Below are 144,179 nucleotides of genomic sequence, written 5' to 3'. Positions count from 1 at the left end.
TGAAGGACAGATGTCTGGTGTGCTGTGCTGAAGCCTGCGACCAGGGTAGGTGAAGTGTGGGTGGTATAGGCATTATCCATCTTGCTGTCAGATGGAGATTAATAAAAGTTTTCAATTTTCATACCTTTCATTGTGTTTTGATCATCAATTTTATTTGTTTTTCATCTACGTTGTCCCTCATTGGATCATTCAGGTTATTCTTACTCAAGTAAGTGCTTCCTACGCTGTGAGCCTGAGGCTAAGCTCTGTTGTTCATGTTATAGTATTCAAATCTAATTCTACACATTTTACAGTTTGCCTTACTCTGTGATACAAAGATTAAGCTTTGTTAGTTTTAAGTAGGTCAGACAGAACAACAGACGTGCTCCTAAACTGAGTTTATGAAACGTTTCTTGTTTATGCTCCCTAGATGGAATTTTTCATTTTTTCACTGAGGAAACAGGTTTGTTTCGTGATTATATATGCTACTTATTACGTATTGATTGTATGCCTCTGAAAAACAATGATGAATACAGATGTTTATGGATTAATGTAATGCAAAACTTTTAAATCAATGACTGAACCCTAACGCGGTATGATAGTTGCACATATACGCTGTGTAGGTAACTTTACAGGGAGAGTCTTTCATTTGCTCAGTTAATTAGAACAATGTACTGGTGTGAAGTATTCAAAGCTCGACGCCTTTAAATACTTCTCCGGCAGTTCGGATTCCTCTTGTGACGTGCTAATCACATGCTATGTGCTAAAACTCATGCATGTGTCTTCTTTGTGCTGTTGTATTATGTGAATACTTTGGAGTTTCCTCTGTTTTTGGCATTGACCTTATATAAGCGTTATTCAAATGACCCACTTAGTATAAATCTCTGGCATTTTGCACTCTATTTAATAGGGTTGTAAAAACGCTTAAAACTCCAGCCATCCATGACCGGGAGTCCAAGAGAGCGTAATTGGCCTCACTCTCTGGGTGGGTAGGATGACGTAACCAATACAGGTGTCTGTTAGCTAAGCTCACAGAATTGGCAGTTAGTGTTCTCCTCCAAGTGTGTTTAGCTATCCACTGCCATTGCTTTAGCACAGGGTCCTGGAGGGCCGGTGTCTAGCACAGGTTTCCCTACTCAAACACACTCATTACACCTACCAATTAACAGATGAGTGTAATCAAGTGTGGTTGAGCAGGTAAATCACCAGACTGTGCCGGACACCAGCCCTCCAGGACCGGAGTTGGGCACCCCTGCGTTAGCAGAGGTTCTCAGCTTTCTTGCACTTTGGAAAAAGGATTATTGATGATTTCAAGTAGCTTTTCGAACTTTTTTTTGTCAAACAATGTGCACTTTTTGCTTATGCAACTTTTTACTTAAAAGTAAGTGACCTGGTTAATTTAAAATCCACAAGTTGAACTTCTAATATTAAAGTTAATAGAGGAATTATTTGTGTTTCAAATTTGTTAACTTGATCATTTAACCAACACTTGTATCGTGTTGAGATAAAAAGGTGAAAATCCAAAAATAAATAAATAAAACAAAATTAATCAGATTATTAGTAGCAATTCAGATGCATGCATTTGGGAATGTTAGGATGGACATTATAATTAATTACACTAATGTAAAATTATGCATTATTTATTTGGTGAAAATAGCATTACCTGTTACAATGTGTGTTCAATTGATTTGAATTAAATCATTAAATTAAGTTAAATCATTGTGAGGTCAGAAATTTACACCCCTTCTTTTTAATAATACTGGTCAAAGCCTAAAGAAACTTATTTAAGCCTAAAGATACTTATTATTTAGAGTTGTGCTTCTTTCAGAGGAAACTCTACTCATTCTTTCTGCTTTCAATGTTCTGATTGACAGACTGTTAAGAACGTCTTGTTTTGTAGTTTGTAGTTTGTGTCTTTGTGTCAACTGACACTAACTCCAACTTATGTTTCTTATCCATGTTTTTTCCATGTTCACATCGTCTCTGTTGTTTTTTGGATTTTCCATGTGACTTCTTCCAATTTCCTTTCCACCAATCATGTTCGTGCATACGGTGTGCCTTTTGTCATGTGGCTTGCATGATGCTGGTGATGTCGTCCACTCTGATGAACAGAAGGTAAACACTCGACTCTCGCTCTACAGCTCATGTGTAGGATTAGTGATGCCTCGCGGCTGGATCATTGCATTCTCCCTTAGCCATCACATCATTCCCCATTGCCTCCACACGTCTGGAATAAAAACTCTTCAGACAAGTCATGAAAATTCATCTAGCCCACATTTTCGACAGATGCTTCCCTTGAGCAACCACTGTGTTCTGACTGCTTAGAATATTATCTGAGGAGAATATAGAGTCAGGGAAAAAAAAAAGTTTTAAGCGGTGTCCTTCCAACCATAAAAAACTACTTGAAAAGCTCTGGAGCTGAAAAACAATTCCCCAGAGGTAGTGCCGGGTAGATGACTCAAGAACATCATCTCTCCCTTTTATGCCCGCTATAAACATTTTGACAAGCAGGAGTTTGAGGGATGTTCCATATTGAAGTCTTTTCCTCCTGTAATGCTTCGTATCTGCAGTCAGATTGGGAATAAGAAAACCCTTCATTAAGCCTTTTTGATCAATCCAGTGGTTGACCTCAATGGTGCACTCATCCACATGATTTTTTACAAATGTGCTTTGGATGTATAATTCTCTGTTGAAATGTATGTGGTGAGTTAATAACAATTAACAGTTTTTCTCATTCGCTGCAATGTCCTTGTGTTGTTACAGGGTTTTTTTTTCTACATCTTATATATTTTTTTGGTGGCGAGAAAGTGAAAAATGCACTATATCTACAGTTATGATTTTGCTATGCTATTTAAATGGAATTCCAAAATAACATCAATGTCATATTTACCTAAAAAATTACATTTACATTACAATTTGATTTACATACACTTATATATATATATAAGTAGCTTTTTTAGTTTCTTTCAATTAGGTTTGTGCCTGGTGGCTGTTTGCTGAATTACCATGGTAACAGACCCCATTTACCACCAGTTTCATTTCTTTTATGCAAACTATAGGAAAACACTTGTTTTCCCACGTGGCAGGTTAACTGAACTTTTTGAACATGAGGCCAAGTGAAGTCCTATATTAATATCATATTTATCATAAGCATCATGGATGAAATGTAGAAATATGTCTGTTGAGCTGCGCTGGCTCGATACGCTCGGTACTGCAGGCACATTTCATGCCTGTATAAAACCTGTCTATATGTTATGGTGTACATGTTAGGACATCCTTAGACCATCACGTTTCAGACATCAGACAAAACAGGTTTGTATGGTCGGAAAAGACAGGGGTTAGAATGTTGTACATCAGGCAAAACTAGCCATGATACTTCAAATGATCTGGCTTCAGAGAGGACCGAGAAGAAGACAAAGATTTAGCTTCAACTCACGTGATGTCGCTGCTTTGCTCCTGCGTTCACTTCAGTGTTGAGGACTCTCAAAATGACTGGATTAAAAGTGTTGCTCTAGATGTTGCTGTGATGTCATTGTTGTTGGTATTAGTAATGCTCTGTATGTAAAATTGCTTGGTAACACTAGAATGCTTTACACATCGTTTACATAACTATACCATAAACATGTCCTGGAAGGTGTCGTAGACTGTAATGAGTTGCATATTACATAAAAAAAATTTAAATATCCTCCCTAAAATACCTCAAACTCTGTTCAACTGCTGATTGTGGTCGTTTTCCACACAGTTTCAATTTCAATAAGGGAACTCTTTTAGCACACCCACCTATTTTCAATGTCGAAAAATGACAAACACCTGGAAAACTTGGTTAAATTTTAATTTTGCCTCATTCTAATCATAACAAACACAAATGTGATATAATTGAAAATGTCCTATCCATGTTTTCGAGAGAATTTATCCAATTGTTTCTGTGCACTAGTGCTTTTTTTTAAAATCACCGCTAACTGTGACTTGTTATTATTAACTTTATTGACCCAATGTTAATGAATCACACTATATTATAGAATGTTTGTAGACACCTGCTGATCCAACGATTCCTCTGAAGTCAAGGGTATCAGTAGTGAGTTTGCCCCTCCCTTTGCTGCAGTAACTATTCTGGACAGGCTTTAGATGTTGCAACATTGCTCTGAGGATTTGACTGCATGTAGGCAAAAGAGCGTTCATGCGGTCAGGTGCCGATGTTGGATTGGCACTTCTCGATCACAAAGGCCATTCCAACTCATCCCAAAGGTGTATTTGTGTGGAGTTAGATCCATGATTTTGTTCTTCTTCTTCATGGCATGGTCTTAATTGATTTAGCACAGGGACACAGGAATCATACATGAAACCTCTGAAAGAGAAGTTACAGAAAAAAAACGGCATTAGAGAAGGTTCGCATGAGGACCTGTGTGCAGGTAATGTGGAATGATTTAGGGTTCATTTGACCGCATTGAGCATTGAGTCTGTCTGTTTTACAAGCATAGCTAATGAGTGTGTTAATGTGAGTAAAGGGCCCTCATTTTTCAGTGCACTCCATTCACGCTTAGACCGTCCCTCAAAGCCCCAGCAATGTTGTTAAATGTCATTCTGTGCTGTCTAACCAATGTAGTGGATCAAATTAGCATGCACACATCATTAATCTCAAATGGGTTATGAATTATAGTCTGTGAAGGAGAGGCCACACGTGGCTTTCACCATCACACATGCTGGATCTGCAAGACTCCAAGATTCCCCAGTTAACACATCTCATTGACATCTAAAGTAGGCCACAGTTAACAGAGCCATTATTTTACTTGTGGAGATCAAAATTTACTAAAATGTAGAAGTTAACCTTAGCTTTCAAAATACTCGCTACATTGAATTACCTTTATATTGCAGTTACTGTAAGCTAATATAATATAACTCATGATGACTCTGATCCCGATCTTATTTCCTTATTTTTCTTTTTTGTTGTTGTTTTTTTATGTCATAAATGACACAGATTGGATGTAATTGTCTGTTTGGTCGTGGGTATGAATACGAATATATTGAAATTTTATTCAAGACATGCTTCAAATTGGAGGGTTATTACAGGACAGATACACTAGAAATGTATAGCTTTTATCAAACACAAAATGATGTTTATTACAGTTAAGTACAAGCTAGTGATCAGACAGTCAAAGTATAGTAAGAACCCATTTCTGTAGCATGGTGAGAAGAGTCAATTTGCCAAACTACCCGTTTTTTAAGTCACATAATAATGTAAATAAAACCCTGGCTTTTCTCTAGTGTGGTGTAGTTAATAGACATCAGATGTATTCTGCTTGAACAACATGAATAGTAAAGTTGATGGCTCATACTGTGCACTGCTGCTATGTGTTTCCAGGGGAACCCACTCCTCCTAAACTGGAAGGCACCCTGCAGCCTAAAGGCAATGCCCTCAGAGTCAACTGGATCAAGCAGGATGATGGAGGCTCACCCATCACTCACTACCTAGTGCGATACAAAGCCGTGAGTATTCATCCAGTTCACTGAGCTTTCAGAGGTGCAGACACACTTCGAAATCAAGAGCAGTTGGTTTTACTTTATTGGCCAGAACCACCAGCATTAGGTCTGTCTCAGTTATCCCGTAGTTGCCTGATCACAGTCTTTTGAGATATTTACAATATTTAATCTGACTGCAATTATTGTGCACAGTCATTCAGTTTCACCACTGTATTTTAGCAAAACAAGCACAACGTGACACGGATGTTTTCATTAGCTGACTTGAACATTTAAATAAATGAAGAAGGAATCTTACATTGCTAGTAACGTGAAGTTCTAACTTTTAGCTGTGTGATGCAACATGTTTAGAGTGAATAATTGCTTGTTAATTTGATAGCTGGTTTAAATAATGCTAATTTTTAGATGTAAACTTGCGGTACAGGTGTTTTTGCTCACATTGTCACACTCTCAGGAGAAAATGATGAGCTTTGGTTGACAGAGAAACTGTAGCCTCTGTAGTAACTGTATGAATACTATAATGTTATGCACAGTACAGTACAGTGTATGTTCTTGTGAGCTTCAACGTAAAGAGCTAGGATGCAAGACGGCTAATAAGCCAGTTTAGCTGCTTTACACCTGTAGTTTATTGGTTGCATAAAATGAAGGAAAAAATGATGAAAAGTAACGGAAAATAATGAAACATAAATCATGAATCGCCATTATTTAATAATTAATCGGCAGCTAAAACGTCACGTGTGGCAAGTCTAACTTGGATGTACGAGAAATTTGCTTGTTGCTTACATAAATGGACAATGCAGCATGCAAATAATACTTAAGGCCTCAAAGAGCGATATAAATAAATGGGTCATTGGGGTTGGCACAGTTTTCAGTCTCTGCTATATACTTAATGTACAATACATTAGGATACAGCAAGTCTGCAAATGAACACTTTGTATCTCAAATGTGTTCAAAAAATGGACACATTCTTTATCAGAAATCATTAAGTTTACTTAATTCCTGATTAAAATTGTGTTGTGCCAACTTGCTCTAAAATGGGGTTGGTTTGCACACATTATGGGAACGGTTGGCAGGGGAAGTGGGGGAAAAAAAGAAGGAAACGACGCAACTAGAACTTTTCATTTTAAACAAAATCAGCAACCTGTAAGTAATTGTTCAGTCTTTCCGTTTTTAGCCAGTTAACATTTTTTGGTAACACTTTATTTGAAGGCTACCTACATAAGGGCTTCATGATGCATTCATAAGCACTGAATAATGTGTTTATGACGCACTACTTGAACATTTATTAAGTGCTTATGTCGGTTCTTGCAACCTGACATAAGATGTTTTATGAAATAAATGACATTGTACTGACATAATAAGAATAAACGTTGAAAATATTTACAGCACTAAACACATTTAAACCCTATACATAATCGCATCAATCATCTTATCCATGCCATGGAGGGAAGAGGGGGTGGTTTCCAGGCATATTTAACCTGATATCAGTACAATGTCATCTTGAGAATGCTGACATAAATAGTTATGTATAGTGTTTTAAATACGTTTAGTGCTGTAAATATGTTCAACGTTTATTCTTATTATGTCAGTACAATGTCATTTATTTCATAAAACATCTTATGTCAGGTTGCAAGAACCGACATAAGCACTTAATAAATGTTCAAGTAGTGCTTCATAAACACATTATTCAGTGCTTATGAATGGATCATGAAGTCCTTATGTAGGTAGCCTTCAAATAAAGTGTTACCCATTTTTTAAATAAATGTATCCTTCATGGCTTGTATAAGAACAAGCATAACAATAAAAATCTCACTTTGCCAGTTTTATATATTTCTTAAACATTTCTGTACACATTTTTTTACGTTTAAAAAGAGTGTGTTTAAGTATCCAAAAGTGTTAAATATTAATATATTTAACAACATTGTTTAATATTTGTAGATTTAAATAAGTGATTTCAGATTTAAATATATATTTATGCCATTTTGAACGGGTGTTTAGATACCATGTGAATGCCCTTTGGGCCTGTATTTTTCATAACTGACCCTGTTGTTTGCCCTGCACCCCCAGAGAGAGGAATCGGAGTGGAAGCCAGAGATTCGGCTGCCCAGAGGGAGCGAGTACGTGCTCCTGAGTGGTCTGGAGTGGGACACAGAGTATGACGTGTTTGTGGTGGCTGAAAACCAGCAGGGCAAGTCGCAGCCCGGCACCCTGACCTTTCGCACGTCCTCAGAGCCCGATGCCACTCCAGGTAAGCTCCTCTTTACACCTCGCTCCATCCCTCACTTTACTTTCTCACACATGACGCACAACACTAATGGCTGAGTCAGAGCTGTAATAGCACCAAGTAACCAATGCAGTGAGAAATCGCCTTTTTTTTTTTTTTTTGCTCACTTTGGCCACTTACACAATATGATGCATGGTTAGTCATGGTCTGACTGATCGTCTGTTCATGTGTGAGTTATATTTCAATAAAGCAGCGCTCTGTGACTTTGAATGTTCACAGGTAAAGAAAATGGGCTTTCTTCAACTCTTCTAACTTTTTGTTAGGAATGTCAGATCAAGCCTTTTCGCTCCAATGTGGATCCAACCAATTTATTATTGAGTATTTCACAATTATAAGTATCTGTTTAGCTGTTCCACTTTCCACTTTAAAGTAGTTTCACGTTGCAAACATTCAGACTTCTTGTTAAATAATTCTTAAAACATGCCTCATTGCTGCAAGTTGTAGATGTCTGTCTGTCTTCTCTACGATAGTAGAAATAGAGGGCTATGGAGTCTGATTAACTAGAGGCCTCACGATACGTTATTATAACGATACTTAAGTCACAATACAGTTTTTTTGCAAATATCTTAAAAGATTTGTGATTTGCTGCTGATATATGGCATAAACTGTTATAACGTGACTGATAATTATGCTTGCAATAGTGACTTTCTCGGTTTTGAGCTGATGAAGGGCACTATTTGTTTGTCTCATTCAGTGTGACATTCACAATGAAGGGCTTTATTAGCTCTCGCTATAGCAGTTTTGTCAATTGTCAACTGTACGATGCAATATCTCTAATAGGTAAAAGCAAGCAGGGTCTCAATGAATAGGACTGATGGCGCTGTCCCACTTCACTGTGCCCCCCAGGCAAGCTGTTCTGAGAGGACGTAGTACATGTGACTTTCGTTCCTGCTATGTCAAAAAATGCAGAAAAATCTTTTTCCATCGCTAATTTTGTAGCTCTCCTTAATCAAGAAACCAACTTTTCCGCTTCATCCCAGCAAAAAAGCTTTCTTGCAATATTTAGGCATTTTTTTTATTTCCATCTAGGTTTTTTATGCACCTTTTTGGCGAGAAGGAGGTAGATGGAAAACCCTTTACAGGTAGATGGTTGTAACATTCAGTGTCCTGCCCAAGACCAGCTATTAGTGTATTATAGTGGTGTTCCTCTCCAAAGAACAAGCTACCAATGTTATCCACTGTGCTGGGCTTGAAAGCCCATTGGCACTAGCCTTGGTCTCAACAGAAAGAAAAACAAGGCTTTTTAAGTAAACATTAAATTATAAAATATCAATACTTTGTCCATGTATTAATACTGTTTTCCACCCAAAACATTGTGTACTACTCTGAAGCGCCTTTTCTCCCACCCCTATTGAACACAGTGGAGCAAAAAAGCCTTAATACGGGATGTGAATGGGATCAGGCTTAATATAGCTGACACTAATCCTTTACAATACGCCTTGAATGGCTGTAACACTGATCTTTCATATTGCACTGGGACAGTGATTTTCTCTCCATCAGGAGAGTTTAACAAATCCGAGAGGAGAAGGAGAAGTCACTGTAGGAATCTAACAGGAGTGTCCTTACGCCGCTGACCTTACTCATTTACGCCCAACAATTCTCTCAGAGTTGCTCTCTTTGGGGTGCTGTTTGGCCTATCGTTCTTCCCTTTACTGGCAGGCTGCCTCAAGCAGCAGCACTAAAGCAATTGAACAGTCAATCTCAACTGTGCTGTCAGACCAGGCCACTTTGAGCTACTATGCATCGGTGCCAAGCTTATGAGCCTTAACTGCCCAGCAGAGGCAGGTTCGGCTCGGTCAGGCATAGTAAGGCCACATCTGGACTTTCCTGCTTCACTTCAACATAACGGGCATCTGGTGCAACACAGCCCTGAGAGCCTCTCATTAACGCTTTGAGACAGCAGCATAGATGTAGGAGGTTTGGATCTGCGCTCTTACTGGCACAGCAGGCTGAGAGTGGATGGTGTCCAAAGCCTGTTTGTTTCGCTCTTACACCCCTCGCACTCCTCTCCTGCTGCTTCTCGAGCAGCATGCCAATAAGACTGTCTCACGGTCAGCTATCTATAGGCGCCTACACAGGGGCATCAATAGAAATGAGTTGTTTTTTTTCTTTCAGCTAAAACAGTTGTCCTTTTTTCTTGGTAGCATGTTTAAGTTAGTGCACCCCATGGGAAGTTGTATGTCATTAAGAGAAATCTGAAGGTTTAAAGTGTTTCTCAGTTGTACCAAGACATTTTCCCTCATTTAACATCACGCCGCGCTATCACTGCTACTCTTTCACTTCACTGTTACATGTATTGTGAGAGTGAGCCATTTTACATTACTCCATCGGTCTTCCCAGGACTGATTTATGCTGCTAGGACTGATCTATGCTGGCGCTAGCGTTTTAGATTTATGGATTAGTCTTTGGAATGGAGACAAAATCAGTAACCTCTTTTTAGTTATGCATGCATTTAGGGCTGCAACTATTGACTGCTTGGATATTGTATTGACTGTTTATTGAATCAGTCAACTAGTCTAACAATTATGTACCTGTTTCGGTAAAAATGCATTAAACTTATGGCACAAGAAACGTGAAATTTGAAAAATCTGAAATATTTAATTGCTTCTCGCGCAATTTTAATCATCAGTCTGTTTCCCTTTTTGTCACCATTCACATGATTCTAAGTACAGCATGTCTGCCTAGACAACTTGTCTTATCTTTGATTAGAGGTTTCTGTATTAAACAGTACTATGTCTAACTGGAGCAACATAACAGCACTTTTTTTTTATTTTTACAGATTTTTTAATATGGATTTAAGTAGTAATACATGCTTCATTGTCTCAAAGTGTCCTAAAACAGATATAACATCGTTCCCTGCACTATTTTTAACCAGTTCGGAAAGACGGGACTGCATTAGTGTGGAGCTTTACCATTTCATCATTGAACTGCTCCCTCTGTATTTAACACTACTGAAATGTTCACCTACATGAAACAGGTCCATCACGTTTCCTGGGCTGACATTTACCACTTATGCTAGTTAGTTAACAAGCACTAACCCTCTGTCAGTGGGAGCAGAGGACCTGGGTGCTTCGGTTTCATCTAATTTAGTTTGTTCATCAGCATGCTGTTGTGAAACTCCTACCTCTGTATATTGTGCATTGCATGCAGTGTATTTTGTAAGGCTGGCCTTTTTGAGCTCCCTTCACCACCGGCGTCGTTCAAACTTCTTCACCTCAAACAATTTCTTCTTATGATGCAACAAAACGACAGAAGCCGGTATATACTGCAATCTTTTGCAATCAACAGACATAAACATTATTGAGCGCTTTTTAAAGTAAACGACAGGGCAGCATTGGTTTAGCTTATTTAACTTCATGTCATTATTACATCAATAAAGTAAATATATATTCAAAATATAACTCCAATTCTACACGACCAGCCTTTCTGGCAATTAATTTCCTTTAAAAAATCTGACCTTCTGAATTCATTGCTGATGTAAACAGTTGTTTTGCAGCATCCTTTTGATTGATTTTAGTATCCTGCCTGGAAAAACAGTGGCCATAGCCTGAGGTCTTTTAATGTCTAATTAGGATCTTTTGGTACACAAACACAGGCACTGAGGATTTGGTTTATAATTAGATGTGATAATAAGATTGTCCACAAAGGGACAGAGCAATTGTTTGTTCTGAATTGTTGCCTTGTCTTATTAGACAAACACAGAGCCAGAAATCATATGCATTTAAAAAAAAAAATCAAAGCAAGCTTCCGGCACGCACAATCTGAAATCTGCTTCATTTCGGTCCTGGTTTATCTCCAGCACTCTCACAAGTCAGTCACAAGCTCATTTCAGAGTCATTCTGCTTAGGCCCAGGTGCCGCAGTCATCAGTCATGTGGAATTGTCCCAGACTGTGTTTTCCTCTCTGGAGCACCGTTCCTCACTCCAAGTCCTAGAGGACGACAGCACTGCTGAGGAGTGTTTGCTCCGTTCCCATCTCGATTCAGTTCTGATTTAGCTCGTGAAGGGCTTGCTAATTAGCCGACAAGTTGAATCAGGTGTGTTAAAGTGAGAGAAACCCAGGACTTGGAGTGATGAACGCTGCTCTAAAGCAGTGGTTCTCAACCGTTTTGAGCCATGACCTCCTTTTCCTCTCAACTCACACTGAAACACACTAGAGCAACATTGGACTTCGGAGTGCTGGGGAATTCTTCTGCTATGAACTCATGCTACATGGGTGTACGGTTAGGCAGGTCTTAACCATTAATGTTCTAGCGTTTTGTGAGGCTGCTTTTTCGAGACTCTGTCACCGCCACAGCGAACAACTCTGCGTCAGTACTTTTCTCTTGAACAGAGCATTTCACATCAAGCCACTTTAAATGAGTTTGTTTACATCTTAACCACCTATGCAAAAAAATCATAAATTGGTGGATTCCTCTTGAACCTTGCATGCTTTAGTTACAGTGACTGTGAAAAGCCCTGGCATAGAGCTGCTGCTGTTTACCATTACTAACATCTGACAAACCTGATTAGGCTACCCCTTGTATTCACACTCAGTGATGTATGGAGCACTTGGAAAGCCTCACAAAATTGGTCTTACTCACTGTGTATCAATATTTGTTTGGTTGATTCCACTGGCACTATTTATGTTATTATGTTGGTAGTTAATCTGGCATGTAAGGCTTTCAGTCCAGCTCCTGATGTCCTAACCAATAGGAACGCTAGCTTGACTGTATCTACCAAGATACAACAACATATTGTACAACTTTTTATGCATTAAGTTATACTCTAGTGTAGTTTGTTAATAATCACAAAATGTATATACATATAAAGGGTTGCAGTCATCAAGCAAACTCGCCCGAGTTGAGAACCGCTGCTGTACAAGAACGAGTGACTCTCACTGTTCTTTTGTAGCCGCTCTATCCACTCTACTTGATTTATTAACTGTCCTCACTTGCTTTGCCTTTCGCTGCCACCACTTTCATTCCGCATTCCTCCTTAACCTAGCTTTACCTTTTTTTTTGTTTATTTAATTTTTAAACTTTGTTTCTGTGTTTTGACGTGTTTCTCTCTTGTTTCTCTTTCTCTCTCTCTTTTTTCCCATGTCCCTCTTTTCCCCCTTCTTCCTCTCTCTGTTTGTCCTGTGTCATTGTGGCTGGTCTTGGATGCGGATGGATCATCACATTCCCCCACACACAATATATTTGTCTACGATGCCCTTGCTCACTTTGCTTTCCTGCACGCATGCGATCCCAATGTTTATGTGTTTCCGTATATCTGACACACTGTGTTTGTGCGTTTGTGCATGTGGTCTCCAGTCACACTTGGCAGCTCCTCAGTGACGTGCACCTTGCTGTCAGTGGTGCTGTCTGTGCTCCTGGCGTTGTTGCTTTGATAGCATAAACTGAGAGCTATGTTCTCATGTTGAGGGCATGCTGCCATTTCCTTATCCATTTGCTGATAAAACTGAGCCTGATGGCGTGCATTAACACAATTAACATTAGGAACAGCTATATTTCAAATGACCCTATGTACAGTACCAGTCAAAAGATTTGACGCATTTGATTGAATGTATGATTCTGATTTTGGATGTGGTCATATAGTCGTAGTTAGGTTTTTTTTGTTTGTTTGTTTATTTGTTTTCTTGGAAGGCTGGCATGCGAGTCCTGCCAGGACACGTTTCCCTTTTTTGCATCTTTTTCTAACTGTACCAAAACTTTTGCATAGAATTATATGCTCCTTGATTTACTGGGCTGGCCACAGAAGGCTGTGGCATCACTGGGGATCCAGTTCACTACACAATAGGGCCAGTGTTTCGGTGGCTGTGCCACTCAGGGGCCGTTAAGACATTTTGGTCTTTTGTTTGTTTTGTTACTTGATATTTGTGATATATAACCCTAACCCCTAAAAAGTCTTAATTTCACTGAAATTACTTTTTGCAAATTAAAGGCCTTAAAAAAGTAATGTGACATTAAAAAAACAAATATATTACATATATTCTCCTGCTGTAGTTTAGCCTCACCCATTCATGCTGAAGTCCTGCTTACTGAATGAGGGCAGAGCTAATTTATATATATATATATATCAGTGTTAAAGGCACAGTAACAAACCAGCCTATTTTAAGTGTAAGGGATGAAGAGAGGTTGGAAAACTAAGTGAAAACGTAACATCTTCTACATGGAACAAATATGTGGCCTTTTTTTCTGTAAATTTTAGTGCACATTGTATTTGCTGAATATAAAATAAATGAAAAAAAATAAAACAAATGAACAGTTTTTTCAAAATGTTCAATTCAGCAAATAAACAGTAAATGTGCATTAAAATATGCAGGGTGTCTTAACTTATTTGGACTTAAAAAAACAACATATGTTTGAATATTACTGTATATTACCTAAAGAATTTTGTCTTTTATTATTTTTTAATGCCCCCAGGTCTGAGAAGCTTCCTAGTCGGTTCCTTGTGGAGCTGCTTTAGAGAATACAGTGTGTGAAACTGCGTCAAGACAAAGGGGCCCACTCTGAATAGTCTAAAACATTGTTAAACACAACAGTTGTTCAAGAATAGGAAATATTTGATTGAAGAGAATAATAAAATGAGGAAAACTTTATCTCAAAGCGTCCATACTTTTGACTGATACTGTGTATTATGCAATGCAACTTTTCTATTCAGCGTAGTGAAAAATATAGTGCATTGTACGATAAAGACCGAGTGGCAGGCACTAAACTAAGTTTACAGGGGATATTGCGTATGATTCTGCTTATCTGTATATATTTTTAACCGTCTAATTCTCTCAATGAAAGCTGTATAAAATTGTACATTGTATGATCTTTAAGGAAAGACTTTGTAACATCATCAAAATATTATTTTATTATATCTGCAACCTGGAGACTGTTGTTCTGTAAACTTGCTACAGTTGTTGCAAAAAGTGGCATGTATTATGATCACAACCAGAGCTATTGTTTGCTTATTTGGATTTATTAAATTCTTTTTTTTTTTTACTTAATGTTGTCTGTTATGGTTTTCTGTATTTTGTTTGTGTTTATAACAGCTTTTTAAGTTAATCTCAGGAGAACAATGCGATTAATGTGGTACGGCACACTTATTTCAACCTGTAAATTCATTTGTTATGACAGTTGAAGTCATCATCAGATTAGTTGTTGCTGATTTTTTGCTGGTGAGTACATTATTTTGTGCTACTGGAAAAAGACATTTATGCTCAATAACAACTAAGTGTAACTGGATCCTAATGAGGATTTGCATTTTTCTAATTAGTATCTGTCTAATTATTGCTGTCTGATATGTCTGGTGCTGCTTTTCCACTAGCAGGCAGAGTTAGGTGCCATTAAGTTAGGCTGCCTTTTTCCGGAGGTTCTTGGATGCGTCTGTGAAATTTCCTGGCCCATGTTGGTCCTTACTCAATTCAGCAATGCAGAACCTAATCTGGGATTCATAAACTCATTAAACAGACATTTGCATCACAACATTAAAGAGAATTCAAGTGTCTTATGAAATCCTAATGAATTAGTGAGAAGAGTTACACTCGTTTGCCATGATGAGCAGTTGGGTTTCTGAGACCAGAACCTAAACCTGGACTGAATGAGATTTTTAATGGTGAAATTGTTGACATTGCTCGGTGTTGACATTGACAGGATGCCTGGGCAACATCTAAAAATAATTAGCAAGATAACGTCTTGTTAAAAAAAACAGTACTACTGATAAAATACCATGTCCAGCTTAGGCCTCCTTACTGTTTTATTTTTAGTTTTTATGCTTTTTAACAAATTACATTATACATTATGAGACTCATAATTACAAGACTCATTGAAAATCTGCAGTGAAGACCTCACGTTAAAAAAAGTAAAAGTTGAGACTGCAGAAATGTACATTTGTGGTCGTTTCTTCTCTTTAAATGACTCACGGAAAGGTGACTTACATGCCACCTGCTGGACAATCTTAAGACTGCTAAACATGCTTGAGTAAAAGAGTGAGTGCCAAAGCCTCATCCATGTATAGCAGAGGCGTTTTTGAGTTGTTGAAAATGCTGAGAGTTTTCCTCACACAGTATCACCTGCTCCAGAGCAATCCTACATATCTACACACAGAACATTTAACTGACTTTTGACGAGCCGTCAGTCCATGCTGGTATGGTTGTTTATTTAATCTGCTTCTTATTTATCGTTATGAACCTCCACGAAAGCAGAATTATTAATGCCGCGAAACTTTTAGACCTAAGAAAAAAAAAACTTAATTCAGTGTTTCTGTTGCTGATGGCTCCAGACTGACATCTCCCTTCAAATATGTGCTTGTAAATGATAAAAGAGCTGGAACTAAGCCATCAGGTTGCTTGATTCCATCTCTCGAACCTTCTTCTTGTTCCATACGGTACTGGAAAAGCAGCATCAGTGTGCAGTCTCAAGTTTTGCCCAACTCACCCCAGTGTTTGATCTACTCATCCAGTGTTTATCTGTGGTTTGTCTAATCCCGGTAGTCACATGAATAGAAATAACTCATGCTTACCTGACTGTAATATTTGCATTAAGCATGCATGTCTTGCGTGTTTACATTTGGGTGAGTGATTCTCTCCTTCTCTCTCTCTCTTTTCAAGACTCCATGGAGGACGGGGCAGGACTGAACACAGGGGTCATTGTTGGGATCCTCATCTTGGTGTGTGTGCTGCTGCTCCTGGCTGTGGATGCCACCTGCTGCTTTATCAACAAGTGTGGCCTGCTCATGTGTCTCTGTGGCAAGCCTGGGACGGGCTCAAAGGGCAAGGACATTGAGGCTGGCAAAGCCGCATTTGTGTAAGAAACTGTAGTTAAATGTTCAAATGCACCATCAACAGCTTCCATCTTTGAGAGAGGAGAGAACATCAAGCTCCACTCTTGCTTCAGGTCTGAAAAAGTCGACAGGTGTTTCTGTCCATCCTTCCACCGTTGTGGGTCTGAAAGGATGTGTAGCCATCAAGATGATGTCACTGAGAAAAGGAAATAGCCAACAAAAGAACCTTTGGAGGTGTGCAAAAATATTCCTGCAGATTTCTTTGAAAGGCTGAAAGCAAATCTCCTGAAAAGAGTGGAAGCTGTAGGCAAAAGCTAGAAACACTGAATACTAAAAAAGTGGTATTATATTTAGTTGTTGAGGCTTTGTTGTGATTTTCTGTTAAATATGCTTTCTGCTTTTTTGTGAAACTTTAAAAAAATGAAGTTGACTGGGAATTAAAGAAATTGTGAATTTTGCGCAGTACTGTACACACCACTCTTATTAGCTGCTTTAACCTCAACTTTGGACAACAACTATATCCTGGTTGTTTGACTAAATTTAAGGCAAGGGGGGAAATCGTAACAGTGCACTTGCACTTGGTAATGCAGCCAAAGAAAGTGCATGTGCTCAAATGGGTGGTTAGAGTGGTTTCACCCTCAGCTGCAGATGTTCTAGTATAAAGACATGGTTAGATTGACCAGTTACATTGCATGTCTTGCTGGTCACGAGAGACATAAACCAAGGCACTAATGAGCTCATAAAAAGCAACTGCAGTGCTCTGTGATGACTTCATGTGTCTCTCTCCTCACAGTAAGGATGAGTCCAAAGAGCCTATTGTGGAAGTGAGGACTGAGGACGGGCTTACGGCCAATCACGATGCAGGAGGGCACTCCGAGCCCAATGAGACTACGCCCCTGACAGAACCAGAGTAAGTGTGGTGTGATGTGGTGTGATGCACTCTATAGTACTGTGCTTTGTGAGCTTCGAGAGGCAGAAGTGTCATCATACACATACCACTGAGTCACTGTTACCCACACATGCACACTGCATCAAACAACATGTCCCGTATGTTAACGGTAATCTATACTGTATGTTGCATTTTCTGATACAAACTGCCATTTTTTGTTAAGTTCTATATATTTTCAGTTTTGTTTTCTGTTTCTCTTCAGTTTTCTTTTGTTCTGTCTTTCATAATCTTTTTTCCGTTTCTTTCTTTCTTTCTTTCTTTCTTTCTTTCTTTCTTTCTTTCTTTCTTCTCTTTGAGACTGCAATTCTGTTTCTTCCATAAAAAACACCTATGAAGATATTTCTTTCCTTCCTGCACATATAAGGAATCTGTTTTAGGTTACACCTCAGAATACACAGTAGCAATAGAAAGAGCTGAATTTTACCAAGAGCACCCACACTGTCAGACCAGTCCCAGTGCACTGGGTAGGCCTTTGAGGGCCAGGCCCACCATGGACAACCGTCATTCCACTGCAGCTCCAAAGCAATATTTACTTTAGCAGCCTAAATACTGTCTGTGTATTACTTGATCAGTGTCAGAAAAAAGCAGAAAATAAATAGTTAACAGAAAATTACACAAAAGCCTCAACAACAAAAAAAAATCAAAATTTTCTATTATTATTATAAAAATTTCTATGATTTTCTGAAGACTTGCTTTCAGTTTTTCAAAGAAATCTAGAGATGTTCCACATTTTTTATTTTTGCTTATCTGAATTCAAATAATTCACACACGTTCAGTGATGTTGACGTCTCGACCGTTCATTGTTCATCAACAGCTTCTTTGTTTGAATTGCAAATTTTTCGGGACTGCAGATCCAGTCAGTGCTGCAATGTCTCTGTCCCCTCCCTGGGAAATATGAGGAAGGTTACTGTCATTTAGGATGACCACAACCTACTTTTTTGTGTGTTTTAAAGATAAAAATTATGAGCGTGATGCACTTTTTGCTTGAGCGAGACGACTAATTCTTTATGTTTAGTATTTTCTATAAAGGATTTTCTTTTGGAAAATATCCCAGCTGTCATTGGGCGAAAGGCAGGATACACCCTGGACAGGGTCGCCAGTCCATCACAGGGCAGACAGACAGACATACGCTGAAAATATCACGTTTATCTTTATATATCTCTGTGTATACACTCAAAAATGCAGTAAGGTGGTCTTGTCCTTGCTCAGTATAACTTATATAAAACAGTGTGAACTGAGTGCAGAACAATGATGGAAAAGGCCTAGAATAATAATAATAATAATAATAGAAATACAATAAAATAGATGGCACTCTATTAACATGTTACTTTTAACCATGTTACTATTTCATTATTTCTTTTCTCTTTCTTTTGTTTGTTTTATTTAATTTCATTGTGTTATTGTGTTTTTAGAGCAATAGCTCCACCTTGTGTTTGTAGGTGGTTCATCAATCTGGCACCATTATCAATACTGTATTTGCAATAACATCAGTATTGCGTATGCCTGCAGGTGATTGGTGTCTCTCCCTCATTCTCTCCCTCTCTGTGGCTCGATCACCCTCGTGTGTCTCTGCTCTCTCTCCCTGCTTCTCACAGGCGACTGGCCGAAGCCGCGGCCACTGTGGTGGACTTGCCTCTGTCTGTGGCCACTAACTCAGACACGGTTACTGACACCTTTGACCTTAGCCAGAGCAGCCCTGTTAGTGAGAGCACGACTCTAACGTCCAGTATTACGGCTCCTCCCCCCGACCCCAAACCTGCCACTGCCACAGGCCCCGAGACCAGCACCCCTAAAAGCTCCTCCCAGCCACTAGCCAACTCCTTGCTGTCCACTGATGCTCAATTGGTGGACCTAGCTGAGCCGGTCCAAACCGAAGCCCCTTCCACTGTTCGTCCAGACCCTCATATTACTTCTCCAGCGTTCGCTACCCAGGAGCCTCCTGCTCCTGCTCTTAGCACAGAGAAGTCATCCCAAGAACCAGAGAAAGAGCCACAGCTGAACAGCTTCTTACAGAATTTACACGAGCCCGTCCCGCTGTTTGCTAGCCCCCATATTGTCCCCTCAGTGAACCATGAGCTCCAGCTAGATGGAGGCGCCCCCCAGGCTTCAGAAACACATCTCCCCCAGGATGGCTCACACGCTCTGGGCACAGCTGGCTCCAGCGGCCCATCTGCTCCACAGAACGAGTACGGACCTCTCTAGATGTTCAGTAGATGTCCTCTTAGTATGTCTGCATGTGCATGTACGTGTATTACACCCATACATCGTTTTTCTACACTTGTCCATTGGTGCCGTGTGCATCTCTGCATGCCCTGCCTTTCCCCACCCATTAGCCCGTGCTCATTTCTAACGAAGATTTCTCCGTAACAGGAAAATCTCCGACGAGGAGAAAAGCAGGTGTGAAGGAGAAGAGCTGAAGAAGCTCCAGTCCGAAGCAATGGCACCAAACGCTATCTCACAAACAAACGACGCGGAGAGCATGGCGTGATCGGGCAGGCCAGCAGGAAGAAGTGGCAGCGTCGCGATGAACATGAAAAATGTTCATTCTACAGTGCCCTTAATGAAGCTTTTTTTTTCTTCTTTGGAACAAAGTGTGTCAGAAGCTTAAGACTGGAGTCAGGTGTACATAATGTGTGTACGCCTTTTTCCATTTCTCGTTCATTTCCGTTAACGAAACCTCAAGAAATTGCTGTTGCTCTTTTATGAGTTCATCGCGACAGTTTGTATTGCGTTTAAGCTCCCCAATCTTTCTCAAGAGGGTGTTTTTAAAGAAAAAAAACGGAAAAAAAAACGGGGCATTCAGGAGAATTTACAGCACATATTCAGTGATACTGGAGACGTCCTTTTATTTTTATTTACTTATTGCATTGTTGAAATGTAAATGGTTGCTCCTATTTTTTTATCTTGAGTCTTTGGAGGGCTAGTCTTGTTAAATAGTTTGATTGTATATTTTATTTACATTCCATTTTCTTTCTTATGCATTTGACGCACTCTCTGTGTTGTACCTTTATCATATTTAAGCCGACAGAAGTCGAAAGAAATGATCTTACGAACACCTCTCGTTTGGAGATGACCAGATGACGCAAGCTGATATTCTTCGACGTTTATTTAAATCGTTAATTATTTTTTTATTATTGTAGTCACTCACAATGCTTTTCCGAGAGCTGGGGTTTTAACAACTATAAGCGCTGTTATTTTGTTCCTCAGACCCTGCCTGTAAAGCGCCGAATCAGACCATTTTTATACTGTGTACCTCTGGGAGGAGAGGAACAATACAAAGTTTGTATTACACTGTTGATCGCAAGCTTGTGCACTGTGATTGTGTATTTTATGAGTTTTGAAAATATCTGCATAGCTTGATGGTGATGGGTAGTTGATTTTCCTTTTACATAACATGATGTAAATTGATAGCTAACATTGGCCTGTCTAGAACAGGATCGGCAAAGACACTTCTATTACTCTTTAAAGTGTTCTTACTCCACCTCTCATTGCATGATCGTCTGCTTGCCCGCCGCTGACGTTTGAAGAAGAGTGTAGGTGACAGTTGGCAGGTCCAAATTGTACGTGCATGCCCAGAGCTCTGTGTACACCTGTATGTGGGCTTGTGAACAGATCATTGAATTGGTTGGTTTTTTTTTTTTTGGTGTTCAGAGTGATAAACTTTTTGTCCAGCAGCAAGACATTCAGACTCTGGGTTACACAGAGGATTGTTCCCAAGTTACGCTTGTACAACCACTATATTCTCAAAGTCAGTCTAGCCCAGCAGTTGTACCTTGTATCTCTGGGACGGATTCGTGTGGTGAAAATTGAAGTGAAGGACAGCCGTGCTTTAATTTGTTAAGCGTCGAACGAACATGTCATAAGTTGTGTTGTTCTAACACATTTTGATTAAACTAATTGAAACAAAAAGGTTTGGTTTTTTATGATTACTCACCTTTTCTTTTTTCAGATCCTTCCGGTACGGCACACACACTGCGGGACTGCGTTTTGTGCGGGATGTACATAAAGGCTACCACTCTCAGCAAAAAGGGTTCCCTCAAAACAGTAGTGGAACCCTTTTTGGTGTTACATGAATCCAATTAAGAATAACCGGTTTTCCGTCATGCATTCTTGGAGCGTTCACAGTTCTATATAGACTGCATTTACTAAAGAACCAATGACTTTTTAAGAGTGTGGTCTTGGGCTGGATAACAACTAGGCTGAAGGGTCAGGCACTGAAGATACGTAAACCATTGTCAGTAAACTGAGTGAAGGTCTTGTTATTTTCGAATGATTTTTGTTCACATTGCATTTGAACGTTTTATGGATGATGAGAGAAGTCTTCCATAAATCCCTACTATGCATTTGATACAAGCTTGTCCTGAAAGCTGTTCAACCAGTGGCCAGCAGATGGCACCATTGTGCTTCGTAAAGCCAAAATATCTCTTCCAGTGGACCGACTACACATTATTCTTAAAAGCAGACTCTATAATTAGAGGCACTACTAATGGTGTTCTAGGAGCGTAGTGATCCACAGTAACTCCTTTTTAGTCAGTAAATGTTCTACTCAGCTCTGAATCCAGCATGCCAGACTGTCACAGCAAGCTAACGCAATATTCAAGTCAACTTGAAATGAAAATTGACCTTTTTTCCCACCTTGCTAGTTTGTGTACCTGGACTTATTGAGTATAATTTACCATAGTCTACCACTCCACCAAAGACTAAATTGTTTATCTATATTCTTCCCATCATCACAATGTGATGCCTGCCTTGGAAACATCTTGATGACGTCACTGTGCACCAGGGAAAAAGAATATTGACCATTAATGTCATGTTTCACCTCCCCACCGGTCATCGAGCAATACAGCTTGCCCTTTACTAAAAACGTTACACTTGGAAATACTTCATGATACGTAAGCAAGAGGTATGAAGATTTCCAACTTACTCTGGCCTTAATATCACTGAACCTGTTATTTATCTTTTCTCCATTTTCTTATGTTTTTTGAGCTCTTCAAAAATTCAAAGCCTTAAGCAAGTAACAATTTTGCCTTTCCGTCCCACTTTTGGCAGTCATTGTGTAGATATGCACTCACCGGCCACTTTATTAGGTAGTATGCTAGTAAAAGGTTGGACCCCCTTTTGCCTTCAGAACTGTCTTAATTCTTCGTGGCAGACTTTCAACAAGGTGTTGGAAACGTTCCTCAGAGATTCTGGTTGGTTTTTTGAGTTCCTGCTGCCTTTCTATCATCTGGAACCAGTCTGTCCATTCTCCTCTGACCTCTCACATCAACAAGGCATTTTCATCCACACAGCTGACCGCTCACTGGATATTTCCTCTTTTTCGGACCGTTCTCTGTAAACCCTAGAGATGGTTGTGCGTGAAAATCCCAGCAGATCAGCAGTTTCTGAAATACTCAGACCAGCCCGTCTGGCACCAACAACCACGCCACGTTCAAAGCTCCTTAAATCCCCTTTCTTCCCCGTTCTGATGCTCGGTCTGCACTTCAGCAAGTTGTCTTGACCACCTCTATATGCCTAAATGCACTAAGTTGCGGCCATGTGATTGGCTGATTAGCTATCTGTGTTAACAAGCATGTAGAAATGTACATGTGTAGAAATGGTCTACACATTTGAACCAAGTGAATTTAATGTACCATCTTAAAGACGAACACAGGCTGAGAGCACAGAGTGATATCGGAGGATTCTAACCTATTTCTCAGGAGCTGTGCAGTGTGACTGTTGCCTGAAATCAGTCATCTCTGAGGCGTGGGATTGCCTTTTCCAAGAAGAACAATAGACAGAGAACAGGACAGCTGTGTGCATTTCTTCTGCATCACAGAGCTCGGCCTGAGTGGGTTACTGAGGCTACTATCGTCCAGTGATTCGTACGCACACACATAGACCGACCAAAAAGAGCAGAAACCCTCCGCTGTGACCGCTGGACCTGTGGAACCACCTTCGTGCCTTCAGACTTCTGCACTGTGCTCAGGCCACTATACCATGCAGGATATTTTTGAAGCTGTGAAAGTTGCAAGACCCTCTTTCTGGGTCTCATTGCCTATGCAGAGATGCAGCTGTTGACGGAAAAGGCTTTTGGGCCTTCGAGCTCCTTCATGCATCAGAGACTACATCCACCAGCTCGTAAAAGCAGTCCAGCTTAGAGATGCATTACATGAATTAAATGTGCGAGAGTCTACCTCAGTTTTTAGAAAGGAGTCGTCTCAAAATGTCACGAAATCAAGGTCTCCGGAATTAATATTGAGCTAGGATTGCACGTTGTTCCTTTTTTCCCGACATTTCCCTGCAGTTTGAGTGTTTTTGCTCAGACAGGGTCATTCTCAAGAAACAGCAAAAAATTTGGAGCTCTACAGCTAAAAAAGTTAAACTGCTCAATCTTCAGTTTAAAGGTTTCCTTGTAAACTCGTAAGAAAATAGAAAATCCAATTTATGTGTCACCGTTGTTGGAACAAAACCTTGAATCTCCAAAAGATTTACAGGAGAAGGAAAAAGAGTACTTTTAATGGAAGTCAATGGAACCAGACCCCCCCCCCCCCCCCCCAAGTCATTTTGGTCCACTTCTTTTGGTTCATTAGAAATTTGAAATTTACACCCAATGTGAAGGGCAACAAGCTTTTTCAAATTCTGTAAAAAAAACTGAAAAATGACAAAAAAAAGTTGGGAAAATGTACTTATAGGAATTTTGTTACATTGGAAAATGCACAAAAAATCACTCAGATGTACTTTGATTTTTTCAACCAGACATCATATGTCCAAACAACAAAGGAACCCGTTCATTTCTAGTCCTGTCAGTTTTTCAGGTTGAGGATTAGTCTTGTTTCGTAAGAATGATTGGTCGAGTAAATGGGCTGTAAAAAGTTTGTGTTCAAGTCTCACTTTAAAGTTTAGACCTCCCTCACAACTTTCCAGCAAACCGGCCACCTGCGCCCTCATGCGTAATGCTGAAAGACAGACTGTTGTCCTGCACGGCTAATGCTGAAGCCTGACCTACTCTGTGTTGGGGTCCACCGCTGTGGGGAGCTTCAATGTTCCGTGCCTCTGTACAAGCTGAACGTTTGTTTGTACCTCATGCTCTATGATCATTTTTCTACAAATGTACAGACTAAGTTTAGATTTTCATGGTCTGTCCCTGAATTTGTGGACGGTTGGTAACTGAGATGGTGCCCTTGAAACCACAGTCTGACCATATCCCACTCAGAGTGACCACCATCCACTGACAACCAAGAATGAAGAAAAACAACCCGGTTGTGGATCAAAACTCAATACAAGACAAGACAATATGATACCGATATTAAAACCTTGATTATTAATTTGTTTGACTTGCGATGATCATCTAACAGGAGGCTATTGAGTTAAACTACTCAATCACCCTGCGTACCTGTTGACACTGATACGTCATCTCCACACTCAGGCTTGATCATGAACAGAACACCCCAGCTTTGCGTGTTGGCTGCTTTGGTGAGAGATGAGAAATTGAATGGAACGTTTAAAGGACTTCACTGATGCCAGATGTCTGTACCCTTCAGTCAGTGAGGTGTAAATTAAGTCATTTGGTTCCTTTTACAGAAATTTGCCAACTTCTTTTCAGTGGAGGTGATGGGAACCAGGGGTCAGCGTGTCCAGAGCTCAAATGTAGATCTGAGATGTTTTATTAACTATTCAAAGTGAACTTTTATGTGATGTCCATAGTAAAACAGGGGCAAATCTGATAAAATAAGCTTTCTAATGGGGACTATTTTGCCTCATAACACCCTGCATGTACCCCTCCACCATGAATAAGCTTTAAAAAAGTATATTTATGGTCAGAAATCCTCTCTCAAAACTAGTCTAGCGTCTCAGACACCAGGCAACCTATTCATAAACACTTCATGTAATAACTTTCTGTTAGGGGGCTTTTAGAGTCATGAGTCTTCAGATGTCTGGTTCCCGTCGCCAACGCCGAACAGTTCCGACTCGAAGTTTCTCTAGAGCAGAGCGTTTTACACCAAACCGACTCCGTTTGCATCCCAATCATTAAATTACGCAGGATATTTCGGAAAATGGTGGAGGTCTAGATGATGTCTAGACGTATTATCACGATACCGAGTTTTTGAGGAACGCTATCAAAAACTATGAATTCACTCACTTGCATTCCTAACTGGACACGCTGCTCTAAATCCAGATAAGCAGGACTAATTCTGCTTTTTATTTAATCGAACGTGCAGTTTTTGAGGCGATGTTTTAAGTATCGACGATATCGACGATACTCGTTCGTTTAATCGCGATAATGATGGACATTGCCGTATTGCCCGGCTTTCTTTGAAAGAAAAAGTAAATAGAATGAAAATCTGAGGCAGCCTTGACTCGGCAGGGTGTCCGGCACGTCCGTAAAACTTTAGTCGGTAATGTGAGAATAAAAAAAAAAGGAGAAAAAAAAACAAACAAAAAAACAAAAACCAAAACAGCCTCTCCCTCTCGCGCGCTTCCAACAGAACAGTGAGTCAACGCCGTGACGTCAGCGCCGCTCGTTTGCATATCGGAAAGTGGAGTGAGCGCGCGGGGCGGCTTTCTGCGAATCCTCGGTTCGTCGCGCGCCGCACAGATGCCTTAAAAACAACAACAACAACAACAACAAAAGCAAGAAGAAAGAAGCAGAGGCAGGAGGAGAGGAGGAGGCGCGAGGCGGGTAAGCGGCGCGGCGCTGCGTGTGTCCGTGTGCGGGAGCCGCGCGGTGCAGCAGGTAGAGCGGCTGAGGAGCGCGTTTAGGAGTCGGGCGAGGTGTTTCGGGCTCCCGCGCTGCGCTCGGCGAGGCTCCGCCGCTCGCGGCTGCTTTTCCAATCACGTTGCCACGTGCGAGTGAGTGACTCGAATGGAGGCAGATCGAGCGGCAAACTGTTGCAATGCGAGCGGCGCGAGCTCGGAGCAACTTGCCAGGCGGCCAGGTGCAGCAGGCGCCCGGCTCGTGCACGCTCGCTCGCTCGCTCGCGCGGGCAGGTGAGCTGTTTGATGTAGAGCGGGTGACCGCTGCCCCGCTGCCCCGCGTGCCTTTCGTCTCGTTTTCTTTTTTCCCAGCCCGTCCTGTGCGGGTTAAAGGGGAATTCCACCCCTGTTTCAGAATTCCCTTCAGATGTAAACAGTCAGTCAGAGTCTCGGTAGATGCTCAGATTTCATTACAGTGGTGGCGATAGGAACCAGAACCCAGGACCCAGAACCCAGAACCCAGGGATCACGACGTCTCCGACACAAATGTAGCCATTTATTTACTCTCATAACCGCCCGTGAACCCGCGCGTGCCTTCTGGGTTTTATATGTGATGTTTATGATGGTAAAATGGTCATAAATCTGAAGAAGGTTTTTTTTTTCTTTCTGGACTATTTAGGCTTAAAACGCTGTGCATGCACCCCTCCGCCGTGAAAGGGTTAAAAATAAATGGATTCAAATACAGTTAAGCCAAAACTTTATCATACGACAAACATCAGGCCGCACGTATCTGACCATGTAACGTGATAACTTTGTGTGAGGGAACTTTCCGTGGCGCTCGTTCAGACGTCTGGTTCCTCCACCACTGTGAACTGTGAGCGTTTCACACCAGACCTCTTTGAATCACTTTGTTTACATCGCAGACCTTTGATTATGTAGAATTTTGGAAAACTCGGTGGAGTTTCCCTTTAAACAGAGAGCGCGACCCACTCACTGTCCTGCTGTGATAATATTCAGAATTATATATATATATATGTGTGTGTGTGTGTGTGTGTGTGTGTGTGTGTGTGTACACATTTAAGGAGTCTGCTCAGCTTGAGAGCTTGTGTGTTTCCTTATAGCAGTTAGTCATATGAAATTGTGCCCTCTGTCATTGAAATGTAATATGCAGTCCTGTAACGGTGTTGGAAACGAAGAGAAGAGACGAGACAGCACAGCACCTGAAGGCGCTGATCCTTCAAGCCCGGTCAAAAAAACAACCTGTTCGTGCTTCAGTTACCTTGAATTACCTTTTCACCTTATACTAGTTTTTAAAAGCAAATGTAACACTTGTGTTCATCCCTTCCAAGCATGTACTGAATGCTGTTAGCTGAGTTTCATCTGGCAACCTTCCCCTGTAAACACTGCCGTTGCATAATTGCACGTAAACGCTCAACTGCTGGCTTCATGAGCGCACGGCTTGACGACAAGCACTCCCCTTAGCACTTCTCAGAATGTCATTCATTCCAGGTACGTTTTAAAAATAACACCCTCCGCGCTGCCTGTGACTGAGATTAATGAGGTGATTTGGTTCGCTGTAGCTGGTTGTAAATTTTCTTAACCTTACCTGATGTATGGGAGTGGTTAACGCTGTGCCACTGCTTTCCTTCAGACTGGACGACGGCTAATTGCGGAAAAAGAAGCCAGGGGACGACTGTCGTGAGATGGTTTGCCTAATGTTAGCCTAATGGATTTGACTAAAATGGGTGTGATCCATCTCCAAAACCCCGGCCACCCCACCAGCCTCCTGCAGAAGGCCAACCAGATGCGTCTCTCGGGGACGCTGTGCGATGTGGTCATCATGGTGGACAGTCAGGAGTTCCATGCCCACAGGACCGTGCTGGCCTGTGTCAGCAAGATGTTCGAGATCCTGTTCCATCGCAACAGCCAGAACTACACTCTGGACTTCCTCTCACCAAAGACCTTCCAGCAGATCCTGGAGTACGCCTACACCGCCACGCTCCAGGCTAAGCTCGAAGACCTGGACGACCTGCTGTATGCCGCAGAGATCCTTGAGATAGAGTACTTAGAGGAACAGTGTTTGAAGATCCTGGAGACCATCCAGTCCTCTGAGGAGAATGATTCGGACATACACATGAACGAGAACGGTGGCGAAGATGATGACGAGCGCCGGATGAAATATCTGAAGAGCGCCTTCATCTCCAAGAAGCATTCCATACAAGAAGGTGGCTACGGCTCCGCTGCCCGCCATAGGCTGGCCCTTGTCAACATGGTGGACAAGAAGCCACCAGTGTCGGCAACCTTAGGGCTTCCTGCCATCAGCCACACGAAGGCCGCTGTGGAGAGTCTGATGAGCATTGGCCAGTCTCTTCTGGAAGGCACCATGCAGCAGGATCTCACTCCAAGTCAAGGATCTTCTTCTCCACTGCTGGATAAGATCAAGACTGAGATGATGCAAGTGGACGATGAGTACAGCCACGAAGTCAGCTCCTCCAGGAATGGAGAAGGAACGTATGAGATGAAGCAGCACAGAGGCTCCCCAGGAACCCCCACGAGAGGCAGCGTCATCACTAGTGCTCGTGAGCTTCACTCTGCTGATGGTGCTCCTGAATCATACAGAGATACCAGCCAAGTGGGGCAAGCCAGTGTGGCTGCCCTGGCTGAGACGCATCTCGCCTCGCTTTACTCCATGCCGGCTAACCACAAGGGCGAGGGCCTGCTGCCCATGCCCGTCTCTGTGGCTTCGTCGCTGCACATGCCGCCCACCCTTGCCATGTCTGTGGACTTCAGCGCCTACGGGGGGCTCTTCCACCAGAGCTTCATTCAGAGGGAGTTCTTCAGTAAGCTTGGCGATTTCGCAGCGGCGGCAAAACACGAGGCCCAAAGCCCCAAGAAGCGGTGCGACGTGTGTGACGCGGAGCTGCCAGACAACCAGACTGCTGAGCAACACAGGTGGGCCAATCTGTACTTATTTTATTTAATAGATGCAAAGATATAAGAAATAAACCATCTGTTGGCAAATCCAAACATATACTTTTCAGAATGGACTCCAGATCCAATATGATTGCCTCAAGCTGTGCCAGTGTAATGGTAGTTCCGCTCATTTTTTCCCCCCAAACTCCCTGCATAATTCAGTCATTGAGATGTAAACATAGTCATTTAGAGCGGTGTTATATGAAAAGGTTCATTGTGGAGAAACTTACCGACCCCCATTTCTGTACAGTGGTGGTGATAGGAGCCAAGTGTCCTGATTTCGACAACACAAATACAGCCATTCTATTTACTATCCAAAAATAGCATTGAAGGTCTTTGATGTGTCTTTTGAATTTTTATATGCCATGTTGATGATGGGAAAATAGTGCAGAATCTGAAAAAGCACATTTTATTTCAAATTTATTTGGCCTTACACCCTGCATGTACCTCTCCACCGTTTTTGGATTCTTATTGCAGAACTATCGTAAAACAGTGTCTCAGGCATCAGTCAGTGTATTCGTAACCAGTTCATGTAATACCTCACTGTTAGGAAGCTTTTAGAGGCATTAGACGTTTTGGACGTCTGGTTTCTTTTACCACCCATGTGAATTTCCACAGTTCTGACTCTGTGAGTTTCTCTAGAATGGAGCATTTCACTTCCAGCCACTTTGACCACCGTTTAATTATGCAGAATTTCTGTGCAGGAATTCTCCCTTAACCCTTTAAACCGCAGGCCTATTCAGAGGGAGTTCTTCAGTTATTAATTAGGCCTGTACAACATGGACAACATACTTGCATCACGATTAAACACAGACATCTTTTTGTTTGAAGATATTAATAAAAAGTAAGGAAAAAACAGATTCTGAAATCACTAATGAGGCATAGCTCGGCTCTAGTATTTTGGGGCTCATTTTCTCCCATTGTCTGTAACCGTGCTGTTATCTCATTTAGACCTTGACATGTTATTTAGCCAATGTTTTACTTGTCTTCCTGTGTAAAACACTAAGGAAAGTGCCATTGAAATTAAGAAATGTTCTAATTTTCCTTGCATGTTAGAGACCAGCGTGCATAATCAGGGCTGAAAGTCTTCATGTTTGTTGGATCATGGGATTCACCCATGCAGTCAGAGCTCATGAATCTGGAACATGCACACAAACAATGTACTTTCTTTGAGGCTTCGCTTGTATATTGCATCCTTATTCAGTACTGGTTCTTATGACATGGGCTTTTGCATTTTAAGGGGTCCCCTTAGTGATGTGGTGACCATAGCCCTCATTAGCACCCTAAGTTGAGGTGAACCTTCCTAAACAGGAAACACAGGCTGTTTAGTCCAGCTGACCCTGACCTCCACTCAGCCCCTCTGAGAGCTAGTAGCCAAATTCTGTCAGTTGGTGATCCATCACAGAGAAACAGGCTCTGCTGGATGCATTAGAACCCATTTTCCCTGCATTAACGCAACCTTTTGAATGACGTTGACTCCTCACAGGACCTATTGCTGGGCTATTTCTTACACCTTCACTGTAGACATCTCCAAAGCAATTTCCACTTGCCATTCACAAGGCTGTTTTTTTTAGGGCATGTGGTATTCTGGATTTATTCCATTCTATATATTTAGGTTTAATCTCACAATGACGCTGCTTTGAATGTGAGTTATGATGTGTGAAAAATAGACTTGACAGCTCCTGAGTGGCTCATCGGATGGAGCCGTGCTTTCAGTGCAGTCTGGCTGCTGCCATGTGCTGTCTGTGGCACCGTCTCGTCGAGACGGAAAAATGGAAGGATCGATCTCTGTCTTCATGTTAAAAAAAGAAAAAAAAGTGCCTTAGACTCCTTCAGATCATACAGTCGCAGTCTGTTTATAAACTTATATTTTATATTAAGTGTAAGTTTTTTCCACATCAGGAAAGAAAATCGCAAAATGCAAATTTCACAGAAAATACACGGAAGCCTCGATAATAAAACGAGATATCACACGATGTCATTTTTTTCAGTGTTTAGTGTGCCCACTGTTTGCCTTGCGGCCAACTTGCCTTCTTTTCACAAGACTTGCTTTCAGTTTTTTAAACAAATCTGTAGGGATATTTTTCACACGTCCAAAGTTCAGTCTTAGGAGTTGGTTGCATTTCTAATTCTTACATTCCGAGTAATCCCAAACACATTCAGTGATGTGATCTGGACTCTGGGGTGGTCAGTCCACTGTTCTGAGAACACCAGCAGCACCTTTATTTGATCCTATATTTGATAATTTCACACTCATAGTGCTGTCCTCTCACAGTGGAAGGATGGACAGAAACACCTGTAGATTTTGTTGAAAGCTTTAAGTGCTGTTTATCTCATGGTGACAGTTCTGATGGTCTACCAAGTCTTGCACGGTTGTAAGGAGTTCCTGTTTTCTTGGTATTTTTGACCATTTTTAAAACTCTCCTTTTTCCCCCTTATTTTCCCTTGACTTTTCTTTCCCAAGGGATTATCTTATGTCTGATCTTCTCAGAAATATCTCCTGAAAAATGAAGGGTACTTAGCCTTGCTCTCTCTGGGTGGGTCAGATGGCCCTTGCTCTTTCCCATCGTTCAGCTCAATGCTAGAAAGCTTGAGCCTCTGGTAGCTGATGTGTGGCAGTGGTTTGAAAATATATGGTGGTGCTTCACAAGTCTCAGAGGAAGCCTTCAGCCGCCACGGCTTGGTGGCGTGGTGTGATAGGTGGAGGCCGAGCTAGGGAGCAGAATTGGGCACAGCTAAATGGATTAAAATGGGATGAAAATTAAATAACAAACATTTAAAAATGCTTAAGCTACTTTTGGTGGAAATATTCTACAACAGAAGACCGAGTTAATACATTTATAACTGCTTACTCTTCAACTGGAAGTAAAAAAAAATCCTAACTAGTATATGATGTATGACTTTGATGCTTATTTAAATCATTGACTTGTATAATTGGCTTTATTTGCTCTTTATGTACTCATTACACCGCCGGCTGATAACATAAAGACCATGCTACCACTTGCAACATGTGTGTAGTTTTGTAATGGGGAGTCATGTAGCGTAACTGCAGGCTGTCAAACAGATAGCAGTTTGCGTATCTGTATTTATCAGTGAGCCTGATAACCCTGTGGGCCTCTGTGGTAGAGATGGCCTGATAGTGACTTTACTTTACTCAGATAAAGGCCCGGCATGTGCCGAGGGTTGCAGCACACCTGATCCTCGCTTTCATTCATTCCCACAAACCAACTGAACCTGCTGACATCAGTCTGGCTATCTTGACTTTGACCCACAACACACCAATATCCCGTTAAGACCCCTTTTTTAAATATAGGTCTAAAATGTGTTCGCTAAGGTATCATTTTAAAAGCATACTTTGAATAATGTGTTAAACTTATTAATCTGTAATTTACCAACTATACATGATTTAGTAACTTCTCCAAAGCCAATAAGTACTTTGAGGAGCGAGGAATTTTGATGGGGACCCACATACAGTTCCTTAGGACTTAAAGAGTTCAACTTCAGGGTTATTATCTAATTATTAATCTCAAAGCATATTAATAAGTGTGCTGTTATTTGGTAACTACTGTGGGCCTTTAGAGCATAATAACTTATATCTTAATAACTTAATATCATAGTAGGCCAAGTAAAGCAGTGGCAAGAACATTTTCAAAATGTATTAGTTTTCTCCTTTTTTAAGATGTGAAAAGTGTTCACCTGTCAGATATCAAACAGCTTTCACTTTAATATGGCATTCAAATTTTATTGCACAATTTTTTATTTATTTGCTGAGTGTATTCTATTGGCAAAATAATAAAACAGTGTGCCATAAGAGAGCCCAAACTAACCGCTGCTAACCGCTCAAGCACTATATGCGTCTATCTTGATTAGGAATATGATGCCTGTCAGGAAGTACAGCCCCCCCATATCAACACCCCCCCACCCACCCCCCCAGCCTCACCCAACCCGGGAACTGACACAAATGGCAGTTCACATAGTAAACCGGCTCTCAACGTGTTAACTCATTAACTCAACAGCTTCTGACTTATGAACAGTGATGGATGTTTAACCTCAACTGACATCTCATGCATAGGCGGTTGTGAAAGCCTCAGGGGCCCGCAGGGTCACTGCGGTCATGCTAAGGAGCAGCAATACTAACAACAGTTCACCTTTTGCCCCATTTCCCAGGGGATCTCAAACTCCTAAATTTTAACTTGTAAAATGGCAGTGAACTCTTCACATTTTCACAGGAAATGGCTTGATCGTTTCACAATGGTGCCAGCACAGCACAGTGACCAGTACCTTAGTAAGATCACCCTTTAAACATCTTTATATGTCCACTTACTAACTATTCAGTAATCATGAGCAACAGTGCTCAATGATTGGGTTATTAGTAAAGGAGAACTTCAGCAACTGCCCAATGGATCTAGCTGTGTTTCCAGTCAACAAGTTCTCTATTCTTTTTGTAAGAACAGGAGCACATGTGAGAATTAATCAACCAAATCCTGCAGATGCACTAGGCTGAAAAACACTGGAGTACTCCAGAGTGAATTCATAGAGAACTGATGAATGTTAAAGGGCTAAAACAAAACAAAGCTTGTGTAGCTGTAAGATTGCATTGTGTGGTTTCATTACTGCCATGCATGTCATTTGTGATCTGTGATGGATCTATAATGTTTTACTCTGCACTCAGTGGGTTTAAAGTGGTGCTGATGTGTGCTCACAATGCACGGCGGGTGGCTGGGTGGATGAGTGGAGTGCGCGTGTGGGGGGTTCTGGGAGCACAGCTGAAGAGCTCAGGAATCCTTACAAGTGGGAAATCCTGGAGCCCTCCACTGGTTTTGCTTACAGAGAAGCTAATTACATTGATTGTCATGGAACGAAAGGAGGAGAGCGAGACAGTATTTACTGTATTCATTCATGGTAGGAAAAAAAGTGCCTTTAAAGCTGCAGGAGAAAAAATAAACACACTACAAGTGGTGTGTGTGCACTGCTGTGAGTCACCTATAAAGCCTGTAATAATCAAAGACCAATAATCAAAGGTCTCAGATCGGATTTAGTGGGAGTGTTTCTCATCATGTCATATATCTTTATGTATTAACATCTCGTGCACTGGCTCAAAAAGAAGGTCCAGCTCCATGTTTGGGTCTTTAATGCAGAATCATTATTACACTGATGAAGATATGATGACCACTGTAGATCATTCACTTACATCTGAGGTAATTTGACTGAGTTCTCTTTGAGAAGTCTTTTGACGCTCTTGCGATCATCAGATTCATCCTCTCAGGGAAGGGGTCAGAAGCACAACCCATTATACAAAATGTTCTTCTGCATGTTGCATGCAGTTATACCTTTCCACCAGAGAGGTCTCCAAATCCACAAATCTTACATAGTGGAACTTTAAACTTTAAAAAGTTCACATTTACCTAATTTACAGAAACTGCTCCACAGAAACCAAAAGTCACTTTAAAGAACGGCTTATGCAAGCAAGCAAAATGTACTTATATAGCGCTTTTTACAACGGGTGTTGTCACAAAGCAGCTTTACAGAACAATCAGTATTACAGAGAGAAGAGAAAAGAAAAGAAAATCCGGGTCCAAGCCCCCGTGAGCGTCGCCAGCGGCGACGGTGGCAAGGAAAAACTCCCTAAAAGAGGAAGAAACCTTGAGAGGAACCAAGACTCAGAAGGGGAACCCATCCTCCTCTGGTCGACATCGGATAGCAAACATTATTAGTATGAAGTTTTATAGTAAAGTGGGAAAAGAGAAGATCTGAGGGTGAGGACTGCACAGCGCTGTACAGCAAGAAGCTCAGTGGTGGTCAAGCCGGTCCAGAAGGCTGGTGAGCAGCGGCACCTGATCAAGGCAGAAGAGGCAACAGCATCAGACGCACAGGATGGGCAGCTGTTCAGCTCGGCAGAGAAAGGAAAGAAAGAAAATGCCACTTTTAGGTGGGTAGAGTGTAGATTTCTTTTAGAAACTGAAGTTACATTCAGAGTGGTTTGACATGAAATGCTCAATTCTAGAGGAATTTACAGTCAGAATTTCTCACAGTGGTGGTGATGGGAACCAGATCTCTGAAGAGTTTAATGCATCTAAAGTCTTCCTCACAGAAAATTCCATGAAGCGCTCGTGAATAAGTTGTCTGATGCCTGTGACAATAAGTTTATGAGAAGTCTTTGCCTTAAAATATACCTTTTAAAATCCATTCATGGTGAAGAGCTACAGCAGGGCGTTTGTAAGGCAAAATAGTCCCCAAAGATTTTTATCACTCTTTTGCCATTGTCAAAGACTCATGTGTAGGTTAGTGGTCATTTTGGACAGTAAATAAACTACAGCAACTACATTTGTATTGTAGACGTTGGGTAAAGATATTTGAGACCAGTGTAAAGATTGAGTCATTCTCCACAGTGAACCATTTGGCATCAAACCATGACTCAACGACTTTGTTGGATTTCAATAATTCAGTAATGCAGACATTTTTAAAAACTGGTGAAATTCCCCTTTAATTAGTCCTCTGTTCCAGTTACTGCTGGTCGTCCTGAAAGCTGGGAAACATACCGGTGTCCTCAGAGCCCTGAGGGGCTTTAGGGGTCCTCTATTGTCTTCTCAACTGCTGCTTTCTTTTCATTCTATTGTTTACTAAACTTCTCGCTCTGTGGCTTAGAACAGCAAACTCTAAATCAAGACTATAGCTGCTAAATTAAATACGATAGATAGGCCACTGAATCTTTTTGGGGGGGTGTGGGATGCGATTCAAATAAATATGCTGCTTGAGAACTTGTGTACAGTGCCGACTGAAATGCGTGGCTATTTTCCTTCCTTCCAAATGAAGACTTGATGTGGTTAAAGGACTGAACAACACGTCATATATTAATTGTTATCATGATTTTAGTCTTTGGAATGCTGTTATTACAGGAGGCTGTAATATACACACGAGCACCCCAATCAGTCACAGTGCTTTTACTGTGAGCATTCCCAGATGTGTGTTTTAGGGTGTCTTAATGAATCAAGTTGTTCATGAAATCCAACAAAAGAGAATGATTTTATTAAAAATAACTTTAGTCTTTAACCATGTCACATTATCAATTGACCAATGTGCTTTTAATGTTCTGCAATGATACTCATAGCCGCAGTGTGTAGCAGTAGACGCTGCTGTGCAAATGTCCCTTCATTTGTTGAATTTCCAGTCAAAATGGTCATTAAATACAAGTTATTCATTTTCATGGAAACATTGATGAAGAGCATATCTATAAAATAATCCCCCTGCCCTAGGAAGAGGACAGTCAAAGCAAAATGAGTGAAAAAAACAGGTGAAAGTTGTTAAAGGATATGAGAAAGAGAAAATGGGACTTCTAAGAACCGTAAGACTTTTATTTCAGATCCATAAAATCCACAGGTGTTTCTGTCCACTGTGAGAAAATCACTCAGCACTGAGTCTGAAAGTATGTGTAGCTATAAAGAAGCCCTCACTGAGAAAAGAAGTACATTTGAAAACCAAACAAAGAAGCTCCCATTGTTCTCAGAACAATGTGCTGACCACTCCAGAGCCCAGACCTCATCGTCATTGTGTCAGTGTGTGAGATTTCTTGGATTGTGAGAGGCAGAAAATATAACCAACATCTAAGACTGAACTTCAGAAGTGGAAAAATATCCCGGTACATTTCTTTGAAGAGCAAGAGTCAAATCTCCTGAAAAGGATAGATGCTCTAATAAAAGCAAAGAGTGGACACATTAAACACTGGCAAACGTTATATTTAGTTGGTGAGGCTTCTGTGTAATTTTCTCTTAAATATGTTTTCTGCTTTGTTAAGGCTGAAGAATGAATAAGCTCTACTTAAAGGCCAGTTGCTTTTGGAAATTGATTAATTGATGAAGGAAGGGTGGCCGCTGACTTGTGTGGAGGACTGGAATTGCAATACTCTAGTGCGCTGCATTCACTTCTATATGGTAACGTGGTGAAGTCTGACTCCAAGACTGGGCAGAAAAAATGTATGTCAACCAGTGAAATCAGCAAAAAGTCATTAATGAATAACCAGTTTGGTAAAGCAATGTGCTGGGAACTGCAGAGGGGCGGGATTTGCATTGTCATGCTTCGTTAGTAGCTGCCTGTGCAGAGAATATAGGCATTGAATGATCTTTAAACCTCTGTCATCTGTAAGAAGCTCAGGAATCCTGTTGGTCAAGACTTTAAGTCCTCCTGTATCCATTTTCCCCCTGAGCATACTATCAGTCACCCACAGGATGCTTTCAGGCCTTATCTGAGCTTTACAGGTCAACTCCTTTAGGGTTAGGTCAAACCGCTGACCTCTGGCCCTCCTCCGGTGGTTTTTCTCCTCATTCTTGAATTTTTTTCTTGTATTCAGACCCTCCTTTGTGAGTTTGAGTGTGTGTGCACGTGTGTGAGTGTGTGTGTGTATGTCTTTGTGGCCGATTGGGACTTGTTTGATAGTGATTATGGCCACAGGTTTTAAATTGCTGTAACAATGTAACGTAATGTAACGTTTACTCTGCAGTTTATATAGTAATTTAAAACAATAATAGAAGTAATATCATCCGTCCCTGTTAGATATGCATACAGTCAAAAGCAAAAGTTTGGCATGTTTTGTTGATTTGTGAAAATAAGTTAACAGAGAGCACACTTGGCATTTAATGCAGAATAAACGTTTATGTGTTGAGTTTAAAATAGTGTGAAGAAAACAAAAACAAAATGTGGTCTTTATGTGTTTTTTTTTGTTTTGTTTTTTTTTTACAAGATAGCAAATAGATCACAAAGACAATTCTCTTTAATTAGGGACTAATGAAAAATGAATGCTTGAATTGTTGAATTTTATTGAATTGTTAACAAAATAACAGTTTTAAATAACTTTTAAAGTTAAAAATGCCTGTTGTCCTTTGTTGTCCATTGTGTGTAAATTTCATGGACCAAAAGAAAAAACACAAAATGGAAAAATACCGGTTCCATTGACTTACATTAAGAGTAAAGTAGGCTTTTCCTTCTGTAAAGTTACCATTAATACATGTATGTATAAAATCAGTGATGATTCCTAAATGATCCTCTTTTTTAGACCTTTTAAATTTCAAACCAAGTTATGAATTGCAGACTAATCAGAAAGTGTTCATGTTACCATACATATGGAATATAGCATAGACAACCTATTAGCAGTCTAGATTTTAGATTATGCAAGTTTATTGCCTCATGGACGCTGATGAGACCATGTGGGTATTGAAATTTTTCATCGCTTGGTAGTATTGAGGCAATTTGGTCGGTACTATAAAAGCCCTATTATTGTCACTGCTACATAAAAGCTTTGTACGATTTTGTTGTTTCTTCGGTTTAGTGGTGAAGACCATTTGAAAATGCCACCTGCCCTGAACAGCTCTTAGACATTACAAGGAGTGAAATCTTGTTACATGAGCAAACGTAAAGGTTACAGAGGTTTTTCCTTCTCCTGTAAAGTGACTGTTTTGAAGATCTGAGTTTTCTTATGAAACAACGTTATGTAGATTTGGTTTCACTGTGTTTCTTCATTCATTTAAATTATGTTAATTACCGATAGATGCACCTGAATTTGGAAAAGTTAAGCAAGAAATCAAGAAGGTTCTGTCTAGAGAACCACCAAGTTATCACCTCTGATTGTAGTTAGAGTAAGTGGCTGAAGGCCAACTCTCTGAGCTAACGTCTTCCTTTTAGTGTCAAGATCTTATAGCCTTGTCTCTTGTGTGCCAGAACTTTCACCGATTCTCATCTTGCTACAGGTGCAACTTAAAGCTTCCATGCTGTCTATTAATTTTTCTGTTTAATGGGAACTTCAGTAGAAGAAAGTACATTGAATAGAAGTATATATTCAAGAGTTTACTTTGATGTTTATATACAGCCATTGATGTGTAGTTTGTGCATGAATACAACATGTTACATGGTCTCCATAGAGGATATACAATCTTCTGACATATGGATATGATCATTTGAATTATCTGGTGATAAATAACTTCTTATGGATTTTGGTCTTTAGCAGGTTAGGCCTTTTCCAAACATTTTCCAGTGAACTCTCAAGATAGACCTTTGAAGGGAAAACCTTGGCTTTATTATATACATACATCACTAAATCATCCTTCTTTATTGGAGATAACTTTGAAAACTGCAGTGCACCTTTTGTTGTCTGTGGAACGGAACTGAATGTGGCAGTTTTTATATTGGAGGCTCAAGGGTCAGAGAACACAAGAATATAATAAATACTATAAATACCCACAACATCAGATGTGTTGAGGTGGGTCACTGCAGCCTGAAAGTCCCTCAAAGCCACAGTTATTGAGGTTATTCCCAAATCAAGTCAGAGGTGATGGCTGTTTGAAATGTTTTCTTTAGATGAAGACATTCTCTAAACACCTTTAGCCTGCCTGAATGATTCTGTTAGCTTTTTTGATGCTTTTCTGGAAATTCTGACTCTGATTCTTTAGCCTGTTGTAATAATGCACATGTGTGTATTTCCTCTGCTTGAGGTTGTCAGTTTTGTATAGAAAACATTGTAAAAAGATTCTGGGTCACATGTCATTCTAGCAGATCACATACTACACCTGTAGGTGGGGTATATGTACATGTATGGATTTGTTTTTCATGATGCATAGGCTATACTGGGCCACAGTGCCCTGATGTTGCTTTTGAAAATCTTGTAGGCTGATATAAATTTAAAAACTAAGATAAAAATTATGAAAAGTTAAAAATGATGGCTCTTTTAGATGTTTTGAGTTTTTGGGAACCTGACAAATTCTGAATCCAGCCTCTTTTCCAAAGACCACCTGTCACTGATGTTTATGAACCACAACACTTCACTTTTGTACAAATCTTAAAAACTGAAAAGTTTAAACAGCTCATAAGATACTGTTATTTGTAAAATCATTCAACGTTCTAAATGTCATGTTTTATATAATGTATATAGTTTTTCTTTTCACATGAACCTTAGCAAGTCTTATTACAGCTGATGGAGATCCAGATAAACCAACTGTTATACCCAGTATGCTTTACCATACTTCGAATACAGAAAGGCAGCTAAAAATAATTGGTTTCCTGGAAGCAGAGGTGGATGAGATGGCAAAAATTCCACTATATTTTCACGAAACATGATGTATATCATTATATTTTGACACACAGGCACAGTGCACATTTAAAAACTGCCATCAAAAACCTTTGGCACAATCACTGTTATTCAGCATTTCACATAGGCCTCCTGTGCTGCACTAAATCCAGCTAAACAGGACTAATTCTTCTCTCTTTTGAATGAAACATGCAGTCGGTAGGTGTTCATGACGTACTGATAATGTCCACGCTATGCTCAGAAAAGCATATTGTGTATCGTGATATTAAGATTTATTATAATAATGATGAAATATTTTCCACTTCTTTCTGAAAGTCTAGAATATTGTAACAGCCACATAAGCTGCTAAATCCTAAACCGGGGTTTCCTTTTGTTTTTTGCCCTTTAGCTTTTGATTGAATTCAGAGACTACACAAGATAAGTCACTGTACTGTAACAAGCTTGCTGTAGAATCGGTGCACAGGGCTAAGTGGGTGAAAAACAGAGGCAGGGAGGAGAGTTTAGAGGCTAAGCAAGAGATGACAATATCACTATTTCTGTTCAAAAGCTTGATACTGATATAAATCCAGAAACTAAACAGACCCTTTTGACCTTGTTAGTTCATGTGCCTGGTCATAGTAGGCATTTCTGCAGGCCATTCTGTGGAATGGAAATCAGCATGAATGTTTTGAATTTATGTAATAATATATTTTACCATGTAAGTCTGTTATGAGACTAACTAGGACTCTGTTGACTCTATGTAAAATGTGCTGTGAATCTGTGACTCTGTGTTGAGCTGCTAGCGAGCAATGATGGGCAAAGGGGGAAAGATAAGAACCCCCTGCTGTGAAAACAGTCCCCAAAGACAGCCACGCTGAGATAAAACAACCAGCACAATCGCAGCTTTCCGGATATCACAAATCAGGACTGACGCAATAAAAAACAGAAATCAAGCTCAATGTAAATGTTACTTACCTGCTCGCTCACGAAAAGGCAAAAAGTCAGTTCACTTCTGGATTTGTCAATCATACATTTCCATCAAAACACATTCCATCAGCTGAAGGACCTCCTAAACAGGTGGAAATTACATTTAATGGCTGCTGTGAGGTTAAGCATGATTTATCGGTTAACCGCTGTTATCTTAAATTGAAACGTAACAACCTTTGCCTGCCTCGAAAACACCTTCTTACTGTTGGTTTCATCACCATGCACCAGCGAACAGAGAAACAGAACCTCTCCTCCAGCCACTCTCACCTATCACTGAAAGAAAATGCACAGCTAGCTCCGAGATATCGATAATATCACTCGGACACAGTGATGTTGCATTGTGATTTCCCATTCAGCCATCTAAGGCTTTAGCATTAGCTATTTTTAATCAAAACGGTACATTTGAGATGATTATCTAAGAGTAGACTGTCATACTCAAACTATTCCAATGCTCTACTACCCCCCGGGAAGAGACACACAGCTAACAACATCCCATCACAAGTGTGGATAGATTTGCTACAGGATTTTATTAGATTCATACTCTTTTCTCTCTGATATCAGGCTCAGAATTTTCTTTTGATTTTGACCCAATATCGATACCCGGTATCGGTGCTGTCTCTGTGGTAGGCAAAAGGAAACGTAAAAACATGGTCAGGCTTTCTGTAGCAAAGGTGGTAACAGAATCATGGTAAAATGGTAAAGGCTGGTAAAAGAATCAGACACAGTCCAGTGTTCTAGCCCAACCTGACATTTGAAGTCTTGGGAAGGGCATTCAGAGAAATTGCGAAAGAGAAGCTACAATAGACCCTGAAGATTGCTCAGACGCCTCAATGGGTTTTTCTCACTACTGAGTGCTCAGTAGTGTCATTATGAAACTGGTCTCACTCTCACAATGCCTTCAGGTCACTGAGCATCTAGCGCAGAGATAAACTACAGGAGAATGTCTAGTGCTGCCCAACAGGCCTCTGTTGGAGAAGAAAACATTATCTAAGAATCTGCTCCTGGAACTGTAGGAGCAAAGTGGCTATTGATGAGCTCAGATAAGAGCACCATCCAGGCTAATTTCAAATTCTAAATTCATTTAAGTCCCAATAAGACTACTGTATGCTTGGTGTTCAGTTTGTATTGTGTTACTTTCTGAATCAGTGATCTTACAATTGATGTGACAGTAACTGCACACAAACTAGCTTACAGCTTTGCTTGTTTCATGTTAAAAGGGCTTCAAGACACGTGGCGTTCACCAAATTGTGCGATCTACTAACAATGCCACAGCCATCCATGACTCTCTCTGGGCGGTGAGGATGGCCCCCCTGCATCATTGAACACAATACTAGTTAATGCGGGCATCTGTTAGCTGATATAACAGAGTTAGCGGTTAGTGCTCATTTCCACATTTGAGTTTTCCACTGACACACTGCTCATACACCTGGCTCATGGTTACACTGACACTTTGACAGTGATGCTCAGAAAAGTTAATAGAAGATTAATATTAGGCTTCCTTTTCTACATTACTGTTACAGATCTATAACACAAATCAGTTTAGCCGTTAGACGGAGAACTGAGGGAAAACTGCACAATAACAATGCTAGTAGGCCCCTTTATCTACTCAAACAAATGAAATGCCTTCAGCCTGAGACTCAACTGGACATTTTAACGTTACATCAGCAGAAGTAACCAGGCACCGGACAGCGGAGCTGGTCCATAATCAGATATCTGGCAACTGTAGTTAGACATATGCAGGTGTCACACAAGACACAGAAATACAGCTTTAGATGTAGAGGCTGGAGTAGATAACATGCTGGCAGCATCTTGCGTTATCACAGTTAGCCTGCTTAGTTTACTTCACTTTAAACGTGCTTTGAACATTAGAAAAGTGGAGCTGCTCAGTCAGCAGGAAAGATGCTGTATACAGACTACATGTGCCAAGAATCTGAGTGGACGGCATAAAGACGTGATAGACATTATGAGTATAGACCAGAGATCATCTCTGTCATAGTTATTTAAAACAATAATTAAATCAAAGTCAAAACATGATTTGAAATCTATTTTTGTTTAGAAACCAAAGCGATCAGAACGCGATGTAAACGTTCGTCTCCTACTCAGACTGTGCGTTGCATTAACAGAAGTGTGAAAGAGATGCAGTGGCTGACTAACCAGCTGTTATTGTTTTCAAAAACCTCTTATACCCAAAACTTCAGCTTTATAATAAATAAACTTTATTGTATATTTATTGATTTTATCCCAGGTAATTGAACCATTTTGTCATGAAATGTTCACCGGTGGCATTTTCAAACAATGCATAAAAGGTAAAAATTGGAGAAGATGGAGCTAAAATTTGGTAAGAGAGCAACAATATGTTACAGTTGGAGAGGCTGAAGCATTGCCTGTGCGTGCCCTCCTTTAGAGGATGCCAGACTGAGGCTGAAACCCACAACCTATTAGTTATATGTGGCAAATTGATTCGATGGTATATTTACCAGCCCAGTGTGAGGACTTTACGCTTTTACAGGCTAACAGCTGCTCTGATTCCTCTGAGCTATGAGTTCTATGGAACAAAGTTGTACGGCGTGAGGGGCTGAATTCATGAGGGGCCGTATTCATCTTTATGCTGAATGTTATTTGCTCTGTGTAAGTGGCAGCAACAAGGTCAGTGGTAGCTTCATTCATGTTTCCTGGTTTTCTCTCTCCCCATTGTGGGAAATGCCTCTCTTCAGGCTCGCTCATTGGTAATTCAGCAGCGCTCTAGTATCCCTCAGCACACATCAGTTCCTGAATTGCTCTCTCGGTGAGGAAGGTGCTCCAGCAGCTCAGACTCGGCCTGCCATTAATCAAAGCCACTTCCAGTGGCCCACTCCAGAAAACACAAGCACTCGGCCCTGTCTCGAGCAGACAGCCCGACGATTTGTCTCTTTAGAGAAAGTCGACATTTTAATGTCTGCATTTTAATGGGAATGTGTAACACACAGCCCATAGAGACTAATGGACCATTATCTTTTCACATTTGTTTTTCTCAATCCAGCCGGAATTGTTTTTTTCTGGCAGATGATTGAACGAATGGCCGGCGCCGCCTGTATATTTGTAAGATTTGTCTTCTCACTACTTGAATTTTTTAAGCTAAATGTATTTTTATTAGCAATGCTCTTGGATCTAGAGATGGACCTTCATTGTGGATCCTCTTGAACCATTTGCTTGCTGTCATGAGCTTTAATGTCTTTATAGCTGTATAGGCTGCTTTCCTGATTACAGTGGCCTTCTGTGTGGGAAAGATGTGGCGAAATGGTATTGATTTCTTCACTGGTTGCTGTTCAGCAGGTATTTTTCAGCCTCTTTGATCAGCCATCTTCTGGCATTAGGTGTCTTTAGCTTAAGCGGACCCCTGGATTCAGTGCAGGGTTTTTTATTGTTGTTTTTTTAAGCGTCAGACTGCTGGGCTGGCTCGGCTGTGCTCTCTGCGGTTGAGTGGAGATTGTTTATGGGTGGCAGGGTTCAGTCAGACAAACTGCTTCAGACTCTTGGTTGTGGCTGCTGGGAGGGATGACACAGCAGATGTTCCTGGACTGTGAAATGCCTTGCCACACATGCGAGTAGCACATACATGCTGGCTACGAGCCGAATGACCTGAACTGATCATTTGTCGGCATTTTTTTCATAGCATAGTAGCAACATAGCATACAAACATTTATAGCATCATAGTGTTAAACCGAAACACAAATACATCGCAACCCATAATGTTGCCCCACAATACATGGGAGCAGTCTTCAAAATAGATGCTTTGGAGTGGTGTCACAGAAGAACCACTCTTGGACAATGGTGGTTGGTTAGTGTAGTGGTTAACACCTTTGCCTTCTACGCTGTAGACTGGGGTTCAATCCCCACCTGGGCAAACACCCTACACTATCCCAATAAGGGTCCTTGGGCAAGACTCCTAACACCACCTTCGCCTACCTGTGCAAAAAATGATCAAATTGTAAGTCGCTCTGGATAAGAGCGTCAGCCAAATGCCGTAAATGGACATCTTTAAAGAACCATTTTTGTAAATGAGATGTGCAAGTGTGAAGACCCTTTTATGCTCCACCCACAAATCAGTTCTTTTACAGCAAGTATTGCTAGGTTGGACAAGCCTTACAGAAGGATCCAAAAATCCCATCCAACTGATGAGAAATTGTAGCTCACTTTATTTTGTCACTTAGATATGTACCAGTATTCATTATCAGGGCCACTTTGTTATACTTTTAAATGCATTGCAGTTTTGCTAAAGCTTTTGTAGATACGTAGAGTAGCTGTGGATTTGTAAGGTCCCACCATGCTGTCACATTGTGATCTCATGCTTTATTGGATGTTTGTAAATTCACAAAATATACAACCACCAACACATTACTGTAGGACACTACATGTATGTAGATCATATACAACATAGTGTTTTTGTCTTAATACAGTATTGTGATATTGAAAGCTGTAATAGAAGATTACAGTTATCGTGATATTTTGAGATATTATTGAGATTTTTATGTCACCACATGCTGAGAGTCACCGTATACCCGAGTTTCCAGTTTAAAATGCTGTGCTATCATGAAGTACTCTGTTGTAGAAGCTAATCAAATCCAAGTTGATCACATGACAAAAAAATCTGACCTACTCTAACAGCTATACAAACAAAATAAACATAATGAATGAATATCACACTCTAAATTTAGTTTGTAGAGTTATGCGTAGTGGTCTGTCATCACAGTAATTTTCATGACATCATAACTTTTACTCATTTTTTGCGTTTGAACTGTTTGGAAATGAAGCAGACTACAAACACTACATACCATCAAGTACTACAGATTATTTTTTGAACATTTCAAGACTAATTATGCTCTCTTGGTAATAAAACATGCAGTTGGTCAGTATTAACACTATCTATGACATGTTCAAAAATGCATATTGTTACATAATTGATCGCAATAACGGCAAATATGGTCATATTGCCCACTCCTAGTTGCGCATTACAATGTGTCATTAGCTTGAATGGGATTTTATTGCCAAATATTGCCAGCCACCTAGCTGGAAAGAACACATTTGTGGGTGGAGCATGCACAAGCCAATTAAAGATTTTTCCTAGAATTGTTTATCTAAGCTGAGAACCATTTAGGAACCTTTAGAGCGCAGCATTCCCAAAACTGGATGTTGTTTCATTAGAAGCTTTAGCTCTATTACATGTAATGGGTTCTTGCTAATTGTTTTGAATCCTTTTGTCATTGTCGAAAGCGCTCCTGGTTGAGCCTCGGCACCATAAGCCTCTTCTGAAAGTGCAGAGAATTTTGTCACGTTCCTACGTGCCGTGCATGTGTGCTGGTGGGCCAGGGCCGCTGATTGTAGGGCAGTAATAATTAAGGGCTCTATAGCAGGAATAAAGGTTACGGCTGAGCCGGGCGCAGGCTGCTGCTCGTATATGCGCCGCACGCGCCTGCAGTGTGTCTGGGTGTGTGGCTGGAATTCATATGAAAGGGCTGGTGGAGGGATGAGGAGGAGGGGGTCGGCGGGGTTGGGGGGGGTGGCGAGTCATTGATATGTACAGCATGACTCAGATAAACAGACCATACTGCCAGGAAATTTCAGCGGCATTAAACACATTCGATTTAAAGCAAATATTTAGAACCAAATAAAGGGGGGCCAGATTAAAGGGAAACGGACATGTCGGATTCGGACTCGGTGATGTTTTCGTAACGATTTCTCCTGGGCTGTAGCTACTCCATCGAAATGGACTGTACATATTTGTCCAGGCTCTCTGTGTACCCACTCTGAAGCATGTGTTTAATTTTTGATAAATCTTAGCCTGTAAGTGTTTTCTCTCAAACCATCAGGTCACTCTGTCTGGATGGTAAATAGTTTATTAGGCTGCGGAGGTAGTCTTGAAGGGACGTGTGTCTGTGCCTCACATTTGCCAGCGTACATGTTTACGCTAGTTAGCTTCATGTCGGCTTATTAAAATGTACTTTTTGATGTACACCCCCAGTCAAATCACATGTTTTGTTTTCTAAGTGAAAATAAGTTGCACAAAAAAATCTAATTATAGACAAAGAAAAAAAAAATGTATTATGGCATTTTCTGCTATTGTGGTAAGTTTACAATATTAGGAATAAAACATCAAAATATAAAAATATATTGTAAAACATAAAATGCAAAAAAGTGCCATAACGTTTGCACAAGCAACATTTTAAGTTTTCCCCGGTATGTTAAATTCAGCAAATAATCAGACATAATTGAAAGTAATTATGCAAGGAATAAACAGTAATTGTGTATTAATTGTGTATTAGTGCATTAAAATGTGCAGAAGTGTATTCTCTCTAGGGGATATGTTAACAAGTCTAGGGGTCTTCAAACTTTTACATAGAGCGGTATGAGAACAGGAAACAATCAAAATTGTTCAGGTGTCTCAGCTTTGTGATCTCTGACAGCTCATACAAACTCCATAAGGAGAAACATCACACTGTGGTGGGTGCTTTTATTAGACTTCAAAGTATTCTTCGTTTTGTCTACAGAGCACCTTCCTCCCTTGAGACATCAGTGCATTTCACTCTGCATTTGCAACAAGAAGCCAATTACCCAGAGATCTACTGTAAACATACAAAATTACAAGGAAATTTGAGTCTCAATTTGCTGTTCTGCTGATTACGGCGAGCGTCGACGTTCCATTTCCTACGGTTTAAACGGCTCTAGTATCAGGCTGAAACCACTTCATGGAAAAGTCATTTGTAAATGTTGATGTTTGTGGTGAACTCATTAACCACGATGCAGTTTCGTTTGATTTCACTTTTATGTTACCTGTGAGCTTTTTTTCTCAGAAGCCTCAGCGTGATCCTGTAGGTAACAATATTTTCAGAAACCCTTAAGCCTTCATAAAACGTTTATGCACATGACAAGTCATATGGATGGATCATTCAAAGCACTTTTTGGACTTTTAACTGACTTGACCTTTAGACTAAAATCATGTTGATTTGATAGACCACATACCTTAATAATGTTTATTAAAAGAAATAATTGAACGTTCCTTTTTGGTACTATTAATAGGATAGGAATGCCTCCAAAATGTTGCTCTTAACTGTATTGGAAATCAAAATTTTCACTAATTATTGAGAAGAACTCAAAAACGCTAGCCAGTACATGACCAATAAACAGTTGTACACACACAAAATCATAATATATTTCATTAAAACACAATAAAATTTACTTGGTTGCAGAAAATGCGTTTCAGTAGTGGTGAGTCTGAATGTTACACAGTGATTTTCAGACTTTTAGGACATTTTTACTTCAAATCAGTGTCTTATGGGCATGAGGGAAAGGGATGCAGTCTCACTTTCTGCCCTAAAATGCAGGAGTGTGGCTAAAATAAGGCTCCACCTGTGGACTAAAACTCTTTGTGTTTCAGTAGTGATGTAAGAATATTTTTTGAATAAAGTGTTAAATGTAAAAATATAACTCTTGGTAAATCTAAATCTTTCAACTCCACTTTAAAATGGATCAAAAAAATCTTTAATAATAATAATAAAAAAAGAAATACAAAAGTATTATTTTCACAAATTTAGGGGTTGTGGTTTGACATGGACACCTCCCAGGAGAAAGTACCCTATAAATGATCATTTTGTATATATTTAGCTTATTACTATGTCACTTAATGTCTTTGGTTTAAATAGATCATAACATAATCCTAATGAATATCTAAGGTCTGAATACTGATTACTGTTTGAACAAATTCTGTAAAAAGTAGATCTAGGCCTATAGTTCTGTGTAGATGACAGTCACAGGCAGCCTTAGGCCGGCGATTGTTAACATAATTCATAAACGTCTTTAGAGGCTTCATGAGTTCTGCATCAGCTACGAATGTTTTATGAAGCTCTTAAGTAGAGCCCTTCGAGTAATGCACTTGCCTGGCGCAAGTGTCTACTGTAATATTAACACAGTCACTCTAATGTAAGTTTTCTGTTTACAGTGTAGTTCCTGAACATCATACATTGTTTTTATTTTCCTCAGGAGGCTGCATAGTGACATGAAGACCTTTGGGTGTGACTTCTGTGGGAAGCACTTCTTAGACAGTTTACGGCTGAGGATGCACATGCTGTCTCACTCAGGTATGTTGCGAAGACCTATCCAGTATTATTTTCCTAATGTATCACAGTATCTGATAATATTTAGGTTTGCATTAATAAAGGTAATGTACCTGTGCTGGTGCTGCAGGCTAAAAGAATGTTTTAAAATCCTGACATAGCTTGTTTTGATTGGGCTGTTTTGTTCTATTCTGCTTGTCATCAAAAGGAAACTTTGCTCAGTAAAAATTAACCAGACAGAAAGCATGTTTTAAGAAAGGAAACCGAAAAGCAGTTCCAACATTTTTTTAACTGTCTACATAATTCAGTGGTTGAGATGTCAAAAAAGTAATCAACAGTGCTTTCATATGCAGTTATTCTTTGTAGGGAAACTTACTGACTCCATAATTAGACATAATGTTATACATATATATGTATAAAAGTTCTGGCCACACAAGCTGATTGGTTGAGAAGCGTTCTAACACTTGCTAAGCAATGAGTATTTTTGCTTCTTACATTGCAAACAAACAGAATATGGATACTTTTAAGATCACATTTGACCGACAGACGATTTTGGTCGGACTCGGAAGATGAGACAACACTAAATTCCCAAACTGTCGTCACCACTGAGCAGCTTTTCAGTCGGCAGCTGTGACAGAAGAGCAGCTAAACAACCTGGAATCAGCCAGAAATGAACCCAACACCATTCGCCAAACATGTAAAATCATCTTCTGAGTCGGACCAAATTGGACTGAGCCACAAAACTGACCCAACAAAGAACGAAAAAAGCTGTGGTGACGACTGTTTGGGAGTTTAGCGTGAGGAGCTGGAGAACGAACTGCCGGCTGAGCAGCGAGTGGGCGGAGCTCGTTACTCTGACGTAGCAAAAAGCTGCTCGTTAAGGAGCAATAAAACATTAAAATGTTAAAACATTAAATGACACATTCACAGCCTAATTTATTAATTTCTCACTTTATTTATTTAACTATTGTTTAAAAGCAATAGAACACTCAAGGTTGTGCGTTATCTCTGTAACATCACAGCTGTGATGATCTACGGCACGAGCTGAAGGCAAATCACAGCTGTGATGTTATTTTGCATATGTGAAACATCATATTTTATTGTATTGCACTGTGTTTTGTAGTTTACTTTATTGTTGAATTCACTGTGTATTGTAGTTTATTATCATATCATATTATTATTAGTATATTATTAACCTATTGGTAACTAGCAAAGATACTTTCTCTAGATAGACAAAGCACTTCTTGTAAGTCGCTCTGGATAAGAGGGTCTGCTAAATGCTGTAAAATGTAATTGTAAATGTGATGGGAGCATGAAATTGTCCAAGATCTCTTGGTCTGCTTAAGCAATAAGTGTTCCTTTCACTGGAACTAAGGTTCCAAGCCCAACTCCTGAAAAACAACCCCACACCATAATCCCCCCTCCACCAAACTTTACACAATGCAGTCAGACAAGTACCGTTCTCCTGGCAACCACCAAACCCAAACTCGTCCATTGGTCTGCCAGACGGAGAAGCGTGATTCATCACTCCAGAGAACACATCTCCACTGCTCTACAGTGGTGGCACTTTATTCCACTGCATTTGACGCTTTGCATTGCGCTTGGTCATGTGAGGCTTGCAGCTGCTGGAAGAACGGTCAAAAATTCACATAAACACACTCCTAAACTTTGTGGAAAGCCTTCCTAGAAGAGTTGAAGCTGTTATAGCTGCAAAGGGTGGGCCGACATCATGTTATCTCGCTCAGTTTCATGTGTGTGTGAAGGTAGATGAGCGAATATAGTGTATATCCCGCTCAGTGTGCTTTCCAGTGTTATATCTCAATGTGTGACAGTTACTGCAGCACATATCCGCTGGTTGCCACCCAGTTAATTTGCATAAAGTTCATCCAGAATAAAAAAGCAAAGATAGGATCAGGGATCTAGTGTAACGTCACCAAACACCATTTATTCCCAGTAAACACAAACCAAGAATTGAATCACAGAGTGGTTATTTTTAGTGTTTTGCTGTTGAAATGGAAAAAAGACCAAATCATGTAGTATGATGTCATTCTTCATGTCACATAGGAACTGTTTAACATTTCAGCACAAACTTCAAACGCCATCCCGGTCTGTCAGGACACTTTGTAGTGCAGCCTTTGGTCAAGTTGGGGACAGGTATTACTGGGTCTCTATTAGCTTATTCCCATGCTCATTCTCCTCTAGCCACTATGATCCTCCACTGTTTGACACTGTGAAGTTGGCAAGGCTCCAGTCTGGGCAGCTGGCCATGTTATTAGGTACAGTATGTACAGTGAAGGCTTGCCAGCTACCTTCCTTAAGTGAATAAGTGTTATGACAGGAACACCCATCAGGGTGGGGACAGCCTGAGCCAGTACATGCACACATCCATATTTACAGTCGCCCCAAGTCAAGAGTCATTGCTTTCGTTTTGCTCAAATATTGAAATGTAATTGTGTAATAACAGAGTGAAAGGGTTGTTTTATATTTAATTACATTAACATTTGATTTACAAATATCAACATCTGTATCGACAGTTATAAATCTGTACTTTGGACTTGTTCGATTTGTTTTAATGTCAACACATCAGTTATAGATGATCATTCATATCCAATTACACCATGTATTTCTAGTAATAGCTGTTGTTCAGAGTTGAAAGCCCTTCTGTGAGGTGTTGTTCTGTAAAATGTTATGTAATTGTTTGAAACTTGTTGAGGGGCTTCCAGTGAGACATATTTTCCCATCAGTTTATCTCCATGGAAGGGCCTTATTGCACAATCCTGCAGGCCTGAATTAGATTGGGAAATAGCTTTATTTTTCTTTTCCTATCCACTTGCCAACACTCCCTCATCCTATCTCACTAGTGTGCTTCTTTCTGCTCTGGGACAGGCCGGAGCTAATTCTGCCACTGAATGCTTCCACAGTTTCATGTATGCTTAAGCTGTAGTGTGTTGGTGCTAAGTCAATGTGGGGATTGATGCTAGCTGAGCTGATTGTGGGGATTGATGCTCACTGAGCTGATTGTGGGGATTGATGCTCACTGAGCTGATTGAGGGATTGATGCTAACTGAGCTGACTGTGGGGATTGATGCTCACTGAGCTGATTGTGGGGATTGATGCTCACTGAGCTGATTGTGGGGATTGATGCTAACTGAGCTGATTGTGGGGACTGATGCTCACTGAGCTGATTGTGGGGATTGATGCTAACTGAGCTGATTGTGGGGACTGATGCTCACTGAGCTGATTGTGGGGATTGATGCTAACTGAGCTGATTGTGGGGATTGATGCTAACTGAGCTGATTGTGGAGATTGATGCTCACTGAGTTGATTGTGGGGATTGATGCTAACTGAGCTGATTGTGGGGATTGATGCTAACTGAGCTGAATGTGGGGACTGATGCTAACCAAGCTGATTGTGGGGATTGATGCTAACCGAGCTGATTGTGGGGATGGATGCTAACTGAGCTGATTGTGGGGATGGATGCTAACCGAGCTGATTGTGGGGATGGATGCTAACTGAGCTGAATGTGGGGACTGATGCTCACTGAGCTGATTGTGGGGATTGATGCTAACCGAGCTGATTGTGGGGATGGATGCTAACTGAGCTGATTGTGGGGATTGATGCTAACCGAGTTGATTGTGGGGATGGATGCTAACTGAGCTGATTGTGGCGTTTGATGCTAACCGAGCTGATTGTGGGGATGGATGCTAACTGAGCTGATTGTGGGGTTTGATGCTAACTGAGCTGATTGTGGGGATTGATGCTAACCGAGCTGATTGTGGGGATGGATGCTAACTGAGCTGATTGTGGGGTTTGATGCTAACTGAGCTGATTGTGGGGATTGATGCTAACTGAGCTGAATGTGGGGACTGATGCTAACCAAGCTGATTGTGGGGATTGATGCTAACCAAGCTGATTGTGGGGATTGATGCTAACCGAGCTGATTGTGGGGATTGATGCTAACTGAGCTGATTGTGGGGACTGATGCTAACCGAGCTGATTGTGGGGATTGATGCTACCTGAGCTGATTGTGGGGATTGATGCTAACTGAGCTGATTGTGGGGATTGATGCTAACAGAGCTGATTGTGGGGATTGATGCTCACTGAGCTGACTGTGGGGATTGATGCTAACTGAGCTGATTGTGGGGATTGATGCTAACTGAGCTGATTGTGGGGATGGATGCTAACCGAGCTGATTGTGGGGATTGATGCTAACCGAGCTGATTGTGGGGATTGATGCTAACTGAGCTGACTGTAAGGGTTGATGCTAACTGAGCTGATTGTGAGGGTTGATGCTTGCTGAGCTGATTGTGGGGATTGATGCTGAACTGATTGTGCGGATTGATGCTAACCGATCTGATTGTGGAGATTGATGCTAACTGAGCTGATTGTGGGGATTGATGCTAACCGAGCTGATTGTGGGGATTGATGCTAACCGAGCTGATTGTGGGGATTGATGCTAACCGAGCTGATTGTGGGGATTGATGTTAACTGAGTTGAATGTGGGGATTGATGCTAACTGAGCTGAATGTGGGGATTGATGCTAACCGAGCTGATTGTGGGGATTGATGCTAACCGAGCTGATTGTGGGGATTGATGTTAACTGAGTTGAATGTGGGGATTGATGCTAACTGAGCTGAATGTGGGGATTGATGCTAACTGAGCTGATTGTGGGGATTGATGCTAACTGAGCTGAATGTGGGGATTGATGCTAACTGAGCTGATTGTGGGGATTGATGCGAACTGAGCTGATTGTGGGGATTGATGCTAACTGAGCTGATTGTGGGGATTGATGCTAACTGAGCTGAATGTGGGGATTGATGCTCACTGAGCTGATTGTGGGGATTGATGCTAACTGAGCTGATTGTGGGGATTGATGCTGACTGAGCTGATTGTGGGGATTGATGCTAACCGAGTTGATTGTGGGGATTGATGCTGACTGAGCTGATTGTGGGGATTGATGCTGACTGAGCTGATTGTGGGGATTGATTCTAACTGAGCTGATTGTGGGGATTGATGCTAACCGAGCTGAATGTGGGGATTGATGCTAACTGAGCTGATTGTGGGGATTGATGCTGACTGAGCTGATTGTGGGGATTGATGCTACCTGAGCTGATTGTGGGGATTGATACTAACCGAGCTGATTGTGGGGATTGATGCTAACTGAGCTGATTGTGGGGATTGATGCTAACCGAGCTGATTGTGGGGAATATGATGCTGTGCAATTGGTTGTGGGGTTTGGAGGGGTTTGATGCTAAATAGTGTTTATTAGAGTTTGATGCTACTGAATGTGGAATTTATGCTAACTCTTTGTAGGGTTTGATGGGGTTTTATGTTTAACTGACTGTCGTGTTTGATGCTAACTGAACATGGAGTTTGATGTTAGACATCCGTTCTTAGGGAACTGTCTCATCGCAAGCGAAGCAGAAGAACATTCAAACTGGCAGTCAGGAGGGGTGTGTGTGTGTGTGTGTGTGTGTGTGTGTGTGTGTGTGTGTGTTTTCTGATTAAGTCTGTAGTCTATTCTCCAGAGGGGTCGGGTTAGCACACCTCACTTGACTTTATTAACTTAGGCCTGCAGTGAAGCTCTCATGGCTCTGCTCTTCAGCTAAATATAACTTCTTTCTTTCTTGATCTCCTATCATCCATCCTATCTTTGTCTTTCTTCCTTTATTTTTGTTTCCCTCCTTATTTTTCTTTATCTCGCCTTCTCTCTCTCCCTCTCTCTCTCTCTCTCTCTCTCTCTCTCTCTCTCTCTCTCTCTCTCTCTCTCTCCCTCCCTCTCTCTCTCTCTCTCTCTCTCTCTGTCTTTCCAGCGAGCAGCACCAAAGCTTATGCTGTTGACATGTAGTTTAATTCTTTACCTGCTGGTGTTTATGTTTTAAAGGACTGAAGTGTCCGTGTCTGCCAAGAGGGATGCAAGTGCTTTATGTTTCTGTCTGACAAAGAGAAACGGACAAACAAACCCTCACTACCTAATCACTCTGAAATCAGCATCATATGGCCTAAAAACGACTAAGATTTATTTTCTAATTAGATTTATTTTCTCATATAATCCCTCCCTCTGTTGCACCTGTTCATGCACAGCATGAAAGCATAAGAGAGAAGAATTGTAAATATGTGAAGTATTTGGGCTCAGAATGTCTAGACTCACAGTGCTTTCTCTTTCTATCTTTCTTTCTTTTTATCTTTCTATCTTTCTTTCTCTCATGTTTCTCTCTCACTCCCTCTGTTTTCCTCCTTTTTCTCTCCCCCTCGCTCTGTGTCTGTCTGGCCGTCTGAGAGAGCAGTGTTTGAGATGGTTGGCGGCGCGCCAATTCTTCCCTCGCTCTGATGACATCATCAGCTGCCTGCAGGTCTGGATGTTCTGCCAGCATTCCGGAGCATTTATGATCGCTCGCAGATGTGTGTCCAGGAACATACTGTACCCAAATCCCAAAATTAATCAAACTTGAGCGCTCTCCAAGCCACTGCTCACTCTCTGAAAACGGCGTAAGCACCAGGGCGGGGGTGGGGAGGAGGGAAGGAGGCCTAAATAAACAAAACAAAAACAGAAAGTGTGTGTGTGGGGAAATTAAGACGGAAAGAGGGACAGCATGCCTGCTGAGAATCACTCCACTAGATGACTAGATGACAGAGCGGCTACTTGAGTGCTGTAGCTGTTATAGCAGGATGTGATGGATCTGTGTGTGTGTGTGTGTGTGTGTGTGTGTGTGTGTGTGTGTGTGTGTGTGTGTGTGTGTGTGTGCTTGCATGTTCAGACTGTTAAATAGGAATGTCAAAGGGTGTGTCACCGTGTGCCCCATGCCAGCTTCTCTCTGAGTGTGTAATATATCTCTTTCAGGTGCGGCAGTCGTGTACCTGTTGAAGTGCCTTCTGATAGCTCCCTCTCTGTTAACCCTTAAAAGTCCAGAGTTATTGTTCAAGTGTAATTACAGTGATGTGCACCCGAACATTTAGACAGACCGTGCACTCTGATCAGATTACACTAAAATAGACCTCTTCCGAAATATTTTATCTCATTATCTTTGGAGAAAGAAGCCTTGATCTCGAACACCATACCTGCGGTGAAGTATGGAGGTGCGAGCATCATGATATGGGGCTACTTCTCTCCAAATGGTGCTGGTGTCTATTACACCATATCAGAGGAAACGTGAATGAAGCAACGTACTGGAACATACTGGAGAAATATTTCATCTCATTGCCCATGAAACTGAATCTGGGGAGAAGATGGAAGTTTCACCGAGACAACATGCAGCCAAAATAACTGTATGGAGGATGTGTTTTTTTGTGCCCTGCAAAGCAAGACAGTACACATAATGATAACTTTCCATCAAATTTAAATCATAATATCTCCTACTTAGCGATTGAAAGTATCCACAATTCTCCTCTTGTTTGAATACGCTGTGAGTGAGATATACTTACTATAAATGTCCACCTTGATTTTGTATTTCACCTGGAGTAACTGTGAGCCCTGAGAGTTAAAAGGCCTGCCCGCATCAGCCATTTGTCCTTTGTCATTTGAGGAATTAGCACATTGCAATTAATAGCCACTGATGTACCCAGTAGTTATATAAATTAATGTATATGAAAGAGTTATATTGTTTTAAAGTAGCTTTTGTATTTGCTCAAAGCAATTACTAATTCCCACCAGACCTAAAGGCTCATGTTGGCTTCTGCCAGTTCCAAGATAAGTAGTATTATCCCTTTTCCATTGTAGTTGCTGAACAATGACAATTTATGATAATTGAATTTAATCCTCTGTTTGCAGTTCTTAACCAAATTCTAATCCTGCCTTTATAGCGCACAAACGATTCCGATGTTGTTGACCCGTCATTCGATTCGGCGGCTTCAGATCTAAATGGTTGCCAAGTAGCAGGAGCACCCCTCTCCAGCGGCCTGATTTGGTATTCAGCACGTGCCATCCGCTTATTTCTGTAGGCCAGACAAAGTGTTTTGATGGAAGGTGATTGCACGCGAGGCTGTTTTTGGGGGAAATATTCTTCATGGGCAGTACAGTACACTGTGTGCTTTCTAAAGCAGAACAGAAGGCTATTGAATTTTGGACTTGCTTCATCACTTCAGGGTGCAGTGAGCTGCGACTGTCTTGGGGATGGGGGGATATGAGGATGCAGATGAGTGAAGCCAGCCATGTCAAAACAGGACACATCACATGAACACACACACAGGCAGACGCTGCTGCTTTTAACATATGGGGCATCAGAGTATGTGGATTTTAGGGCCCTAGCGATATATCGATGAACTGATATATCGACAATATCAGCTGATATTGATGACCCACAATAGGGGTGGCAATATGATGATATTTATTGTTATTGTGATAAATTAAGCCACAGCTCACTGAGCGTACTGTGGATGTTAGCACTTAAAGAACAATGACCAACTCTAAATTTCACTAAACAGATTTCATTATTAGTGTGTGTAAAAATCACAGTGTTCATAGTTTTTGATAGTATTTTTTAAGTAGCACTGCTGGTGCCTTTTTGTTTACTGCCACCTCAGAACAGTTATGTGTACAGTCAAATGACAAATGTTAATGTTGTTTTTGAAAATAACATATCTGGGAGTGTATATTGGCAATAACCCGGACTGGGCTAAGAACACTGACGCCCTCTACAGAAAGGGCCAAAGTCGTCTCTGTTTTCTGAGGCACCTGAGGTCCTTCAACATCTGCCAGACTATGCTCAGGATCTTCTATGAGTCTGTGGTGGCGAGTGCTGTCCTCTATGCTGTTGCATGCTGGGGAAGCAGGCTGAGGGTGGCAGACGCCAACAGACTCAACAAACTGATCCGCAAGGTCGGTGATGTTGTGGGTGTGGAGCTGAACTTGCAGTGTCAGAGAGATTTTATTCTTTTAAATAAATGGTTGCAACTGTAACAACTGCAATTTCCCTCTGGGGTGAATAAAGGATTCTGATTTTGATTCTGAAGTTACTTCATCATCTACAGAAAACGAATTAAATATTTCTGCAAATTTAAAGCACAATTTCTAGATAGACAGATGGATAGATACTTTATTGATTCCGAAGGAAATTTAGCAACATACGGGTAAAAAAAGCCTTTTATGTTTTGTTTTTTAAATTATGTTCAGTTCAGCAAATAAACAGTAATTGTGCATGAAAATGTGCAGAAGTGTGTTCTCAGTAGAGGGTGTGTTAACTTATTGTCACATAAAAGATGCAACAAAATGTCATTTCACCAGGTTTTTGCATGCGACTGTACCATTAATTGTGAGAAGTACTAAGTAATATTATATTTGTGCCATTCGCCCACTCCTAACTTACAATATTATTGCTTTCAATGAAAACGTCAGACATTATCGTTCCGATAATTAGCAATATCTTTAGGCGGTGAATACTGAGATTACAGCCTGAAGAGCTGACAGAACTCTGTAATGGCCACAGTTTCTTTCTCCAGTAACTCCATTTTCTGCATGGTAACTAATGTGGTAACTGCAGAGAAACATGCATAAACCAGAAAAATAAACCTGCTCAAATTTCTGCACAGACATTTGTAAGCTAACTTTGTTTTTGCTCATAGTTTGGATGTTCTCTGTATATTTTGGTACTGGATATAGATATAATAAATCACGCATTTATAGCCCATAAATTGCTTTTTGTTAAAGTAAAACAACATTTACATCAACACTGACGTTTAAATCCTTTATCTTGATTGGCAGCTGCGATAGATGGAATCTTTCAGCGTTCCACAGTACTGTCATCAATTGATTCAAGCCTAAAACCCTGACTCCGCCGCATGATGATTGTGTCACCCATGTCTTGTTTGCCCATCTTAGTTTAATCTGTATCTGGTTGTGTTTGTGTTCCCTTGTATCTTGTAGTTGTTCGTCTTGCATGCTTGTTTGCTTTAGTGGTTATCATGAATAGTTTGAAACCTTTTTTATGAACAGAACTAATGAAGAAGTACAGAAGTGCAGTAAGAAGTAATGAACAGAAACTGAATCCACAGTCCAAATTTTTTATGTAGCTCCACCCCAAATTTGAGAATATTTACATTATTTCAGACTGTGAGTTTCTACTGTTTAATTCAGTTCAGGATGAGTTCATCATGAAAACTTATCACAATAATGAAAAAGTATGATTTATTGTGCAGCCCTGTCAGCCGGTATTATCAGTTGCCTAAAGTTTTATTCCCTCAAAATTGGCGTTGTTATCCGACCGACATCAGTTGGGCTCTAGTGGATTTGCCTGTATGTGTATGTGCATGTATGCAAAAATGCATGTCTTTGTCATTTCTGTTGTTGTCAAATGAGTCCACCTTGAGCCAGTAATTTACTATAATCACCGCACAGCTGCAGTGTGCCCTGCCTTTTTAGCAGCAATTCTATTCAGTATCCATAATTTGAAGTATTGCTAGCAGCTTAGGGGTCCAAGCACTAAGTGCAAGGACCCTGTTGTTTTTGTTCAGATTTTTCTCTTGCTGATAGTTTGCCATGTGAAAGCACATGTGCAGCTTCACTTTGCTTTGGGGGCAGCGGTACGAGAATGAGAAGAAAAAGAAAAAGGGTATGTGGGGAAGAGGCTAAATTTAGGCGCTAGCTGGCTGGCTTCCTCGAGCTTGTGGGCGTTTTAATGACTCACAATAAAGCCATTTAGAGGCAGCTGAGCGAAAATAGATACTTGACGAGCCTTGGGTTATTATAGATTTAGATTTTATTGACTTTTTTTTTTTTTTTTTTTTTTTGCCAAAAGCTGGCGGGATGCTCTGAGGCTGGACGTGAGACAGAGGAGAATAGACAGTGGAATGCCTTACTTTAACGCACAGACTGATGCCTGTCTGCTACGTGTGCTGTATCTCTGATGTGGTTTCATGTCGAGGGGAGATGAGGAGAGATTGGGTCAGAGCAGTTCGCTGTTTGCATTTGAAAACAGCAAAAGCTCACCTGTGGAGAAGCGGAGAGGCAGACTTGGTTAGTGTTAGTTCGAATTTCTTCATAGAGGGATTATAAAGAGCCATTAGGAATGGGGTCTCTAAACCTTAAAGATGCTCTAATCACTTTTCACTACACTAATAATGGGGTGTTGGTGCTGATTTAAGGCTTCATTCGGTGAAGGCAGAAGGAAATTAGATGTTTAAAGCAATATTGTTCAATGAAAAAACAATTTGCACATTTTTTTTCTTGCACAGTTAGTTGATCACTCAAGACATGTGGTGTGTGAAGTTTGTTTCTTTAGTCTTGCATTGAAATTATGAGACTAATGTAGCTAACAAGTAAAGGAAGCTTATACCTAACTTTTGTCATTGTGCAAAGTAATGTCAAATAGACTAGGCTAATGTGGTTTCTCATACTGTATAGCGTACCGTTATTATCAAAACAGACAAGCGTACAGCAGATAGCTCTAAACAGCAGTCGGAATTGACCGCACTTTTGTCCGAACATGTTCTGGCTAATCCACTACATTTAGAGGAACGGAGGAAATTGTGCAAACTTGATTTTTTTATTGAACTATTGCTTTAATCTGATTTCCTTGGTGCAAATGCAGGTGCTTAAACCTGTAATCCAACTGCTGGCAATATGAGACGGTACTGTGCATATTAAAGCTTCAGGCTGCAGACAGAGCCTTGGTAGAATCTGAGGGACTCATTCAAGAGGCAGAAAGGTTTTTCGTGTTCAAATGGTTTTCGTCCAGAACCTCACAGCCCAATTAAGAACACTTTCTCTTTTTTTCCAGACTGTGGTGTGGTTCATTCAGTGTGGTTGCTCAAATTAAGGACATTTCGTGGCCTACTTCACTGTTTGCGAGACAGACTAGGCCAGCTCTACAGGTGGCTGGGACACTATTAATAGCCCCCTACTTCAGACACAGGGTCGAGGGAGTGATGCACATCATTATTAGACTCCCTCGCACTAGTTTTCTTTCACCACATTGAAAGCTGAAATCCCATTCTCTCATGACCTCGAATGAGATGTGTGACTGTCCAATGTGTAACTAGATGTGTGGCCAGTTATGTATCCTCATCTACACCAGTTTATGAGCATCATGTTGTGCTCTGACTTGCTGATCCATTTACCTGTGAGATATGAGATTACTAACTATTCAGTCTCCTTTTCAAAGACAGAAAACCCAACATTTTCAGTACTACACTACCAACCCTGCTAAAAAACGTCCACGGGCGGAAATAGGGCAATACACTAGTGAGGCACACTTTTAATTCGAATTTTTTCAACAAACAATAATAGCTAGGAAATAACACATTTGTGGACAGAGCACAGATTGGTTGAATTTCAGATGTTTTGTCATGCAAATCACCAAAAAAGTAAAGTTTTTGGGCTTTGAAAATGAGAATCCCAACCTGTCAAAAGTCAGCGCAGAGATACATGCAGTCATGGTTTCATATCCTGGAGGATGTATGGCTGTTTGTTCGTTTTTGACTAGTTTGTGGACTTTTATGAAGGCGAGGCGAGAGAGAGCTGGCAGCTATTGTTTGATAGAAGAATATTTCTCTGGTTCTGTCAAGAGACTTTGTGTCACTGCTCTCCGTTGGTGTGTGTAGGGGGGGATAAAGGGGATTTTTTTTTTTATATCAAAAACAATTCCCTCTGTGAGAAGTGAAACCAAACCTTTAAAGGACAACACTGACATTTTGGTAAATAATCTCATGTTTCACCAGCTTGACATGCAGTAAATGCATGCAGGCAGTTTTGAAGTGAACAGGGCTTTTTTTCAGGGGGCAATGTGAGAAATTTACAGAAGTAGATCATTTTTATAACTGCAGCCCTGGAGAACGGAGTGTATTGGCTCACAAAACATAAATGTTTTCCTAAAAGATGTCAAGGCTCCAGTACACAAACACGGGTCCCAAGCATCGCTATATACATTGGTGACCACCTAAATATTGGAAACGTATCAGGACTCCCACAGAGAGACCGCATGAGACGTCGTGGCTTCTTTTGGATTTATTTTACGTTTCTCTTTTTGGTTCCAATGCTGGGAATAGAATTGGCAGCACATAAATATTTCAGCTTGGGTCTTCCTCAGTATGTCCATGACTTTTAATTATTTGAGAATGGGGCTGAAAATTAGTGCTCTTCTCTGTTCTTTGATGCAACAAGGAGAAATAACCTTTTTAATCATTAACAGGGAAGCAGGGAAACTGATATCAGATCAGCCCATTAGAGCATCTGCATAGAGTCAACAATTAAATTTAAAAGCACTAAAATGGATGAGAGACAATGCACAGATGTTCAAATGCTTTTGTATATAGATAACATTCTGTATTTCTGCATGCATGGATCTTTTTTGTAACAATGTTTTCCGTTATTACAAAAGTGAGCTTGAAGCAGTGTGACTTTGGTTTAAGTCTTAGTTTTGAGGACTTTTCTTTAGTCATGTTTAGGGATGTACAGTGGTATCAATATTGGCCAATCGCTTAAAACAGCCATTATAGGTATCAGACAGATGATTAGATTTGACCAGTATGTCACACTGTTAGCAGGGCTATTGTGCTATATTGTACTACATTCAATTTATTTAACTGCATTTGTCACTCTATACAAATGAATATTATTATTAAATGCAGGCAGCGATATCAGCAGATACGTCCATAATCTGCCCACCATATCATCACCGTATCAGTGCGTCACCATAATCATAACCCAAAGCATGAGTCAGAGAAGGGTCAGTCAGATACACTGTACACATGTCCATAATATGCCTGGACAAAAACAGAAAAATCAAGGAACTGAAATTGGTAAATACTGGAATTAGAAATAGAAACCATGCAAGACTTTGCAATTAAAACAAAAAATAACAGGATATGATGGACACTAACAGATACAGATAACACTAAGAAGGGCAAACAAAACACAGATGAACACAGTAATCATTAAACAGAGTTAGGAAAGAATGGATCCAGAGAAATGAGGAGCCACAGTGTGGACAACATAGTTGTCAAAATCAGTCGCATTCAGGTGGTCAGTGGCAACTAGTACATTGAACAATATGTATATTCACCGAAACAAGCAAATACGTGTGGTATAGAAAGTACACAGGCTGGAAAATGCAGTGCTAAAATGTGAGAAATGCCACACTTGTATACTTGTTGCAAGCCCTTTTTATTTCTGCAAGGTTGAATGGTTTTATGACAAAGTTTATAACAAAGGTGAGCTTGGGTTACATGGAACTTGCCCAGGTTTACCTCTTGTATTTTTTTTACTTGTATTTTTGCCAGCCGTTTGAGTGCAGTTTCACAGAAAAAATTCACAGGTTTACCAGGATCCTCTTATCATAGCATTTGAAAAGATGTTTAGATGCTTTATTAAAGTTTTTAAAATGTATTAAAGTTGTCCTTTAAGATATAGCATGTATCCAATTACTTAACCTTCTACAAATAAGTTTACCTACTATCTGCAATACATGTCTTGTGTACTGAGAGTAGTCATTAGTGTAAAAAATGCTATATTGAAATTCTTGACAATCCTAATAACATCCTCTATTGTCTGTCTTGCAGCTGGACCAAAAGCTGTGGTCTGTGATCAGTGTGGAGCTCAGTTCTCTAAAGAGGATGCCTTGGAGGCTCATCGGCAGACTCACACAGGTAAGAGACTTCTTATTCTGCCAAGACTTCACTTGCATGCTTCTTCATGCCACACAGTCCTCAGTGTCTCAGAGAGTCCTCAACTCATGCTGAATGACATGCCTCATAGTGGACACCCTCTTGTGCACCATGGTTTTATCAGTGCGGATGTTTACAGAGCTGTGGTGGTGATGCTGTATAATTCAGCAGAGCAGCAGCAGGAGAGGGCTCTAAGATTTCAGCAGGCCGAGCGCTGGCAGTGGGCAGGGCAGCGTGCTGCAGGGCAATGCCTCGTAGGCTGTGGCAGGGCCATATTTCAACACTCCATCACTGTGTGTCAGGATGTGGCATGCACAGAGGACGAGAGCGTGAGAGCACCCATCGCCTCAGTTACCCACACCTCTGAGTCACCACATCTCTGGCATGATCATTCACATAGCAGCCGACAGTACTGCGCTTTGGCTCTTGTACGATCGATGGGAACATTTATGATGAGTACACTGCATGGTAATTTTAAGGCTTGGAACTTAAAGCTAGACTTCTGAAGGGCCCGTATTATGGAAAACGTTTGTAGACTAAGCTTTAAAAAGTATTGGTTACTAGAATTATTTACTTATGCTACAATAACAGCCTATTTTGATACATTGTGTTTGTGATGTCTCCATAAACACATTCACATACACATTTACTTTCAACCTGTATAGGTTTAGACTGCCCATTTATGTTGAAGTGGTAAGGAGTGTTGTTACTGCAGAGAGTCATTAGAGTTACTAGAGTAGAATCATTTATGGAAAATGCCTTTTCCCAGACAAACATATTCTGCATATATCATTGTAATAATATCTCAACTACAATGAATTCAAAATGAACTGTTTTTACATACATATTCAGCATTAAGCTGGTTATCCCACCCATTTATGTTGAAGTGATAAAGAGTGTTGTTGCTGCGGGCAATTTGTAGAGTTATTGGGGTAGAAGATTGTCGGTCTCAAATGCACAGCCAATTTAAGTCCTTACAAACCAGTATCAACTGGACTGTAAAAAAGACTGTAGCATATGGGCCAATTTAATAATGCTTACTGCTTTATGCAGTTTGAGGTGTGACAGTAGGCAGTTTGGGCATTGTGCTGTACATTAGTTTCCATTATTTTTTATCTACATTAGCATTGTAGCTCTAGTGCAAAACTAAAGAAGCAAACTTAGGACACTTTGGAGCATGTCTTGGCTGATTTACATTCAGCATGAAGCAGTTTAGCCCACACATTTAGCCCACCCATTTTAAGTGATAAAGAGTGTCGTTACTGCAGACAGTCAGTAGAGTTACTGGAGTAGAGTAATTTATGGATAACGTTGCCTTTTCTCACCTTTACCCTTTTACCTTTTAAATGATTTACTGCATGCAAGAGGCACAGGGGTAAAGTTGTGTAAATTAGATTTTTTGACAAGATGTTCCCGTAAGGTTTAAAATTAAACCATTAGAAAGCACAGTATGTACACGGACTGTTATTTGTGGTTTTTATTTAGTTACGCTGAGACTCAGTCAGTGTTTCAGTGATTCATTATTGGTTCTTAAGTGAATAAACAGACCGTCATGTCCTGTACCATCGGTGTAAACATGCTACTAACTTTGCCCTCTCTGTGGGGGAGTGCACCAGAACTTTTACCACCCCTCTCAAATACACAGAGGTGACTGTAACAGTAGCCTTTGAACTCTAAAAGACTGACCTCTAGCTTTATCTGTGTGTGTTATACGCTCCATCTCTTACTCACTCTCTTACCGTTCGTCTGTCCCGCAGGAGAGAGTGCAGACAGTAAAATGAGTGCCGTCACAGGTATTCCAGAATGCGCTAATTAATATGCTCTCTGGGTATAAAAGTGTTCAATGGGGCTAATGATCCACATGTTGAAGCTATATAAAGGTTGAGTCCTAATTAAGGCAAGCTGGCTTCCTTTTTTTATGAGCACGAATTTGAAGAGCTAATCATCTTCATGGCAGCCTGCTTATTAACTCATTCGAAGGGATTGAATTTTGTAATAGGCACACTTTGCAGCTGGACGTACATATTGCGCTTTCATTTTTTCCTGTTGCCCATTCCTGTACAGTGAGATCAGGGTGCGATATCTGTCGCCCATGCTCTGTGGGGAGAAAGACGATAACCCTTTCTAAAACTTTGGCATGTAACTGTAACTCTGTGTGGCACACACTGTATCAATAGTTAATGCATGTGGACATAGGGCTGGTGTTAACGATGCCCAGAAGTTTCTACCTCCTCTCCTAAACTTGTAAACATCCAGCTCTCCATTTCAACTTGGCAGCACATCCAGTGAAGATACAGCAGGCACAACTCACTCTTTCTTTTTTGTTTTTTGTTTTTTTTTTCTGGAAAGCCTGCTTGGCTTTGGGTCGTAGCCACAAACACGTTCCCGTGGATGGGAGCGATTTTGGCTGTTGTCTTTTTTTCCCTCAGTTGGATTTTTCTGCTGCGACTTGTTGCAGCATTTGTGACGTTTTTGTATCACATTGAGATCCAAGTGCATACTTTCCCCTGTATTCAACTCAGAAATCCTGTAGAGCTCCACAGAGTTACACAGTTATACAACAATGGCCCGTGTCCAAAAGTAATGGAGAAAATTGTCTCGGAACATCCGTGCATAGGAAAAGGTCAGAGGTCAAAGTCCAGCTGTAGCTTTTGGAGCTCTTGAGACTGCAAAGTGAAATGGGGGGAGGGTCAGGCCAGCCGGTGGCTTTTGGTGCCAGGGCAGGCCGAGAAAAACAACATCATGCGCCGTTGTTTACACTCACTGCCACAGCACTGTCACAGACTCTGCGCTGACCTACTTAAGGGCCGTCCCAAAAATAAAACCCCTCGCTAACGTCTCAGGACCGCTCCACTGGCGGGCACTCTCTCAAAAAGCAGGCCAGGACATTGCTGCAATCTCTCTCCCTTTTTCCCCCATCTTCATCACAAAGTCCTGCTGCATCACATCTCCCACAGAGAAGAAAGATTTAAGGCAACCCCCCCGACCCCTAACATCTGCATGCAAATTACTGACTGAAGGAGAATCCTCTGTAGGGGCAGGCGTTGTGTATAGGCTCTTAGCCTATGACCACAGTTACACCCTGGAGCTCCTTTATTGTTTATTGTTTATTGTTTATCTCCACATGGTGAATTCAGAAATGTTTCACAATACTGAGTTGATGTTAAAGAGCCTATATCCTGAAAACTTAAATTGTCCTCCCTTTTTTTTTTTTTTTTTTGGAGAAACAGTTTGAAGCATTATGCAAATATTGATAAAGTTTCACAGTTTCTACAGCCCATGTATGGACACTAAGCTGCAAAAACAGCCTGTTTCAAATTAATTCTCTTTGTGATGTCACAAAAACCAACATTTACAAATATCCAGTGGAGAACCATGACTGTGAGATCTAGGTCTTCATAATTGTCAAAAATGTCATAACTTGTCAAAAATCCATAAATGTCAAAACTTGGTCAAAAATGAGAAAAAAGCACTTTTACGATAATGCTAATTCCTGCTAGCAGCTGAAGTAGTTAAGTGTTAAGTAATAGTGATACACATGAACATTGGCAATTCCAGGTTAATCATAAACATCTGAAACCTATAAAAAGACATTCCATGTTTTACTTAAAGCATGTAATAGACAAATGAACATATACTTTATCTTCAATGCTGCAGCTTTACAATGAGCTACCGGCACTTTTTTACATTTCTAATAACCTTACCCTGTTCAGACTGCAGCATATATTTGAACTAAGACTTCTGAAAGACATACAGTGACTTTTTCCCATAAAATTAGTCCCAACTACTGGAAAACAAAATGTGATTGGTTAATTCCTCTGCCACCTCCTAGTTATGATGATGGTTAATCTGACCTGTAAGGTCTTCAATTCTGCTCCTGAAGGCCCAACCAATGGGAGAGCTCACTTTGTTGTATCTATTTATGTAGCAATGATTCAGCATCATTACAGTAAGAAGAACAGATTGTCAATCTACCTAAGACACCACGGTCAGTTTTACATTGGCCTTGTCAAGAATTTACCCTGTTGTTTCCAAACAAAACTTAAATATTGTTGCAATACTTGCAGAGGTGAAATACAACATGATAACAATAATAGCACTAAATAAAAAGTGAACTGAAAACTACAGATATGTAATTGTACTAAAAAAAGAACTAAAAAATACAAGAAAACTGTAGGGTATGGGCTCTTTAAGGTGGACTCACAGGCTGGCAGCTCGCTTTGACTTCATTGAACTGGGCCACCGAATAAACAGTGGTTAAACACAAGCAACGTATCTCTTGTTGTGTTAATTATTAAGCGGGCCGTTCCTCACTCCAGTAGATTAGCCCGGCGGCCTCCCTCGCTCAGCTGCCCAGAGAGAGGTGCGGGGTCATATGAGGTACAGCGGACATCTGCCAACGTCTGCCCATTTCAACACATCTAGTCTCTGTGGATGCTGTGGGGTGCGTGACGTGCAGATCTGCAGTTTTTTGGTGAAGCTTCACTGGGACAGCTTGTTCAGGCACATATTAGAGCTCAGCAGAGTGCATGAGATTAGAAACAAAGAAGAGGAAGAGAGTGAAGACAGAGTCAAAGATTAGATGGTGGAAGCTGAAGGAGGAGGATGGTTTTAGGCAGTTCAGGGAAAAATTGCAACAGGCCCTTGGGGGCAGTGAGGAGCTACCTGAGGACTGGAAAACTACAGCTAAGGTGGTGAGAGAAACTGGCAAAAATGTGTTGGGTGTTTTGCCTGGTCAGAGGAAAGAAGACGAGGAAAGTTGGTGGTGGAATGAGGAAGTCCAGGAGAGTATTCAGAAGAAGAAGGCAGCTAAGAAAAAGTGGAATAACCAGAGAGATGAAGGAAGTAGGCAGGAGTTCTGTGAGGCTAGTCGCATAGCAAAAAGAATGGTGGCAAAGGCAAAGGCTCAGGCCTATGATGAGCTGTATGAGAGGTTGGACAGTAAAGAAGGAGTAAAGGACTTGTATCGTTTGGCTAAAGAGAGATAGAGCTGGAAAGGATGTACAGCAGGTTAGGCTGATAAAGGATAGAGAGGGAAATGTACTAGTGAGTGAACAGAGTGATGAGTAGATGGAAGGAGTACTTTGAAGAACTAATGAATGAGGAAAACGAGAGAGAGGAGGACAACGGGGGGAGAGATAGTGGATCAGGAAGTGCAGAGAATTAGTAAGGTGGAAGTGAGGGCAGCTTTAAAAAGGATGAAGAATGGAAAGGCAGTTGGTCCAGATGACATACCTGTGGAGGTATGGAGATGTTTAGGAGAGAAGGCAGTGGACTTTTTAACCCAGTTGTTTAACAAAATCCTGGAGAGTGAGAGGATGCCTGATGAGTGGAGAAGCAGTGTACTGGTCCCCATTTTTAAGAACAAGGGTGATGTGCAGAGCTGCAGTAACTACAGAGGTATAAAGTTGATGAGCCACACCATGAAGGTATGGGAAAGAGTTGTTGAAGCAAGGCTAAGGCGAGATGTTCAGATCAGTGAGCAGCAGTTTGGTTTCATGCCCAGAAAAAGTACCACAGATGCAATTTTTGCTCAGAGGGACAGTGAAGGTAGAGCAGTTTGGAGATAAAGCCAGAGAGGCCAGGATGAGATGGTTTGGACATGTGTTGAGGAGGAATAGTGGATATATTGGTCAAAGAATGTTGGAGATGGAGCTGCCGGGTAGAAGGAGAAGAGGTAGACCTCAGAGAAGGTTTATGGATGTAGTGAAGGTGGACATGGAGATGGTTGGTGTAAAAGTAGAGGAGGCAGTGGATAGGGCAAGATGGAGGCAGATGATCCGCTGTGGCGACCCCTAAAGGCAGCAGCCGATAGAAGAAGAAGAGAGTGCAAGTACAGTGCCATGAGTGTCTGTGTGTAATAGTTACAGGTGGTGACCACGTTCATGACCTGATTGTCTACAAAGAGAATGTCTGTGAATGACGGCACCAAAAACTGTTGAAAGCTTTTCTCTTTTCTCTTTACTCAGTTCTGCCCTACATCCTGTACCTCATAGTGTTGCTTTTCTGTCCCGCAATTCTTGTTTCTTGCTCTTGTTTAAGAAACGTTTAAGAAAGGAAAGAAGCTATTTTGGGTCACATTTTACCGATCTAATAAACGCAACAACAGCATTGATACTTTGCATTATTAACAGAGAAGAGTATACTAAATAACAAATGTAGCCTCATTTTGCAGTCTAAAAGGGTTAAATCAACAAAACTTTAAATTGAGCTATTTTTAATTGAAGTAGTTTACTTAAGATGAGCATCTAACAGGAGGCTATCATGCTCAAATGTTACGATTGGCTCCTCCCAGTCCTGTCCATGTGTTTGTGTTGTGTTTTGGTCTAGTCCATGTGCTTTTTGTTTTTCCGTCTAGTCCGGCCCCTTGTTTTGTGACTCCGCCCCTGATTGTTTCCACCTGTTCCTCATCGTCCCTGTTGTATTTAAGTCCTGTGTTTGCCCCTTGTCTTTGCTGGTGTTTCTTTGTTGTTTGGGATGCCGTTTGTTGTTTGATGTATGTGCTGTTGGTTTTGTTTGGTGTTCGTTCTTCCAGCCCCCGTTGTAGTTTTCCTGTGTTTGTCATCGTGTCTGATTCTCCATACATCTGTTATGACCACGACCCTGGATTTGCCCTTAATAAAAGTCGCTTATCTCCGCATATGCGTCTGCCTCCTCACTCCGCGTTACATCAAACTACTCAATCGCTTTACTACCCCACAGGAAGAAGCACACCGCAAGCATGATCACATCACACAGTGTATGTGCTGTTTCAGGATAGATTTGTTACAGGATTGGATTACATTGATTTTTTTTCCCCTCTGATGCCTGATTCAATATTTTGTGCTGATATCATTCCAATAAGAATACCCTGCATTGAATTGGTGCCATCTGTAATTGTTGTTTTTGTTGTTGTTGTTTTTCTTCTTATAATAATAATAATAATAATAATAATAAATGGGATATTCCTAATCTACAATACTAGAGAGAATCCAAGCCTATTTTAATGGATCACTGTTGGCTATATAAAAGGAAGACTCCAGCCTTTTTCAGTCTAATCTCTGTCTTCCAACTCTGTAGCATATGACTGATTAACATAGACAGTCATTTCTCTGTATTTAGAAAAGAACGGAGAATTTGATTACTTTAAATATACTTATAGGGAAGCACCTGCCTATTGGCTTGTATAATAAATTAGTTCGCAGTCGATGGGTTTTCTGTTCTTTTAGTCCTGGGGAATTGTTGTCTGTATCTTATTGCTGGTTCTTTTACAAAGCATGGGAAAATGCATCACAGTTATTGTCAAAGGTAATTGGCCATACAGTACAGATTAGGCAGCCCAACAGAGATTAGGCTGAAGAATGTTGGTGAGTTCCTTTACTCCACTGCGCTTTATTTAAGTGAATTTCAGACCAGAAGCAACAGTGGCTCCGCTGGTGCTCCACTGCAGTATGTTCTTAAGTTAAAGTGATTTTCCTTTGTTAGTCAGTGTAGCTTTGTATACTGGCTGCTTGGTTAAAGATGTGTCTTCCAAGGATGTTAGTGAATTATCTACTGTTGTCATCATATCTTCATCAGTATAATGTTGATTATGCGTTTGAGACCTAAACACATCGAGCTGGACCTTCTTTTTGAACCTGTGTGGCTGATGCGGTCGAAATCCAACCCGATATCTCACCTGATGCCTTCGACTTTTAAAATATTATTTCAGGCTTTGCAGGGTGGCTCACAGCAGCCGACACACATCATATTTTATTTGTTTTTTTCTCTCCTGACTAGTGCTATGTAATGCTGCTTCTTTCAGCTTAAACAAACGCATCTGTTGTCTTTGAATTATAGCATTTCCAACATATTCACTCCTTTCTCATTACAGCAATTCAAAAATAAGTGATTTTCTCACTGTGAGTGCAGCGATGCTGTGCTCTTCAGTGGTCTTACTGTAGCTGAACAGGTTGTATAGAATAGCCCTCAGTAAAGCTAAACCCCCTGCATTCTCACCTGTGTGAATGATTGGCCCCTGCTACCACAGATTACCCAGCATGCTATCCCAACACACAGTGACCTGCTCCTATTGTACTGTTAGCTGTGTGTAAAGGGACTTAAATCCTTTTCAGCCTCATTGCTGCAAGCAGGAGGTCTAAAGCACAATTGTTATCTCACCATGCCTGCTGAATAGGTCAAAGGGGAACTATCCCTCCGTGCGGATTTTCTATACCAAATTCTCTCGCATCCCCCCTACTTTTCACAAGGTTGGTGTTCACACCAGAACACCCACAACCCATCCCTCCGACTGTAGCCCAGATATACAGTGTGTAATTAGATTCTCATGCTGTTTGAAAAGGCCTTTCAGAAGATCTTTATTGAATAAATATTTTTGTTCTCTGTGTATTTTATAGTGTAAATAAGACTCCGATTTGCAGTGTGGGAATCATTTTATTTACACTGGGATAAAGACAGGACTCATTTGACGGTGAATGCAGAGATTAACTAGAACACCTAAACCAAAAACAGGGATGTGATCACACTGCAAAACTTATATTTCAGCAAGAGAAATTATCTTAAATGTTGACCGTATGTCTGATGTTGTCCTTGTTGTTTCCTCTTAGTTTAATCTAATCTTACAAGCTACTTTTTTAATACGCTTCATTTTGGAAGACACATTGGATGAGCAGATGTCCACAAACTTTTGGCCTAATAGTGTATTTTTAATAATCTTATAGTACCCGCACAGTTGAGAAATAAATAATCTATCTTTAAGACACTTTCACTTTCCCACATAGCGATTTTTTGCAGCGTACAGCCTGTGCATTTTGAACAAATAAGAGTTTTGAATGACGAGAAGTTAAGTTTCTTTATGCGTTTCTTTCCTCCTTTTGGTATGGAAGTCAAGGAATGGGCTGTTTTCTCTGGCTTTGCATAACATTTGAACTGGAATTTTTACAAAAACTGATTTTTACAAAAATTTCTACTTAATCCAATTGAGATGTAAACAAAGCCTGTTGGAGTGATTTAATGTGAAATTTTAGATGAACTTAGCCACTGATTTCTTTAAACCAGGGGTCAAGATGTCTGCAACACAAATATAGCCATTTAAACCTCCAGTGAACATATACATGTTTTTTGAGTTGGTATGTAGTGGTCATACTTCATTTAAATAACACGCCAAAAAAAAACTAAATGAAGTGCTTTTACTGCAGCCTAGCATGTTGACACTGCAGAAACCCCATATGCCCAAAATGGTGCTTTTAGAGGAGTAGCAGTAAAGATTCTGAATTCTCAAAGTTAAAGGTAAAAAGATTTTAGTCCAAATAATAGACAAAACATTTTAAAATACAACCATTTTAGTCACTGTCCAAAGCTCCCAGTGAAACTTTTTGTGCCTTCTGAAATTGAATGTAATGTTCATGATGCTAAAATAGTCGTAAATCTCAAGAGATATGTTTTCTTTCACTTCTAGTTTGCCTAACAACACCCTGTATGTACATCTCTACCATGAATGGTGTAATAATACTTTTAGGCAAAAACCTAAAAACTCAAAACTATTCTAACGCAATATGTCAGACGTCAGGCAGTGTATTCATGACATTTACATGTCATAACTTTCTGTGAGGGAGTTTTTGCAGGCATTAAATGCTTCAGACGTCTGGTTCCCATCACCTCCACTGTAAACAATTCTGACTGAAGTTTCTGTAGGACAGAGCATTTCACACCAAACCACTCTGAATTGCTATGTTTACAGCTGAAGCATTTAAGTACAAAGAAATGTTTTAAAAATTTGCTGTAATTCAGTGTAATAGGCTAAAACAGGAGAGGAACAAAACTTAATGTTATTGTCAGTGTTATGGAATGAGCCTGCAGTGGTGGAGCAGTTTTGCTTTTTCAGAGATGGCCTGATGTGCCCTGGCCAAAACAGCCTGAAGCAGGTGAGGAGCCTGCAGCTACGTCTCGGATGTGTGGACAGTGACATTCAGACATTCACAAACACAGTTTTGTGGCCTGAGCGCTGAGCTTATTTACCTAACCTTCATGTTTCCACAGGCCGCCTCGCCGCAGCCCTTGCAGCCAAATCTGGCCGAGTGAAGACGTCCTGCTCTCTGTGTGAATCACTGAGAAGGATGGTTGCATCAGATTTGCTTGATTTTTTTTCGCCTCAGCGAGTCGACACTTCTCGCCGACGCTTCCTTGATCTGGCATGTCTGAAGCACCAGTTGATTCAAGTTCTTGTTGTTTATTTTCTACCATGCTGTGTTCCAAAGCCATTTGCTTGATGGGATGGTGCTTTCACTCTTTTTTGAAAACCGAGTAAAGCACAGACGCACACTTGTATAAAATAAACCGTATTCTGACACGATCAATAGTTGCCAGGAATTCTCATAAAAAAACATTCAAAAGAACAATAATTTTTATTTTTAATATAGTTTGTACGTTTTAAAGCTGCAGTATGTAAGATGTTTTTGTGTTTTGCTTTGAACTGAAATAAGTAGCATTGCTGAGTCAAGAGAAGAAACAACACTAAAATAAAAACACTAGAAGATGATGTGTGTACTGCTGTTAGTCGACCTGTAAAGCTGGAAACAATCACTTAAAATTCAGAAGTGTCAAGTCGGATTTCACAGGAAGTTTTTGATGTCTTGCATCTTTATGTACTAACGTCACACGGACAGTATGGCTCAATATTTGGGTCTGAAATGTTAAAAAACATTATATCGATGAAGATAAACTCCATTGCCAAAAGTATTTCTTATATGAACTTGAGTGACATTGAATTCTTAATCCAAAGGGTTTAATATGATGTTGGCCCATCCTTTGCAGCTATAACAGTTTCAACTCTTCTAGGAAAGCTTTCCACAAGGGTTAGGAGTTTGTGGGAATTTTTTAATTTCATTATTCCAGAAGCACATTTGTGAGGTCAGACACTGATATTGGACGAGAAGGCCTGACTTACAGTCTTCCCTCTAATTCATCCCAAAGATATTCTGTTAGGTTGAGGTCAGGACTGTGCAGGCCAGTTCTTCCACACCAAACTCGCTCATCCACGTCTTTATGGATCTGCTTTGTGTACTGGTGCATAGATGTTGGAACAGGAAGGAACCGTCCCCAAACTGTTCCCACAAAGTTGGGAGCATGAAATTGTCCAAAATCTCTTGGAGCTAAAGCATCGAGTTCCTTTCACTGGAACTAAGGGGCCGAGCCCAACTCCTGAAACACAACCCCAGACCATAATCCCCCCTCCACCAAACTTTACACTTGGCACAATGCAAAGTACCGTTCTCCTGCCAACTGCCAAACCCAGAGTCACTCATCGGATTGCCAGATGGAGAAGCGTGATTGGTCACTCCAGAGAACACGTCTCCACTGCTCTAGAGTCCAGTGGCTGCGCTTTACACCACTGCATTCCACGCTTTGCATTGCGCTTGGTGATGTAAGGCTTGGATGCAGCTGCTCGGCCATGGAAACCCATTCCATGAAGCTCTCTACGCACTGTTCTTGAGCTGATCTGAAGGACACATGAAGTTGGGGGTCTGTAGTGATTGACTCTGCAGAAGTTGGCGACCTGTGCACTGTGCCCCTCAGCATCTGCTGATCCTGCTGTTTTATTGCGTGTGGCCGAACACTTCATGGCTCAGTTGCTGTCGTTCCCAGTCGCTTCCACTTTGTTATAAAACCACTGACAGTTGACTGTGGAATATTTAGTAACGAGGAAATTTCATGACTAGACTTGTTGCACAGGTGGCGTCCAATCACGGTACCACACTGGAATTCACTGCGCTCCTGACAGCGACCCATTCTTTCACAAATATTTATAGAAGCAGTCTGCAGGCCTAGGGGCTTGGTTTTATACGCCTGTGACTATGGAAGTGATTGGAACACCTGAATTCAGTGATTTGAATGGGTGAGTGAGTACTTTTGGCAATATATTGTATGATGATAGTAGATTATTGACTCACATCCTCAGAAAACACGTTCTTCACCAGGCTTTGACTGAGTTCTCTTTATATTTTCAGATTTGTCAGATTGATCCTGTGGGGGAAGGGGTCTGAAGTACAACCCATGAAACATTTTCTTGTGCATATTGTGTACACATTTTCACCAGAGGTCTCCAAACCTCTGAATTTTACTTTAAATACGATTATGTACTGTACAGTAATATTTTTAGTAAGTTCAGTTTACTTTTTCTAACATTTTTCTATGTGACATGGTACAATAATGTGATTACTAAGCTCAGTCTCAAGTCATGTGACTTCTTTGTTAATAATGCAATGTCTCAATGCTGTTGTTGCTTTTTTATTCTATGTGTAAAGAGCACGCTCTAACAAAGCTGCAAATTCATAAATTACTTAGCCCTGCCCTGAAATGAACTGAGGTCGTTTTTAGTCTTAATACAGCCATAATACATTAAAAACATTTTAATGAGGAATTCCTTCAGTTTTTCAAAATGTCTGCAGAATTCAGTTATTAAGATGTAAACAAAATCACAACAGAAAGTTTGATGTGAAATGTGCTCTTCTATAGAAACTTAGCATGTCAGAATTTTTCCAGTTGTCGGTGATAGGAATGAGGTGTCTGAATAGTTGAATGCCTCTAAAAGCTCTCCCACAGAAAGCTGTTAGACTAAACAGTTTCGGATATACTGCCTCATAACGGAGATGTTGTTCTCCAGTAGTTTTGAGAGAAGATTTAAAACAGCCCTAAACAGTGATTATAAAATTCATTCTTGGTGAAGGATACACACTCAGCATTGTAAGGCAAAATAGTATCCAAAGAAAAAAAATGTTTCTATTTTGCAATCATTAACATTACATATAAAAACTTTGGAGGTTCATTGGGTTCGGTCATTGTTTTGGATAGTGAGTAAAATGGTTAAATTTGTGTTGATATTGCGACCCCTGGTTCCTGTCACCACCACTGTAAAAAATCTGAGTAAGTATATTTCTCCACAGTGAACCATTTCACATCAAACCACTCTGAATGACTTTATATCACAGCTGTTGAATTATTTTGAAAAATCTGTGGAATTTCCCCTTAAAATTCTAGAGAAGTGCCAGCAAAATAGATGTTTGTAGTTGGCCTTTGTCTTTTGAGTCTCACCTACATCTGTTATGTTTTAATGAACTGTTCTGTGCCTCTTGGAAAATGTGTGCCTGGTTTACCAAACGTGTGGGAACGGGATTAGGCCTGTAGCTTCCACGCCAGTTCGGCACTTTTGAGTCGCTGCTCTCCAGGGGTCGTGGGGTCATCTGACCAGTGTGAAAAGCAAATCCGCTGCCTTTTGTACAGTGAAGGGCCAGTGAGAAGTCTCGCCTCAGCTGGCTTTTCTGCTTGGCCTGGGAAAAAATGGAGGAGGTAGTACATGTCAATTAGGGCTGAACTTTAGCCTCCTTTAAGGATTTCTCACACTTTAGTAAAACCTGGCTTTAACCGGCATCCACATCCATCAGGACGAAGATCTTTGGGGTATTTAAATTAAGCCAGTTAGTAAGACGGAAGTGTTGAGGAATAATTTAGGTTTTTAAAGAGCACATATGTTTTTCTTGTATTTTAGGTCCTACAAAAAGCAGGCTTAATTATTTTTTAAATTTTACATCTTTTCTAACTTCTCTTCAGTCCTTAGAATCAAACATGGTGTTTTTTGTTACAGCACCTTTTAGAATGATGATGTAAATGATCTCTGTTCTGATTGTCTGCACTGTATTTTGCTTCGTTCATTCATTCATTTCACATTCAGTGTTAAAAGTTATATTCAGGAAACTTTGATGTGAATGGGTGGGTCTAGCTGCTGTAGGCTGAATAGGCAGATGTGTGTTAATGTGTTGTTTTTTTGTGACATCACAAAAACAATTATTTCAAAATGGGCTGTTTTTGCAGCTTAGTTTCAATATATGGATTATATAGACTGGGGAGTGCATGATACTACATGACATTTTACTATTGTTTACATTGTTTATTTCAAGAAAGTGAGGGAAATTCAGTTTTCCATTATATGGGCCCTTTAATGAAATTGTTTTGTTACACCTCCTTTAGCACATTGAAATGCTGACCTAAACAGGACTGGACATGTTCTTCCACAAGCTATGTTGTCTTTTTAGAAGGCTTGGAAAAGAAAAGAAGGGCATTAATGAATTGGAGCTTAAGCCGTCATTATGAGCCGCGTTTCCTGACTGGGACAGACCCATCTGAAACATTGCACCGACACTGGAATAATCTCACCCTGACTTTAAATAATAGCGCAGTGACTCACGGTTTGTGTTTGTGGGAGATGTTTGTTACTGATGCTGTGTGATGGGGTCATGTGAGGTCTGCCGGGAGAGTCTGTGGTGTAACTCTGTCACTCAGCACTCCCCCTGCTGGACAATGAGCTCAGTGCTCAACAAGTGCTCCTGCACTATTTCAGCCAAAATTTCATGAACACACCATTAATCATTTACATGAGTGAGCTTGCTCAGGCGGTATTCACACTACGTACAGAGAATAGTGTAGGTCTTATTGATATATCAGCAGACGATTCCCGTGTGTGTTGGTGTTTTTTAGCTCTGCTTTCTTAAGTAAAGGAGCTTGTTGTTCTGTTCTGCCTCTCAATGTTTTTATTTTGAGAAATGATTAATCACACAGAATATGATGAATATACAAAGGCAGAGGCTCTCTGAGGTGCTCTTGTGCTTTTGAAAATCTACCAAGCACCTGTTTCCTGTGACCTGGGGCTCATTACGAGCTGTGAAAGGCAGCTTGTTCTGCTGGAATACTGATATCTTACAGAGTCTCTCTCTCTCTCTTTCTCTCTCTCTCTCTCTCGATCACTTTATCCAATCCACTCTTTCTTGCTCTACTTCCATTCTGTTTCTTCTTCTCTCATTTTTGTTCTCTCTAATTCTGTTTGTCTCTCTTTCTTTCTTGTTTTTTCTTTCTCTCCCTTTCTTCCTCCTGTTTCATCTCTCTTCCTTTCTCTACTCTCCTTATTCTCCTTTCTCCTTTGTCTTTTTATCCCTCTAGGTTTTTTCTTTCTTTCTCCTGATTTCTTTCGCTTTTTCTCTCCTGCCTTTTCTCTATTTTTCTCATTCTCTGCCTCTATATTTTTTGTCTTTTTCTCTCACATTTTTCCTCGTCTTTAATGAGTCTTTGTGTGTTCCGGGTCTGAACTGAAGGCATTTTTTGACTTTGCTTAGATTATTGATTGTAATTTGCGTCCACTGCATTGCAGTGCGTTTCTAATCCCTCATTCACATTCTCTTCTGGTATTTTTCTGATTATCTGTAATTGTCCGCAATTGTTCCCCGTTCCAGCAACTGACTTTAAGGAAACAAAAACACAGCACCACGCTGCTCTCATTGTCTTGTCTGATGAGACGCAGTGAAGAGTTCTTTTGTTGGTCAGAAAAGCCACCTCAGCAGCTTTATGCTTCACAATAATGGGACTGAGGAGCGTGAAAGAGCCGGACCCGCCGCTCAAGCCAATAATAGGGCAGGTCATGCCGACATTCAGGACAACCGTCCCCCCGCCACTGTCCAGATGGCCTCTCAAATAAATCATAGCCAAAGGTACAATGCATTCCAGCACAGGGGCTTCAGCCGCCAACGTTAGAGCTCACAAATGACTCTTTACTCGCTGAAATATTAACAAGGTGCAGCAGTCAGCACTTGGCCTGATGTGACTGGACCCTGAAGAGGCAGTGTTAGGACAGCAGAAAACATGTACATGTAGGGGTGGTTGATATGGGGAAAAAAGTAATATAGCAATACTTAAATATACACAGTACACACATACACAGATACTTGGCGTTTCTGAGGTTTGCTAACACATTGGAGCAAAATAAGTACAGTGACTTATATCTCCATAAAACATAAAGCAGTTACAGTTCTTTGCCGAGATCAATGGTTCCGCTCTATGATGATAAACCTGTTGTAAATGGTTCTTTGAAGAACCTTTTAAAGATAGTTCATTATAGCACCAAAAAGAGTTTCACTATTGATATGTTATGGAACCCTTTTTATTAAGAGAGTAGAGCTACTGATGATATCTGTGCTAAGCTCAGGGAACCATATCAGTGCTGTCATATAAAACCTTTTCCATTAGAAAAAATGCAGTTGCCCTTTAAATTGTGTGAATGTTTCATGATGAATCGACCAGTAGAAAAGATCCAAAATCACTTCACTTGTTACATTAAAATACATTAAAGTTAAAGACGTTTGTTGTAGGGATGCGCTAATATGGCCCTTGAGGGCCGATGTCCATCCGATATCTTATATTTACATGTAATAGAAACCTTTACAGCTCTGTTCATGATGAACATTTTTTTGTTTTTATTTACAGATTAAGCTTCTTTAAACCTGACCTGTTAGGTTGCATGTTAGAATCATTTTATACACTTGTCTGAAACCAGACTGGTACAATATTATTGAAACAGACTTTTGAACAGCAGTGTACATGTCTATGTGTAAAGGAGCTAGACTGTGATTTAAACTACAGTTCAGTTTAGCTATATTTCTGTCTGATTTCACTTCTAATGTGAAAGTGTCCCACTTTTTTCTGTTTCAATCGTATTCCTGCTTGAAACCACAGAGCACATACATTTGACACAGGTTAGATGATGCATCAGAATGGTTGGTGGTTGGGTAGAGCAAGCAGAAGCTGAAGGGGGCCAAGCATGTTTACTCTCGACGTATCCATCCCAGTTAAGTTAATGGAATTCCAGACAGTCTCTCTGACAGCTCTCTCTCTCCATATGAATCATCTGTATCTCATTCCCCACACTAATTCCAATTTAATTGCCTGTTGCCCACAGGCACTTCAATGGCAGTAACAAATGGTTTGATTTTGTAGTCCTCATCAGACGGCATTTTAAATGCAACACACTAACCCCACTCGAATGCCAATGAAGCAGTGGCACAGGCTCCTGTTTACTAATCATTCCCTCTCTTACACTCGGCCCTCTCTCCCCTCCTCATATCTGATTAAAGAGGATTTGTAGGACTGCGAAGGAGCAGACAGGCTCGCTCTCGCTCTTGTAAACGATCTCCAGCCAGAGGAGCCTGTTTGTTTCCATATAAAGTCTGGACACATTCGCTTCCTTTGTCTTGATTTAATATAATCGTTTGATTAAGTTGTCCCGGCACTGCATTTATAGGGCTACATGTAATAAAACAGGTCTGTATTGGAAGAGCTTGACTATGATTTGATGCAGTGTAGACAACGAAACAGTACAGTGAGCTTTATCATCTCCATTTTCATTTTGTGAAGTGCTATATTTCTGTAAAACCTAACCAATAATTTACCTTTTACTGTTTTCTTAAATGAGTGCATGCTTGGTTAAATATAATTGTAACTGAAATTGATCTGTGTAATGACTAGACTCACTTCATTTCTTTATTCATTATTCATTATTGTGTATTCATTAGTTATTTTCTTATTTATTCCTATAACTCTTGTTTTATTATTTACTATCTAGTGTCAACCAGAGGAGGTCTAGTTTTGAGTCTTGAGTCCTCTTTTTTCCTTTGCTCTTAGCCAATTTCTGTTTACATTTTCACACCTGGCTTGCTCACTTGGATCTTGGTCCCAGATTATCTGCAAAGCTATATTGCAATAAATAAAAAAGACTATAAAAATAAATTTTAGTTGAATTGATCTAACTTAATCAGAAAGTGTAGGTTTGACACTGTAACAGTTTGAAATGCTACACTACTGTCATGGATTATGTTTGATTTTTGGTTAAAATTGAAAGAATAAGCAAGCAACTGAGTCAGGAGGGAAAAAATTATGGTAAAATATGGTGTTTGTGCGCTGCTGTGATCACCCTGTAAAGCCTGAAAAAAATCATTTAAAAGGCATTGGATCAGATTTTGTGAGTTTTTTGGATCATGTTGTTCATATTTACGTATTAACATCACATACACAGATTCAAAAAGAAGGTCCAGCTTCAAAATCAACAGCACACTCATGGAGACATGAGGACAATAGTGCACAAATCACGTTGGAAGACACGTCCTTCACCGAGTTTTTACAAGTTATCTTTGAAAACTCTTTTAACACTCTTGCAGTCATCAGATTCATCTGCTCGGGGAAGGGGTCCAAGGTACAACTGATGTTACAAAGTGTTCTTCCACACATTGCCTGCAGTTACACTGTTATACTTTTCCACCTGAGAGGTCTCCAAGTCCCCAATACGTGCATAGTGTAGCTTTAGCTAGGTGGGTTGGAAATGATAATGAATTTGCCACCATGCAAATGTTTATCATGACAAAAAAAACTGAAAGCCACTACATGTGGAGCACCAGTAGATCCAAGGGGGTCCAGAATCCCCTAATTAACCCTCTAGAACCACCTGAATGTCTCAAAATCAGAAAACTGGGTGGTCCCTGAAACTTAAACTTATAATGTTTTGGTGTTTTAGAGAAAAATTGACACTCACATGCAAATTCAAGAAGAGGTCATTGTTTAGCTGCTTCTCCCACAGTTCATGAACTTCTGTTTTTGTAGTTTTCACTAACTAGGATGCAGCTCTAGTTCTGCTCAATATGGAGTAGCATATTTGTAAATCTGAAAACGTTTCCCGTTTTCCCAAGAGTTTGAGATATTTTTACTCATTTCTCAAACAAAAGACAAAAGAGAAGATGTGTAAGATCTCAGTTAATGTGTGGAAGAGCACATTACCGAATTAGAAAAGGGCATTTCCAGAAGAAGAACTGTTAAACCAAACGTTTTGTTGCCATTGAAGCTAGCTTGCGAGTTATCAGCCAGCCAATGCGGGAGTATTGAGTCAACGTGGACTCCCTGAATACCAGAGGGTGCTTCGCACACTGGGTTAGTAGGTCAGTAGATTATAGTTTTAACATTTTCACACGACTGTATAGAACAGAACAGATGAAAACAGAAAAGAGAAAGGTGATAATTGTAAATGTCTGTGTACGATTTGAGTGTTTGACTTTGGGTCTGTTGTGTGGTCTAATGTAACCTGTCCAATCACACAGCTCAGATGAACTTTACCTGTCCACTGGCACGGCTCAGCTGTGTCCACTCCTGGGTGCTCTAATGTCACTTTGCTGTGTGCAGTGGTATTTCAGTAAAGCTAACAGCAGGACTCCAATAGTGTGTCTTCCAGCTTGGTCACTCTTCAATCCTTATTGTGTTCGTGCCCAGCAGGGGCACCACTGCCACACCACCACACACACACACACTCATCTCATCTGCCTCCTGCTTCCCCTGACCTCTGACACCTGTTCAAGCTCCCATCAGCAGCTCCTTCTCTCCATCTCTTCCTTTCTTCACACAGAAAGGCTCTGAGGCTCCTCCAGTATAGAACGTAACTGTATATGGATTTTTAAACATAATAAGACATAATACTTTTTACACCGACAGTCAAAAGTCTTTTTTTTCATAATCTTAGAGGCACTTTAATGTAAAGGATTTTGGTTAAATGCTTGGAATACAAGAAATGAATGAGGAACAATGGAGGTAATTTACATATATCAGTCATAAAGGTGCAGAAACAAAAACAGCCTGCTTAATTGTGAGTGATAAAGACAGATTAGAAAATGTTCACAGAAAATTAATTGTGATTGTTTTAAAAAAAAAAAAAAAAACAGAAAGTGAAACTCAAAAAAGAAAATTAATGCAAGAGAAGTGTAGTGTTTACGGCTAAAATCCCTAAAATCCTAGGCTTACAACATCCAAAAGTTTATGATTTAAATTTAGAATGGTATCCATTTAAGGAGTTAAGGAAAAACTTGGTTGCATTGTGAAAGTTATGGTTTTGTATGAAGCTCTGAGACTTTTAACTGCAGTCGTTGCAAATATTGGCATGTATTATGATCCTAGTCAGGTCTAGCAGCAGTACCACTTGTTGATACACATGTGCTGCTGCGACTCAGTGGGAGAGAGCTGGGTTGTGTGAGGCTTTGTTAAAGTGCAGGGTCTGGAGAGAAACCTGTGTGAAGCTGCTGCTGCTACCTAGGCTGACACTTGCCTTGTGAGTGGAGCCGGCTCCATTAACAGCCCCATTCACCCAGCTTAAGCAACTCTGTCAGCTACTTCAGGCCCATTAAAGCTCTGCTGGGAGTGTGGTGCAGGGGGGGAGAGAAAGAGAGAGAGAGAGAGAGAGAGAGAGAGAGAGAGAGAGAGAGAGAGAGAGAAAAAGAAAGAGAGAAAGAGACTACATGCTTTCAGAGGAGCATGAAAGATGGTATAAATAGATAGAGTAGTAGAGGTAAATTATTCCTAAAGACATGAGCGGGTAGGGAGCTGAAGTACTCCTGCCTCATATAGCTTTACGCTTGTCTTCCTTTCTTACCCCCCCGGATGCGAGCGGCTCACACATCTAAGCTGCGTACCGGTTTGCCCTCTTTGCTCTGTCAAATGAAAACTTTCTAATGCTCCAGCAAAGAGCTGATGCTGTGTTTGCTTGTGACCTGTCGCATATAACAGCACTATGAATCGTGTCGCTTCTCGGTAACGTTCCTAGTAAGATGGGTGCTTTTTTAATAATCTAATTGTATTTCTGCATAGCTGTAATACACTAGGGGTATTAGGGTTCCACAAGTAGGAACGTTTTGTGAATGATACAGCATGCTGAGCTAAACATTTAGACAACCAAAAACATCAGCAAATGTAATTTAATGAAACAGACTCCAGTTGTTTTAGAGAAACAGGGCTTTGCTGACAGATATGATTATTAGTTGTCAAGTATAAATTATCAGCTCTAAATCATCAATTTCCTAAACCCAGATAATCAAAAGAAATAACTGAAAAGGTCTTGCAAAATATAAATTATGTAGTGCTGGTTGTGGAGCTTCGCAACTGTTGGTTTCTGTAAAAAAAACTTTTTTTTGTCTTGTTTTTCTCCAGTTCTCTGGCCAGAAAAGTTTTTTGTTTGATGTCATCATGCTAAAGGTTTGGATTGAATGGACTTTAAATCTAGCCTGTATTACTATAGTCAAAGTGAATATGACTGTCAGTTGAACAGTTTCTGTAAAGTGATTGGTCTCCTTCACGTTGATTCTGTTGATTACAATGTAAAGCAAGCCATTAAATATTGTTTCATTGCCAGAAAGAAAGCTATAGGAATTAACACCATTGCAGTGGAAATATTTGACAGTTTGGAGATAAAGCCAGAGAGGCCAGGTTGAGATGGTTTGGACATGTGTTGAGGAGGAATAGTGGATATATTGGGCAAAGAATGTTGGAGATGGAGCTGCCGGGTAGAAGGAGAAGAGGTAGACCTCAGAGAAGGTTTATGGATGTAGTGAAGGTGGACATGGAGATGGTTGGTGTAAAAGTAGAGGAGGCAGTGGATAGGGCAAGATGGAGGCAGATGATCCGCTGTGGCGACCCCTAAAGGCAGCAGCCGAAAGAAGTAGAAGAAGAAGAAGCAGTGGAAATATTTGAAGTTTCTGAAGAAGACTGTGTTAATCGGCTGGCCAAATTATGTCAGCAAATCTGGAAAACCACTGACTGGCCAGCAGATTGGAAAGCTCAATTTATATCCCAGTTTCATAGAAAGGAGATAGTAAAGACTATGCAAACTATCATATAATTTTCCTTATATTAAGCACTATTCAAATTATGTCAAAGTTCTTTTAGCACAGACCAAAGTCGTATGCTGGAAGACAACTGCCAGTCACGAAGGCTCCAATAAGAACCTTATAAGAGTGAAAAGGTGTTCAGCTCAACATGAAGAAAGGAAAGGATATGACAGTAAGAAAAGGTGATAACTTTGCCATCGATGGTGAAGCTGTAGAAGTGGTGGGCAGTCTTTGCCTACTTGGATCAGATGTTAACAACAAAGTCATGAAATGTGGCTCAGACCAGCTATAAAGGAGCTTGAAAAGGTCTTCGATTGGATTGATGTGTCTCTGCAGATGAATATCAGAATTGTTTAGGCTATGGTCTTTTCTGTGGCTTTTTTGAGAGTACCTTGGATGGCAAACTCTCACTCAGATAATCAAACTGAAGCTAAAATATTTGGGCATATTATGAGAAGAACTAATTCATTGGAAAATGAGAAAGAGTATGACCATCAGCAAGATGAGATAAGAACTATTAAGAGAAACAGTATTCATGTGGTGGTCACAGGACTTGGAACTCACTTGACCATACTTAATATTAATAAATATTGATGCTTTGTAGGCAGGAATGTTGTCAAAATAGTGATGCAAACCTAGTAGCCAGCCTATCTCTCAGCCAAGGCTTAATTTGTGTATAGGCAAAAATAAATGGGAAATAACAAGCAATTGATACTTAAACAATCTAAACATTTATATGCAATTCTGTATTTGTTTAAGTGAATAAGAAGCAATAAATACTTACCCTTTTTGTTTTTACTGTTTTTTGTGTGATCTGATGAGCCTCAGTCAATGTCTGTCCTTAACCTGGAATCCAGGAGAAGAAGAGTTGGGGTTTGGGGCAGGGGGATGGGGGGCTTGTCAGAGTGCATTTGCACAAAACTCCCATTACTGGCAGGCTGTCTGTGATAGAGACCAGAAGCTGATTTTTATGTGTCTCAGGCGCTATTGTGGCTTTTTTTTCCTATCTTCTTCTCCAAGCTGTGAGGCAAATGCTGATTGATTGAGTGGGAAGTCAATCTTGGCCTACTGTTCATGAGCCCACCTCTGGGAATTCACATAGATTTTAAATTAGAGACAGCTTTACTTGAAAGATACATTATTGACTGAAGCAAGAGAAACCGGACTGCTCAGTTTTAAAGAAGGAGAGAGAGACTGTGGAGGTGTATAGAGCTTGTACACTGTCATTCATCTCATTCATTCTGCTTCACTCACTGTATTATTTCTAATTACATAGCTGCTTGAAATGAATTAAGTCATAATTTTGCATGCTGTGTATGTTGTAGTATGTTGAGCACTGAATATCCTCCCTCTCTCTCCCTCCCTCCCTCCCTCTCTCTCTCTCTCTCTCTCTCTCTCTCTCGTTCTCTCTGTCTGTCTCTCTCTCTCGTTCTCTCTCTGTTTAGGTTCAGATATGGCTGTGTTCTGTCTGCTGTGTGGAAAGCGTTTTCAGACTCAGAAGGCCCTGCAGCAGCACATGGAGGTTCATGCAGGTGTGCGCAGCTACATCTGCAGCGAGTGTGACCGCACCTTCCCCAGCCATACGGCGCTCAAGCGCCACCTCCGCTCACACACAGGTGAGCCCCTCTTTTAACACACTCGCCTCTGTCCACCTGCAGGTCTTCAGAAAGATGTGAAAAATGACTGATGATTAGTTCTTGGGGTGCTTCCACATTCACCACCAGCTGGGTCTTTAACCCTTAGGCCCAGCTCACATTTATGCAACGAGACAACACAGCAGAGTTTTAGAATGTTTTGGACAGCTGTTTCAAAGAAAAGTTAGTGGTCACATTGAACAACCACTATAGAACAATGGTTTCACATTGCCGTTTCAACTTCAGTGTCACTCAGTAATAAGATTTTCAGTTATTCTGATTTCCTTCCTTTCAGTTAATCCCTCCCATCATGCATTTGGTTATCACTAAGACTGATGAATCTGTTTTAGAGTTTGGAGTGGGTATTGAGTTTTGAAGGTGGAAGACACAAAAGCATTTCTGAACTTTTGCCATACTATGTCATCCACGTTTTGTTGGTTAAGCTGTTGACACCATTCAAGTAGTGAAGAATGTGATTTCTGTGACACCTGCTCACCTGCAGAGGGCCTCATGAAGCCTGTTGACTGGCCATATGAAGAAGTGATGCAGGTAACATTCTAAGGCTGAGGTCTAAAACTGAACATGTTCAGTGTTTTAACACTCCAGCTGCCAGCATCCAACTTTCTTAAACTCTAGACAATTCACACTGATTGAACTGCCTTTTAAACATCCTAAAATCAGATAAGTGTGAAGAAGCCTAGAGTTATTATTGTCGCTAAGCTATACACTCAGTTTATGAAGGAAAAGTCTGAGTTTGATCCCTGGTGATGCCACAGCCATCCATGGCTGGGCATTCAAGAGAACATAATTGTTCAATTGTTCTTCGTGGACATCTGATTGCTGATGCATGTGGAACTGTGGAATAATGTTGTTTTGGCAGTTGTTTTGTCCAGTTTGGAAAAAATGTGGTGGTGCTTCACATGCCTTGGAGGAAATGTGCTAGCCTTCACCCCCCCAGCTTGTCAACATCATGTGACTTTTTTTGCCCTGAGAAATTGGGGCAAACTAAAGTAATCATTAGGGATGTGCATTCTGACTAATTGTGATATTTGAGTTCATTAATGGCTATCTAGTTAACTGTGGATGAGGTTTAAAAAGAACATATGGCCAGAGGCTTACTCTTATAGGTGATGGGGATCGTGTTAAGAGATATGATTAATGGAAGCTGCCTTTTCAGAGGTGAGCTAATACTGCAGCTACCAGGTACAGCACTTGATCCCGATGGAGACTCATCTTACATGACATCTTTTCTTCTCGGTGATGGATTCATCAACGTATTAGTTTGTCAGAGACATATATTTTCATTGTTTCTGGACCTAGTTAATCAGCTGCTCTGTGTAATCAGTCCTTATCCTAGTTATCCATAAAGCTACGCCTTATCAATAATGTCCTTAACAACATACATACATTCAGGCATTCATGTTCCAGGGAAGGCACAGTGTAGTATACACATTTGCTCAGAAATATGAGCAAAAGCGTAGCATTTTACAGACCTGTTAAAATATACACGTGGCATTTTATAGACTTGTTAGTCTGCATATTTTGCCAGTTTTCCTATGTTGTTACAGAACGAGTACCTGAACAGTGATTTCAGCATTTGATACCTGGTACTTCAGACCATTAACTGAGTGCCCAAGTATCTATGCACATCCCGAGTAAATAATTAACTATTTACATGTATAAGCATCTACATAATGAATTTTATGTACATCCAACATGATAAACACTTAAAGGACATTTATTTCTTATCATAAAGCGGGACTGTAGACACAACAATAACTTTTCATCTCATTTATAAAACACAGGATGTAGGATGGTTAATGATCCTCACATATTGCTGAGTTTATAAGCCCACATTCCCTGGTGTAGTCAGTGTTTAGAAATCTCAGAAAAGACAAGAAAGCAAGAGGCAATCTGTGCAGCTGACTGGGTGAGTTCCATTTTCTTGGTGGAGCATCTTGTGACCTGGAATAACAGTGGAATTGTCAGAGACAGTTGAGGTCTTAGACTTGACACGTAAATTTTGGATGAGAGTGGGACAGAAAGAAGGAGCGGTTGCTTTTTTAAACATTGAAGCCCAGCCATTATGTATGCGCCCCAGACCGACTCTGACGCACTGTGTACTCTCTTGCTTTGGTGCTATAACTGAAAAGACATCCTGATGTTCCATGCTGTCTGGGTAAATGTCAGATATTCTCATTCTCCAGCACAAAGAAATTTCTGTCTTTGTTTTTTAGATCAGTTTATAGGACGTTGTTGACCAAAATCTCAAGGGTTTTGGTTACACGCACATTGAAAAATATATTTCAAATAGACTGTTTGGTGAACACTTGAAATGTATCACACAAACAGCACTTACAGTATATCGTCATATCAAAACCTCAAAAATTATTTTATTCTATTTTTATTTTTTAACACTGACAAACTGAACGTTTCATGATGAATAGGCCAATAGAAATGATGCAGCATTACTTGGAATACGAATCTGTTCAGAGACCACCCTTCATTTATTTAATTTCCAGTCAGAACAGCCATTTTACATATTAGGACCACATGCCAAACTGAGCTTGAAACAGAGGAGGGGTACTCTGAGAAGCTTGGGCAGGAGTTGTGGATGGCTTTGCTGTGATTGAAGAAGCCAGACCCCCACTTCTTCACTCAGCAAGAGAGAGTCATGGAAGAGTGGACAGAGGTGGTGGGGTATTTATGAGGTGTAGAATATTGAGACGGAGTTTCATGCATTGTATTGTAAAGGATGTATTCCAAAACTCCATGAAGTACAAGTAATTTATTTTCAGGAAATATTTCTGATTTTTTAAAAAGATCTAGAGAAAATTTACTTCTACTAACCACGCAAGACCCAGTACACCACCAAAACTAATCAGATAAGCATCACTTGAAGATTTCAACTTTGAGAGAGAGGAGAAAAGTGAGCTCCACTCTTACAGCAGATCTGAAAACATCCACAGGTGTTTCTGTCCATCTTTCCACTGTGAGAAGACCACTCAAAATTATGAGTCTGAAAAATTGTGTAGCTGCTAAGCAGCATTTGAGAAAAGGAAAGGAATAAAATTACAAATTGCAAATTACACAAAGATGCTGCCGGCCTTCTCAGAACAATGGACTGACCATCCAGACCTCAACATCACTGAATGTGTTTCAGATTGTTTGGATTGTGAGAAGCAGAAAATACAACCGACTTCTAAGGCTGAACTTCAGAGGTGTAAAAAAATATCCCTGCAGATTTCTTTAAAAAACTAAAAGCAAGTCTTCCAAAAAGAACCGGAATTGTAATAAAGGCAAAGTGTGGACAGAGTAAGTGCTGAAAAGTGATATTGTATTTAGTTGTCCAGGCTTCTGTGTCATTTTCTCTTTGCTGTTTTTTACTTCGTACTGAAAGACAAATAATTTGAACTTATTGGCCGTTTTGACTGGAAATTAATAAATGAAGGGTGACCTTTGGATTTTGCACAGTACCATACATTAAAGTTTCTTTCCTTCTTATATAAAATGATCATGTTCAGATCCTAGCAATGATATGTACGTATAAAAATAGAACTCACATCCTGTTATACATGCTATTTGTAGGAAAAAGGCTATTTACCTGAGATGATTGTAGTTGTTGGTGGGTGTGGTGTGCGAGAGGTGGCAAATGTTTGAGAGGGTCAGAGAACACATCTGGCCACATCAGTGTGCGCTGCTGTGCGTGTCTGGCGCCGGAGCCTCGCTCCGCTCTATATTCTGCACGTGTAGCGCCCTCTCATTAATATGCCATTGCTGTTCGCTCTCCGTTTCACTGGCAGGCCATTTGCAGACAGTGGCGGCTGTCTAATGTTCACAGCTGTGTTTGATAGCGCAGACAGAGAGGAGCGAGCCGGATTGTTTATGGCACAGAAAGCTCTCTGAAGCTCCTCTGAGCTTCGCCTTTCATGCCTTTTCATGCCACTTTGTCCGAGCTTCTTTTTTGTTGTTGTATGACGGGAGCCTACATTTTTCAGAATCATTTCCTTACAGGGACTGAATCTACACTTTGTCCTGTCCTCTTGTTGTGTCCAAAAGGAAATTGTGGGTGTGTTTGCTCCTGTTTTCTGTCACAATACCAACCAGAAATACATTTAGGTCTATTGGCAAGCGATAAAGCCTTTGAGTATGTGTCAAACTAAAGGCCATTTGGGTCAATGTATCACAAAGCCCCTAACCCGTTAGGTGGGTAATTGGCATCAGCAGCATGTGTCGAATCTTCACAGAGCTGAGCGTTAGTGCATTAGCATGCCTGTGGCAGCACGAGTCTGGCTGACCGGCTGCTCGCCTCAGCTCCATTAACTTTAATGACAGACGGGCTGGAGGGCTTTTCGCAAGGTGCATCTGATAAGTTGATACAGATGCCTAAAGACTGCCACTCTATCTATCATCTTATATCTGTTCTCCTGGGATTTCGTCCCGCTCTTCCTCTCAACTCCGATAAAAACCCATTCATTTCAGGCTGCCGCTCCTGCTAAGAGTGGATTTGAATGTGAATGGCGCGCCGTGAACTGGGCTAGAAGAAGAAAAAAAAGAAAAATGTGCTCTGGGACTTTCTGCATTGTCTCTTAAGAGGAGGGTTTAAGTCGGTGCATGACAGTACATAACAAGAAATGCAATTTATTCCGAGGCACGGCTGCCACTAGGACAGGGAGATAATGAAAAGCATGGGTCACCGCTGATGACTTAAAGCGTGGGCTTCTGTGTTGAAATGCATTAAATATCGGTGGCATTATACGGCTGGCCGAGCGCCGCTCTGGTGCCTGAGAAAATGATATAAGAAGCTGTTAGGCAAAGCAGCAAAGCAATTAGCAGCCAGCCACAGGCAGTCATCATGCACTGTATCAAACTATCGCTGATCATTGGCATTAGAATAGCCCTTTGCTCAATTGGTACATATACCAAAATGCCCTGTATTACCCCTCTCAGTCTTAAATCTCAGATTTGGCTAGCCTCATCACATCAAAACTACAGCTGTAAACTCTGCAATAACCTGTGCCGCTCCAGCGCTTCATTTTCATCAAATGAATTAGAGGACAAGGTTTACTATTATGGTTATTACAAATTATTCAGTACTGCGTATTGTTTCTATAACTAATATTTAAGTTTAACAAATTCTGACAGTAGTTTAAAGGTGATTTGATTTGAGTGCTGTGAATGAGCGTGATCTGTCTGTGGAACAGGTGATCACCCCTATGAGTGTGAGTTCTGCGGGAGCTGTTTCCGAGACGAGAGCACGCTGAAGGGCCACAAGCGCATCCACACTGGAGAGAAGCCCTATGAGTGCAATGGCTGTGGAAAGAAGTTCAGCCTCAAACACCAGCTGGAGACCCACTACCGTGTACACACAGGTCAGAGCTGCAGAACACAGCACACACTTTAACACACTCTGAACTCCAGAAACATCTATTAGACGTTGCAATGCTCTGCACACAAATGTGTTTTTTTCATAGCTACTCAAACTACACATGTTTAAACCTTTTACTCACCGATTTCTTTATTTATTTTTACTACATTGTCTACAGGGAACAAACCTAACGATGGCTTTTTTTGGAAATTTTAATGCATGATTTCTCATTTGCTGAGTTAAAAAAAAATAAAACATAGAATATACATTTTTGCACAGGGCACCGTTCCCTTGTTTTTTACCTGTTGAATTCAGCAAAAAAAAAAAACAATTGTGTATTAAAATGTGCCGGAGTGTGTTCTCTATAGAGGATGTGTTAATTTATTTTTGAAAATCTACAAAACATAATTTGAGCTAGAGTGTCTAAACCTGTATGTATGACTGCATCTAGCAGACCAAGCTTGATTTTTTGAAAAGAGCAAATGCAACATCATTTCCACTCTGGTCGTATTATGTTAAATTTAACAGGCGACATGAACTCACTCGGTTCATGGATATGCATAACAACAACCATAACAACAAGATGACTGCTTGGCTGTTTCCCAGTGACTGAAACTTTTTACAGATGTCAACAGAATTAGTTTGTTTTCTGTTATGTGTGGTGTATCTGCAACACCAGCTCAAGATGAGTTACTGACATCAAAGCTAATGTGCAAAAGTGCTCATAAAGTTTCAGGTCCTGAATGAGGCAGTGAAACGCTGTTCTCCTTTTGCTTTTTCCAAAATGAAAAGTAGTCCACCCGATGTTACTGTTTGCCCATTTTAATAAGTGAAGCCTCTACTTGTTACTTGAAGGCATTCTGTCCATTTTCTAGTTCATCTGTATGAACAAGCAAGTCTTAAAAATCACATTGTATTTTGCATTTTCATGTAGTTTTTAGGCCTGTGTAATGTGTGTCGTCAAGACAAAGTTTATTTATAAAACACTTTTTACAAAAGAGGTTGTCAGCTTTACAGAAAAATCTGCATCCAGCAAGCCAGTGGCGACAGTGGCAAGGAGAAAATCCCTAAGAGCAAGAGGAAGAAACCTTGAGAGAAACCAAGCCTCAAAAGGGGAACCCATCCTCCTCTGGTCAACAATAACAACAAGAACAATATGAACAGAGAATAAGGTGTTAACATTATTGTAAAATATTAAAAGACAGAAAAGGCAAAAGCAGGTGAAGCTATGACTGTGATTAAGTAGTTTGAGTCTATGCTGCAGCAGCATCATCAGGAGGGTTCAGTTCATGCAGATGAGGTTTGCACACCGTTATACAGCATCAGAACCAGATCTTGGAGGAATTGAAGAAGGTTATCTGAAGAAGGTTTCATGAGTCTTGTGACAACCTTTGGAGTCAAGCCTTTGGACTGAGTGTGATGCTCTGGACAATGTTCTGCTGGGAATTCAAGGGTTTGGGCATTTATGTGGGCATAAATTTGAAACATGCCACCTACCAAAACAAAGCAGACCAGGTACACCTTTTTATAGCAATGGCATTCCCCAGTGATGGTGGCCCCTTTCAGTGGAATAATATGCTCTGCTATAGTGCACACAATGTTCGGGAATGGTTTAAGAAACATGACAAAGAGATCAAGGTGTGGCCCGGCCTCCAAATTCCCTAGATGTCAGTCCAATCCAGCATCAGTGGGATGTGACAGAACAACATGACTTATCAGCAGTAGCTCCACCTTGCAACTTACAGAACTCCTAGTGCTAACGTCTTGGTGCCAGATACCACAGGGCACCTTCGGTGGTCTTGCAGAGTCCATGCCTTGGTATATCGGAGCTGTTTTGGTGGCACACAGAGAACCAATGACATATTAGTAATGTTTTGGCTCATCAGTGTATACCAGTACTAGAGCACATAAAGACAATATGTTGCTTCAGCTGTATCAATAGACCTGGCAATTCTGTGACCACAACACAGAAAGACATATAGAGCTGGAAATCTTTAGAAATGTTAAGCCTCACTAACGTTAGAAGATGATGCAACCATGAATGTCGGTTCGGTAAGCTTATCCATCCCTGCAGTAGTAGCATGGATAGGTCCATCATCTCTATAAACCATGTGGCTATAAAAATTACAGTTATACTTTGAACTATTCACTAGTTAATTAAACAAATTGATTGTGTAATCAACATTATTGCAAATCAGCTCTCATCTCTAGTGATCTCTAGTTGGACTTCTCTTTCCAAATGTGGTGTTGTTAAGAAGGGTTTCAAAAGCGTTGGGCTTGTGCACATTATTGATTTTGACATGTTAACAGGTAAATTTGTATCATTTTTCTTATGTGCCCATTATTAGCCATGTACTGATAGGTAAGATCAGTGTGCCTGGGTGGCATATCAAACTCTGTGGTTGAGGTGGAATTACAGGCTGATTGCTGCTCCTCTCCACTCTTCAATAAGGCAGCTGCTAAGCCACCCTATCAGGTAGCCTGTCAAATAATTGACTTCTTTTTGTCAAACAAGGCTGCAGCTCTGGACTGGACGCATATAGATAACGAGAGCAGAGACATGTTTCCAGCAGAAGGCCACCGGCCCTGTAGACCAGCAGCGGCTGGAATCATTGACATTTACACCCACTGTCAATGGCAGATCAATAATCAGTTTGCCATGGACAATGATAGCCTGTTAGCTTATGTCATTACATGCTTGCAGTTTCCACTTCAGACTGCAGATGCCCTTTTTACACACATGAGTCATCTTGTAGGTGATTTTGTGTCCAAATTAGGTACATCAAGTGTTTTTTAACCCTGCTCCCGGTCCAATCCAAGACCTTTATATTGAGTTTCTGCCAATCAGTCAAACGTGATAGATAATACAGATGCACACTTCAAGTAAATAAAGGTTAGTAAAATCTTTTCAATCAGGTGATGATATGGGAGGCCACAGGAAAATCATTTAATTTTAGTATGTGCATAGTGTGATGCATGGAAATGATACATGTTGTATGTTTTTTTTTTTTTTTGGTTTTTTTGTATTTGGGTTTTTTTTGAGTATTGAAGAAGTAATGAGTAATTAGATTACTTTTTCCTGGAGGTAATAAGTAAAGTAATTCCAGTACAGTTTGAGAGAAGTACTTAGTCATATGTAATAGATTACTTCTTTCAACTAACGCAAGCACAGCACTGCAGTCAATATCCAAGATTTCAGTATGAACGTACAAGTGGCATCATACCACCAATTATTTCAGCAAACTGAACTATTTTATAGCTTTGTTTTATTTTATAGCCCCATTGGTACAAATATGAATATCATACACTGTTTCGTTTACCTTTGATCGAACTGTTGTCAATCAATATTGTATCATATTCAATCACGTTTCGACAAAAGGTGTTTAGTTAAACTGAAATTAAAACCTTGGCACTGCAGATATTAAAAGTGGCTGTTAGCTGTTCAAATTTTCAATTTTAAAATACTTCCTCTCTATAAACATTTAAAGGAGCCTATATCAACAAACCATCACTGAGGTAGGAAAGCTGATCAAGATAAGTCCTCTTATTTACAACTGCTTTGTGAATACCAGCTTAAGTGTTTTATGTCTGAAATGTCTGCCTGTACTGATGAAGTTGTGTTTAATTCTTTTTGTTATTTTAGTTCTAAACTACTAGTCTGTGTGACTTTAATGAAGACCTGGATATGGTTTTAAGTTGGTTAAGAGACATTTTTTAGAGAAACAATTTGGGCTATTTGGATGATTACTGAATTCAAGTATTTGTCAGTCGCATTAATCTCCGAACTCTAGTTCTTTGAAGTTGTGTAAATTATATTTTTTGCCAAATTATTCTTTTGTATTGCTGGCTAACCATAACTACACAAGTAAATATTGTCCATTTATCTCCCCTGTACAACAGGGATGTAAATGGAGTGTGAAGGGGTAAAAGCTTCAGGGTGGGATCAGGGTGGATATTTCTGATACATGTAAAATATGCCTGGATTGGCTCTGATACTAATGTTTCAAATCAGAAGGGCCTTTTGCCGATTGACAGCTAAAATGTTCTCCTCTTCTCTCCACAGGTGAGAAGCCGTTCGAGTGTAAGCTGTGCCACCAGCGTTCACGCGACTACTCGGCCATGATCAAGCACCTGCGCACCCACAACGGTGCCTCACCCTACCAGTGTACCATCTGCCAGGAGTACTGCCCCAGCCTGTCAGCCATGCAGAAGCACATGAAAAACCACAAGCCCGAGGACATCCCGTCCGACTGGAGGATAGAGAAGACCTACCTGTACCTCTGCTACGTCTGAGACACAGGACAGGTTTGGAAAGAGGGAGAGAGGGAGGTAGATTCCTGCACCCGCGCTCTGCTCGCTCGACTGCTTCGCTCAAAGCCTGGGCCAAAGATGGACAAGGAACGTGATGGAAGATGTAATATGCGGAATTTTTTTTTTTTTTGTCATTCGATATGCACATGTTTAAATTCATCTCCAGGGACGTTACAGCACTCTTGCATTGGTAAATGGAAATATGTGGGTGAAGTCTTGTTAAACCGACTTTTATTGATCTGGGACGATAAACGGATTTATACTGTTTCATAATATTCGAGCCCACCACTGTAGCACATTCGATTCCCGCTAACAAGACAGGAAACTCCACTCTCTTCATTCCACGTGTTATACTGAAATATGTACAGCATTTTTGCACTTCATATTGTTCTTAATATCAAATAACGTCTTCAGTTCACAAGTTCCATAAGAGTTGAATACTAATCCAAACCATCTATGAAATCAGTGAAAAATGTTTACTGAAACCAAACTCACAGATAATTGGTTGAAGAGCGCCAAATTGGGCTGTTTTTCTTTGAAATAAGTGCTATTTTTATTCAATCAAAAAGACATTTTGTTCAAAAGTGCAGGCCTGTGGCCGATCTCACTTGAGTGTTGAAAGCACTTAAAGGACGCCATTGAATCACAGGTAAAGTCGAGTTATGCTGCATTACGCTAAAAAATGTCAAGGACATTCAGGGATGTTGAATAGAAGTATTCAAACATTAGAGTAACTACACTGTGCACTTTCACCATTGAGTTGACTTCACAGCCGCAATGTACAGTTTGCTGATTACATCCAGACTGAGGTGGATATGTTTGATTTGCTTTAGCTGTCCACCGTTCTCTCACCATCTGCAGGCAGTCGCGCCAGAGCTATTCTTCACCTACAATCATTGACAAGCTGATACGGAGTCAGTATCGGCGGATAAAGACTCGTTTTGAGCTGCGCTAGATCATAATCATGCTCATCATGCTCTTGATGGTCCGTGTGCCGTACATTGATGATGTTTAATTGACTGTATCACGTGGTATTGTAGGTGTCACGTTCAGGCATCCTTTGATTAATTATACAGTAGACTGAATTTTAAAAAGCAAAGATTAAAGACATATTAAATGGAGAGATTAAAGTAATCTGAAAAGAAGAGATTAAAGAAATATATGCAGTATTCAGCTGCAGCCTGTTCAGACATTGCATTTTTTTATAGCTTTTATCTCTTTCTGTTCTCTTTGTTTCAAAATGTGTTACTTGAATTTTACCTCATTATCTCTTATGCTTGATTTGTTTTTGTACTAGTTCACCCTCCTTTCTCTCTCTGTCTCTCTCTCTCTCTCTCTCTCTCTCTCTCATTCTACTGCATTCAAGAGGGTGATTACTACACTACGTCACTAATTCAGTTTGTTAGCCTTGTCATAATTATATAATCAAAACCTCCATTCACTGAGAGTTGCACCTTTTCTCCTTGCGTTGTATTACCAAGTTCATCTCTGCATGTAGAACTTACGCTATTCAACCTTGTATTTAAGTGCTACCTCTTCATCACTCTCTGTTTTGCACAAAAGCACATTTGATTTCGTTTTGCAGTTTGCTTCTTCATCAAAATTCATCCTTTGCTTAATTCTCAGAAATCTTGATTTTTACTTGACTGTCATCAAAATTCGTACTCCTCGTCCGTTTAAACATTTAACAGGCTGGAAACAGATTGCATATCCTGAATGGTCAATAACCTTAAAGCATTTATGAGCTATGGTATAAGGGATAAACTTGAACAATGTGAATGAAAGCGTCGTCTTTTTATGTGAAATCGATTCAGAAGTGGAATTTTAGGAAGCACACGGAGTACTGCAACGTAGAGTTACTTAAAAAAAAAGAATTACATGAGAAAGATGTTTTTCTGTCTAGCGAAAAAAAAAAACATCTTTACTTTCAGACGAGAGCCAAATGTGGCACTTTGAAGTACAAAAAAAAGAATTGTTGTATTTTTGTATGCCGTAACGTGCGATCCCTGTCCATTTGTTAATATTTGAGTGAGTCGAGTACTTTTACAGTAACTTTTGCATTGTGTTCGTTCTTGATTTCTCGTGCCTCTTTTACAATGTTGACAATGTTCAGTAGTAGATGTTTGTAAAAAAAAAAAAAATTGTGGTCACTGCTGCTGGGTGTCAATTCTTTGTAGATGGTGATTCCATGTAATGAGAGTGGGCTGACTGGGGGTGAATTAATGCCAAGAAGTGTAGGCCTACTAGAGTTCAGCGTCACCAAGCACAAAATTACTCTTTCTGTGTCCTCGTATTGTGTTCACCATATTTTTGACTGCCGGATTCAGGTCGAATCCACAGTCGTATGCAGGTTCTTGTGTGTGTGTGTGTGTGTGTGTGTGTGCAGTGTGAGTCAAAAGAGTTATTGTGGTCAATTTAGTGTTTTAATGCACTATTTATGAGGAAAAAAACACTCTTCCATGCATACAGAAAAGGCTTTGATTCATTTTTTTTGTATTTAAAGACAAACTTTCATTTTTGTTTCGCCCTTAAAGGAACACTTACTGAAAATCTCATTTACACGATTTCCCACCTGTCCCAAAAATAGTCAATCCAATGTTGCACTGGAGCTACAAGGCTAGTGTACAGTGGCCCCAAAAAGTATTTGGCTCACTTTAACCATTGATAAGCTACAGTTTACGTTCTTTGGGTTACTTCAATTAAAGTTTATTAGGTTACTTTAGAAAATGTTTATTAAAGAGAGAAAAAGACTTTCAACTACTAAGCATAGATAATTGATAGTAGGGTCTCTGTGTGGAGAAAACTTGGAGAAGGATGTCAGCCAGATGGCACAAAGATGTTCAAAACACAGAGTGTCAAAGTCAAGGGCTGGTTTTCTTATAATGGTGTTGGCGAGCTTGAGTTCATTAATGGGATCATGAACTTGGAAGTATGGATGCAAACCTGCAGAATTCTGCAAAGAAGCTGTTTAAACAATAGCCAGCTGCCTTTTTATAGAACACTTTTCCAAAAGGAGATTTACAGTCTTAGATCAGTCTGTTTTAAACAAATGTCGCCTGGTTTGACATTTTGTCTCCCAACACAATGAACTCTTACTTTTTACTTTTTGGGGTCAATGTTAAAGAGATTTGTGTCAGAAAGGTCAATTACCTTACAGCTACATTAGCCTCGTAACTCATAAGTGTAAAATTGAAGAAGCAAACTTGACTGATTGCAACTGGTTTAAGGGGAAAATTGTGTAAATTTGATTATTGGTGAACTTTCCTTTGAAATGTTATATGTCTCTAGAGCATACCGATGAAATTCACCATCGAAGTGGACTGTGCGCTGAGACAGTCAGGGATGCCGACACTTTTCTTTCTCAACACTCAGAGCACAAATGTACAGTGAAGTCTGGCAAAGCTATCAATGTTATTTGCCACCGAACGTCATGAGTTTATGTTGTTGAGTTGATAGGATCAGCTCCTTTAGGCACTCAGCAATAGCCACTGTTGTCAAACTACACTGTGCAGCAGCGTATTTGGTAGCATTTTGCAATAAACCTATTTGACAACAAAGAAGTGACAAAAAAAAGGCATCCCTGCTTCACTGTGTTTTATTTCGCTTCAGCCAGGACGTAGCCATTTCCCTCAGTGCTCCCCTATCTGTGCCATTGTCATACAATTTGATGAATACAAGCACTGAGAAAACACCTGGGACCAAATAGATTTTTTTTTTTAATCCATTTTTTAAAATTCCATTCTTTTTTTTTTTCTCGTGATGACACGGCGTACTCTGTGTCGTAATGGTTTTACATTTATTGTCTTTTACTTTATCGTACTGTCTACCTCAGCACCAGTTCTTTACATAACCTTAAAAGGTGCCCGATTACAATTGATCTATTTTTTTCTCTGTTGTGCATATATGTATTTTGTATCTTAGCATTCAGAGGGTCTTTGTTGGATCGTTTGTTGTATTTTTTTTCCAGTATTTTCAGCATAAAGTTAATATGCTGTCCTGTTGCACTGTGTGGTGACGTTGATGCTGCCGACTGAGGTGTATTCCTTTCTCTCCTCTCTGTGTGGGCTTGAACACAGCTCTGTGTAACTCTTAGTGTTCTCTGGAGTGTGGAAAAAACAACAATAAAGATCTAAAAGAGACATGCAGCAGGTGCTTCTTTACGATACTGCTGTTAAAAAGGATTTTCACATTAATTTAGGTTATACTGGATTTTGAAAGGTTGCACTAATTTTACTACCTCAAAATTTCCACATAATTAAATGGTTAAGATGTAATTAAAGTCATTCAGATTGAAACGCTCTGTTCTAGAGAAATGTAGCCAATCAGAATTATTCACAGTGGTGGTGATAGGAACCAAAGACTTTAATGCCTCTAAAAGCTTCCTCAAAGATGGGAATTGTAAACACTGAGACGTTGTTTCAAGATAAATTTGAGAAGGATTTTAACCTAAAAATGTATTTTTAAAAGAAATGAATGGTACAGAGGTACATGGAGGCTGTTATGGGGCATTTTGGACCTCATCAGCATTACAGACATTCTCATTTGGTTCTTTGGACTGCATTTCTTTCTTTTTCTCTATCAGTAATACAAAGTCTTTTTTTGAAGATCTCAGGCCAGAAGACGAACCCGCCTGTGGTACTTTAGGCAATGGTGCCCTCTAGTGGTGCAATGTATGAAAATGAAAACTCCATTAAATTATTTCCATGCTGCCTGATTTTGCTTTGACCCAGCAAAAGTTTAAGGCTTGATGTAAAAGATGGGAACAACATTATCTCTTATTAGAAATGTGCAGTTAACACATATTGGTGAACTGTGTTAAAGCTGATGAACCGGCCACTAAAGTATTTTCAGTTTTTACAGTTTTTACAAAAACTCATTTCACCATTTCATCAAAGAGTTACAGCCCTTTCTGAGCAGACTGTGTTACACATTGCATTTTCGAGCTATTAGTATCAGGGTCTAATTTAACCCATTAAGACGTTGCTCCCACGCGACCCTGACGGAGAAGCGGCTTGGAAAATGGATGGATGGATGGATGGATGGATGGAAGATGTTGCTCCAGAATGTAACCTTTAGAAATGCATTGTTTCAAGGCAACAATTATGTTAGTAATTAAATAATACTATAATCATTTTCATTTTAATTTCTAGCCCTAAGCAACAATTTAAGTAGTTCAATTAAGGGTCATAGTTCACATTTTATTACTTTAACAACTTTATATTGCTGCAGTGGGAACAAAACCTTGTATCTCCAAAATGGTAACTTTACAGGAGAAGCAGAAAACATACTTTGCTTTTAAAGTCCAGGCTTTTTTTCCGCAATTAATTCTGTGCCATTTTTTTGGTCCATTCATCATGAAATTGACATACAATGTAAAGAGCCACAGGCATTTTCAAATTATGTCAAAAACTCAAATTATGTCAAAAACAGAAATGGAGATATGAGGTTTTGGTCCGACAGCAGTGATATGCCTTTGTCATTGTATAATATATACAATCTACTATAATACAGTGGATCAAATATTAGGCCATGAACAGAACGTAACATTTTTCGGAGGCTCAAACCTCCTCCAGGAGATCTCGTTTATCATCCAGAATTTAGTTCAAACCTGCATACATGCGTACCTTATATAAGGCATCTGATGCAGTAAACCAAAGACATCTGAAGAAGTTAATTAGCTAAAGCATGTGTGGCAAATTGTGGCTGAAACTAAACTCAGATACACAGAAAGATGAATCTACAGGACCACTTTTTAAATGAGGAACTCCACTGTTTTTTTTTTTACTTTCAAGGTCATTCAGAGAGGTTTAATGTGAAATTGTTCATTGTTAAGCAACTCGCAGTGGTGGTGACCACTTACACTGTTAAAAATAAACATACTAAGCAGGTACATGATTCATTCATCAAGGTACAAACAATTTAAGTGTACCAAAAGTATAATAATACAACAGTGGTTTGAAGGTCCAATGATGTACCTTACGTGAGTTTTTCCAAGTGGAAAAGTAGATATTTGTGCCTTTTTAAAACCATCCATCCATCCATTCTCTAAGCCGCTTCTCCATCAGGGTCGCGGGGGGATGCTGGAGCCTATCCCAGCAGTCTTCGGGCGGAAGGCAGGATACACCCTGGACAGGTCGCCAGTCCATCACAGGGCAGACAGACAGACACAGACAGTTACTCACACACAGGGGCAATTTAGCATGTCCAATTGGCCTGACTGCATGTCTTTGGACTGTGGGAGGAAACCGGAGAACCTGGAGGAAACCCACACAGACACGGGGAGAACATGCAAACTCCACACAGAGAGGACCCCGGTCACCTGGCAGGGGAATCGAACCCAGGCCCTCCTCACTGTGAGGCGACAGCGCTACCCTGTGCCGCCCCCCTTTTTATAACGTAATGATTTAAATCAGAACAATAAAGTGAAAGCCTGGAGATGAAACGGGGTCTGTGGAGTCAGTATATCATAGAAAATATTATTTCAGTGGTTTCTGGTGCGGTTGTTTTCCCTGACTAAAGGTACTAGGGTGTACCCCTGAGGGTACCTCCACAGTGACAAGAGGGGTACTGCCCCAGTGACTGTCATACCTTTTTTTCTGAGAGTGAAGGAAGCAGGGGTCATGTTGCCTTCAGCACAAATATTATTATATTATATTTTATTAACTATCCAAAACCACCAGTGAACCGCCATGTATCTTCTGAGTTTATGTGTATAATGTCAATCATGGTGAAATATTGTTTTCTCGGGGGAATATTTTGTCTTACAGTACCATGTATGTACCTCTCTGTCATGAAAGGGTTTTAAAAAAGTACAGTTTAGTCCAATGTTTGGTTCCTGTCACCACCACAGTGAACAATTCTGACTCGGTAAGTTAGAACAAAGCATTTCACACCAAACCACTCTGAGTGACATTGTTTATAACCATTTAATGATACAAAACCTTTAAAAAATCACTGGAATTCCCCTTTAATGTTTCCACCTGAACGCTGACATGTTATATGTAATCTACCAGTGCTGCTTACACTGACTTGAATGTAAGTGAAAAGGACACAGTGACCAAACACAGCTCACAGTGGACCACACGCAGCCTGGCCTACGCACCACAAGCAGGAGTTGTGCACGATCCAACAAAGACATCTTGTAAAATCACGCAGCAACTGAAGGCCCAGGGAGAGAAGGACAGACTTGGACCCCATGTGTTCATGTGCATGTGTTCATTAATAGTACCCCTCTGAGGGTCGTGTTCATTGCCACTAAATTAAACCATAGGCAGCCGTGATGAGGGAAGATCATCAGAGCTGAGTGTTAAAGAGGAATTCCACAGGTCCTTCCAAATTTCTAAATAATGAAATCATTAAGATGTAAACAATGTCAGAGTGGTTTTTAATGTGAAATGCTGCACTGTAGAAAAACTCATCAACTTGGATTTGCTTGACAGTGATATGATAGCAAACAGGGCCTTGATGTCTACACCACAAATATAGCCTTTTTAAAATATCCAAAGCCACAGTTCAGGCCTACAATCTTACATAATGGCAATTATAGAAAAAATATGGGGAAAAATGACCTGTATCAAAACTCTTGTCTCAGGCCACATAATCATAGTCATTTCATGTAATAACTTTCTGCGAGGGAGCTTTTAAAAGCATTAAACTCTTCAGTTGTCTGGTTCCCATCACCAACACTGTGAATAATTCTGACCCTCAGTTTCTCTAGAATGGAGCATTTCACATCAAACCACTCTGAATGACTGCTCACATCTTAATGGTTTAATTATGCAGAAATGTTTAATATTCAGTGAAATTCCCTTTTAAAGCAGACAGTACAATACACTGGCTGCATCCTAATTAGAGTCACTGAAGGGGAAAATCATGAGGTCATTCACCAGTGAAATCTTTACATTCAGAGGTGTGATGAGTATGCGTTACAGATGCGTTTGTGCAAAGCAGAAAAAGTAAAAAATTATGTTGCACAACAGAAGCCTGTGGGTGATTGAGAGCTGTCATGACTGGTTGTTGTGCATTTAAAACTTGATGATGAAAGAGATGAGCAATTCTGTAGCAAAGCGATCCTGAACGTCAACAAATTAAATTTTCAGTTTTGAATGTTTTTTCAGGATCAAGCAAGCTCTAAATGGGTGTAGTCTGCTATTCTGATGTTTTAAACATCAAAGGCAGCATGCTATGCACCACTGATATTTGGACCAAGCCTCCATATCATCACAAATATAACTCTACACATGCATCTGAAATCTCTTAAAATCATCCTAATATATCAGTCCATTCTCTCTTACATGTCTGACCTTTTTGGTTGCAGTGCCCCCTGCTGGCATGTTTTTAAAAATACAACCCACATCTACAATTCAGATGTAAAGCAACAAATCTGGGTGCTGTTGCAGTTTAAAGCAACACTTTATTATTATTATTATTATTATTATTATTATATTTAATAATACTCAAACTCAAATTTATATGTGCTGATCCTTATTCACCGCCAAGCCTTATACTTACTAAGGTATGACTGTTTTAATAATTGCACTGATATTTTTTTACAGTTTTAGAATTGTATTTAGTAATGCACAGAGCTACAAACTCAAAAACAAAATTTACAAATACTCAAATGTGTAAAATTATATATTTATGAATTTTAAATGTTCTGTTTTAATGGAGGGGCTGCTTGTGGTGTGGTGGGTAGCGCTGTCGCCTCACAGCAAGGAGGGCCTGGGTTTGATTCCCTGGCTGGGTGACCGGGGTCCTCTCTGGGTGGAGTTTGTATGTTCTCCCCATGTCTGCGTGGGTTTCCTTCCACAGTCCAAAGACATGCAGGCAGGCCAATTGGACATGCTACACTGCCCCTAGGTGTGTATGCTTATGTGTGTCTGCCCTGCGATGGACTGGAAACCTATCCAGGGTGTATCCTCCCTTCTGCCCGATGGAATGGAATTATGGAATTTCTGCTTTGATATTATATTATATGATATACAAATGTTTTAAATTCTTAATGTTTAAAATTTCTAAGTACTACTAATACATGCAGATTCATTCTGTTTATGAACATCTCATCATCTCCGGGACTTCATGTGTTCTGGGATTTTGCGCAGTATAAGAGACCTTTATTTTGAAAGCCAACAAATATGAACTAGATTAAATCTATAATATATGCAAAAAAAAAAGAAAAGAAAAATAAATTAAAATGTAGTTTCCGTTTTTCCAGTGTGTGTAACTGTGGGGCTCGTCTGTGTTTGTCTTTAAGGAAAGATGTAGCCCAGCGGAGCTCAGTGTACTGAATTAATTTTATTTTACACGCCCACGACTCAAACTAAACTAAGACTAAACTAAACCAAAACTATTGAAAAATCAAACTAGTAATGCACCAGTAAAACTGTCTGAAACTAAACTGAAGTCAAGAGCCAAGATGGAAAACTAAAGAAAATTTTAAGACTATAATAAGAGCACAAAGCTTAACTCGAGTCTCTTCGGGCCGACTGGACTCCTTCGTGTGAAGTCGGACCTCCGCGCGCTCGAGCTACAGGGCGGGAAAACTGTTAGCAACGAGCTAACTGCTACACTGCTAACTGTGGAGCCATGAAGAGCTTAAGCTTCACTGTGATGTAGGTATTTACTTTCTGAAAACCGTGAACTTTGTCAGTGTAGTAGTTTAGCCAACTTGGAAATGTGTTGTTTATTATTTATTTCTAAGCCGCTTCTCCCTCAGGGTCGCGGGCGGCGGCGGCTGGGAGGGGTGAGTGTTGTTTGTTTGTTTGTTTGTTTAGGTTTGAGAAGCCATGCTGACAGACTCGGAGCTCGGAGTTGACAACAACTTCCCCACTTTTTTTTCATCAGGCGCTAACAGTTCAGGAGACACGTACGACTTTGTGCTGTTCCTTCCAAAGCAAGGCTTTCTGTGAGGTGGGCTGCTGTTTCTAACAAACGAAATGAGAGAGCGTTGAGAGGATTTTAGCAACTACTGCAAAATTACAAGCACTGTTGTCGTTCAGCTGTTGTCACATTTCATTGAATGTAGAATGCGGGCTTGTGAAAAGGTTCAGGGCATTTTCTTCATCTTTCTGAGCAGAAGAGTGGAGAAGTAAGGAGCTGTTTGAAGAGCAGAAACTACAGGCCCCAGACGAGGTTCCAACCAGAGCCAGTTTAATGACTAAAACTGACCTTCTGCAGTGTTTGTAGAGAGGCCGAGGAGCATAAGGTATGAAATAAGGTAAGTGTGATGAAGAGTCATGATGTTAAGGGGTCTCTGTTTACAAGAAAATGACAGGGTTTGACAGCGGTTGGGGAGAGAGAGGAGCTTGGATCATACCAGGTGCACAATTGTTGAGGGTTTGGCATCAGCAGCTGTGCCACATGACAGCTGAGGTAGGTACTTGGGATCAGAGGAGGTGAAATGAGTGATCATTGTCACAGGTACGTGGTGTTTAGCCTGGCTGTATTGAGGCATATTTTACCAAAACTGATGCAAGATCCTCAGAATTTGTTTCACATGTTCATAAAAGCCTTAAACGTGATCAGAGATCCACATCTGTCGTTTGTGGATTATATCAGTTTGGGTTTTAACACTTTATGAAGGTTTTTTTTGCTATTATATATGTTGAAGTCAGGGGTTTCAGCACAGTAAGTGCAGGTAGCTAAAAAGCAGAAGATTTATGAATAGAATAGGAAGGTTCTGTGCTTCTGGCCCCCTTTACCTCTTTGTGCTGACAAAAACAGTCCACAGGCAAAAGAGTCAGCCTGTTATAAGTAGGCAAAGAACTTTGGAGCAGGGAGGTGGGACATGGCACTCAACCCTGCCAAGTTTTGGCAAATTATCTGGTCCATTCTATGGTCTAAAATAAGTTAATTCCCAGACTTTATGTTGAGAATATTTCTAGGCAGTGGGAAAATCGCTACCTGCCTAGTGCACAGTCTAGTAAGTATTGCCCTTCTACTGAACCCTCATGCCAGTTGCGCAGCATCTGGGTGTGCAGGCCTGTGCTCTGTGGGGGCCCATGAATCGCCTCTGTGTTTTTATATTTATGCTTTGTCTGCTATCAGTGTAACAGACCTAGACATAAAAGGAAACTTTTAGACACTCGATATCCTGACAGGGTTGTTTTTTTTCTACCCATTTCCAAAGCCGAAAACAAACAATAAGAGTGTCAGTTTTATATTAATCTTCCTGCCAGCCTCACCATCAACTGAGCGACTTTGCTGAAAAGTGAGTAACTGATTCGCTGAATCTTTGTCATCGGGTTTTGTCTATTTATGTAATATTTTTGCTTTTGTGGTTTTTGTAACAGCTTCTGGTTTAGTATTTTTTGATATATGAGATGGCAGTCTCCCTAAAATCAAATTATGATTTACTTGTATTCGCATTGTTGAACCCGATAGTTGATCTGTTTTTGATAAGCTGAATTTAAATTTCCCTTGTAAATATAACTAGTTTAAATGTTATTGGACCATCATGGCAGTGGTAGCTGTTGAGGTTAGTTTAAGAAATGCTCACTGGGTCTGCTGGGATTTGTGCTGCATGTAAATAGTTCTCCACTAGTATTGATATATAATACAAGGGCACCAGTTTATACATATTGTATGTTTTCTACCATTAAATCAAAATAGTCACGGCTGTCTAAAGATTTTGTGCTATTACATCATGTCTTGCTGGACCCGTGTTTGAATTTGTGTCTAAGGAGGAGTCTGGCCCGAAAGCTCTGCTTGACTTCTTATTTCACTGCCTCACTTCAGTGTTGAATTACTGCCGAGCTAAACATAGTCCGAGCACACTCATCACATGTGTCTATGCTGTCCTGACTGATTGCTGCCCCCTCCTCCCAAACATGTTCTTGCACAGTGTAACTGCTGGTCATTGTCAGTGTTGAGAAAAATGCACCGCTGGCTGCAGGCAATGAAACATTACCCCTTCCTGCACTCTACTCCACATCAACACTAAAAAAAAAAAAAAAAGTACGTTAATGTATTTATTTGTAAATACTTATGTATACACTATAAAAAAAAAAAAAAAAAAAAAAAAAAAATATATATATATATATATATATATATATATATATATATATATATATATATATATATATATATATATATAGTATAAATATAAGCTATATTGCAAAAAATATTCGCTCGTCTGGCTTCACACACATATGAAATTGAGTGACATCCCATTCTTAATCCATAGTATTTAATATGTCGGTCCACCCTTTGCAGCTATAACAGCTTCAACTCTTCTAGGAAGGCTTTCCATGAGGTTTAGGAGAGTGTTTATGCGAATTTTTGACCGTTCTTCCAGAAGCACATTTGTGAGGCCAAACACTGATGTTGGACGAGAAGTCCAACTCTAATTCATCACAAAAGTGTTCTATCGGGTTGAGGTCAGGACTCTGTGCAGGCCAGTCAAGTTCTTCCACAGACTGGCTCATCCGTGTCTTTATGGACCTGCTTTGTGCACTTTGTGCACTGAAGCATTAAGAGTTCCTTTTACTGGAACTAAGGGTCCAAGCCCAGCTCCTGAAAAACAGCCCCACACCATAATCCCCCCTCCACCAAACTTTACACTCGGCACAATGCAGTCAGACAAGTACCGTCTCCTGGCAACCACCGAACCCAGATTCGTCTATGAGATTGCTAGATGGAGAAGCTGATTCATCACTTAAGAGAACACGTCTCCACTGCTCTACAGTCCAGTGGCAGCATTTTACACCACTGCAATCGACGCATTGGATGCAGCTGCTCGGCCATGGAAATCCATTCCATGAAGTTCTCTACGCACTGTTCTTGAGCTGATCTGAAGGCCACATGAAGTTCGGAGGTCTGTAGCAATTGACTGCAGAAAATCGACGACCTCTGCGCACTATGCGCTTCAGCATCCGCTAACCCAGCTCTGTCATTTTACGGGGCCTACCACTTCGTGGCTGAGTTACTGTCATTCCCAATTGCATCCACTTTGTTATAATCCCACTGACAGTTGACTGTGGAATATTTAGTAATGAGGAAATTTCATAACTGGACTTGTTGCCCAGGTGGCGCCCGATCACGGTACCATGCTGGAATTCACTGAGCTATTGAGAGCGACCCATTCTTTCACTAATGTTTGTAGAAGCAGTCTGCATGAATAGGTGCTTGTTTTTTTTTATACAGCTGTGACTATGGAAGTGATTGGAACACCTGAATTCAATTATTTGGATCGGTGAGTGAATACTTTAGGCAATGTAGTGTATACTATAATATAAATACAATAGTATTTTATTAGTAGTATTGTTAAAAATCGATCAGCATTTTCTGTATAGCTATTCCTGTAAAGGCTACAAAAATGAATAAATGTTTTTTATATAGGTCTACAAAACAAATAAAAATATGCTTAATGGCACCTGATGGTGATGCAGGTTTGTGCACAGCACTGGAGGTTATAAGTCATTAGGTGTGAAATATTTTTCCAGGCTAGAAATTCAGAATAGACTAATTTTTGAGCTGGGCATGTGGTTGTGTTTCATAATTGGCCATTTAGCTGAATAGTTAAGTTACTCACTCTGGGCAGGACAGCTGATGTTGGGCTTTGCTACTTTGATCTTGCCAATCTAATATGCTCTCTTAATCAGATTTCTTAATTGGGTTTCTAGACCTTACTCTGATCTAAGAAATTGGAGTATGCTGTTTACATGACTCTTTGAATAATCAGATAATCGCAGAAATCCAGATATAATCAGATGTTAAAGTTGAAGTAAACACACTCCGTGATTGAAAGCACTGTCTACCATGTGCTCCGCAGTTCAAAGGCTGTAGCACGCAGCTACCCACCCCCCTTTAAAAGGACATTTGTTGTTGTTTAATTAGTTAGATGTGTTTACGTGTAGCTTGCGTTTTATTGTGTTCTGCTGTGGGTCAGTTAGTGTGACACTACAATATGTAAAATCACTGTGCTGCATTAGGTGCTATCAACTTGCAGCATGCTGTATTGTTATTTTTTTCTTTCTTTATTTTTTTTAAAACTGGACTTTTTACCCATTTCATGTTATACAGAGTGTATGGTGAAATGAGGTGTGTTTGCTGTGCGCTGATATGGACATGCATTTAGTTGGGGATTGCTTACAAGGCACAGTATACTCGCCTTTAGCAGTAAAATAAAAAAATAAAAAAATTTAATTAAAATTGCCAGTGATGTAATTAAAGCTATGATTTTAAAATACATGTGAATAGAACTGATCAACATTTAAAAATAAACTTCATATTCAAAAAGAAATTACCCCTTCTCAAACACTGCAGCTTAGAATTTCTGAAAAGGACAACATTACAGTGACCAGTGAAACTATTGCACCATCTTGTGGAAGTCTTATGAATTTTTAGTTTGGTCCAAACCAAAATAGCAGGTGCGAAAGGTGCTTTGGACCATGACCCAGACCAAAGGACTGGTCCAACTGCAAAAGGTGGTCTCTATATGGATCATAATAAACTATGGTTTGGTTCTTTTGAGTGTGAAAAAAAATATGTATGGTTTGGCTTTTCCTACCAATTACAGAAAGTTGAGCCAGGTTATCGTCACCCGTTAAACAATAGAAGACGAAAAAACACGAGAGAGAAGTGAAAATAAGCAATGGCAGCACATGGAAGGAGGTGAAATATTTAATTGTATTTTGGTTCGACAAATGGCAGAACCTATACTTTATTCTCTGTGAGAATGGGAGAGAGGATATTTATTTTTCTCCATTCAGACGGAAAAGGATATTTGTTGAAATGACAAATCACACCATCATCGGACACGTGCACCGTTACAGACCAATCAGTGTCAATTATAGGAGGTGTAACAAAAACATGAACCTTGATTCAAATCTTGGAATGGACTTTCAGTTGTAAAGGTCCTTAAAGTATTTATTTATTTATTTATTTATTAAACCAAATTGCCCAGACATTTAAATTCTAGCTTCCTTTCTAACTCTGTATGGTGGCAAACAACCATGGAGACTGTACTGTCACAGGTGCAAAAGGGGGAAACAATATTCTCCTGCAGTCCTGCAAGCTTATTGTAATACACTACTTTGAAGTACAGGCCTGGCAGCATGCCGTTCACACGCCTCTGTGGATTGGGAAGCTCCAGATATTCTATGGACAGTTGGTTGAGGCCTATTGGTAACACCTCTTAGAGGCATATCAGCTGTTAAGGAAGCTCAGTGGCTTTTACTGAAGCCAAAGACAGTGTAAATGCCAGGCAAAGGCAGAGGATGAGCTTTTTACCTCTCTGCATGCAACCTTATGAGCCTTGGCCTGGAGGCTAGAGGCCCCCTTTCATGAAGCTTTTCAGGGCGGGACATTAGCACTTGTGCCTTGAGAAGTTACCTAAATAAAGGTGCTGGTCAACAGATAAAGGGATAGGTCAAACTGAGTAGGTAATACAAAGTACAATAAAAAGCAGCTTAATTTTTGTGTAAGCAGACATATAAACAATGTTAAAACTTGTAAATTTGATCCAGCCTACTGAATGGGTGACGTATGTCATCAGCTACCATATTTACATATCAAGCTTGTAACATATTTATAGGTTTTACTAAAACATGCAATGATGATAGTGCAAAAGAAATGATGTAACACCAGATAAATCAAACAGATACATGATTCCACACACTAGGCAAAGTATAGTGGGGGCCAAAAGTCTGAGACTACATTGAAAATCCTGATTATTTTCTTTTAAACCTGGAAAACAAACATGTTTTTATTGAAAATGTAAAAGCAAAGAAAAGCTGTGGCAAGCAAAATGAAGAAATAATCAAGATTGTGACGCTGCAACAGAAGTCAGATGCTAGCAGATCATAAAAAGATAGTTTTAATCTCAAACAAGGGATTGGGCAAAATCGTAAACGGCAATCAGTCCAAGAGTCGAAACACAGATCAAAACATACAAGTGACGGTACCAAAGGGCAAAGGCAAAAAGAGGGGAAACAGGTAATCCAAGCCAAGGTCAAACAATATGAGAAGGCAATAATAACAAACGCTCAGTAAGATCTCAGAAATGCAATACTTCGCAATGATTCTAAACTAAGCCTGAGCTTATATACTCAAACTAAAAGATCAAATGACAGTGAACACAGGCAAACAAGATTAAAATTCCAGGGACTGCGAGCGCTGATAGGTGCGCGAGTAAGAGTCAGAAGTCACATGATCCTCTGGAGACTCCTGGGAAATGGAGTCTCAGTGGCGGAGCAGTCACATGATCGCCCAGAGTATGCTGGGAGTCCTTAAAGGAGTTCGACGTAAGCATGACAAAGATACTACAGTATTCCTTTTGGTGATAGGACAGTGGTCCCATCAGCAGACTATACTTCAGGAGTGTCGAGTGGACAGGGTTTTTTTTTTTTTTTTCCTCTCCCCCCACTTATTTTTTTTTGGAAGCTATAGTGCTCAAACGTTGGGTACAGCTAGTATGAATGGGTTTAGTGTGGAAGTGTTGAGGTACGTTTGCAATAGGAGGCCTATGCTTGTCTACAAACCGACATGCAAGAGTGATTGTGCAATGGATTTACTTTTTCTGAAATATTTTATAAAATGTTGCATTTTAAATCTTATTTATTTTCATATTAGTTTATATGTTATAATCAACAAAAAAGAAATACAAGCTATGCAAGTTTAATTTATAGTGAATTATAGTAGCAATTGGACTTACAGTGATGTGAAAAAGTGTTTGCCCCCTTCCTCATTTCCTGTTTTTTTGCATGTTTGTCACACTTAAGTGTTTCGGAACATCAAACCAATTTAAACAATAGTCAAGGACAACACAAGTAAACACAAAATGCAATTTGTAAATGAAGGTGTTTATTATTAAAGGAGAAAAAAAATCCAAACCACCATGGCCCTGTGTGAAAAAGTGATTGCCCCCCTCGTTAAAACATACTACAACTGTGGTTTTTAACACCTGAGTTCAATTTCTCTAGCCACACCCAGGCCTGATTATTGCCACACCTGTTCTCAATCAAGACATCACTTAAATAGGAGCTGCCTGACACAGTAAAGTCCACCAAAAGATCCTTAAAAGCTACACATCATGCCGAGATCCAAAGAAATTCAGGAACAATTGAGAAAGAAAGTAATTGAGATCTATCAGTCTGGAAAGGGTTATAAAGCCATTTCCAAAGCTTTGGGAATCCAGCGAACCACAGTGAGAGCCATTATCCACAAATGGCGAAGACATGGAACAGTGGTGAACCTTCCCAGCAGTGGCCGGCCGCCCAAAATTACCCCAAGAGCGCAGCGACGACTCATCCAAGAGGTCACAAAAGACCCCACAACAACGTCCAAAGAACTGCAGGCCTCACTTGCCTCAGTTAAGATCAGCGTTCATGCCTCCACCATCAGAAAAAGACTGGGCAAAAATGGCCTGCATGGCAGAGTTCCAAGAAGAAAACCACTGCTGAGCAAAAAGAACATTAAAGCTCGTCTCAATTTTTCCAAAACACATCTTGATGATCCCCAACACTTTTGGGAAAACATTCTGTGGACCGATGAGACAAAAGTGGAACTCTTTGGAAGGTGTGTGTCCCATTACATCTGGCGTAAAAGGAACACTGCATTTCAGAAAAAGAACATTATACCAACAGTAAAATATGGTGGTGGTAGTGTGATGGTCTGGGGCTGTTTTGCTGCGTCAGGACCTGGAAGACTTGCTGTGATAAATGGAACTATGAATTCTGCTGTCTACCAAAAGATCCTGAAGGAGAATGTCCGACCATCTGTTCGTGAACTCAAGCTGAAACGAACTTGGGTTCTGCAGCAGGACAATGATCCTAAACACACCAGCAAGTCCACCACTGAATGGCTGAAGAAAAACAAAATGAAGACCTAGCCAAAGTCCTGAACTGAATCCTATTGAGATGTTGTGGTATGACCTTAAAAAGGCCGTTCATGCTCGAAAACCCTCTAATGTAACTGAATTAGAACAATTCTGCAAAGATGAGTGGGCCAAAATTCCTCCAGAACGCTGTAAAAGACTCATTGCAAGTTATCGCAAACGCTTGGTTGCAGTTGTTGCTGCTAAGGGTGGCCCAACCAGTTATTAGGTTTAGGGGGCAATCACTTTTTCACACAGGGCCATGATGGTTTGGATTTTTTTTTCTCCTTTAATAATAAACACCTTCATTTACAAATTGCGTTTTGTGTTTACTTGTGTTGTCCTTGACTATTGTTTAAATTGGTTTGATGTTCCGAAACACTTAAGTGTGACAAACATGCAAAAAAACAGGAAATGAGGAAGGGGGCAAACACTTTTTCACACCACTGTAATTGTAGTGCCAGTGGTAAATCAGCATTTGAAATTCATTTTAGTCTAAGATTAGCCTTACTCTGGATCTGAGAAACTAGCCCTAGAAGTTTTAATAGTATGTCAGAGGTTATTTGACTATGGTCACAATAGACAAAGACAATGTGCTTGACAACTTGTGCAAATGTAATAAGAGCGTGGAAACACTTTGAGCAGATTGACAGGTTTTGGAGATGATTTTACACGTCTATTTAGGTGACTTTAGTTCTAGTGTGTTGTTAGCAACATTACTCTCGTAACTCCAGTTCTAAACTAAAGAAGCAAAAGTTGGATTCCAAACATCCTTGCTCATTGACTGTCAAAATGCATAATGCAAAGCAGTTAAGCAAATGTATGTGCTTTCTGGCTGATTATATCTGTGAGCCATTTAATGTATATAGCTTACCTGTGGAGTTTTCAGTTATCTCTATTATCTTACTCAAAACTCCATACCTTTTGTAGTAAATGGCCCTTTTCATTTATAAAGGAATGTTACTGAGACCACCTTTTTTACATAGGTACAAATCAGTAATGATCTTTATAATTTTTTGCCCTTGGTCTTATTGTGTGTTGTATTTTAATGTGGATGTCTTTAGGACACAGTGTACCCACCAGTGCCCAACACATACACCCCTGCTGCTGGCCACTAAAGCTCTGGGCCTGTATTCATGAAGCTTATTGTAGTAGGAGTGCTGACCCACAATCAGATTCTTCTCTTATTTATGGTGACCTTACTCACAACCAAACCCTAGATCAGTACTCCTAGTCTGAAGAACTTTATGAACAGCCCCTGTTGTCACTTCTAGGGCAGAAATGTGTTTGAGATTTCAAAGTCAGACTGGCCCTTGTCAAAAAGTAATCACACTATTACAACAAAATATATAAAGATTCTTGATGATAGACTAGGCCTTCCAGGCAGGGCCAGATTAACACTTCCTGAGGCCCGGGGCTAATTACCAGGATGAGGCCCTTCATATGATGTTCTGACGCATGACCTCACACAAACCCACTGACACATCAGCGTACACAGTACCAATCTATGACAGACTACCGTTTAAAGTGAACTGGTATTATGATTTCAATTCAATTCACTTCAATTCAATTCATTTCAATTCAAGGGTAGCTTTAATATCATTACTGAATCGTTACTGAATAGTTTGCAAAAAAAACAAAACACATTTCCAGTAGATGGGGAGTAAGACAACCATTCTCTTGCCACCTTCTCTCCATTTCTGAGCGAGCGACTGAACAATGTTTTGCTCAGACATCGCTTCTGATTTTTATAGCTCCTTTCAGAAGCCGAAAAATCGGCATCTTTATGTTGACATTGTGTGGGTGCTTCAATTCCCTTTCCGACCCAATAGCTTCGCATCTCCTCATTAACTTCTCCCCAGCATGCAATATCTGTTGATATATCTATTTTCGCCCCTGCCTCAGAATCAACAGGCTCATCTGCTACATTACCCACTGGTTCTTCTCCATCACTTGTTTCCTCAGAGATTGTAGCACTATTGCTAGCAGACTGGCTAGTTGGGCTGGTTAGTTGGCTAGCGGTGGTTGGCTGCTGTCCATCACTGACAGTTGCCTCTTTGCTGGTGGTAGCTGCTACAGCAGGCTGACTACTCCACATGTTGGTTAATTTGGGTGTTTTCTGTAATAATTCTGTCGCTCTTTCCTTTTTTATTGATTGTAATTTTCGTTTTTTTGCTCCGCTCTCGTGTTTCCTTTGGCCCGACATTTTCGCTTGTTTCGTTTTTTTTTTTTCTATTAATTTTTGTCATTTGACATTCAGCGACCGGAGGCCCCCCTAGTGGCGAGGCCCGGGACTGCAGCCCTTTCAGCCCATTCTTTTAATCCGGCCCTGCTTCCAGGAAGGTTACAACTTTCCTGTTCTTCAAATTTAATAATGCTGTTTTTAGTCAGCCAACATTTGAGTCAAAACATACTGTTTTTTTCCATCGAGTCTGATGCATGTGTCTTGGGGCTTTATATAGGCTACTGTAATTATTCCCTCTGTGCGTATCATCTAAATCTAACAGTTTACCAGAGAGTAACTTGAAGACCTCTGTGGCTCATTAAGTTCTCAGAAAGTAATTAACATGATCATTAATTATTAAATCAGTGTCTGTGTTTAGCTCCTAATTGGTGATAAGCTTGTTTGTTGGAAAAGCAATCCATGTGATATGAGGCATTACACAGAGGTGTTCACTCACTGCTTTCTGCTAATTGGGGAAAACAAGGAGTACAAACAATTCAGCTTTAATGACCTCTGTGTTCTGAACAACAGGAACAACGCTGAGAACAACATCTTTAGCACATATTGACTTTTGCCCTGGGAGGATTTGAAATAAGTTTTAACAGCTTAACTTGCACCTTGTACTTTTTGGTTTTATAACATTTAGATTTTCTCTCCAACATACAAACTAGATCTAACTCAAATATTCTAAAAAGCAGGAATGCTAAGTAATGGAGATGAAGTTTTCAGCTAATTAAATATTTATATGCTTAGAGGTGTATGTTGAAGTTAACATAAGCAGTTTGTAATCAACTGGACAGCCACTGACATTTGTCCTAAACCTGTAAAGTTACAAATGGAACATTTGATCAAACACCTATACTGAGTGACCATGTAGTAATCACAACCATTTTTATGCAGAGGTAACACATTTGAGGATGCCATGAACAATTCAGTGTTCAGTTGTTTTTTGAAACGCTGTGTGTCAGTGCATCATTGGTTCATGGCCTAGAGATCCACCAAAAGATGTAGTGTGTGGCATTTACACAGTATGGTGCCCTAGGTAAATCTTTTTTTGCCATGCTGTTAGGGCCCCACCCTAAATTCAAAATTTCATGTCTCTGCTGTACATTTTCCAAATTCTGACATACTATACTGTCTAAGAAAATACTAATTCTAAAGTCTAATGGATTGATAATTATATAATTATGAATAAAATATTTTTGAACAGCTATCTATAGCTTTCAGGATTTTAGTTCACGTTCATTTTCTATTAGCACTCAACTCCCTTTTGTGTGCATCGCTGAAAGAGAAACTGTCTTTAAACCACACTAGAAGGATCTCATGAATGCACACATTTTGGCACCATTTTCTGTGCACATGCTCTGCAAAATTTCAGTACCAATTGTGTCAACAATTTTTTTCAGATTTCTTATACAAGAAGTAATTGGAAAAAAATACATATTTAAATAAAAATGTTAGTTTCAGTTCTTGGCTGCAAAACTGTCTATTGCTTGTCTGTGATCCATACATGCTAGTTACACTATATGGACAAAAGTATTAGGACACCCCTCCTAATTATTGACTTCTTGTGTTTCAGCCACACCTAATGCCAGCGGATGTATTAAATCAAGAACATTACCCTGTAAACTCAATAAACAATCACTGGCAGTAGAATGGGGAGTACTGATGAGCTCAGTGACTTGAAACATGGCATGGTCATAGAATGCCACCTTTTCTACAAGTCAGTTTGTGAAATTCCTGTCCTGCTATAAGTGTTTTTATTAAATCACGCTACCACTGGATTCTGGAGCAGTGGAGTGAGAATGTATTTTATGAAGTGACTAATCATGGTTCTCCATCCGGCAGTCTAATAGACGAGTCTGGGTTTGGTGAATGTGAGCAAAGCGTTTCCTGCATGACTGCATTGTGCCAGCTGTAAAGTTTCGTGAAGAAGGGATAATGTTATTTACAGTGAAGGGAAATCATAATGCTTCAGCATACCAAGACTTTATGAACAATTATGCTTCCAATTTTGTGGGAACAGTTTGGTGAAGACCCTTCATTTTTCTATTACAGCAGCCATACAGTTTTGTAGAGAAATGCTCTGTCAGAAGTTTTTGTTGAGTAGATTTGTCATTTACTCTTGCATGTCCAACGTCCGTTCCAAAGTATTTGATTTTACTTAAAACACCACCCTCATAATTTTACTTAAAACACCACCCTCATGTCCCTGGAGATGCACCACCAGTACAGGAGACATCGTGGGCTGTTTCTAAGTGAGTTTTCTGTTCAGAGATATGTCTGCTGGTCTAACAATGCCTTAATTTGCTGTTCCAAAATTCAAATTCTTTACTCAGCAGCTGGAGCTACCAATTTTCATCAGTCACCATTAATATTGTTCTTTTTTTTTTTTTCTTTTTTTTTAACGGAGTGCATAAAACTGAGAATGCATAAAATAATTTAAAAAATAAGAACGCATAAAGTAAAACCAGTGGAAATTGATAAAGACTAAGTAAACCTAAAACAGAACCAAATAATAACAAAAGTGCTTGAACTAACCACAGTACTCAACACCGTGGCGGTCCATGGTTATGATGACACACGAGCCAGACCTCAGTCAACGTAGCACTCTGACTTAAATACACCTGGATGCACAATCTCTCTGGTGAGCCAAGCATAGCTGGAAACCTTAGGATGTCCTTAGGAAAGTGGGAATACCAGAGCATCTCATCTTCCTAATTAGGAATCTAGGCTTCATACTATCACCATACCTGTTACAGCTGCATGCAGAACACTCAAAGAGAGAAGCAGAACTGGAGTAAAATTATCGTGGATTCAAGATTGGTGGAAGAAACATCCATAACGTTCAATACACAGATGTCATAACACTCAAAGCCGAAAATCTGAAGGCCCTCATAAGGAAGGTTTAATTCAGTTATTTACAACAGAGGATCCAGCAATCAAGTACAACCCCAATTCCAATGAAGTTGGGACATTGTGTAAAACATAAATTAAAACAGAATACGATGTTTTGCAAATTCTTTTCAACCTATATTCAATTGAATACACTTCAAAGACAAGATATTTAATGTTTAAATTGATAAACTTTATTGTTTTTTGCAAATATCCACCCATTTTGAATTTGATGCATGCAACATGTTCCAAAGAAGTTGGGACAGGTGCGTGTTTACCACTGTGTTACATCACCTTTCCTTTTAACAGCACTCAATAAGCGTTTGGGAACTGAGGACACTAATTGTTGAAGCTTTGTAGGTGGAATTATTTCCCATTCTTGCTTGATGTACAACAGTCTGGGGTCTCTGTTGTCGCATTTTGTGCTTCATAATGTGCCACATATTTTCAATGGGAGACAGGTCTGGACTGCAGGCAGGCCAGTCTAGTACCCGCACTCTTTTACTACGAAGAATGTAGCTTGGCATTGTCTTGCTGAAGTGAGCAGGGACGTCTCTGAAAAAGACGTTGCTTGGATGGCAGCATATGTTGCTGTAAAACCTGTATGTACCTTTCAGCATTAATGGTGCCTTTACAGATGTGCAAGTTACCCATGCCATGTGCACTAACACACCACCATACCATCAGAGATGCTGGCTTTTGAACTTTGCGCTGATGACAATCCGGACAGTCCTTTTCCTCTTTTGCCCAGAGGACACAATGTCCATGATTTCCAAAAACAATTTGAAATGTGGACTCGTCAGACCACAGGACACTTTTCCACTTTGTGTCAGTCCATCTCAGATGAGCTCGGGCCCAGAGATGGGTGGTGTTGATATCTGGCTTTCGCTTTACATGGCAGAGTTTTAACTTGCACTTGTAGATGGAGCGATGACCTGTGTTCACTGACAATGGTTTTCTGAAGTGTTCCTGAGCCCTGAGTCCTGGTAATATCCGTTACAGAATGATGTCCGTTTTTAATGAAGTGCCGCCTGAGGGATCGAAGGTCACGGGCATTCAATGTTGGTTTTCTGCCTTGCCATTTACTTGCAGAGATTTCTCCAGATTCTTTGAATTTTTTGATATTATGGACTGTAGATGATGAAATCCCTAAATTCATTGCAATTGCATGTTGAGAAATGTTCTTAAACTGTTAGACTATTTGCTCACATTTGTTCACAAAGTGGTGAACCTCGCCCCATCCTTGCTTGTGAATGACCAAGCCTTTCAGGAATGCTCCCTTTATACCCAAACATGACACTCACCTGTTTCCAATTAACCTGGTTACCCGTGGAATGTTCTAAACAGGTGTTTTTTGAGCATTCCTCAACTTTCCCAGTCTTTTGTTGCCTCTGTCCCAACTTCTTTGGAACATGTTGCAGGCATCACATTCAAAATGAGTGAATATTTGCAAAAAACAAAGTTTATCTATTTGAACATTGAATACACTACAAGAAAAGATATTTAATTGAATATAGGTTAAAAAGGATTTCAGATCCTTTTTCAGATACAGATGGTATTCTGTTTTTATTTCTGTTTTATACAACATCCCATCTTCATTGGAATTGGGGTTGTAGTACCACATGGATTGGCACATGGCAGAATAAGGATAAAGAAGCTTAAAAGGTATTTAAATGCAGTGCTTTGTTTCTACAAACATCAGAGGTGTACAGGCTATGGTCTTCTCTGTGGTTATTTATGGATGTGAAATTGGACAAAAAACAAAATTCCTTTGAACCGAAGTGTTGGCAAAAACTTGTCAGTTCCTTGGACATCAAATAAAACAACCAAATGGATCCTTGAGCAAATCAAACCTCACTTCCCACTTGAAGCTTAGTTAAACAAACTGAATCAAATTTTGGACATATTCTGAGAAGACTTCATTCATTGAACCAATTCAATGGAAAAGACCATTATGCTTGGAAATGTTAAAGATAGAAGATAAAAGAGGAAGAGGATGTCTTGCATGAACAGCATGTTTAAAATCTTTTCAGTAATGTTCAAGTCCAGAGACTGTGAAAGCCATTTCAGCTTCAGCTTGTGATTCTTGAAGTAGTTCATGGTGGATTTTGAGGTATGTTTTGGATCATTGTTCTGTAGAAGCCAGATTCTTTTCTTGTTTTTCTTGTTGATGTTTCTTGACAGACTGTCACATTTGCTTCCAGACTTTGTTGATATTTAGTGGAATCCATTCTTCCAAGCACCCATGCAATGTTTACTTTTTTTTTAAATTTTTTTTTTTAGTTTGTTTATTACATTACATTACATTTAGCAGACGCTTTTATCCAAAGCGACTTACAAATAATGTGTTACATAGAACAAACATAGTCAGGCCTTAAAGGAGGCCAAAGGGTAATAGCGAGGGACGCCCCTGCTTTTACAGTGGAAGGTAGCTTGTTCCACCACTGGGGAATCAAGTATGAGAACAGTCTCGATTGCTTTGTGTGAATGTTTGGCAAAGCTAAGCGACGTTCATTGAAGGATCGCAACGGCCGGGCGGTGCTGTAAGCCTTTAGGAGCGAGTGCAGGTAGGAAGGAGCCTGCTCTGTTAACACCTTGTAGGCAATCATAAGAGTTTTAAATTTGATACGAGCAGCAACCGGTAACCAGTGGAGCTCAATGAGCAGTGGGGTGACATGCGCCCGTTTTGGTTGGTTAAAGACCAGACGCGCTGCAGCGTTCTGAACCATCTTCAGTGGTTTTACAACACAGGCCGGGAGGCCCGTCAGTATGGCATTGCAGTAGTCGAGGCGTGAGATGACCACTGCTTGTACCAAGAGTTGGGTGGCTCGTTGTGTTAGAAACGGCCGTATCTGTCTGATGTTGTACAGCGCAAAGTGGCAGGACCGAGCCACCGAGGCAACATGGTACGTAAAGGAGAGTTGGTCATCTACCATAACCCCCAGGTTCCTAGCAACCTTTGTCGGGGAGAGTGAGAGTGAGTCGGTGGTTATGGTGAATTTGTGTTGACTGGATTGTTTAGCTGGTATAACCAGAAGTACAGACTTGGACAGGTTTAGTTGAAGGTGGTGTTCCTTCATCCATGCGGATATGTTCGAGAGGCACTGCAATATCCGATATCCGAGTTGAAATCATTCCAAACAGGGGCCTCCTACAGTCGTTCCTAGCACACCCTCACTATTCGCTTGGTTTAGATCGGGCAGGCCTTTCTTGCCAACGTGAGCATTGAAGTCTCCCAGTAAGACTATGGAGTCTGTAGGCAGGACCCTTTCCAGAACCCCGCCCAGTCGCTCCAAAAAGGCAGAATACTCTGACCTGTTGTTTGGTGCATAAGCACAGACAACAGTTAAAGTTTTCCTCTGTGTGATTTTAATTCACATTTCCCAATTCCCCAGTGAGGTTACATTCCATGTACCAAGAGCCAGTTTCTGCTGTAGGGGCCTAGGCCACCAAGGGCCTCCCTGCAATCTCCCACTGCCAGTACGGCACTGCACTGCTCCCCCATGGACCTTGCGTGTGGTGGGCCCACATGGCCTTCCCACATTGCCTCTTCGGGCTGAGCCCGGCCATGTTACGTGGGCTGCCCAGCCACCAGGCGCTCGCCATGGAACACTATCCCCAGTAGGTCCCGGTGACCTTTTCCCAGGAAGGGTACATGACTTTTTGTGCATATCATGCATGGATTTTGAGACTTTGAAAATCTGTTTGTTAAATTAAAAATTATTACTAATTAGTAATTACTATTTACTCATTACTAATACATTTTTTAAGCAACCAGAACAGAATCTGTATACATGGACATCGCCAAGCGGAGTTAATTGGAACCAAAAAGACCACATTATTTGTACAAAGAGATGGAAGAGCTCACTTTACATTACAAAGGAGTGGCCTAGAACTGATTGTGGAACAGCTCATGAACTTCTATTGTGCAAGCTGCAGGCTTGACAAGAAACAATAAAACCATCAGTCTTCAAAAATACGTAAAACAATACTACCTTTCATTAAAGAAAACGCCAGGAATCAATTTCAAATGCTAGACATAACAAAGAACCAGAGGACCTCTGTTCAGAACTCAGAGGTCATCAAATAAGAATCAGAGAAAAACTTGGGAAGAATGAAAAGGAATTGAAGTGGATGACTGTTACTGTAGAGATTACAAAAAAAGAAACCAAAATCAAGATCAATCAGTGATCTTTTAAAAGAACTGAACTCTCGATTCCAGAGAGCTTCCAGGACACAAACTATTACTACAAAAAAACTGTAAAGGTATTGAAAAGTGAAAGAAATATGGATAAATAAAGGTTGATTTTCAGAAGATAGGGGAGACCAAAAACATCAGCCACGAGGCGGTACTCTAAGAGATGTTGGGGCAAATTATAACAGATAAATATAATTATACAGAAGACTTGTACAAAAATGTCAATTGTCATATTTTGCCATACAGAAGAACCTTTAGTGCTAGAAAATGATCACAGACATGCCATGAGATCATTGCCAAAGAAGAAAGCCACAGGTTTCAATAATATTGCAATGGAAATATTTCAGTAATCTGAAAAAGATTCAGTTAAAGAACTGACTAAATTATGCCAACAGTTCTGAAAAACAGCTCAATGGCCCCAAAGTGGAAAATGTCATGTGTTATATTCCAGTTACAAGTGTTAGAGTTTAGACAGTAGGCTACTGTAATACTCTAGAGAAAAATAGTGCAATAAACAGTTTTTATTTATGAACAGGAGTATGCAGGCATCCAAGTGGAGAGTGAAGGATGGGAGCGTATGGCATTGCATGCTGGCAGATGAAGTTGGAGGAGACGACTAAGACAGACTCTTGAGTGGTGCTGTACATGAGAGCATTTTACTTCTCTGATCAGCTCTAATATACTAAGAGGGGATTGCTGTTTGGGCCTGCTGTTACACAAAGAAAGGAGACAAGACAGAGTTGTTGTGGTCTAGGCAATATCAATGTTATTATTGGTAAAAGCGTTTAGATGAGAGTGTGGGTTAACCTGTATTTATTCAAAGTCTACAGACCAGGGCAAGAGAGAGAAATGCTCACATGAGTTTATTGACTAAATATCAAACTACCTTGGACTACATTCGATAGACAAAAGAAAACAGCAAAAAGGTCAAAAACTAAAAGGACAACATGGCTCGCGTAAAAAGGTTCACAGTAAAATGATATGTGGCAGAGTGGTTCTCAGGAAGACGTGGGAAACTTAAACTTGAAAGAGTCTCTATAGAGAATTAACATGTCTGGACAGGAGTAACTATCTAAGTAACTAACTGTGCAGGCACGTGCCTTCCTGTCAGTGATTGGTGAACGCATCTCATGGCCGTCTGAGGGTGGTGATTGCCAGCCTTTCGCTGGTTAATCTGCACACAGATTAGCACATGGCTCAGGGTGTGCTGCTGAATCTCTGTGGTGTCTGAACTACTTCCCCTTCGCTGGCAATCAGAATCAGGGTTCTGTGGTTGGTGATGCTAATTTAATTAAATACCTCTCTTTAGCAGACAAGAAACATCTACCTTCCTTCTCGGAAGGTGGTTTAAGCTTAAGATCTGTAGATGAACAGACAAGTTACAAAAACATTGAAGGTTTCATATCTGATCTTGGAGCATTCTAGCTAATACTGACCTGTCTTTCTGACCAAGGCCAGCACAAACTTAGAAGTTAAGCTGTCTTCTGGTTGAGAAAGCTAACTCCAACACACTCTAAAAGTTTTTTGCCCTGGGGTTTTTGCTCTGACTGCTGAACCCTCCCACTGGGGTGCAGTGCCGATAGGTTTTCCGAACCTAATGTTTAATTAGATATTCATTGTGTCCAACCCTGATTGATTGTGCATAATTTTAGGATCACCTTCCCCAGAATCACTGTCATCTTTCAGGTAGTTTTAAACAAAGAATAAGGAACATTTGTATAATCATCTAATTGATTTAAATTTCTAAATCAAGGAATTAACATAATATACAGTTATGTTTATAAGTGAGAGTTTAACCTTCGGTACCTAATACACAACACATGTTAAAGAACACAAGTAATGCTTTTCCTATAATATCTGAATATGACCCAATGTATGAAGAAATAATATTGTCAACAAAAAGAAAGGAACAAAGGAGATAAAGAAAAGAGAACCATATTCAGGATACATATTGATAACTGGTCTAACTAATTGTAATTAACTGGTTCTCTGTCTGTTAAAGTTTCTAGCACTCAGTAGTAGTAAGTAGCCTCCCACTGTGTCCATATTCTCAAGGTAACGTCCTTTTAGTTGTAAAACTTGTTGACAACCTAATCTGTTTTGATGACATCTGCTTGAACTTTGAAAAGTCAGTGATTTTTGCTCAACCAAATGTTGGTGTTGCTACAGAGTGTTCAAACTATATGGTACAGACTCAATACCACACTCCAGTATAATTGCTTAAGATCATGTAATGCAGACTAGTGCTTTCCTTTGAAAGAGAAATGCTAGATGTACAAGCGGAATTCTGGAAATGCAGAGCAGCAAGAGATGTTTGCTGCAATATTGAAAAAACCAAGGAGTTCAGAAAGGAAGTGTACATGAATTTCATTAATCACAGCAAAGCGTTCGACTGTGTCAAACATGTAAACTTAGAGAATGTTTTTAGGAAAATAGGAATACCCAAGCACCTATTTGTTCTAATGAGGAATCTCTACACTGATCAACAAAGTGGACAAACTGAATGGATCCACATCTGAAAAGGAGTTACACATGGCTACTATCACCATACCTGTTCAACCTGTATGCAGAATATATAATGAGAGAGGAATGACTGGAGAAAGATGATTGAAGATTTAAAATGGGTGAAAGAAATATCAGTAACTTTCGATATGCAGATGACGCAACACACATCGAAAAATCTGAACGACCTGATTGTCTTTATAAGGAAGGTTTTAGAATAGAGCTAAAACATGGCACTTCAGCTTAATATGAAGATTAATTTTATGGCAACAAGAAAACATGGAGTTTTCTTGGCCATTGATGGAGATGTGGAAATGATGGACAGCGTTTGCCTGTTCAGATTGATCATTTACAACAGAGGTTCCAGCACTCAAGAAATACAACAAATATCTATGCTCAGCACAACAAGGATGGAGCTTCAAATGCAGTGATTTTAAGAACCTTCTCTGTGGTTCTTTATGGATGTGAAAATGGAACAATAAACGAGAGGAAAAATGTACATGCCTTTTAACATTGGTGTTGATGAAGGCTTTTGAGAGTGCATTGGATTGCAAATAAAACGAACAAATCCTTGAGTAAATCAAGCCTCACCTCCCAATCAAAGCCCAGATAACCAAACAATCTTATTTTGGACATGTTCTGAGAATACTAATTTATTGGAAAAGACTATTATGCCTCGAAGTCTTGAAGAGAAAGATGATGACTAGTAAAAAGCACATAGTATGTAATAGTGCTTACTAACACCCTTTAACAGATATCACAGCTTTTTACAAACTGTCTTTCATTCATGTATATGGTCTGCCCACAATTTCAGTAATATTCAAGTCAGGAGACTGTAAGGGTCATTCTAAAAGCTTCAGCTTGTATTTCTTAAAGTAGTACCAACCCCAACGCATAATAGATCCACCTAGAAAAAGATCTTTTTTTTAACAGCTGCAGAGGTTGTTTACTTTGAACATATACTAAATATGACATTTTATCAGTGCTGTCCAAACCTTTGCATACAACTGTGTATGTGTACTGTGTACAAGAAATATAGATTTTTGGTCTTACTGTGAGGACATATCCAAATAAGCAATGACAGAGGACCATTTTCATGAAATATACACATCCCCTCTGTCACAAACTAACCCCTCCTGGGTCTGCCTAGTCATGTAGTACAAATGGCAAGACCTTGTGCTTTTATCATGCCTGTCTCCACACTGCCAGCGTATTCCAGCTTCTAAAATGGGGAGCTGGAGCTGTGGAGATATTTTATGGGTGAGTGCCTCTGCTATTTGGCCCAGTTTGAAAAGTTGCTTCAGTCTGAGGAAGCTAAAGTGGCTTTTGTGATTGTTACTACAAGGGCCTGCCACAGACTAAGCAGATCATATGTGTGCCTCAGATGGTGAGGTGACACACTTATTGGAAAAGTTTCGGTCTCTTCCAGCCTGCCTTTGTCCCACTGCATCCACCCCAGGTGTCTCCAGTTCCTGTTCCCAGGGCTACTCCAGTTCCTGCCTCCCAAGCTGCTGCTACACCAGTGTTTGTTTCCTGTGTAACTCGTGTACAGTCTTCCCATCCTGATCCAGTGCTGACTTTCTGAGCTGCTGCTCCTCTCCTAGTAGACCCCTGAGCAGCTCCTATGCTAGCTTCAGTGCTGTTGTGCCTTTTTTACCACCTGTGTGGTGTGTTCGCTTCATGTCAGTTTCTCTGAGATGTGAACACTGAGGAACTTGAAGCTGCTGATCCTCTCTTCTGTAGATTTGTTGAGGGTGATGAGGGTGTGCACTCTCTTGCTTCCTGAAGTCCACTATGAGCTCCTTGCTCTTGTTGACATTGAGTGAAAGAGGTTGTTCTCCTGAGAAATCTGACCTCTCTGTAGGCCTCCTCATTGTCATTGGAGACTAGGCCCACAATTGTGGTATCATCTGCAAATTTGATGGTGACATAAGAGCTGTGTCTAGCTCAGCAGTTGTGGGTGTACAGGGAGTACAAGAGAGGGCTGTGTCCTGCCCTGAGAGACTCCGATGTTAAGGGTCAGTGAGAAGGAGGTGATGTTGCCCATCCTTACCACCTGGCGTCGGTCCATCAGGAAGTTTAGGATCCAGCTGCACAGAGAACTGTTCAGACCCAGATCCCGATGCTTAATGTTGAGCCTTATCACTAGAATGACTAAAGCTATGAACATTTTTGTAAGGGGAAGCAGCCACCATGTAGCACGCTCCCCTGCTGTGAAGCGATTAACACCTATTGTCTTGGTAATGATGAGGAATGCATTGGAAGCACCAACCCCCATGCCCACAGAATGCTCCGCCAGCTCCCAAAGCACCTAACGTGACACAAATTGAAGGTGAACTTGAAGTTATAAGTATATATGTTTCCGATCCTACAGTGCGATAGGACAATTTGTAGTGTTTTAAAAGTTATAATTCAAGGGCATGTAGTAGCAGACAGAAGCTCAGCTTCCCTTAAATGTCAAACATTAAATGGTCAAATATGTACAGTTGTGTTAACATTTCATTGACCACAAATGCGTTAGAACACATTAATCTCAAAGATGAGTTTGTTCAGAATCAGCTACTTAACACGCAGCGTCAATGCATTTGCCCGTAGAAGCTGAGAGTCTATTCACTTCAAGGGGACTGCATGGAGCGGGGTTTATTATTTCTCATAGTATTTCCTTGTTTCAGTTTAACATAATTTCAACATTTCCTTGTTCGAGTTTAATTTTGTTTCGTTTGTTTGGTCAGTCAGTTCATACTGTTGGCTAAGTTGGAGTGAACTACCCAGCTAGCAAGGTGCACACGATGGCAGTCAACGCTAATATTGTCGACCTGATTTTGGCAAATTTAGTAGTGCTGTATAACTATTCAAAAACAGTGTGTATATATGTATATAAATAAATATATATAAAACTTCTTCTTTCGGCTGCTCCCTTTAGGGGTCACCACAGCGGATCATCTGCCTCCATCTTGCCCTATCCACTGCCTCCTCTACTTTTACACCAACCATCTCCATGTCCACCTTCACTACATCCATAAACCTTCTCTGAGGTCTAACTCTTCTCCTTCTACCCGGCAGCTCCATCTCCAACATTCTTTGACCAATATATCCACTATTCCTCCTCAACACATGTCCAAACCATCTCAACCTGGCCTCTCTGGCTTTATCTCCAAACTGCTCTAACTTCACTGTCCCTCTGATCTGCTCATTTCTAATCTTGTCCATCCTTTTCACTCCCAATGAAAATCTCAGCATCTTCATCTCCGCCACCTCCAGCTCAGCCTCCTGTCTTTTAGACAGAGCCACAGTCTCCAAACCATACATCACAGCAGGACGCACTACTGTCTTGTAAACCTTCCCTTTCACTCTTGCTGCTATCCTTCTGTCACACATCAACCCTGACACCCTCTCCACCCACTCCATCCTGCCTGCACCCTCTTCCTCACCTCTTTTCTACACTGTCCATCGCTCTGGATGGTTGACCCAAGATATTTGAAGTCATCCACCTTTACGACCCCAATCCTTGCATCTTCACCTTTCCACCTGCCTCCCTCTCATTCACACACATGTATTCCGTCTTGTCTCTACTGACCTTCATTCCTCTCCTCTCCAGTGCAAACCTCCACCTCTCCAGATTCTCTTCCACCTGCTCTCTACTCTCACCACAGATTACAATGTCATCTGCAAACATCATGGTCCATGTAGCCTCCTGCCTGACCTCATCTGTCAACCTTTCCATCACCATTGCAAACAAGAAGGGGCTCAAAGCTGATCCCTGATGTAACCCTACCTTCACCTTGAAACCATTTGTCACTCCAACTGCACACCACACCACTGTCTCACTATCCTCATACATGTCCTGCACCACCCTAACATACTTTTCAGCTACACCTGACTTCATCATACAGTACCACAGTTCCTCTCTTGGCACCCTATCATATGCCTTCTCTAGGTCCACAAAGACACAATGCAGCTCCTTCTGACCTTCTCTGTACTTCTCTACCAACACTCTTAACACATCACTCTTAACACATAAATTGCATCTGTGGTACTCTTTCTGGGCATGAAATCAAACTGCTGCTCACTGATCTGAACCTCTCGCCTTAGCCTTGCTTCAATAACTCTTCCCATACCTTCATGGTGTGGCTCATCAACTTTATACCTCTGTAGTTACTGCAGCTCTCCACATCACCCTTGTTCTTAAAAATGGGGACCAGTACACTGCTCCTCCACTCATCAGGCATCCTCTCACTCTCCAGGATTTTGTTAAACAACTGGGTTAAAAAGTCCACTGCCTTCTCTCCTAAACATCTCCATACGTCCACAGGTATGTCATCTGGACCAACTGCCTTTCCATTCTTCATCCTTTTTAAAGCTGCCCTCACTTCCACCTTACTAATTCTCTGCACTTCCTGATCCATTATCTCTCCCCCGTTGTCCTCCTCTCTCTCTCTCGTTTTCATCATTCATTAGTTCTTCAAAGTACTCCTTCCATCTACTCATCACTCTCTGTTCACTCACTAGTACATTTCCCTCTCTATCCATTATCAGCCTAACCTGCTGTACATCCTTTCCAGCTCTATCTCTCTGTTTAGCCAAACAATACAAGTCCTTTACTCCTTCTTTACTGTTCAGCCTCTCATACAGCTCATCATAGGCCTTTGCCTTTGCCACCATTCTTTTTGCTATGCGACTAGCCTCACAGTACTCCTGCCTACTTCCTTCATCTCTCTAGTTATCCCACTTTTTCTTAGCTGCCTTCTTCTTCTGAATACTCTCCTGGACTTCCTCATTCCACCACCAACTTTCCTTGTCTTCTTTCCTCTGACCAGACGAAACACCCAACACATTTTTGCCAGTTTCTCTCACCACCTTAGCTGTAGTTTCCCAGTCCTCAGGTAGCTCCTCACTGCCCCCAAGGCCCTGTTGCAATTTTTCCCTGAACTGCCTGCAACCATCCTCCTCCTTCAGCTTCCACCATCTAATCTTTGGCTCTGTCTTCACTCTCTTCCTCTTCTTTGTTTCTAATCTCATTCTACAGACAACCACCCTATGCTGCCTTGCTACACTTTCCCCTGGCATCACTTTACAATCTCCAATCTCCTTTAGGTGGCATCTCCTGCTAAGGATATAATCCACCTGTGTGCACCTCCCTCCACTCTTGTATGTCACCCTGTGTTGTTCCGTATTCTGAAAATACATGTTCACCACAGCCATTTCCATTCTCTTTGCAAAATCTACAACCATCTGAACTTCCACATTTCTGTCTTTCACACCATACATACCCAGCACCTCTTCATCCCCTCTGTTCCCTTTACCAACATGTCCATTGAAGTCTGCACCAATCACTAATCTCTCCTCTTTAAGGACACCATCTACCACTTCATCCATCTTACTCCAAAATTCCTCTTTCTCCTCTAACTGACAACCAACCTGTGGTGCATATGAACTGACCACATTCAAAATCACACCATCAACCTCCAACTTCAGGCTCATGATCCTGTCTGACACTCTTTACATCCAGAACACTTTTCCCAAGCTGTTCCTTTAGGATTATCCCTACTCCATTTCTCTTCCTCACTACACCATGATAGAACAGTTTGAATCCACCTCCAATGTTCCTGGCCTTGCTTCCTTTCCATGTGGTCTCCTGGACACAGAATATCTACCTTCCTTCTCTCCATCATGTCTGCAAGCTGTCTGCCTTTACCAGTCATTGTCCCTATGTTCAGAGTCCCTCCTCTAACCTCCACACTCCTGCCTTTCCTTCTCTCTCGCTGCCTTCTAACCTGCCTTCCTCCTCTCCTCTTTGATGGTCTTCGACCTACAGTAGTCCAATTTCCACCGGCACCCTGCTGGTCGACAGCACCATCATATTTCTGATCCGCATGTTAGTTTTGGCACAGGTTTTACGCCGGATGCCCTTCCTGATGCAACCCTCACCATTTATCCAGGCTTGGGACCGGCACCAGAAGTACATAAAGTACACCCCTAATGGCTGGTTTGACTTATAAAATTCTATTACTGACTTATAAAGCTCTAAACGGACTTGCCCCTCAGTACCTGAGTGAACTTCTGTCCCACTATGAACCATCACGTCTACTTAGATCACAAGGTGCTGCTCACTACTGGTACCTAGAATTAATAAAGTTACATCAGGGGGGAGAGCTTTCTCATACAAAGCCCCCCAGCTCTGGAATAATCTTCCTGTTAATGTTCGGAAATCAGACACAGCCTCCGTTTTTAAGTCTAAGCTAAAAACTTACTTGTATATTCAAGCCTTATGACTCGTCTTCCCTGTCAGATTTAGACCTGACAGAGTCTCTGCTGCTGTAATCTGTGGTCAGTTGCTCTTTACAGAACTGACCGTGTTTTTCTTCCCTTTGTTTGCCGAGCTGAATAGCTGCCCATCTTGTGTGTCTGCTGCTATTGCCTCTTCTGCCTTGATTGGGTGCCGCTGCTCACCAGCCTTCTGGACCGGTTTGACCACCACTGAGCTTTTTTCCGTTGCTTTACAATGCTGTGCAATCCTCACCCTCAGATGCAGCTGCTGCTGCTGCATAATCATAAATTAATCAAGTTAACCACTGCTTTTCTTTTTCCTACTTTGTACTATAATACTTTGTACTAATAATGTTTGCTATGCTGCGACCGTAGGAGGATGGGTTCCCCTTCTGAGCCTTGGTTCTCAAGGTTTCTTCCTCTTTAGGAAGTTTTCCTTGCCACAGTCACTGCTGGCTTGCTCATGGGGGCTTAGACCTGGATTTTCTTTTCTTTCTGTAATACTGATTGTTCTGTAAAGCTGTTTTGTGACATCTGTTGTAAAAAGCGCTATATAAATACATTTTGCTTGCTTGCTTGATGGTGTTGAATGCTTAGCTGTAGACCACAAACAATATTGTCACATATGTGGTGGTTTTATCCAGATGGGAGAGGACTGTGTGTAGAGTCAGGACTATTGCACCAGTAGTGGATCTGTTCTGCCTGTAAGCAAACTGCAAAGGGTCCAGGTACTGAGAAGCAGATAAAGTCTCTGACCAGCTTATCAAATCACTTGCTTATGATGGAGGTCACTGCAACTGGGCATCAGTCATCTAGAGTGTTAACCCTGGCTGACTTTGGAACTGGCACAATGGTTGTAAATGTCTGTAAACGCTCCTGCCAGCTTATGTGCACAGGCTTTGAGAGCGCATGCAGGGATCCCGTCAGGCTTGCGGATGTTAACATGCTTGAAGGCTCTGCACATGTCAGCCACGTAGACAGAGCTCTCCGGTTCCGGGGATTCTTTACGTGAGTGTGATTGTGATTTCCCTCAAAACAGGTGTAGAAAGCATTCAGCTCGTTTGCAAGCACAGCACTGATGTTATTCACAGAACAAGTTTTCCTCTTAAAGTCCGTTATTGTGTTTAACCACTCCCACAGGCTTCTCGCATTAGTGGTGTTGAACTGTGACTCCACTTTAACACTGTACTTGCGATTAGCTGCTTTTATGGTCTTATGAAGAGCATAGCTGGCTTTTTATACTCATCCATGTCTCCTGATATAAAAGCACTGGTACGTGTGCTCAGAGTAGCACGGACTTCACAGTTGAGCCATGGCTTCTTATCAGGGTAAGCACAAACTGTTTTTGTGGGCACAACAGCCTCTATATGCTTTCTGATGAACCCGGTAACTGAGTTTGCATATTCGTCAGTGTTATTATTTAACACGTAGCAGAACATCTCCCAGTCAAAACAGTGCTAAAGCGCTAAATCCATTTGGTTTGACCAGCGGTGGACCTCTCTGATGGTGGGCTGTGCCTTTTTCAGTTTCTTCCTATAGGTGGGCAGGAGCAGGATGGAGAGATTTGCCAAACGGAGGTCAGGGGAGGGCTTTGTACACCTCACGGAAGTGGGACTTCAACAAAGCGAACTTTAGGGAAGTTCTTCCAAAGTACTTCCAATACATTTTGTGTGCTGCATGAAATGTATTGGAAGTACTTTGGAGCGACTTCCCTAAAGTTTGCTTTGTTGAAGTCCCCTACAACAATGGAGGCGGCCTCTGGGTGTGCACTCTCCTGCCTGTTAACAGCCTTGTGCGGTTTCCCGAGCGCCAGGTGACAGTGAGCCCTGAAATCTCTCTCGGCAGTCACAACGATCTGCACAATATGATATCAAGTGACTGGAAAGACTCGAAGAACAAGAGGTCCTTTGTTCTGTCCGTGCAGTGCACAGAGAAGACATCAATCCAAGTCAACATTGAAATTTACCTGTGGCTTTTAGGTATGTGTTGGATCATTATTCTGTTGTAGAAACCAGCCACTTTTCAGTATCAGTTTCTTGAAGAACTCAATTTCTTTCAGAATTTGCTGTAATTTAAAAGAATAGATTCTTCCATCTACTTGTGAAGATAAAGGAAAGCTATTCTAGTAATATTGGTTATGTGCACGTCAAAGGACAGATAGGGATCTACAACCCTAATCCCAATGAAGTTGGGACGTTGTGTAAAACATAAATAAAAACAGAATACGATGATTTGCAAATCCTTCCATCCATCCATCCATTTTCTAAGCCGCTTCTCCGTCAGGGTCGCGGGGGGATACTGGAGCCTATCCCAGCAGTCTTCGGGCGAAAGGCAGGATACACCCTGGACAGGTCGCCAGTCCATCACAAATCCTTTTCAACTATATTCAGTAGAATACACTACAAAGATAAGATATTTAATGTTCAAATGGATAAACTTTATTGCTTTTTGCAAATATTCACTCATTTTGAATTTGATGCCTGCAACACGTTCTAAAGAAGTTGGGACAGGGGCAACAAAAGACTGGGTAAGTTGAGGAATGTTCAAAAATCACCTGTTTGGAACATTCCACAGGTGAGCAGGTTAATTGGAAACAGGTGAGTGTCATGATTGGGTATAAAGGGAGCATCCCTGAAAGGCTCAGTCATTCCCAAGCAAGGATGTGAACAACTGCGTGAGCAAATAGTCCAACAGTTTAAGAACATTTCTCAACGTGCAAATGCAAGGAATTTAGGGATTTCATCATCTACAGTCCAAAATATCATCAAAAGATTCAGAGAATCTGGAGAAATCTCTGCAAGTAAGCGGCAAGGCAGAAAACCAACATTGAATGCCCGTGGCCTTCGATCCCTCAGGCGGCACTGCATTAAAAACCCACATCATTCTGTAACGGATATTACCACAGTACCTCAGGAACAGTTCAGAAAACCACTGTCAGTGAACACAGTTTGTCGCTCCATCTACAAGTGTAAGTTAAAACTCTGCCATGCAAAGCGAAAACCAGCAACATATCAGCAACACTCAGAAACGCTGCTGGCTTCTCTGGGCCCGAGCTCACCTGAGATGGACTGACGCAAAGTGGAAAAGTGTCCTGTGGTCTGACGAGTCCACATTTCAAATTGTTTTTGGAAATCATGGACGTCGTGTCCTCTGGGCCAAAGAGGAAAAGAACTGTCCGGATTGTTATCAGCGCAAAGTTCAAAAGCCAGCATCTCTGATGGTGTGGGGGTGTGTTAGTGCCCATGGCATGGGTAACTTGCACATCTGTGAAGGCCCCATTAATGCTGAAAGGTACATACAGGTTTTGGAGCAACATCTGCTGCCATCCAAGCAACGTCTTTTTCAGGGACGTCCTGCTTATTTCAGCAAGACAATGCCAAGCCACATTCTGCATGTGTTACAACAGCGTGGCTTCGTAGTAAAAGAGTGCGGGTACTAGACTGGCCTGCCTGCAGTCCAGACCTGTCTGGATTGAAAATGTGTGGTGCATTATGAAGCGCAAAATATGACAACTGTTGAGCAACTGAAGTTGTACATCAAGCAAGAATAGGAAAGAATTCCACCTACAAAGCTTCAACAATTAGTTGTATTAATGTCCTCAGTTCCCAAACGCTTACTGAGTGTTGTTGAAAGGAAAGGTGAGGTAACACAATGGTAAACATACTCCTGTCCCAACTTCCTTGGAACGTGTTGCAGGCATCAAATTCAAAATGAGTGAATTTTTTAAAAAACAGTTTATCTGTTTGAACATTAAATATCTTGTCTTTGTAGTGTATTTAATTGAATATAGGTTGAAAAGGATTTGCAAGTCATCGTATTCTGTTTTTATTTATGTTTTACACAACGTGCCAACTTCATTGGAATTGGGGTTGTATCATGACACCTGTTTTTTTACGGATGTACCCAATGCAACTGAGAAACTACTAAGTTCATGCTTTAAATTAGACAATTTTTTAGCAACTTTTGACCAAGAAGACTTGAGTAAGAGGACGTTACTCAATATACACTATATTTCCAAAAGAATTCACTCACCCATCCAAATCATTGAATTACCACAGGTGTATAAAACCAAGCACCTAGGCATGCCGACTGTTTCTACAAACATTTGTGAAACAATAGGTCACTCTCAGGAGCTCAGTGAATTCTAGCATGGTACCGTGATAGGATGTCACCTGTGCAACCTATCCAGTCGTGAAATTTCCTCACTACTGAATATTCCACAGTCAACTGTCAGTGGTGTTATAACAAAGAAGAAGCATCAGATTAGATCAAGAACAGTGCGTAGAAAGCTTTGTGGAATGGGTTTAAAGTTTGGTGGAGGTGGGATTATGTGTGAGGTTGCTCTTCAGGAGTTGGGCTTGGCCCCTTAGTTCCAGTGAAAGGAACACTTAGTGCATCAGCAGACCAAGACATTTCGTGCAATGTCATGCTCCCAACTTTGTGGGAATGGTTTGGGGATGGCCCTTTCCTGTTCCAACATGACCGCATCAGTGCACAAAGCAAGGTCCATAAAGAGAGGCACTTCATTATCTGGATATTTTCCATACTTCAGATGTTAAATTTCATGATGTGGTCACACGTGATGTTCACTTCTGATCAGTCTTCCATGAAGATCATGTTTGTGGCAGCAACACAGCACAGTACAGTAGTGTACACGCTACTCTTTTTGCAGAACCTTCCTTCAGTCTGTCACAAGAGGGTTTTACATTGTTTGAGCAGCATACAGAAAGTTCTAAGCTTTCTTGGTCTTCTTGATCTTGCCTTCAACCTTCTTCAAGGGGGGGGGGTGGTGGTTCAGTCTGATCAAGCCAAGTGTGAGGTAGGTTTATATCAAAGAGGGACACACATGATCAGTTGTTTGTAGACTTCGTAATTCGTTTACCAGTTGCAATCAGATGTTCTCCTGCTTGTTGAAATGAAAACCTGCAGCCACACCAGCCCTTTGTGGATAAGATTAGAGACCACTTAAGGTCTAAAAAGTTAATCACTTATACATACAGCTGTATATTTGTACCACGTACACAAAATATTACATCTTTTAAAGACAGTTTTGAATGACTAGCCATACACAGTTAAAGAAAACCATTGACCAGCTCTGTGGTTTTATCTTACTGTAAAGGCACATCTAAATAAGCAGTTACAGCAGGCCATTGAGATGCAAAGATGGGAGTATTGCCTGTAGATTTGCAGTTATTTTTTTCCAATAAATGTACACATTTAATCCTCTCTAGCCCAAGGGTTTTGGCTGTGGTTTAAGCCAAAATTTTAAAAATTGTATTTTTTTTACCAACTAGTACATATTGAGGGTATTAGTGACTTTCTCTCCAAAACCCTCTCAAGCATCCCCACTGTAATGTATACCAGCAGGGCCGACTGGTAAATCAGTATGAAGAATCAAACATATTTTTAGTGAATATCTTCCCAATGTGTTGGGTGTTTCGTCTGGTCAGAGGAAAGAAGACAAGGAAAGTTGGAGGTGGAATGAGGAAGTCCAGGAGAGTATTCAGAAGAAGAAGGCAGCTAAGAAAAAGTGGGATAACCAGAGAGATGAAGGAAGTAGGCAGGAGTACTGTGAGGCTAGTCGCATAGCAAAAAGAATGGTGGCAAAGGCTCAGGCCTATGATGAGCTGTATGAGAGGCTGGACAGTAAAGGACTTGTATCGTTTGGCTAAACAGAGAGATAGAGCTGGAAAGGATGTACAGCATGTTAGGCTGATAAAGGATAGAGAGGGAAGATGACATACCTGAGGAGATATGGAGATGTTTAGGAGAGAAGGCAGTGGACTTTTTAACCAGCTTGTTTAACAAAATCCTGGAGAGTCAGAGGATGCCTGATGAGTGGAGAAGCAGTGTAGTCCACATTTTTAAGAACAAGGGTGTTGTGCAGAGCTGCAGTAACTACAGAGGTAAAAAGTTGATGAGCCACACCACGAAGGTATGGGAAAGAGTTGTTGAAGCAAGGCTAAGGCGAGAGGTTCAGATCAGTGAGCAGCAGTTTGGTTTCATGCCCAGAAAGAGTACCACAGATGCAATTTTTGTGTTGAGAGTGTTGGTAGAGAAGTACAGAGAAGGTCAGAAGGAGCTACATTGTGTCTTTGTGGATCTAGAGAAGGCTTATGATAGGGTGCCAAGAGAGGAACTGTGGTACTGTAAGAGGAAGTCAGGTGTAGCTGAAAGGTATGTTAGGGTGGTGCAGGACATGTATGAGCATAGTGAGACAGTGGTGAGGTGTGCAGTTGGAGTGACAAATGGTTTCAAGGTGAAGGTAGGGTTACATCAGGGATCAGCTTTGAGCCCCTTCTTGTTTGCAATGGTGATGGACAGGTTGACAGATGAGGTCAGGCAGGAGGCTACATGGACCATGATGTTTGCAGATGACATTGTAATCTGTGGTGAGAGTAGAGAGCAGGTGGAAGAGAATCTGGAGAGGTGGAGGTTTTCACTGGAGAGGAGAGGAATGAAAGTCAGTAGAGACAAGACGGAATACATGTGTGTGAATGAGAGGGAGGCAGGTGGAAAGGTGAAGATGCAAAGAGTAGAGGTCGTAAAGGTGGATGACTTCAAATATCTTGGGTCAACCATCCAGAGCGATGGACAGTGTAGAAAAGAGGTGAGGAAGAGGGTGCAGGCAGGATGGAGTGGGTGGAGATGGATGTCAGGGCTGATGTGTGACAGAACGATAGCAGCAAGAGTGAAAGGGAAGGTTTACAAGACTGTAGTGCGTCCTGCTATGATGTATGGTTTGGAGACTGTGGCTCTGTCTAAAAGACAGGAAGCTGAGCTGGAGGTGGCGGAGATGAAGATGCTGAGATTTTCGTTGGTGAAAAGGACGGACAAGATTAGAAATGAGTAGATCAGAGGGACAGTGAAGGTGGAGCAGTTTGGAGATAAAGCCAGAGAGGCCAGGTTGAGATGGTTTGGACATGTGTTGAGGAGGAATAATGGATATATTGGTCAAAGAATGATGGAGATGGAGCTGCCGGGTAGAAGGAGAAGAGACCTCAGAGAAGGTTTATGGATGTAGTGAAGGTGGACATGGAGATGGTTGGTGTAAAAGTAGAGGAGGCAGTGGATAGGGCAAGATGGAGGCAGATGATCCGCTGTGGCGACCCCTAAAGGGAGCAGCCGAAAGAAGATCTTCCCAATATGTTTTCAGTGTAGCACAGTGTCAGAAAAACAGTGTGCTTTACAGTGAGGACACAGTTGCTCCAACACAATTCTGAAGTATTTTTATAACAATTCATTCTGATTTAGGACAACAAAATGAATTCCTCATAGTACATCTATTATTTGACTTGCAGGCAGTTTTTAAAATTCAGTAACCCTGTTACTTGGCCTTCCGCCGAAAGGCCGCTGGGATAGACTCCAGCTCCCTCTACGAAGCAGATAGATAAGCGGCTCAGAAACTGACCATCTCTTTACATGTACAAAAGTTGTGATATAAATGGCCACATACAGACCCTTCTCATGTTGAAATTGGGGACTTTGTCTTTCCTAAACATCTGAAAACCTTCATTTGTTAGGAATTCATTTGGAATATTCACAGGGCCCCATGTTTCTGTGACACATCCAATCTCAGACCTTTCTTGAGAAACCCTGATGAGTAATCTTTGTGTCATTGTCTCCAGATGTTAAAAAATGGCACAAAAATAGACTGAAAACATGGTACTACTAAAAAGCTAAACTCTGAAATGTAATGCATGAAGTAAGTGATAATCCTAATATTGTATTTTTGTGCACCTGGCAGATTTCCTGAATAACTGTTTTTGTGTAATTGTATCAGTGGTTAATCCTTTCTCTGCTTGTTATGATTTACTTCAGATATAAATACAAAAATATATAATTTATTTGATTTTTATCCATTGTGTTTTTCCTCGAGCTGTGAATGTCATTACTTAGGCCGGTTAGAGAGCACCCTGGTGATCTTACCTGGTGATTTGTTGCAGGGGTGTGGATGGTATTTTTCAGAAATGTCCCCTTTCTTTCTGAAAATGAAGGATTTATCAGATAATAAAAATGAAAAACAAAAGGGAGTGTGTTAAATATTTTAAAATGCCAATAATGTTGCTGTGCAGTGTTTAGCAAGGAAAAATCACTGCCCCACCCTTGAGGACTTCAAGAAAATATAAATACATGAGCCATTTGACTACAAGTGCTGCTTTAGCCTTTTCTGTTGCTTCCATATTGACTTTCTGGGTTTTCAGTACCGTTAATCATTGCTCCGTCTGTTATTGTGTCTGTATGTACCTTTTGCAGAAATGCAGATCACTGTAAACAGCAGCATTAATATGGACTTACTGATGTATACTGTTTCGATACATGTGCCAGTGGTGCAAGTGTTGGTGGGGATTTTCCTCTTTGTGAACGGCCTGATGATTTTCACCTTTTTGAAAAAGGAGGTATTCAGGGAGGACACTCGCTACATTTTGTTTGCACAAACCCTGTTTGTTGACTCTGCTTTCATGATTGTGAACAACATCCTTTTTGTCTGCTATAGTTATCAGTACCGCATTCACATGATTCCTTGTATTATCCTCTGTTTGATAATGTCTTTTCTTTACATTTGTACTCCACTGACTCTTGTGGCAATGTGTCTGGAGCGCTATGTTGCTATATGCATGCCTTTAAGACATGCTGACATCTCTACCAGCAGGACTAGATGTTTTGGATTTCTTATCATATGGGGTATCAGCTCCATACCTGCATTGTTCACTTTTATAGCTTATCTCTCAACGGCCCGTCCTGGTGCTCTGTTCTCCTATGCTTTCTGTAGTGCAGAGGTAATGTTAGGGGAAGAGTGGCTGGCACAAACACGTGCTTTAATTTTCCAGATCCTTTTTTTCTTTATGATCGTTGTTGTTTTGTTCACTTACATCAAGATAATGATTGCAGCCAGAGCTGCCTCCTCTGACAAAAAGAAATCAACCAACAAGAGTCTCCGAACTGTGATACTTCACACCTTTCAGCTGTTTCTGTGTATAGTTCAGAGTATAATACCATATATAGAAATGCCATTTTATAAGGGTGATATCATGGTGTTTATTAATTTAAGATATTCTAATTTTGTTGTTTTTATGATTGCACCACGTTGTCTTAGTCCACTGATTTATGGTCTCAGAGATGAGAAATTTTTCATTGTTTTAAGACATTATGCATGCTGTGGTTTTCATGGTATTTCCCAAACTTTGCCCATTCAAAGCAAAATAAGACCTAACTAAATCATTAAATCAGCATTTTACAATTTTGGGTGATATTTTATAATATATGTGAAAGCTAATGAAAATGCAACACTGATCACTGTAATCCTGTATACATTTAATGATAAGTAAATTCTGCAATAAGCAAAAGAATAATACAGTGTAAGAGGCTTTTTAGGTAATGGATGTCTTTTTTTTTACTCTTTTATTGCTAAATGTAACCATAATCTACTGTAGAACATTACAAAAAGGAGTACAAAGGAGAAAAGCTACAGTTTTGTGATTTAGGGGGATATGATAATAAGATAAATGAACACAGTGTTATACAGAGAATGATTGTTTGCTAAATGGGCATTATAGCATTCTTTTTTCATTCAGTACAGTACAAATAGTTGGATATAGCATCTGAAACTTTCAGCCAGTACAACACCTGGGCGTTGTTGAAGTTTAAATGCAAAAAAAAAAACCTCATACAGAGAACCTTACAAGAAAGTGCATTAAGAGGAAGTGGAAAGAGGTACAGCAGTCAAGGCTGTGTGTATGAAACCTCCAAAGAACATTGCAGCACAATTTAGTGTGCAGTGGTTAAGTGCAAATGGTGAGATGGTTCTCTCCTTGGCAGCAGGTGTCAAGTCACAAGTTACAGCTGCACGCATGATAATAGAAGTAGGGTCCCTGATTCTGTGTTTACTCCCACTGCTTCTCACCATATCACCCCTTTATCTATTATTATTATTATTATTATTATTATTATTAATATTGTGGTTGTTGTTGTGACATGATAGATTTACTACTACTACTTATATTAATGGAATAATAATAATAATAATAATAATAATAATGAAGCAAGCAAGCAAAGTTTATTTATATAGCCCTTTGTACAACAAGTGTTGTCACAAAGCAGCTTAACAGAACAGTCAGTATTACAGAAAAGAAAAATTCGGGTCCAAGCCCCCATGAGCAAGCCAGCGGTGACGGTTACAAGGGAAAAACTCCCTAAAAGAGGAAGAAACCTTGAGAGGAACCAAGACTCAGAAGGGGAACCCATCCTCCTCTGGTCGACACCGGATAGCAAACATTATTAGTATAAATTATTGTAGTACAAATTGGGTAAAACAGGTCGGCAGTGGTAAATTTCATTAGTTGATGATGATGATGATGATAATAATAATAAAAGTAATATTATATATATGTATTTTAATTATTAATATATAATTTTGCTAATAATATGTAGTATAATTGTGCTGTTATTATACAGACTTGAAAATAACCGCTTAAAATCCCAGGTGTATAAAATACTAAGGCTTATTATTGATTAACTACAGAGACTTCAGTGCAAAATGGTGGAACTGTTTTTAGCTTATAGAAAGATAAAACTTGAGGCTCGCTGGTGGTCTGGGGTCATTTAAAGGTTTAATAGAATCAAATACAGAATATGTTTAAAGGACAAAAAAAGATTTTTCCTTTATGCACTATTCAAAAGACTGGCCGCTGTGCACTCAATCACATTCCACAATGTTAAAAGGAATTACAATGTGCTTGCCGTCCAGGGCACCAATACAAATTAGGAAATTAGAAAAATTCCAGTTTTCCAGGTGGCAGCAGCCCTCTAAAGCTTTTCTGTTGGCAGTGGCTTGTATTTCTCCTGCATGTGTGTCCAGACGACATCACTTGTTTTTGATCATTTTTGGCACAGTTGACACTTTCAAGCATTAGCTTTTCGTGCAAAAATGTGGATATCCCACTAAAATCTATTTTCTGACACCAGATCTTATTGTGCATTATTCATGGGCTGTCTTGAAAACCCACAGATTTTCAGTGATGTTGAAGTCAGAGGTCTCTGAGGTTCATTGCAAAAGCTTCAGTCTGTGTTTTTAAGTAGTTGAAGTAGTTTTAAGTAGTGGATAGTGCATTTTTTGGCATGTGTTGGACTGTAATACTCTTATAGAATTCAACCTCTTTTCAGCTTTCAGATTCTTGACTGACTGTGTGTAATATGCTTCCAGGATTTGCTATCCAGTCTTCCATCTACCCATGCAGTGTTTTTTGTGCCAATGGCTGCTGTGCAACCCTAAAGCATAAATGACCCACTCATATGCTTAACAGTTGGTAAAGTGTTTTCATCAATCACTATTTCTTTTTTTTTTTTTCACCCCACAAACACACCTTTGGTAATTTGTGGCTAAACAGTTTCATTTTTACTTCAGTGGCCCATAGCACTTGTTTACAAAAAGCCTCTGTCTTATCTGGATATTTTCCATACTTCAGATGTTAAATTTCATGATGTGGTCACACTTGATGTTCACTTCTGTTCAGTCTTCCATGAAGATCATGTTTGTTGCAGCAACACAGCGCAGTACAGTAGTGTACACGCTACTCTTTTAGCAGAACCTTCCTTCAGTCTGTCACAAGAGGGTTTTACATTGTTTGAACAGCATACAGAAAGTTCTAAGCTTTGATCAGTTA

General features: G+C 40.5%; 3 protein-coding genes across 12 annotated transcripts in view; all 3 read left to right on the top strand.

Moving 5' to 3' along the window:
- ncam1b (neural cell adhesion molecule 1b) overlaps positions 1 to 21,352 on the top strand; it is a 112,254-nt gene extending 90,902 nt beyond the window's left edge. For 3 of the 9 annotated variants that reach the window (XM_017711083.2, XM_017711081.2, XM_017711073.2), the window contains 7 exons: positions 2,092 to 2,094; positions 5,339 to 5,463; positions 7,522 to 7,702; positions 16,322 to 16,517; positions 17,288 to 17,404; positions 19,039 to 19,629; positions 19,814 to 21,352. In XM_017711083.2, coding sequence (XP_017566572.2) covers positions 2,092 to 2,094; positions 5,339 to 5,463; positions 7,522 to 7,702; positions 16,322 to 16,517; positions 17,288 to 17,404; positions 19,039 to 19,629; positions 19,814 to 19,931 — 1,331 coding nt within the window. In that variant the 3' untranslated portion in view covers positions 19,932 to 21,352. Of the gene's footprint in view, positions 1 to 2,091; positions 2,095 to 5,338; positions 5,464 to 7,521; positions 7,703 to 13,034; positions 16,035 to 16,321; positions 16,518 to 17,287; positions 17,405 to 19,038; positions 19,630 to 19,813 lie in introns of those variants that run through there. The other 6 variants (XM_017711082.2, XM_017711084.2, XM_017711074.2 and 3 more) reach the window with 3 other exon arrangements.
- A 4,540-nt stretch (positions 21,353 to 25,892) lies between these two features.
- On the top strand, positions 25,893 to 100,754 carry zbtb16b (zinc finger and BTB domain containing 16b). 2 transcript variants are annotated; one of them, XM_017711086.2, is made up of 7 exons: positions 25,893 to 26,105; positions 27,771 to 29,071; positions 49,143 to 49,240; positions 63,707 to 63,793; positions 86,748 to 86,918; positions 92,141 to 92,308; positions 96,368 to 100,754. In XM_017711086.2, the coding sequence occupies exons 2-7, from the start codon at positions 27,846 to 27,848 to the stop codon at positions 96,595 to 96,597; spliced, it is 1,980 nt and encodes a 659-aa protein (XP_017566575.1). In that variant the 5' UTR covers positions 25,893 to 26,105; positions 27,771 to 27,845; the 3' UTR covers positions 96,598 to 100,754. The 2 variants fall into 2 exon arrangements, with proteins under 2 accessions (XP_017566575.1, XP_037402605.1); XM_037546708.1 differs by lacking the exon at positions 25,893 to 26,105 and adding an exon at positions 27,233 to 27,628.
- Positions 100,755 to 140,774: 40,020 nt separating this feature from the next.
- On the top strand, positions 140,775 to 142,730 carry LOC119265741 (odorant receptor 131-2-like; the record flags this gene model as incomplete). The annotated part of the gene is made up of 3 exons (XM_037546387.1): positions 140,775 to 141,687; positions 142,289 to 142,294; positions 142,699 to 142,730. Coding segments are annotated over exons 1-3 (951 nt in total), but the record flags the coding sequence as incomplete, so codon positions are not given.
- Between the last annotated feature and the right edge of the window lie 1,449 nt (positions 142,731 to 144,179).

Source organism: Pygocentrus nattereri, chromosome 17 (assembly GCF_015220715.1).
Source record: "Pygocentrus nattereri isolate fPygNat1 chromosome 17, fPygNat1.pri, whole genome shotgun sequence".
Classification (NCBI taxonomy): domain Eukaryota; kingdom Metazoa; phylum Chordata; class Actinopteri; order Characiformes; family Serrasalmidae; genus Pygocentrus; species Pygocentrus nattereri.
The sequence above is the reverse complement of the archived record's forward strand: the minus strand, read 5'-3'. Positions and strand labels throughout refer to the sequence as shown.

What these genes read in the sequence shown, in the direction of transcription:
- zbtb16b (XM_017711086.2), top strand. Translation starts at nt 27,846, where the DNA reads ATGGATTTGACTAAAATGGGTGTGATCCATCTCCAAAACCCCGGCCAC. An exon ending in GCACATGCTGTCTCACTCAG is followed by an intron (nt 49,241 to 63,706) that starts GTATGTTGCGAA and finishes TCTGTCTTGCAG; the next exon opens with CTGGACCAAAAGCTGTGGTC. An exon ending in CCACTACCGTGTACACACAG is followed by an intron (nt 92,309 to 96,367) that starts GTCAGAGCTGCA and finishes TTCTCTCCACAG; the next exon opens with GTGAGAAGCCGTTCGAGTGT.